We start from the raw sequence: 139,451 nt of genomic DNA, 5'->3' as shown, positions 1-139,451 counted from the left end.
GCGTCGCCGTCGTCGTCGTCGTCACCATTGCCGTCGCCGTGAGGTTCCGTATGACGTCAATGGAGATGTAGTAAGTAAGTGGTTCGTGGGGAAAGGGAAAGGTTGGCGCTATCTTCTGCAGCCCTTGAGATGAAATCGTCGCCACGCGCCGAACGCTGTATGTGCGAGTGAAAGTGCGCAAGGGACGCGCGCTTTCACGGGGAGTGAACGCAAGGCGAACAAACGCGCGTTCTGCACCGTGCTCCCTGAAGGGCTGCAGAAGTAGGTGTCTCCTCCTTTACAATCACCATATATGTAGAGCAAACGCGCCTTCTTCCGACGCGCGAAAGGCCTTGGGGGGGGGGGAGGGGGAGGGAAGGGAGGTGACGTTTAGCTGCGGCACCAAGTGCCTATTTATATCAGAGGGTCCTGCAACAGTCACCAACGCCGCACGCATTTTGTGCGAACGCGGGCAAAACGCCGACGGCGTCCGCAACAGTTCTGCGTGTTGCCGGTGCTGCTGCATGTCGAAGTTTATACAGCTGATAAAGCTACTATCATTAATCCGTATAGCTCTCTAGAAATTTGCTATCGTAATTGATGCTTCGCCTTTCAGGTGAAACTGCGACCACTTTTTTTTTTTATTATATGCTGCAGCGGCGGTCGGTTGGCTGCGACTTCGTTGCTTGCTGCCGGCTTCATTTCCGTGTAGTACCTGTTTCTTCGTGTCGCCCACGTTACAGACGTGTGTCCCGGGTTGGCGAAAATGCCTTAACCGTCGCCGCAACTATTGGTTCGCGCCCGAGTGCCGTACGGGGTACAGCCACGTGAAAGAGGCAACGAAGGACGATCTTAAGGCCAACCTCCATGCAGCGAACTTTCGCGACGAATTTCACGTGACGAAAAATCCAGCGCGAAGCGCCATCGCGAATTCGTTGCACCACACTCCATGCAACCAAGAGCCTGCGAACGCCGCCGACCATGCGGTCGACGCAGCCAGCGAGGAGTCATTGTGGCCAGACGAGATAGGCTACGAAAGCGACGTTGGCGAATGAAAGGAGAAGGCAGAACAGCGCCTAAATCAACGTTTTTACACGTAAAAGGTGGCACCTGACCTGAAAAAGTGCGTACAATAAGTGTTCGCTGTTAGCCGGAATCTATATATATAATTATATAATAATATAATATATTATAATATATTTATATTATAATATAATTATATTTTTTTTATCGGACCTTCAACTAGCGTTCGGCTACAGGTCCGACAAGTGTTTGTTACTTGTGCATAATAATCTGGAAAATAAACATCTTCTTCTTCTTCTATTTCGACTAACTTTTTTTTGTGTGAATAGCGATCTCGAAAACTCCTCAAGGCTATCCACAATACACTGTCGTCGAAGCGGCCTGAGACTAAACGAAATCCGTTTACGCCGTCATTTGCTACGAACGAAGCGAATTCTACAAAAGCCATGCCAAATTCAATTCGAAGCGGACAGCTGGGAACCGCCGCCATGTTTTACGAACGTGGCTTGCGAGAAGGCTCCTTTGTCTCTAAAAGTAGCGAGCCGCTCATATGCCGCACCTACGCGATGCTTCAGCTCGCGTTTTTCTCGGATGTGCCAGTGAACTACACCCTGCAAACTTCAATCAAACATCTTTCCAAAACACGGCGGTATGCAAGGCATCATGTTGCGGGTATGCATGGGCAGAGCATCGTCGGGAAGCGAAGCCGGCCTCTAACTACATAGAGTAAACAGAAGAAGCAGTGACCACATATTATTCACTAGAACATTGAGGCAGAACAACCAACAAGGAGGAGAAACAGCGCTGGAAAACAAGCGTTTGAAACGAAGGTAGGAGATTGCCGAACAGTAGCCAAGCGTCAACAACCAAAACTCCCGTCCACGGGCGACCGACGGAAGTCAATCTCTGCGCTGTGGTCCGATTGGTCCACGCTCTCCGCCGCGCGCGACGACTTCCGGTGGCGGCGGTTCGCTGGGCGGCTAATATCTGGAGAGAGTGGATCGGCGGCGAACAGTCATTTTTTTGACGTCGGGCGGCGGGTGGCCGTCGCGGAGCGGCTGCCGCCGAAAGTTCGTGGACTACAGCGAAGCCCTTCCCTATAGCTTTAACTACAGTGCCTAGAATATACTATACAACCGAGACCTACCAAGCTGTCAAGCGCTTTTTATTCCAAAAGGGAAACGCCCCAGCTCTTGCGCGAAGTAGAAGAACAGGGAAGATGATGATGGCTATGTACAAATTAAAACGACGAAGTACGTTAATAGTGCTTACACTAACTTCCCCCCGTCATGCAAGCGGCCAGCCTGACCACAGATTAGATATTAAGTGGAATCTCGATGATACGAATCTCACAGGGTCACGGGAAAAATTCGTATTAGCCGAAATTCGTATCATCAATACACAATAAAAGCAGCTAAATTAAAGAGTCGAGAGGTGAACTTACTCAGGCACACGTACGTAAAAAGCATTTACAGTATAGACCACTTATAACGTAACCTTTTATAGTGCAGAACTAGCTACAACGCGGCCTTTTCCGACTCTCGTTTACCCTCCCATAGAACTCCATGTATACGCATACCGCTTACAGTGCAGCCGCGTGAGACGAAATTGCGGCTTCCGCGGGAAAATCTCGCCGACAAGGGCGGTAGCGAGCACGAGGTGCGCCCACCGATGGGAGGAGATCAACGAGGGCGATGCGGAGGAGGAGCATGAGAGGTGGAGAACGAGTCCAAGGGCGATAAAGTCGTCACCACCGCGCGCCGCATGTGCGAGTGAAAGCGCGCGTGGGGGGCGCGCGCCTTCACGGACAGCGAACGCACAGCGGAGAGCAAACGCGACTTCCGTTGAGCGAAAGGCCGTGGGGGTATGAGAAGGAGGGGGGGGGGGGCGGGCGACGCTGTGGCTGCGGCGCCGAATGCGTATCTTGCACCCGAGCGCAAGGGTAACTGGCGACGCAATCTCCCCACGCGAAAGGAGCAGGAGCAAAGCGGGAAGGTAGCGCGGGAGGGAGTGAGTGAGGGGGGGGGGCTCCTAATCTGCCAACAAATGCGTTCTTGTACTTTGCGCCTGTGCCAGCTGTCGGTGTTGTCGTGCGCACCGTATCTTGAAAGCGATCTCCCCACGGCTCTGACCTTTGTATGAGCTGTGCTTACGCCGCTCAGTTTCCGTTGAAGCGATAGACCGGACGAACCTTCGCTTGCTGCGGCGTCGCGCTGACCGCCGCAGCGAGCGAAGAGACAAAAAGAAAAGCACAAAAGCAACGAAAGCGCCACCACTTCAACCTCTTCTCGCCCAGTCGCGGCTTCCGCGCTGTCCGGCGCCGCGTCCGCGCCTCCGCACCAAAAGAGAAAGGGAAAACGCGCGTGACTGTGCGCTGTTCTCTTTCGCGGCCGTCGGTGGGGCGGCGTTTATTCGTATCAACCGACGCGGGTCGAATATCGATTCGTAACAACCGTTCTCTAGCACGTTGCAAAGTAATGGAGCTCGGCCGGGACCGCAGAAAAATTCGTATCATCCGGAAATTCGTATTAGCCGTGATCGTATCATCGAGATTCCACTTATCTAAACGGGGAGTGAAGGGCTTCATCCGTGAGACGTGAACAATTTCGACGTTTCGGCGGCGCCGGTCAGTGACGGAGTGCACTGGGCGCACGAGATAGTTCACTGCAGATGTTTGCTGCACAACGGTGTATGGGCCGGTGTATGGGTTGAAGGAACTTCTCACAGAGGCCTGGAGTTCGGACTGGAGTCCAAAGCACCACTTGGTCTCCAGGGTGAAAGCGGAGATCGCGGCGTTTCTTGTCGCAGCGACGTGTGGGCTCAGCTTGGGTAGCTTCCGTGCTTTGCCGGGCGATTTGATGATTCTTCTAGAAGAGACGAGTTATGCGAAGCAGGCGCTAAAAAAATTCTCTGTCGAATATGGTGGAAGGATAGAAATATACAAGGAAGAAAGGGCTGTAACCGGTTGTCCGCTGAATAGCAGTATTATATGCGAATGTCAGAAAAGGAAGAATTTTATCCCAGTCAGTGCGGTCAGGATGGATGTACATGGAAATCATGTCAAACAGCGTACGGTGGAAGTGCTCAGTGAGGCCATTGGTTTGCGGATGATAGGTAGAAGTAAATTTGTGCACGGTATTAGCGGCCCGAAGAACTTCCTCGAGAACTTGGGAAATAAACGCCTTGCCACGGTCACTCAGAAGAACGCGAGGAGCCCCGTGGCGCAAGACGATGGAGCGCAAGAAAAAGGCGGTGACCTCAGAAGTGGTACCGGATCGCAGAGGGGCAGTCTCGGCATATCTTGTTAAATGGTCGACTGAAGTGACAATCCAACGGTGACCGGAGGGTGTCAAAGGCAAGGTACCATATAAATCAATGCCAACAAATTCAAAAGGTGCATCTGGGCAAGGGAGAGGTTGTAGTAAACCGGCTGGAGGGGATGTCGAGCGTTTTCGGTGCTGACAGGACGCACAAGAGGCAATGTATTTGGCCACCGTTGTGGATAGGCCAGGCCAGAAGGAGCGGGTCTTGATGCGGGCGTAAGTCTTGTGGAAGCCTAAGTGGCCAGCCCATGCGTCATCGTGAAATGACTCTAATACTCGCAGGCGAAGGCAGCGAGGTAGAACTGGGACCCACCGGTGACCTGTTGGGTGATAAACGTAGCGGTGTAGCACGCCAACTTGCAGGCGGACTTGTCGAAGTTGGCGCCGCAAGCGGATGTTGGGTGGTTCGGCGAACCCACTAAGGCGATCCATGAGAGTTCGACAGTATGAGTTGGCCCGCTGAAGGAAGACGATATCAGAGCGTGATGAAAGCGTAACTATGTCCAGGGGCGTTATCGAGAGCTGGTGTGAGGCAGGCGTAGCATCGGTACGACGTGGTGGGGAAGACGATGGCGCGTTAGCGGGAGAGAGCGAGAGTGGACAACGAGACAATGCGTCTGCATCATGATGACTTTTTCCAGATTTGTACGTTATTGTAGAGTCGTATTCCTGCAAGTGGAGTATCCAGCGTCCTAAGCGTCCTGACATGTTTTCCATTCATGACAGCCAACACAGAGCATGATGGTGGGTGACGATGGTGAAGTGGCGGCCGTAAAGGTATGGGCGAAATTTCTGAACTGACCAAACGATAGCCAGGCACTCTTGCTCTGTAATGGTGTAGTTCCGCTCAACTGCAGAAAGTATGCGGCTGGCATATGCGATGACTTGCTCTTTAGAGGCTGCATTACGTTGCAGAAGTACTGCGCCAAGACCTTGTGCGCTTGCGTAAATATGGAGTATGGTGGGGGTTCGATCATCGAAGTGGCGAAGCACTGATCCGGAAGTAAGATGTTGCTCAAGAGCTTGAAAAGCCGACTCGCATTCGTTAGTCCATGTGAAAGAGGCACTGGTAACCAGTAGCTTGTGTAGAGGAGCTGCTATTGCAGCAAAGTTACGTATAAATCGACGAAAATATGACGCCAAGCCGAGGAAACTACGTAGATGTTTCTGCAGCTGGGGGCGAGGAAATTGAAGAAGAGCAATAATCTTTTCGGGGTCTGGCTGGATGCCATCTTTTGAGACGACGTGGCCCAATACTTTTATTGTCTTGCTTGCAAATTTGCATTTTTTTGTATTGATCTGGAGACCAGCATTTGCAAGGCACTTGAGAACTTCGTCTAATCGATGAAGATGTTGGCTGAAGTTAGACGAAAAGATTACAATATCGTCCAGATAACAGAGGCAGGTCTTCCATTTTAGTCCACGAAGTACGTTATCTATCATGCGCTCAAATGTGGCGGGAGCGTTACAAAGGCCAAAAAGGCATCACGTTAAATTCATAAAGTCCGTCTGGTGTAGCGAATGCGGTCTTTTCTTTGTCAGTCTCGTTCATCGGAATTTGCCAATAGCCTGATCGAAGATAAAGGCTGGAGAAATACTCCGCCCCTTGCAGTGTGTCCAAAGCGTCGTCAATTCGAGGTATTGGATATACGTCCTCGCGTGTGATCTTATTGAGCGCTCGATAATCGACACAAAAGCGAACGGAGCCATCTTTTTTCTTTACCAGAACAACGGGAGAAGCCCAGGAGCTCGATGAAGGTCGCATTATGTTTCCTGCAAGCATGTCAGTAACCTGTTGCTCAATGACCTTTCGTTCAGACGGCCATACACGATAGGGGCGTCGTCGTATTATAGCGGAACCATCGGTTTCGATGCGGTGTGTGGCCACAGAAGTTTGGCTCAACACAGGGGAACAGCTATCGAAACAGGCTTTGTGCTTCGCCAAGACCGCCAGTAAGGCTTCGGACTGCGCGGCTGTTAGATCAGAACAAAGAACGGCTGGAGGAGGGAAATAATCATCCAAACCTGAGGTTGGTGCTGGCGATGAAGAAGGGCAAAGCGAGACTATAGAGCTAGGTTGAGTGTCGGCGAGGGTTGCCACAGTCATCCCTTTGGGCAGCATCACCGGATCTGGGGTCGTGTTGCAAGTAGACAGAAGGGCGCGGCCACGTGAAAACCGGACGAGACAGGTGGCAATGAGAATTCCGCCAGAAGTACAGCGGGCAGAAGGGGCCACTAGAATGTCTCCATCGGCGATCTGACTAGATGTTACCGCTACAACGGCTTCGTGACCAGCACGCAAGACGTAGTCTACAGCGATGGCCAAGTTCACGCATGAAGGTGAAGAGTCGGTAACAGGTGCAAACGCTGTACCCGTGATATGGACAACTTCCTCTCTACATGAAATGACGGCTGAAGCGGAATGTAGGAAGTCCCACCCCAGTATAAGTTCATGGATACACGTTGGAAGGATGATAAACTCAATGTGGTGGGGAATGCCGTCGATGAGAACCCGAGTCGGGGTTCTCACCCCAAGGTCCGTCGGGGTGAATGAATGCATTATTAGCACCACGCAAAATAGGTCCACCATAAGGCGTTTTTACTTTCCGGAGATGTGAACACAGATCACTCCGAAGAACAGAAACCGCGGCACTGGTAACGATGTGAGTTGACGCTGGAACACCTTCAACAGTTACATAAAGCATGTTGGCCGGGTGAACAGGAGGAACTTTTGAAGACCGATAGGAAGCAGTTTCCCCTCCAAAAACTGCAACAGTTATTTTTCCGAGTGCTGGACGGCAAGATGGGAAGTGGGGCGAAGCGGTGATGTAGAGCGCCGGTAAGGCGAAGGAGAACGACGTCTGGCCGAACGGGAACTATGAGGCAGATTGCGAGGAGGAGACGGAGAACGGTGCTGAGGGAACGAGTACGATCTGGGATAGTAGGCGCCTGGTCGGCGAGTTTGGTCTCGCTCGTGCTCAGCATAGCCTCGTCTTGCATCATGCTGGCGATGGCGGCAGAAGCGAGATATATGGCCGCGTATACCACAATAAAAGAAACTAGACGAGGTGGACGCCACTGAGGGTAGGACGGCGCAGCAAGTGCTCTGGTTCCCATCTAAGCCAAAGGGTCATAGGTAATGTCAGTAGGCACGGAGGTCACGGTAGGGGTGGGTAGCGAAGCAACATCCGCGTAGGTAGGTGTGGGGCGCGCTACCGGAGTAAGAGGCGTCGTGGGTGTAGTCATCGTAGTCAACTCCTGCTTTACGACCTCGCGCAAGTCGAAGGTGGGGGTTGGGACACAGGTAGCAGGTGAACGCCTCAGGTCTTGTATTTGAAGCTCTTCGCGGATGATGGTGCGGATGAGAGCACGTGGATCTGAAGAATGGGGAACCTGAGGATCGCGGCTGTCATGTTGAAGACGAAGAGACTGCATCTCGTCTAGGCGCTGACACGTGGAAGTGATGTCTTGGACAGAAGCCGGATTTTGCACGATTAAGGCGCTGAACGCGACAGACCCAATGCCTTTTAATATGTTTCGAACGCGTTCGGCTTCCGTCATGCTAGGGTTCGCACGGCGGCGCAGAGCCAAGACATCCTCTATGTAGGAGGTGCAAGACTCTTGTGGAAGTTGGCGGCGCGTGCCCAGCTTCTACTTCGCGACTTCTGCACGGCCAGACGAGGAAGCGAAGATTTTCCGCAGCTTGGTGGTAAACGTGGACCAATCCGCAATGTCGGATTCGTGATTGAAATACCACGTATTTGCAACACCGGTGAAGTAGAATGCGACGTGCCTCAATTTCTGGGTGTCGTTCCACTTATTACAAGAACTCACGCGGTCGTAGTTGTCGATCCAGTCGTCGACGTCATCACCGCGGAGTCCCGCAAAGACAGGGGGATCGCGTTGAGGGCACGTCACAGTCCAAGAGGGCACCGTAGGAGGAGTCGTTTGTGTGGTAGGGTTAGAGGCGCCGGAATAGCCGGGGTTGGAAGTGTCCATCATAGTAGGGGTAACCGGGCGCAGGCGGGGACCGGAACGTAGCTCCAGGGAGGAAGGGAACGCGAGAGGACGTCGGGGTCTTGACGTACCTCCACCACTTTATAAGACCGAGACCGACCAAGCTGTCAAGCTTAGGCAACCTACAATTTTTACGTTGGGCTGCCCGTCCGAGCCCGACCAAAAGTTTTATGGCGAGACCCAGACCTGGCCCGGGCCCGGAAATAATCTACCTTACCCGCCCTGCCCGGCCCGCTACCCCGTTATCTTAGGCCCGAGCCTGGCCCGGCCCGGCTCGAAACCGGCTCGAACGCGGCCCGAGACCGAAAACGACCACCCAGCGGCATTAAAAAATAAAATAAAGAAGAGAATGAAAGGAATTTATTCTTAAGGCATAAATACATGTCATACAATTATGGACATCATTTGAGCGGTCTGAACGAAAATACCAGCGCGCGAAGTAGTACGAATGACCCTGCCGAGCAGTATCGCCAGCAGCTTCCAACGGCGCGACCTTGATGCGGCCGAAACCACTTGTATCGCAGCGCTGTCACAGTATTTTTCCACGTCGGGCGCCTCACTGCAAAGCATGCGCCGGCCCAGCCGCTCGTCCTACTCAACCGTATTCTAGTGCACTCTAGCCGAAGCGCAGCCACGACCGGTCGTGAGCTCAGCAGCACATGGATGGAGTAAGTGGAGAAAGCTTCTCGCTCCTACATGGTGCAGCGTAATGCGCAGTTGCTAGGCGGCCAGTTGAGAACATGCGTGCAATCATGAATGGACGCAGTGCCATATTTGCGCCGCGTGTTGAATTATCTTACCAGTCATCGTTTCACCAATTCGCCTTTGAAGAATCAGCAAGTCGCAAACGCGCTTACACCGCGCTGAAAGCATTAATTACATTGATTTAGGTAAGGAATACAATGACATCTTTTGGGATGAGGCGACTTCGGTCTTTCTGGACTTTTACATTCTGTTCAAGCAGCGCAAAATACGACGGAAGAAGAAAAGGGAAGTACACAGGAGTAGCACTGCTAGCTTCCAGCTGCGCCGGGGCAACAGGTTTTTCAGAGTCGAGACGCGCGAGGATAACTCGCTGCACGTTACGTGCACACCACCAAAAAGTCCGAGCTCGGCCCGGGCCCGCGTCAAAATACCCGAGCCCGGCCCGGGCCCGGGTCAAAAAGCACATGTCATGCCCGAGTCCGGCCCGACCCACGGGCCTGGCCGGGGCCTGGCTTTCGGGTAAGCCCGAGCCCGCGCAGTGCTCTAGTTGGGCCACCACACTCGGCTTCAATCGCGCTGCGGTATGCTCCCTCCTATCCTTTTCCTTCCTCCATGCTAAGCCCCATGAACCGCCGATGAACCGCCATATTTTGAACGTATGGGCTTCTATGGAAGCTTCGCTACCAGGTATATTTATCTTGTCAAAGGTATGAGCTAATTTCTTCTTCTTTCTGGGGTTTTACGTGCCAAAACCAGTTCTGATTATGAGGCACGCCGTAGTGGAGGGCTCCGGAATAATTTCGACCACCTGGGGTTCTTTAACGTGCACTACAACGCAAGCACACGGGCGTTTTTGCATTTCGCCTCCATCGAAATGCGGCCGCCGGGGCCGGGATTCGATCCCGCGACCTCGGGCTCAGCAGCGCAACGCCTTAGCTGACTAAGCCACCCCGGCGGGTATGAGCTAATTTGATTTCTCTTGAGCGGCGACGGTGCTCATCCCGAAGAAAGACACACGCACACACTTTTAGTTTGGTTGGCGGTCTTGATCGGCGGCATACATTCGCGGGGAAGACTACCGCCACCTCGGGGAGTAGGAGGAAACCAGACACGCACGATGGGACCACCACCCGGCGGAAAGTAGACACGAGCCACAGTCATCCACGCCAGGAGAGCGGAAGGAAACTGGGCACGCAAGTGCTTAGAACGACGACAAATAGAGGATGGCGTGAGCGTACACATGGCCAACGTCGGTCGCGCAGCGGTAAGTCTTTGAGAAACCCTTATATATACCTGGGAGTCTACTGATTTTGAAAATGGTGCCTATTGATAACAAATCTAGTGAAAATGCATGTCCAAGTGATGAGACGTTAAGCTTTTGCATATTATGAAACGAGTTTGTGTCGAATTCGGGAGCTGAGTTATTGCACACGCAGATCAGTTGACGCACACGAAAAATGCAAAGAACCCGAGCCAAAGACAGCTTCGCTGTAATAAGTAAACAGTGGCGTAGATGGCCAGCAGCACGCGACCGAATACTCTTTAGCGTATCCCTGCGGATTGTAGCTTTTGAGCGAAATAACCCAAAGGGTACCATTCAGAGACAAGGTATTGTTCCAATACAGCGCCAATAGCTCCATTGGAAGCGTCCACCATCCCCCTAGTGGGCACGTCAAAACGAGGATGCACCAGCAGAGCTGCCTCAGTGGCGGTTTGTTCGGCAGCCAGTGGTATTGCCGAAGACAGGCTTCGTGGTGCTGTCACTTCGCAACTCCAAATTCGTTACTTGTGCTGGAAACACTCTCCAAATAAAGGTGGCTATGGCATCCAGATAGACGGCGGCTCTTTCGATTGGTGCTGTGCTCAATCTTGTCGTTTGTGGCGTAGAATCAAGGTATTTCGTTAAAGCCGAACGGGTATCAAAGATTTCGGAGACGAAACTGCGCAAATAGTTTAGTTGTGCGTGCAAAGTTTGGCCCTCCTAGCGAGCCGCACCAGTCTGTTTCAAGGACAAAAAGCCTTTCAAGCGAGCCGGAGGTTAAACAAATATGGTTGATCCTGTTTCATAGGAGTCCGTAGAACACGAAAGTCAACGTGTCTTCACCGAAGCTGTTGCATATTTATTGTATATGAATAATTAAGTTGCAAGTAGCCATCAGCGTCACCCTGTATACCACTGCACAGAGATCCTCGACAATTACCACACAAGCGAAAGTTGTCGAACAACTCGCGACCGGGAAACATCCCCCGGATGCACTGCATTGCACGCGCCGGAGCACTGCGCAAATCCGCCATAAACCTCAGGCGTCTGCAAACCATGTAAGCAAAACCGAATGGGTTGTTAGAGAACCACTTGGTGAACTCACGGTCCGTTGCAGCGAAAGGGGCACGGTGTCGGCGCCCGTGTTGCAGGTTTGCTTGGCGCGCGGCGTCCAGCTGCCGAGTCGCTTGGGCGAAGGTACGAGCCCGTAGTGTTTTGGGCAGCCAGTTGAGTTGCGACGCGCTCAGCTTCAGGAATGCAAGTGGCAGAGTTCGCAGCGTGCGCCGTGAACACGAGAAGGCGTTCTGCCTCACGCTGGCTTGTCTCTCGCCGGAACAAAACAAATTTAATTCGTTGACGTTGCTGCCTTTCTGTGCCGCTTAGAGCAGCAGCTTCTTAATTGGTGACATCGCAAGCGAAGCAGTAGGGGGGCTGTAAGCACTGCTGATCCATGTTGTAGCTGCACTCCGTAGGTGATGAGGCATCATGGGCTAATCCGACGCAAAAGACAAATCATGTGCGGAAATTGCGTCGTCACCTCAGCCAGAAGGCTTACACCAAGTACACCAGGCTACACCGCGTTGGAGCCTCCACTGCGCTGAAACTACCGAAGCGCTCACTGTCGGCGTTCGTTAGTGTCATGATGCAGTACTTCACTTCACCGCTTCTAGATGGCGGCGCCATTCCTATCAAGAGAACATATTTTACGCGTTCGCGACGACGTCACATCCGTTACAGGATCGTGGACGCCGGCATAAAACGCTTTCATGTTAAAAAGGCAAGCGTTTGTGCGTAGTTGGCATCTTAAAGGTGCAGCACCTTAAAGGCGCGGCGTTACTACACTGCTACAGGTATAATACTTGGTTGTTTTCGACCTCCAAATAAGCAACTCCGCACTGCGACTCGTGTTGCAGCATATCACATAGCATCCCACAACTTATAGGAAGTAACGTTTGTCGTGCCTTCAGAAGCTATTACTTTAGCGTTGCGCGAACGTACTCGTTGGAAGCATGTGGCACAACGTCTTTACGTAGGTTTATGTTGAAGTTATCGTGTTGACTTCGAAGTTATGTTGGATGTTTGTGATAGAAGTTTATGGCGAGCGAGGCACTTCACGAGGAAAATGTGTCAAACTTCATCGTATGTTCGATGCTAGCAAATGATCACATAATAAGAACGTCATTGGCTAACACGAACAAAAGATTCGCGTAAACCAATTTCGCGTGGTATCCGCTATTAATTTATTTTTTGTTTTCGTGCTACCGCCCGATTCATGGCATATCCCCCTCAGTGGGTTGAGCCATGACAGCTGGGACAAACCGTACCAATCTGGAATTGTTGTTGCTTCAAAACATGGCTCTTACCCACAGGGGGGATTGGTCACACTGTGTTGATTGAAAAGTCCATCTAACATTCAAAACGAAGCATTAGGCGACTAAATGCTAATGCAAATTTCTAGAGGGCCTATACATAAATTTAGGATAAAATGAAAAAAAAAGTGTGCCAGTGTCGGTACCCTAGCAGCGAAACCTTCCTGGCGCTTCAATAAACATGTGATTGTATAATACCAGAAGAAGATAACGAGGAAGAGCCCGCGTTGGACTGCTCACCTTCACGTTATTTACTATGCAGTACTTACGTAAGCGCTTCAATTTTCGTGAACACCGTTTACTGGTTGTGCTGTCGTTGGTCAGTGTTTATTGCCGGCGTCATTTTGCTTCATTCTGCAGATGGAACACTTGGTTACCAGTCCGAGGATTCTGGACAGCCAGGATTCCTAGAATCTCCGATAGGTATTCTGAACCTCCTCGAAACGGTGAGAACCTCTCATTGGTAGGCTATAGAAGACGTAAACCAATTTTGAAAGAATTACGGACATGGCATTAGCGCATGCCACTGTTTAGATGAACATCCAAACCTTCTATACCCAAAAAGAAGTATTCGCAAATGTTCCCGAAAGGCGCTAACTAGTTTTCCTGAATGTTTATTGCTACGAACCAGGCAGTGGCGTAGCCAGAACCAGAAATTTTGTACGCGGGGGGGGGGGGGGGGGGGGGGGGAGGGGCTCACGTTGCAGCGCGGCCTCCTCCTTATAGACTTTTTATTAAATACATGAATGATAACTGCATTGCCACTGTCAATGCCATTGTGTATTAGATGCTGCGAGCGAATTCTTGAACGTTATGCATTGTGAAGTCAAGCAATATATTTATTTTTTCATAACACAATATATTCGTATCTCCCCAAAATTGTGGCAGAAATAACTGATCAATGTTTCCATGTTTTTTGTCTTTTTAATAAGCAATGAAAATATCACGCGAACTTTAGAAATATATCAGTTCGAAAGCAGAAAACCAGTGCATGCAGCTGATATGAAAAACGTTTGTTTGTGTGTGGTCAAAAAAACAACGCGCAGAACTGTTGTCGACGGCGGCGTTTTGCCAGCGTTCGCACCGAACGCGCGTGGCGTTGGTGACGTGTTTATGAAGAACGTGCCAACCTTTGTCGTACACCCTATGGCGGTGTACCGTAGCGACCATAAGGCAATGGTCCCTGTGGTCACTAAATAAATGAAAACCACCGGATAATATATATTTCTCACAGTGGCGTAGCCAGAAATTTTGTTCGGGGGGGGGGGGGGGGGCTCAGGTTGCAGCGCGGCCTCCTCCTCATAGAATTTGTCGAGGGATCAAATGCATGAATAATAACTGAATTGCCAACTTCATTGTATATTAGATGCTGCAAACGAATTATTGAACGCTATGCACTGTCCATTAAAATATATGTTTTCATAAAAGAATATATTCGTATGCCCCAAAAATTGTGGCAGAAATAACTGATATCAATGCTTCCGCGTTTTTTTTTGTCTAAATAATAAGTAAAGAAAACATCGACCCTTTTCGCGGAGCAGTTTGTTTTAGAGAAACGAGATGGCGCTCACGGCGGCGCGCCATGTCTCTCCTCAGTGACCGCGCACGAATACGAAACCATTACCGCTTCTACCTTGCTTCTGTGCTATCAGCTGTCGGGAATGCAATTGAGTTTTCGCTAACACACTGTGCTTCAATCTTGCTAGATTGAATAATGTTGATTGAAGACGTGTGCAGTAGTTGGCTGCAAAAATAGTGACTGGCATGTTAAGCAATAGAATGAATCTGTGTGGCGAAGTTCGCGGACCGCTGCTGCAACTGTCCGAACGTGTTACCTCCACTTCGTGATGTACGGATTTCCTCGAGGATACATAAATTTGCTTATCCGCCAGCCTTGTATCGCTAACGTTCAAAGAAAGGGCTTCATCCCGAGAACGTCGGCAAGAGTGAGTACCACTCGTTAAACAATGACAAAGGGAGTAGCGCCGCTTCCTGTCATAGTAAGTTTCACGCACGTTATCTATACACATCTGTCCAAATGGCAGGAAAACTTACGCCCACTCTATCACCGACGTATGAAGAATAAGCGAATGGACGCACAGTTGAATATATGCGCACTGTATACACGCAATTAATGACGGACTACACCTATGGCGCACCAATGGTCGAAGCTGAATGTTTCGTGACGGTCCACAAGAGTAAGCAAGTTACTAGCTGTAATATATATTTGCTACAAGGTATTACAATGTACAAAACAGCTACGTTGCAAGCCTTGTGCGCAGCAAGAACAAATCTATCGGATTCAGAACTGAGCACACCCGCGAGCGATTAGGCAGACAATAATCAGATAGTGGCCGCACCAAGGAACTTCACTGAGTCAGAAACTGACAAGCCACTGCTTAAAAATATTTGCCGAATAAAGAACAAAGAGCAAAACACACTAATCCTGACTGAATTCATAATCGGAAAGCTAGGAATGCATATTTAGCTCCGCTTTTAAAAGAAGCACCATATACACTGCTTGAGCCGTTTGGACATAGCTTAATCAGCTCCGAAAGCGCTTTTGCATGTTCTCTGAAGCTGTGATCAAAGCTTCGTGTCGTCCGCCTAGTCACCGTCTACGATATCTCCGAAAACAGAGGTTTTCTAAGCCGCGCCGGCGTCATACACTTCCATTGTAAACAAGGAGGCAACGGAGGCAGTTGAGGCAAGCAATGGACGCGTCACCACGTCATCAAATATGGCAGCGCCCACGGGATCGCCGCGAAAAGGGTCAATATCAGTTCGAAACCAGCAAAGCAGTGCATGCAGCTTATATGAAAAACGTAAAGGCCATAAAATGAATAAGTTGGGGACAAATATTTTGATGAATCTTTGTCATTCAATAACCTTGTTTACATTTTTATACATATGCAACGGCCAGGAAGAAACCTCAATGACGCTATCCCTCGTTGCAATCGATTGCGCAGGAGCAGCTGTAACTCGTCGTGTATTGTAATTACACCGAGATAATACTCGCAGCAGTGAGTACAAATAAAAAGTGGGAGTTCTGCAAAATATATATTAGAAATGCGAAGATAGAATGGAATATACAAATGCGAAGATACAACTCGCTAAAGGGCAAAAAAAGAGTCGCTGGAAACAAAGTTCACTGCTTGTATACACAAAACCTCGCAATAAGATATTTAAAAATACGCATGAGTCTCCAATAAATCTACGTATTTAAGCAAACGTCAGTGTATATAATGCGTCAAATAAGACAAATAAACATGTTGCTCAGTCACAGATAGTAACTTTGCGCACAGAAATACAGATGATCTAGGCAATAACATAACTATGATCGCAGAAATCGTGTTATGTACTTGGGCCATGCAGCGGTCGCGACAGCGCCATGTGGGTAGAATAATAGAGGAATAATGCATAAATCAGTACGAAAATGTGTAATTTAACTGCCTGCACAACGCCAACAATCATACTGCACCCAAAATTAAAGGAGGCTATTCCTTCTTTTTAAAAAAGAAATAAAGGCAGGTAGCTGAAAATGAAAGAAAAGCACAACCAAAGGCCAAAAATGATGCGGTAAGTTGAACTACCCAATATCCGAGTGTGTTTTTGGCGAACGCCGCGTGGGCCGGGCTTTCAATGAGCAAGGTCGGTCAAAATTGGTTATTCCTATTCTCGTAATTTTTGTATTCGCGTGATAATTGTGATCATGATGCTAACTGCTAGAATAAACGGCGAAAATTTCAGCGGTTTTAAAAGCTAATGAACGGTCATACGTTTTCATATTTAAGAACTTATGAACCTGAAGGAACAGTGCTTTTTACTTGCATTGATTTTTGCTGCTTCGCTATCTAAAGGACAAACTTCTCTCAGCGGGAAAGTTGAGCGAAGCGGTCAATGACTTCGGACACGTTGATGCCGACGTCTCTGTGGGTGTATAGAAGCGCCAGCCTAACCATGCGTTCCACAGACACTGTAGAGCGCAAGTAGTTTTTTTTAGTAAACTCTTGCTAAAAAATATTCTCTCTGCGCTGGCAGTGGTCACTAGAAGGGTGACTAGAAGCTGCAGCAGTATTTACACATTTACATAGAACCTGCTGTCGCAATGAGAGATGGGCATCTATTCCGGTGCTAAAACCTAAAACACTCCGTTGATGTCGTTGTCATACTTGTTTAGGTACCTCGCAGAAACAGTAGGCTGTTCGATTCCAGCGATGTCCGTCGTTTCGTCAGGAAGTATGGAGAAGCAGCCTGCTTTTGAATCTAGGCTTTCTTTGATAATGTCACCTCAAATTTCTATAATTTGGTTTTGTACGTCTGGGCTTAAATACGAGGCATTACTGGGGCAACTTTCCAAATGGTTCTTCAGATATGTATCTCCACAATCAGCTCGCATGCGAAGAAGCACTCTGAAAATGCCTGTATTTTCAGCAGGGGCATTGCTTAAATCCATAGGGCCCCTGTCCCTGTGGCCACGGAGAGCCAGACCTTGTCGCCCGCAAAAAAAAAAAAAATATCAAGAATAAGCCGTTAACTTTCTTCTGTTTCCTCATATTTTACTTTGCCTGCCCTGGTCCAACTGATCAATCACATTGGGCACACTTCCTGAAAATGTTTGGAGAAAAGTATTAGCTGCTAGCTGACAGTCCCGGTGATATTTAGTATTTTCGTGTGTGTGGAAGATTGCAAGCGCGTGCTTCCATTTCTGGAACGGCTTGGACGGGAGTGCTCCAGTGCGCGCATGTTGGCCCAAGTTTATAAGATCATTAACCCCATAAAGTTCTAGAATTGAAAATCTTTTAAAGCATGCCTTTGGAAATGTCTGCGCACCTTTCGCGTCGAAAGTTTATGAGAACTTTATACCTTTATAACTTTATAGTTTCGTAATTGAAATCCATGCGCTCCGTAGATTCCGTGGCCGTTGCGAGATGCCGCAACGCGCCTGCTCGCTATCGAAAAGCCGTTGAAAGTTTGTGCTCGGATGGGGCTCCTTGCGTTACGTGACTCCAGGTGCAAGGGGGTTGTCATGAAATCCAGCCCGAGTTCGCAATGTTCGTGCCGACATGTCTTTTCGAGCGTGAAAAAGACATTGTTGACAAAATCCAGAATGATTGCCGGCGTCGGTGGAAGTTTTGGTCGGCGGTGCATGCCAGCACGAAAAAAATTCGGGGGGGGGGGGGGCTGATGGGGCTACGCGCCTGATTTCTCATTCTTTAATAGTTCAAATAACCAATTACACCATCACATCTTAATAGTCATAATTGGAATCACATAATTCCCACCATAGTACAGCTTCGCTGGTCTTCAATTTCCACCCCAGTGGAAGGGCTGACAGTTTTATTGCCAGTTCTTGTACGTGTGCAAAGGCTTTTAAGAATGAAGTAGTCGCATTCTTGCGGTCATTTTCGATAGTGCGCTGCCCCGCATCTGTGCCGGCAATGGCGGCGCTTATGTCAATGTTCGTGGCCTGCAGCTTCTTTGACAGAGGCAGAGTCACCGCTAACACACGCTCCGCCACATGCAGGCACACAAGGAATGCCGGGGACAAAAGAGCCAACGCTAGACTATTTTTCTGAACTTGACTTTCGCCATTGCCGTTTAATTTTCTCACCGGTTTAAACAGATTCACAAATGTAAGAACTGGATGATGCTTTTCCACCCTGCGCGTTTCACATAATCCCAAAAGACACTGCCTTGCAGTCTCAGGACACATCATACTTATAATTTCTCGTAAAATGTGTGAGTGATTAGGAGACTTGCGGAAAAAGTTCGACATTGTCTTTAGCGTTCAAAAAGTGTTTTGGATATCTGTGATGAAGCACGCCGCACCGAGAACTAGTTTGAGGGAGTTGCTGGCGCAATGCGTGTATAGTACGGCTGGATATTTCTTGCGAACGGCAGCTTGCACAACATTCGGCTTACCAGCCATCACGCTGGAACCATCATAACCTTGGCCACGAAGGTCATCATCATCATCATCATCATCATCATCATCATCCTATATTTTATGTCCACTGCAGGACGAAGGCCTCTCCCTGCGATCTTCAATTATCCCTGTCTTGCGCTTACCTTACCTAACACTTCTAGATCTGGCACTATGCTTGTGTCGGCAGAGAGTATGAAATCTATTTCATTCCTTGTTTCTCCATTAGGGCTTTTCCAGGTCCACTTCCTGTTGCTGCGCTTCCTGAAGAAGGTATTCATTATTCGGAGCCTATTCCTTTCCGCGAATTCTACTAACACCTCTCCTCTTGCATTCCTAGAATCGATGCCGTAGTTGCCAATTGCTTGCTCACCAACCTGCCTTTTCCCCACTTTTGCATTGAAGTCGCCCATGACTACATTATACTGAGTTTGCACCTTTCTCATTGCTAATTCAACATCTTCATAAAACTGTTCCAATTCTTCATCATCGTGACTAGAGGTTGGGGCGTAGGCTTGTACTACCTTCATTTTGTAACTTCCATTCAGCTTTATTGGGATGACTGCTACCCTCTCATTAATGCTGTAGAATTCATCAATGTTTCTCGCTATGTTGTTATGGACTAGAAATCCTACTCCGGATTCTCTCTTATCTAGAAGATCTCTGTAGCAGAGGACGTGGCCGTTAGTCAGCACTGTGTAAGCGTCACCAGTTCTTCTAACCTCACTAAGGCCAATAATATCCCAGGCAATGCGTGATATTTCTTCAGATAGTCCTGCTAAGCTACCCTCACTCGAGAGGGTGCGCGTGTTGAACGTTGCCAGGTTCAGTTTCCATTGGCGGCCTGTCCTGACCCAGAGATTCTTAGCACCCTCTGCCGCGTAGCAGGTCTGACCGCCACCTTGGTCAGGTGCTCCGCAGCCACTGGGGACTGAGGGCCATGGGTTAATTGTCGGAGTCATAAGGGAGGTAGTGGCCAAGTACTGCACCAGAGAGGCCAATTCCTGTTCTGGTGAGGGAGTCACTTTGATGGAGCTTAGAGGGCCTTCCCAGTTTGGTTGCACCTGAACTAGTATAGCCCCACTAGCTCTCGGCAGTATATTTAGATGATGCATGTTAATTCCAAGGTCTAGCAGAAATATTGTAATGGGGTCGGTGAGGACCCTGCCACTTTAGTCCTGAATTGGCACAAAACCTAAAACCACTTCTTGGATGTCGTTGGCATCCTTGTTTAGGTACCTTGCACAAATGGTAAGCTGTTCGAATGCAGCAATATCCGTCGTTTCGCCAGCAAGTACGGAGAAGCTGCCTGCAGTGTTTACTTCTGCAACTATGCTTTCTTTAATAATTTCACCACAAATTTCTACAATTTCGTTTTGTACAACTGGGCTTTGGTACGAGGCATAACTGGGTCAACTTTCCAAATGGTTCTTTACATCTGTATCTCCACAATCAGCTTGCATGCGAAGAAGCGCTCTGAAAACACTAGCATTTTCAGCGGTGGCTTTGCTTAAATTAGCTTGTTTTCAGTATTGTATAAAATATTCACCAGGCTAATTTCCAATAGAATCAGGCCAACACTTGACTTCAGCCAACCAAGAGAACAGGCTGGCTTCAGGAAGGGATATTCTACGATGGATCATATCCATGTCATCAATCAGGTAATCGAGAAATCTGCGGAGTACAATCAATCTCTCTATATGGCTTTCATAGATTATGAAAAGGCATTTCATTCAGTAGATATACTAGCAGTCATAGAGGCATTTCGTAATCAAGGAGTTCAGGAGGCATGCGTGAATATCTTAGCAAACATCTACAAGGATTCCACAGCTACCTTGGTTCTCCACAAGAAAAGTAGAAAGTTACCCATAAAGAAAAGGGTCAGGCATGGAGACACAATCTCTCCAATGCTATTTACTGCTTGCTTAGAAGAAGTATTCAAGCTCTTAGACTGGGAAGGCTTAGGAGTGAGGATCAATGGCGAATATCTCAGCAACCTCAGGTTTGCAGATGACATTGTCCTATTGAGCAACAATGGAGACGAATTACAGCAAATGATTGAGGACCGCAATCGAGAAAGTGTAATAATTGGGTTGAAGATGAATATGCAGAAGACAAAGATAATGTGCAATAGCCTGGCAAGGGACCAAGAATTCAGGATCGCCAGTCAGCTTCTAGAGTCTAAGAGAGTACGTTTATCTAGGTCAACTACTCACAGGGGACCCTGATCACGAGAGAGAAATTTACAGAAGAATAAAATTGGGTTGGAGGGCATACGGCAGGCATTGCCAAATCCTGACTGGGAGCTTGCCACTGTCGTTGAAAAGAAAAGTATACAATCATTGCATTCAAGCAGTGCTAATATATGGGGTAGTAACTTGGAGGTTAACAAAGAACCCCGAGAACAAGTACCACACAAAGAGCGATAGAACGAAAAATCTTAGGACTAACGTTAGGAGACAGGAAGAGAGCGGTGTGAATCAGAGAACAAACGGGGGTAGACGATATTCTAGTTGACATTAAGCGGAAGAAATGGAGCTGGGCAGGCCATGTAATGCGTAGGATGGATAACCGGTGGACCATTAGAGTTACAGAATAGATACCAAGAGAAGGGAAGCGGAGTCGAGGATGGCAGAAAACTAGGTGGGGTGATGAAGTTAGGAAATTTGGAGGCGCAAGTTGGAATCAGCTAGCGCAACATAGCGGTAATTGGAGATCGCAGGGAGAGGCATTCGTCCTGCAGTGGATATAAATATAGGCTGATGGTGATGATGATGAAGGGGTGATGCCCAATTACTGGCGGAAGGGCGGATGAGGCCAAGTTGCGGCATGTGTTCGAACTCCGCGCGAGCGATCTTGAGTTTCTCCGGGGACAAACGCCGGGGTCGGAAAAAAATTTGTCGCAGTATCACCCGAAAGGCGAAGCACCAATTGCGATAGCAAATTAGTAGAGAGCTATACGGAGTACGGATAGTAGTTTTATCAGCGGTATAAACTTGGAGATGCAGCACCAGCAACGCGCAGAACTGTTGTCGACGCCGTCAGCGTTTTGCCCGCGTTCGCATCGAACGCGCGCGGCGTTTTTATATAAATACGTATTTGGTACCGCAGCTAAGCGTCGCTTGCCCTCCCGCCCTCCCGTCCCCCCACGGCCTTTCGCGCGACGGAAGAAGTCGCGTTTGCTCTCTTTGTATAGTGATTGCAAAGGAGGAAAGAGACGCTTAATTCTGCAGCCCTTCGGGAGCACGGCGCAGAACGCGCGTATGCTCTCCGACGTGCGTTCGCTTTCCGTGAAAGCGAGCCACCCTCGGCCCTTTCACCCGCACATACAGCGTCCGGAGCGTGGCGACGATTTCATCGCCGTTGAAATCATACGGAACCCCACGGCGGCGGTGACGGCGACGACGACGCTGACGGCAGAAATCCGCTTTGGAGTGTCCATATAATTGTTAGCGCAATAAAAACTGGTGGGCCGGAGGTGACGATGGGATGGCACACGTCATGTTGCACCAGTTGCGTCCAGTCAGGCAGGCGCGTCAAGGTGGGAAATTCGCGTAGGAGCGCGACGAAAGGTTCGTCCAACATGGCAGAAATAGGCGCGATCGGTGATGTGCCTGATGATGGGGTGCCGGGAACGAATAGCTGGGTCACGGAGTCGATGAGATGGCGTCGTTGGACGTCGACAAGGAGTCCGTAGTTATGCAAGAAGTCTGCTCGAATGACTGCACGACGGACGTCTGCAACCAGGAAAATCCAGCGGAACGCTCGTCGAAGGCCAAGGTTTAGCATGACGGAGCGTGACGAGAAAACTGGAATCCTGGTCCCGTTGACGGCTTGCAAAAACGACACAGGTGTCGCTTTTCGGCCGGAGTGGTGAGCGGGGAGAATGCTGACGTCAGCTCCTGTATCGATTAGGAACCGTTGTCCCGTAACTCAGTCCGTCACGTAGAAAAGGCAACTTGTGTGTTGGGCCGGACCACTCGTCGCCGTTAGAGGTCGGCCGGCCTGTTTACCTGCCAAGCGCAGGGATGCCGACAGTGATGAGCGTCGTTTCCAAAACGGCGGTGGTAGTAGCAAGCGCCAGACGTTGTAGTTGATGTTTCATCACGGGTGCCCGTGCGTCTTGATTTGCTGGATCTACGGCTGCATGGGCGATGAGATGACGTGCGGCGATGTTCAGCTCCACAGCTGATGCGTTCCACGCGCTCACACAAGGAGTAGATTGCGCTGCTGAAGAGCAGGGAAGGGTTCGCAGGGCGGTTGTATTGTCACCCGGAGACGATGTCGTGGCTGCGATGGTTGGGGCATAGCCTCCTATATTAAAAAATTTAGGAGGCTATGGTTGGGGTGACTACTTCCATGACTTTGTCGGCCAAAGCGGCAAGTCCGGTAAGATCCATGGTAGAGGCTGTCGCCAGGACCATCTGCACGTTAGCAGGGAGTCGTTGCAAAAACAATTCGCGCAACAACGCGGCGTCGATGGATCTCGCGTTGTTTCCATCCGAGCAGCTGCCTTATTCGGCGAAGTTGACTAGGGCGTCGGTCGCCGAGTTCTTCAGCGGACATGAGCTGCTGGATGCGAGAACGCTGTGAAGCTGCTGTGCGCTGTAGCAGGGCTGTCTTGAGATCGTCATAGGTGGCGGTAGACAATGGGGCGTTCAACAAATCTGCTACTTCGTCGATAGCGGCGGGCGAGAGCGCTGCAACGGCGTAATGAAACTTTGAGGCTTGAGTGCGGATACCAGCGATTTGAAATTGCGATTCGGCCTGAATAAACCACTCCGAAGGATGCTGGTCCCAGTACTGTGGGAGGCGGACGGCGATGGCTGAGCAGGAGGGCTCACCGCGTTCGTCGGAAGGGTTCTGGCCTTGAGCTCTCGTAGCGTTGGTCTGGTCCATGGTCGTCTCTACCTCAGGAGCGTATGGTAGTATCACATCCGGGTCACCCAACTGTGGCGACCAGCGACCACGTAGACCAGTAAAATCTAGGGTTCTCGCGGGAGAGGAAAAAAAATCACTCCATCTCCCGCTAAAGGGAACCATGTGTGGATGCGAAGCAGCGGGGAGATGGTTAGCTTGAGCGGGAGATGGTTTCCCGTCCCATGTCAAGGTATATGTACTCGCCACAGAGTCAACGAGCGTTCTGCCGCCGTCGTGGCGGCTCCAAGTTTTATCTCCCTGGTGACGTCACGGCCAAGCTGTGGCTGGTAGAAACCTGCCGAGCCGACGCCAGAGGCGCCTGCTGCATTCACGGACACCGCGAGCGTTCGGCGCGAACGCGGGGACACGGAGAAACGTGGGCGGCGTCGGCAGCAGCTCTGCATGCGTGTTGCCTCGTTGGTGCTGCTGCAATTTCTCGCCATTTGTTGCGTAATCCGGAGAGGAGAGGAGCGTCGGAGAGGAGAGGAGGAATGCCGAGAGGCGAGGAGATGAGACAAGGAGAGGAGAGGAGAGGGAGGAGGATGCGCATGCGCAGTAGGGGTGTGGACGCCGCACGGCGGATGGATGGACTGAGGGAGTGACATAGCCCCGGCCATAAGATACTTCGCATCTAAAACCGACACCCGCATTTTAGATGCGGAGAATCTTATAGCGGCGGCCTGTTCCGCGTCGTCGTTGGCGTCGGCGTCGGCGTCCGTCCGCACCTCTCCTCATTCTCTCCACGCCAGCTGTGCGATAACGCCTCTCTCCCCCTCTCCACGCCATCTGTTCGATAACGCGCTTCTCCCTCCGTGTCTTCATCCGCCACCTGTGCGATGGCGCGCGCATGCGCGCCTCTCTCTCTCCTCCTCCTCTCCGCACCAGGTGCTTATATAAACCCGGTGCATGCGCCGCTGCCTCAGTTGCTGCTTCGGTTTAGTCATGCTGCGCCGTCCGATGCGCTGAATGGACGCCAACGAATCTGTCAATGAACTGTCTGGCACATCTTCAAACAGCAGCAGCCAGTTCATTAACAGAACCACGAGCACCTCTGAAGACAAGGCTGCGCAGCGAAGAGCTCGCGACGCAGAACGTAAACGTCAGCGACGCGCAGCGGATCCAGATTCAGTTCGCCAACGCGAAGCCGCTTCGAAACGTCAGCGTCGAGCAGCGGATTCCACACTTCGAGAACGCGAAGCCGCTTCGAAACGTCAACGTCGAGCAGTGGATCCTGAGCTTCGAGAACGGGAAGCAGCGTTGGTTCGTGAACGTCGAGCCACAGAACCTGAGGTTCGGGACCGTGAAGTTCAACGTAAACATACGAAGCGAGCGGCGGAACCCGACCTTCGAGAACGTGAAGCCGCGTTGGTTCGTGAACGTCGAGCAGCGGATCCTGAGCTTCGGCAACGTGAAGGAGCGTCGGTTCGAGAACGTCGAGCAGCAGCACGGCGTTCACGCGATGTGATGGTGACCAACGCAAGTTAACACGTAATAAAAACGTAATAACACCAAGTTAACAACGTTAATAACACCGGAATAACAACGTGATTAACGCCGTTATAACCACCGCGATGCTCCACATCAGCCCATGGTTCCCCTCGGGAAGATGTGTGTGTGTGAGTCAACTGTAATAAATATCCGGCAAATTGATGGCCTGGGTCTAGGCCGCAGCAGAGAGACCCTGTCTCTCGGTAGCTTCCCGGGCTTGCTGGATGGCCCAAAGTTGGTCCTGAAGATCAGAGCTAGTCAGTGCGGTTCTCCACCGCGCCCTTAGTTCATCCGGGGGGACTGCAATTCTCCTCTGAACTATTTCACAATCCCAGAGTATGTGTTCTAGGGTGGCTACTCTGTCATTACATAACTTACATTTGGCCTGAGGGTATAAATCTGGAAACATGCGGTTAAGATGTACCGGGTTCGTGTAAGTTCTGGTTTGAAGTCGCCTCCAGTCAACCGCCTGAGACCTGTTTAATTTTTGGTTAGGAGGTGGATATATACACCTCGACTTTCTGTAGAATTGGGTAATGGCATTGAATGAGAAAAGTCTAGCCCTATCCATCCGTTCCATCTCCTCCTCGGCCAGAGCCCCCCTTAGTCGGGCGCGGTTAGTGAGTCCTCGCGCAACACGATGGGCAGACTCGTAAAGGTTTGGGTTGGCAGTGGATTCGCAGTCTGTATGGGCTGGAAACCAGATGATTTCCTTGTCGTAACATTCCTCAGATGATATAAGTTTGGTTTCACTGTTTAGAATTTTTGCAGCTTCAGCTGATATCCGTCCTCTGGCATAATTTCGTATAGCCGATTGAGAGTCGCTAATAATGTATCTATATTTGGGAGAAGCGATAGCCAGAACGATGGCAACCTCCTCCGCAACCTCAGAGACAGTGGTTTTGATTGAACACGTGCGTACGCTTTCTTGCTTTGTATTAATTGCTACTGCTGTAAATGCTAGGTGATTTGAATATTCCGCGGCGTCCACGAACAGCGCTTCCTCATCATTGCCATAGACTTTAAGTAGAGTTTTAGCTCTGCTCGTTCTCCTGCCCTGATTGAATTCCGGGTGCATATTTTTGGGTAAATTGGGGATTTTAATCCTGCTCCTGATCTCTCTGGTCAACGCAACCTTCGGTCCTTGCTGGTTATGGTAATTTATTCGTAATTTGTCGAGTATACTTCTGCCAGTCCGGCTGCTGGCGAGTCTTTCCAGCTGAGCTATCTGCTGAGCTTCGATCAATTCTTCTAAGGTGTTATGCATGCCCAGCTGCATTAATCTCTCTGTACTGGTGCTGTCGGGCAAGCCTAGGGCCTGCTTAAAAGCTTTCCTTATGAGTGTATTGATTTTGTTCTTTTCTGCCGTGTACCAGTTAAGGTACGCAGCTACGTAAATGATGTGGCTTATCGCAAAAGATTGAATGAGCCTAACAATGCTAGCCTCTTTCATTCCCTGATACTTGTTCGTGATTCTCCTAATCAGCCTAATAGCGTTAGTGACCTTGGTCCCGAGCTTTCTAAAGGTTTCGCCGTTAGTTCCTTTAGACTCAATATTGAGTCCCAGGACCCTAATTTGTTCAACGATGGGGATGGCCCCGCCATTCTTTGTACGAATGTGTATCTCTTCGTACTCTCTCTCTTTGATGTACCTCTTGGGCGGCCTGCCCTTGAGGGTGGGTCTGTAAAGGAGAAGCTCTGATTTCTCTGGGGAGCATTCAAGCCCCGTGCCTGTAAGGTACTCCTCTACTTTACATACCACTTCCTGTAATTTCTGTTCTATCTCTCCATCACTGCCTTGCGAGATCCATATGGTAATGTCATCCGCGGACAAGGAGTGATTGATGCCTTCGATGTCTTCGAGCTTTTCCGGCAATCCTATCATAATGAGGTTAAAGAGCATGGGCGATATCACGGAGCCCTGAGGCGTACCCAAACTGCCCATGTCCCTCACCTCTGACTTGAGTTCCCCCATCGTGAGGGTAGCCTTCCTATTCGTTAGGAAGTCTCGGATGTAATTGTACGCCCTTTCTCCGAGGTTTAGGTGGCTGACCTGACTGAGTATGGCCTAATGTGCTGCTTTGTCGAATGCTTTCTTGAGATCCAACCCTAATATAGCTCTGGTGGACCTCGTTTTACTGTCTAGTATTTGATGCTTGATTTGCAGCATAACGTCCTGAGTAGAGACACCAGCCCGAAAGCCCAACATGGTATTTGGATATATTTCGTTTTCTTCCAGGTAATTCTTTACTCTGATAAGGAATGCGTGCTCCATAAGCTTTCCTGCGCAAGAGGTGAGAGATATGGGCCGCAGATTTAAAATATTAATTGGTTTGCCAGGTTTGGGAATAAGTATGACCTGGGCTTCCTTCCACTGTTGTTGTATAGTCCAGCATTCGTTTATGTATTTCGTGATATTCTCTATTGCCTGATCATCCAGGTTTTTTAGCATCTTGTTATTAATCCTGTCTGGTCCCGGGGCAGATTTCGTATTGAGTTTTTGCAGCACTGCTCTAATCTCTTGTGTAGTGAAGTCCTCATCCAAGGACACATTAGGCTTTCCTTTAAATCGCCCATGCTCGACTATTGGATTGGAGGGAAGGTATATAGCGCTTGCCTCGGCGATGAGTTCATCTTCCTTCCCTTTGTGTTCGTGCATAAGTTTTCGCAAGTTATGTTTTTGAGATATTTTTTGATTATCTGGATCTAGCAGGTATTTGAGTATACGCCACGTCTGGCCAGCAAAAATCTGACCATCCATAGCATTGCAGAACTCATCCCATTGCTGTTTGCATAACTGTTTGCTATGCTCTTCAATCTTTTTGTTTAACTCAGCTATTCGCTTACGTAGACTCCTATTGTACTTTTGTTGACGCCATCTATGTTGTAAAGACTGTTTCGCCTCCCACATATGTGCGAGACGACTATCAATCTTCTCTACCGGTTGGTCCGGCGTGATAGTGTGAGTGGCTACGCCTACGTCTTTGCTGACGTCTCTAGCCCACTGTTTATGTTTTCGATCGGCTCTTGCTTCCTGTCGTCTCTTATTTTGCGAAACTTATCCCAGTCGATCCATTTAACGGCTTTATTATTTCCGACATCTACGGTTTCTTCGATCTTGATTTCTATAATTCTATGATCACTCCCAAGGTCTTCGAAGGTGTTTCTCCATTTGACGGTTACCACCTTGTTAACGATTGTTAGATCCGGTGTGGTATCTCTGTTGAGCCCGGTCCCTATACGTGTAGGGGAGGCGGGCTAATTTACGAGCGTTAACTCTGTATCTTGAATGTCTTGCCATAGCATTTTGCCTTTTACTCTCGTATAACCATACCCCCAGGCACCGTGCGGGGCATTGAAATCTCCCCCTATGATCAGAGGACTAGTCCCTGCCATCACCACAGCCTTTCTAAAGAGAGTTATGAAGCGCTGTCTTTTTTGGGTTGGATTACTATATAAATTTAGAATAAATATACTTGAGGATTTCCTCCATCTGGGGAGGAGCTCTATTAGCACGTGTTCAATGTCTGAGATTTGGGTTTCATGTCGAATCACCACTAGCCCTTTCCTCACTAGTGTAGTTAATGTTCTGTTATTCCCATTCGGGGGCCCGATAGCTTGATATGCCGGCTTTTTCGCCAGTCCATGTGTTTCCTGAAGAATCATAACGTCCGGTTTAGTCTTGTTTCTAAGGTATTGTTGCAGTACGGCCTTTTTGGATTCGTAGCTCCTGCAATTCCACTGCCATATGATAAGGTCCCTTTTCTCACGCTTTCCCATCTTACGGTGGGGTTACAGCGGAGGGTGGCGGAAGGAAGGAGGGTGCTCTTAAAACAATGTTAGAAGGGCTGGAATTCCCAACTGTTTGTAAATTTTGTAGATTCACTGCCGAGCTGATCGCAGGAGTGTTGTTGATTGGAGGCGATGGGGTTCTTCTCGGGATAAGTTCTGTTATCCTAGTATTAATTTCAGCCCTATTGGCCTCCATTTTATCTAGCCTGCTCAAGATCACCGAGATTGCCAGCGAAAGATTGCTAGTAGCTTCTGCTTGTTCCTTAGCCGCCTTCTGCTGATCGGAAATTGCCTGGTTGAAGTTCTGGGTTTGAACCATAGCTGTGTCCCTGGTCACCTTTCTCTTGGGTGGAGGTGGAGTATTATCCTCTTCCATTCTAGTTTCTGGAATTACCTCCCGTCTCCCGGGGCTCGGGGATCGCGTTTCTTTGTTTGCCTGATTTTTGTCCCTCTGACAGACAAACAACCTCGTCCATTGCATTATCTTCAGAGACCGACGACAGCAGCCAGGAGAATCTTTTCAAGATTTCGTGACTTCACTTCATCGCTTGACTCCAGCCTGCTTGTTCGGCGCTTGGCACGCCGAGTCGCTGCAAGGAGTCGCGTCAACGAGAATACGTGAGATACTTCTCTACGCTGGACCATCGTTGACGCTCAAGAAAGCGGAAGAAATTGGGCGAAGCGTTGAACGAGTTCACAAGGTACTTAAAGTTTTTACCGGATCTACAGTACAGCACTTCTCAGCGGCAAGGTGGCGTCACCCACCATCGCTTTCCTCGCCCCGGTACTCAAGCTGGCGGTCCGCGCCAAGCGATTCGACCAGACGAGTCCAAGATGGCGCGCGACGACATGGCGGAAAGTCGCGATCTGGGGAAGCCGACGAACATGGCGCTCGGCAAGAATTTTTCAAGCCGAGTCAAGACGCCACTGTCTATTGCTACCGGTGTGGATCAACGCAGCGCATAGCGTCCGATCCAGGCTGTCCGGCTACGTACGTTACCTGCAGCACGTGCAAACAAGTGGGACATTATGCAAAAGTTTGCCGCTCACGGAACCGAACGCATCGCGCGTCTCCAGCCAGAGCTCAGCTTGTTTCTTCTTCTGCTAAAACAGATTCGGCAAATACAGTTTCTTCAGTGCTGATAATACGAGCACCAAATGTCCCTCCGGCAACAATTTTCGCCGAATTTCTCATCGGGAATACTTCAATCAAGCTTCTTGTGGAAACCGGAGCTACTGTCTCGTTGATGAAGAGCGCTACGTACGAAGAACATTTCATGGTCTTCCCATTATCTGCTTGAAGTCTCCGAGTCAAGAACTATCCCAACAAGAAATTTTGAATTCAGGACATTTTTCAGGTGCATGGGCGCTGGCACGAAATCGAGCCCGAGTTCGCAATGGTCGCGCCGAAATGCCTTTTCGAGCATGAAATAGACATTACAGACAAAATCCAGAATGATTCCGGGCGCCGGTGGTTGTTTTGGGCGGCGGTGCATGACTGCAAGAAATCATATCGGGGCCCCCCTGGCTACGCCCCTGTAACCAGGGTCAGGGTCCAGAGTTCACCGTATGATCTCTTCCTATGCATTTTCTCAGCCTTACGCCAGGATAAATGTGTAGCCGAAATGGTCGCTCACATACCTTACAGCGTCGTACGAGCGCGAGGAGCAAGCAGTGCTTTGCGTAGATTAAAAGGAAAGCAAGTGCGGTCAACCGAATACGTGATTGCACATCGCGCGTCTTTAGTTGAGGCTATATTCTGACAGCAAATTACTGCACACCTCCCTATGACAGCTTCCATTTCCTGGCACCTGCTACAGCACCACCAAGCGCGACCGCGCTGGCCCGTTACTTGCAAAGCAGACAGTGCCCGTGACTAAGCGTCTTTTTACGGTGATAGGGCTCCCAACTTCAAGTTTGCTGATAGACGTCAGCGCCACTCCTTCCCCTAGCGGATAACGGCGTCCCCATGTATTAGCCCGCCGGCAACGCGAGGCGCTCTAGGTGCTGGCGAACTTTGCAAGATTTCTCCTCGCGTCACCGTTGTTTCCCGATGGTATGGCCATCGGGCAGCCAAGGTACCAGGTGCTGTTGCGTGCTCAACTATCAGCAGTGACAAATATCCGGGGCCTGCATCTGCCTGTCAAGTCCTACAGTTTCCCGGGTAAATCGTATGAAAAGGAACGCAGGCAGGCATGGATAGCCACGGTCCGCAGAATCAAGTAAGTCGGAATGCGAAAGCTTGCCGTTTTACTTGGTGTTTGGAATTATTACCGGCAGCATTGTTGCTGCGCCTTGTAGCTCAATGATGAAAGTTTGCTCGTGACGACGAGAATGTCGCTGCAGCTCTACTTAGACTAAAGTAATTGGAACCTGGAAAATACCGCAGCCCTTTTCTCTTCGCCGCCACGCTGCCGATTGGCCAGTTGAAGTCAGGGGATCACTTTTTGCCATAGATGGTCGGAGCCGCACCGCATCGGGCAAGCAGAGAAAGGCATGGCTCGCACACACCGCGGGTATGATCTATCGAGGAGGTCGGATTTTGCATTTTGTGTAATTTAGGGTATATGAAACTTTCGTAGACTTAAAAGAAAACGACAGGAAATATCCGGGTGCTTCGCTTTCGGGGGTAGCGGTCGCCGAGAGTCCGGGAAAGCGCTTTTCGCGATATCAATTAAGCGGAGAGAGCGGCAGCAAGCGTCGTGCTATCTGTCTGCGCCGATTGAGGTGCGACAAATTCGCTCCCACTAGGCGAATTTGATGATATCGCAAAGCTAAGAAGATTAGCGGTATTATCAAACTGCCTAAATGCCATAATGGGATCTAGAAACGCCTTCAGTTGTTTGTTTGAAGAGTGCGGTTTGCCTTGCGCAAATGAAGCGAGGAGATGCTCAGAAATATACAGAACGGAGTAAAATGTGGCTCGAAGAGCGTCGGAATGCGGGCGGCTGTCAGACATCGTTTATAAGTGTGGATGTAATCGCTTTCTAACGTGGCTACTCATTTACACGCGCGCGAAATGATTGATACAGATCGACTTCTACGAAAATAAACGGTCCCTGACACCGGTACAAGAAAAGGGGTGCTAAAACAGTTATCCAGGTCACTTTCGCGTTGTTTTAAGCAGTAATAAAACAACACACCAGAAAAAGTATACTTCAATATTCGACATATAAACGTCGACAGATCTTTGTTGAAGTGGCTTTCTCACAACATTGTGTTGTCAAATATAACATAATGTTGTGAGAAAGCCGTTTTAGAAAAACCTTTTAGCACCCCTTCTCTTGCACCGGTGTCAGGGACCGTTTATTTTCGCAGAAGTCGATCTCTATCAATCATTTCGAGCGCGTGTAAATGAGTAGCCACGTTAGAAAGCGATTACATCCACACTTATAAACGATGACTGGCAGCACTTGATACCTAATCAGCCTATAAAATCATGTGTGACAAACGAGCATCGGGTTCGCTTTACATTTAGAACGGGTGGCGCACCGTTGAATGTATCACTTTCCGAGTACATGTAATTTATAGCGTATCTAAGCGAAAGACGGTTTTGTTTGTGGATTTCACAGGGCCCACTGCGACAACCATCGCGCCGTTCTTCGCTGTAGCAAGCCTAGAATATTCGAGGAAGAGCCGCTCGCGTTTTCTGCAATGCGTCAAATATCTACGAGTTAGCTACGAAGGTAAAACAGTCAGTGTATACAAAACCGAAGTTCACGTAGGCCTGCGACGTATAGAATGCTTAAAACACGAGTAATGTTGCCTAATTATGCAATTAAGTAATTTAGTTTGCTCCTTGGATAGCTTCCCAACGAGCACAAAGTTATCGGGAAGGAAAACAAACGAAAGGACGGCCGCTCCAGCGCCCGTCCCGTCGCTGGTCTCGCATCATGCAATTTGGCACCAGAATCTTCCGATCGTACTTATCAGTACTGCTTCGCACGTGTAGTAGATGCACCATCTCATATTTTATGCAAAGAACGATGAAATGTGTCCATTTGCGATAATATTGTTACAACGCTGGGAACAAGGTGGAAGAAGAAGGGCACGTGCTGGTGTCGGAAGACAACAACGTTAGGGACTTGCCTGCGCTGCCTGTCTCTTGTAATATCAGCTGTAAATAGATTTCACTGTTACTTTCATCCTTCTGTCACATTTTGGTGGAGGTGCGGGGTACATCTCATGCGAGACGGAGGTCCGAAGCGGACGTAGCCTGGCCGTTACCACCATGCCGACTGACGAAGCGGCTACAACGGCGACCACAACGGCGCCCACCATGCCAACCGTCATCTTGGCTCAGCCCCGCGACCCTGGCACGTTTACGGGGACCGACAACCTGGACGTCGAAGATTGGCTCCGGCTGTACGAGCGTGTCAGCGAAAGTAACAGGTGGGACCAGACCGTTATGTTAGCCAATCTGATCTACTACTTGAACGGCACGGCAAGGGTCTGGTTTCCGACACACGAAGAGGAGCTAACGAGTTGGAAGCAATGTAAGAAAAAGCTCTGCGACCTTTTCGGGAGGACAGTTGGGCGACAACGAGTCGCGAAGAGGGAACTCGGAACTCGCGCCCAGCCGTCAACTGAGTCATACGTGACGTATATTCACGACGTTCTTGCCCTTTGCCGCAAGGTGGACGAGCGAATGCCGGAAGATGAAAAGGTGAACCATGTGCTGAAGGGCATAGCTGACGATGCCTTTAACCTACTCGTGTACAAGAACTGCACCAGCATCGACGACATCATAAGTGAATGTAGACGTTTCGAAGAAGGTAAAGTCAGTCGAATTGTCCATCAGTATACCGTCTTCCAAATACAGCCGCTACATCATCGTGCGAAGACCATTCCGCGCCTCAGCCGACCACGTCTGAAAGCATTGTGCGCATCGTTCGCCGAGAGATAGAGGCCGCATCGCGGGTTAACTCCCAGACGTGTGCCCCGAACGATTTTCGACCGATGGTTTCCCTAATCCAGTCTGTCGTTCGCGAAGAACTGGCGAACCTTGGTGTTCCCTCCGCTTTGCCCCATCAACGGATCCGACGCCTTTACTACTACTGTCCCGGCTCCGCGGAACCAGCACCTCTCATGGCCCTATCGTAACTCAATGGAATGGCGAACACCAGATGACAGGCCTATTTGCTTTAACTGCCAACGTGTTGGCCATATTTCTCGTCACTGCCGCAACACCTGGACACGCTCATTTCGATCTTCATTCCAATCAGACCATCGCTCACCAGGTAGTCGCCCGCCGCCGGAAGAACCCGCAGAGCCTTACCACCGTGCTGAGACCTCGCCACCTACACGGCAGAGTCGTTCGCCTTCTCCTCGACGACCCCTGCCTCGCCCAGCTACTCTTTGCCGTTCTCCGTCGCCCATGTACCGGCGCTCGTCGGAAAACTGACGGGTGCAGCTCCGAGGGGTGACGCTACTACATCGACCCGGACTGAAATTCCTCGGCTGACCCTGCCGACGGATAGAAGTTTACTTCATGTGTATGTGTATGGTGTCCTTGTAACGGCTTCAATTGATGCGCGCACATCTCTGTCATGAGTGACCATCTTCGTCGACGCCTGACTAAAGTCATCACACCTGCTGCGTCCTGTGTTGTGCTGGTCGCCGACGGCAGAACGCTGGCCGTCATAGGAATGTGCGCTGCTCGTGTCAGTGTCGCCGGCCGTCAGACCTCTGTCCTTTTCAATATTCTGGAAGAATGTCCCCACGACGTTATTTTGGGTCTCGATTTTCTATCAGCGCATTCGGCGTTGATTGATTGCTCCGCGGGACTTGTTCAGCTCGATTTGCCCTGCTCTTCTGACCCTCCCGAGGAAGTTTCCACCAGGTTGTGTTCAACCGAGCACATTCGTCTTGCCCCCCAAGCTATGACGTGCGTTGTTCTTTCGCCCTCTCCACCTGTGCCTGACGGCGATTACATCGTCTCTCCTATTTCGGACGTCCCCCTAGCCCATAACATTGCGCTTCCTCACACTGTCGTCAATGTTACGAACAATTCTACGTGCCTGCCTATTCTAAACTTCGGACCATACAACCACGTTCTACAGCAAGACACAGCTTTAGGCACGCTGTCATCTTGCGAAGACTACCACCTCTCGGCCTTGACGACTGAAACGTCGTCTCAAGGTGCTTCATCGCCTTCTTCACCGACTACCTTACCCGACGTCTCCAACATGATTTCTCCGGATCTCGCGCCTCAGCACGCCGACCAGTTACGTCGTTTGCTCGCGTCATTCAGCGACATTTTGGACTTGGATGGTCGCCCTTTAGGTCAGACTTCCATTGCGAAACATATCATTGACACTGGCGACGCCCATCCGATTCACCGGAGACCATATCGGGTGTCCTTCCATGAGCGACAAGTTATTCAAACGGAAGTCGAAAAGATGCTTTCTCGGGGAATAATTGATCCGTCTTCAAGCCCGTGGGCGTCCCCTGTAGTCCTAGTTAAAAAGAAGGACAACACCTGGTGCTCCTGCATGGACTATCGGCACTTGAACAATATAACAAAAGATGTTTATCCTGTCCCCCGCATCGATGACGCGCTGGACTGCCGTCGCGGTGCGAAATATTTTTCTTCCATCGATCTTCGGTCCGGCTACTGGCAGATTGCTGTAGACGACATGGACCGCGAGAAGACAGTGTTTGTAACACCGGATGGCCTATACCAGTTCAAAGTCATGCCTCTCGCCTTGTGTAATACCCCAGCCACGTTCGAACGTATGATGGACGCACTTCTGCGTGGACTCAAGTGGTTCATCTGTCTTTGTTACGTAGATAACGTCATCGTTTTCGCTCCTACGTTTTCCACACACCACGAGCGCCTTTCATTAGTTCTTTCTGTATTTCGAAATGCTGGCCTCCAGGTTAATTCGTCTAAGTGTCACTTCGGTCACCGCCAAATCACTATCCTTGGCCATCTTGTTGATCTTGTTGACTCATCTGGTGAGCGCCCAGACCCACATAAAGTGCGGGCTGTGCAGAATTTTCTCGTACCAACCAGCGCCAAGGATGACGGAGCTTTGTGGGCCTGTGTTCTTACTTCCGCCGCTTTGTTCACAACTTTGCGGAAGTCGCCCGACTTCTTACTGCGCTTCTGAAAGCTGATGCTTCATTTTCCTGGGGCCCTGAGCAAGCGACCGCCTTCTCGAAGCTCATCTCCCTGTTGACATCTCCACCTATTTTGGCGCACTTCGACCCGTCTGCGCCTACGGTAGTCCGCACTGACGCCAGTGGTCATGGAATCGGTGCCATTTTGTCTCAGCGTAAGCGAGGGAATGATCGTGTGATTGCATACGCAAGTCGTTTGCTTTCTGCTGCTGAACGCAACTATTCTATCACCGAGCGAGAGTGCCTTGCACTTGTGTGGGCCGCCACGAAATTTCGTCCATACTTATACGGTCGGCCATTTACAGTCACTACAGACCACCACGCGCTGTGCTGGCTCTCTTCCCTGAAGGACCCTACAGGCCGCCTCGGTCGCTAGGCATTGCGACTTCAGGAGTACCCGTACACCGTGGCCTACAAGTCGGGTCGTTTACACCAAGATGCCGACTGACTGTCACGTCATCCTGTCAACCCTCCGGATATTTTTGCGACCGACACTCCTGCACCTGTTCCCTCGCTCTCTTCATTCGCTGACCTCGCCACCGAGCAGCGCCGTGACCCCTACATACGTGACGTCATGGACAAGCTCGCGTCTGCGCCGTCCGACCCCTCCCTTCGACTGTTTCTCCTCCAGGACGGTACGTTGTATCGGCGCAGCATGCACCCTAGTGGTCCCGAGCTGCTGTTTGTCGTTCCCCGCCATCTGCGTGCCACCATTCTCTCTCAGTTACACGATGTACCCACGGCTGGTCACCTTGGCGTCTCTCGCACGTACGATCGTGTACGACGTCGATTGTTTTGGCCCGGTGAATACCGATTCGTGAACCGCTACGTCGCTTCTTGCGAGTTATGTCAGCGCCGGAAAAAGCCACCTCTACTCCCAGCTGGTCGCCTTCAACCTATCGACGTGCCATCCGAACCGTTCTTTCGCGTTGGGTTAGACCTGCTTGGACCTTTCCCTATATCTGCTTCCGGCAACAAGTGGATTGCTGTCGCTACCGACTATGCCACTCGGTACGCGATCACCAAAGCTCTTCCGACATCCTGCGCGACCAACGTCGCTGAGTTTTTTTTGCACAACATCGTCCTTCATCACGGCACTCCTCGTCAACTTCTTACAGACCGCGGCCGGTATTTCCTCTCCCGAGTTGTGGACGACCTACTCCATTCTTGCGCCACCAAGCACAAGCTCACTACTGCCTACCATCCGCAGACGAACGGCTTGACTGAGCGCCTTAATCGCACCATCACCGACATGCTATCAATGTACGTTTCCGATGACCACCGTGACTGGGACAATGCTCTCCCCTTCGTCACATTCGCGTACAATTCGTCGCGTCACGACACAGCTGGTTACTCACCATTTTATCTATTGTACGGCCGCGACCCCGTATTGCCTTTCGATACCGTCGTGCCCATCGCTCAGATTCTACGTCGGAATACGCCCGAGACGTCATTGCCACAGCCGAACAGGCATGTCAAATTGCTCATCGTCGCTTTTCTATTTCCCACCGACGCCACCGAGACGCTAATTTCCTACCCGGGGACCTTGTCTTTCTATGGTCTCCTAGCCACCGCGTTGGCCTATCAGAAAAGCTAATGTCGCGCTACGCTGGTCCTTACTGGGTCCTCCGCCAGGTGACAGCTGTAACATACGAAATCTCCCCGGTCACGACTCCCGCTGCCCAGCCTCCCCGTGACGTCGTGCATGTTGGCCGCCTCAAACGCTACCAGTCTTCGTCTACATGAGACGCACCGGGACGGTGCTTCCACGCCGGAGGGCCATATGTTACAACGCTGGGAACAAGGCGGAAGAAGGGCACGAGCTGGTGTCGGAAGACAACAACGTTAGGGACTTGCCTGCGCTGCCTGTCTCTTGTAATATCAGCTGTAAATAGATTTCACTGTTGCATTCATCCTTTTGTCACAATATAAACCGCTGAAAGTGAAGCTACATAGCTGAGCTGCCGCCGCCCAAGAGACCCCTTGGACCAAATCTGGCAACAACAGCGCACTGTGGCCTGCGCGCGCTCCGGCGGTTGTGGTACTTTCCAAGTTCCAGTGACTGTAACTTCGACGTCCTTTTAGTGACACATTGAGCGCCGGCTGATTTACGCATGAGACGCACATTGTGCTTTCTTGTGTTTGACAGCGCGCACTTGAACATGAACATTTCGTCATCATCATCATAATCATCAGCCTGTCAGCGCTAGCGTATTCCAACTTGCGCCTCCAAATTTCCTAACTTCATCATCCCATCTGGTTTTCTGCCGTCCTCGACTCCACTTCCCTTCTCTTGGTATCCATTCTGTAACTCTAACAGCCGACCGGTTATCCATCCTACCCATTACATGGCATGCCAAGCTCCATTTCTTTCTCTTAATGCCCATTAGGATTTCGGCTATCCCCGTTTGTTCTCTGATACACACCGCTCTCTTCCTGTCTCTTAACGTTAGGCCTAACATTTTTCGTTCCATCGCTCTTTGTGCGGTCCTTAACTTGTTCTCGAGCTTCTTTGTTAACCTCCAAGTTTCTGCCCCATATGTTAACACCGGTAGAATGCAATGATTGTACACTTTTCTTTTCAACGACAGTGGGAAGCTTTGGTAATGCCTGCCGTATGCACTCTTCTGTAAATTGTTCTTCTGTAAATTTCCTTCTTATGATAAGGGGGCCCTGTGAGCAATTGACCTAGAAAAACGTACTCCTTTACATACTCTAGAGGCTGACTGGCGATCCTGAATTCTTGTTCGCTTGCCAGGCTATTGAAAATTATCTTTGAACTTTTATGCAGTAACAAGTTGGAAGCAGTTGATCGCTTTAGCAACGGCGCCTGATTGGGTACCCCATTTGTGAAACGAAATATCTAAAGCTACGTCGAACGTACGCGCGCACAATCCAGTTTGTCGTCATACGGCGGTTCCTTAAAGAGAAAGCTCCTCCGGAACCGCCTTCCGCGAAACTTCCCACAATCTTCTGACTACAGTGGTTAGGTACGTACAGACTTTCTTACAATAATTATTACAGGGAACTCTGGGGTTGCAATCGTTTAGCCACCATGGGAATTATGGGTAGTACATTGATTTGACTGATCTTCGTACTTGTGGATTCATACGTTCTTGTAGGTTTGTTTATTAATGCGAAAGCCTTGTATGTCCCATGAGTAGTCGGCATTTTCCGCAACGAGTAGTACCAAAAATCAATGTGACGTCATCAGCGTCTTGTATGACGTCAGTAGAATACAGAAGATAGTAAATGGTATAACAACGTTAAATAGTAGTAATTACTGCTAAATAATGTGAGTTAAGGTGAATTAGAGTGACGTAGTGTTAATTAAAGTTAGAGTAAGGTGACTTCAGGTGAAATGAAGTAAATGAAGATGAATTAAGGTGGATTAAGGTTCAAATTAGAGCAAGGTGGATTAAGGTGCAATAAGATTCAAATTAGAGCAAAGTGGATTCAGGTACAGTAGGGAAGGACACGTGACAATGAATGACGTCACGCATCATGGACTTAACAAATTAATTAGAGAAGTCATTTTGCATTCGAATCAAGCAAGGATACATAAGGACGGCCAATTTTACTCTTTTCTGCCTTCATTGTCCGAAATTTCAGTGAAATATCGATGCATATATCTGTAGCGTAATGGTTTCAATATCGGGCTTCTGTGCCAGTTGTTTTGTGTTCGAATCCTACCATCGCACACTTTTAAGAATGTCTATTCAATTATTTATCACACAGTACTATGTTCTCGAGCTTCTTTGAAACTTGGAGGTAACAAAGAAGGTCGAGAACAAGTTAAGGACCGCACAAAGAGCGATAGAACGAAAAATGTTAGGCCTAACGTCAAAAGAGGAAGAGAGCGGTGTGGATCAGAGAACAAACGGCGATAGCCGATATTCTAGTGGACATTAAGCGGAAAAAATGGAGCTGGGCAGGCCATGTAATGCGTAGGGTGGATAACTGGTGGACCATTAGAGTTAGAGAAAGGATACCAGGAGAAGGGAAGCACAGTCGAGGACGGCAGAAAACTAGGTGGGGTGATGAAGTTAGAAAATTTGCAGGAGAAAATTGGAATCAGCCAGCGCAAGACAAGGGTAATTGGAGATCACAGGGAGAGGCTTTCGTCCTGCAGTGGACATAAATATAGGCTGATGATGATGACTTTGTTGAAAATTCAATTTACGAAGTCCTGGAGCCGTTTGACGCCCGACGGACGCAGTCAAGACAGGTGCTAGCCATCATTCCCATGCCGACTGAACCGCCCCAGTCGCAGCTCCCGTCGACAGTAGCGACAGAGTTCTCGCTAGTAATTATTGTGTAAAGCTCAATGCACGGTGTAAAAAGGAAGGTAATCTGACGGCGGCGCGAGGGGCGGCCACTTAGTGTGACTCTACGCACGCCGCTGCCGCAAGGGGCAGCACCTATTCTGGGGGCCACTTTTTCGCTCGCTTTGCTGGCGCTTTTATGGGCACGCGCGGCAGAAGTGCTTTATTTCGATGAATATATGTTGTTCGCCTGTTTAAAACGACTCTACTTGGTTGGAGGAACGTCCCTTTATATTTCTGCCGACATTCCGATTGACTCCGACGCGGCGAGCAGCGGTAAGCGCAGCGCGCCGTCTGCTCGAGCAGACGACGCGTCTCTCTCGTGTTCGGAATGACGGTATTTTGACTGTAAGTGGCATGAAACCTTCTACCTGGTCAGGATATGGTGTCTAAATAACGAAAAATTGCATATATTTGGGTATGGGTGTTTAAATACTGACGGAGGTCGTAAATTACCCACTGTTGTGCCGCTTCTCCAAGGCCTCCTGAACACGTGCTGCCCCTAGCGGAGGCGCTCACTTCCGGTCACACGAAGTGGCCGCTCTCTCGGCCCAGCGCGGGCGCGCCGTCGGAGCACCTATCTTCTTACACCGTGGCTCAATGCATACAGAAGTGCTTATATATAATACCCCCATATCTCCCTGTTATCGAATGTGCTAGGTGCAATACTGCAAAAACGAGGGGGAGGATCTATGGTCAAAATATGCGCAACCCACGCACTTCGGGAATCGATGTAAGCGAAGCTTTGTATGCTGTTTGCTTTGATTGACGATAATTATTGTTCCGTGGTCTTGGTTCCCACCACGCTGGTCGTCTTCCATGGCCACCACGCGTCGTTGCACTTCCTCACGTCTTCGAGCCTGCATTCATTCGCGGTCTGCACCACGTTTCGTTACGTAGCGAAGACGCTTCTGTGTGGCGCGATGCTTATTTCGGGCCTGGCTGTCCTAGACGCTGAGTGCACGCTTTGCCGCCATTTGAGTTGCAGTGTATTTACGTGCTCCTTCTGCATACGTGGCCACCACTCTGTTGAGACTCCAGCTACAAGCGCTCTCTTCAGGCTATGGACGATTTTAATGTTTAGACTATCACAGCCCAGCACGCGACATCCACAGCCCAGCACCTGCATTTTTCTCGCATAGGAAAGAAAGCACAGCACGTGCCGTACGCACAAACTGCGACGCCGTGTTGGCGCCGCACCGACCGGAATGACTTCATAGTTCACGTCACTAATGCGGCGCAGCACTTTGTATGGGCCAAAATACCGGCTAATCAACTTTTCACAAAGGCCACGGCGGCGAACAGGGGTCCACACCCACACTTGGTCTCCTGCATGGAATCTAACACACGTGCCTGTGGCGGATGTTATAATGCCGTGCATCTGGGCGCTGCTGCTGACTGATGTGCAGCCACGCGAGCTGGCAGGCTTCCTCAGCGCGCTCAGCAAACGGCGTCAGTCGTTAGATGCGTGGCGTCTGGACACGGAAGCATAGCGTCCAGCATCATGTGAACTTCGCGGCCGTAAAGGAGGCGAAATGGTGTGAATCGCGTCGTCTCTTGTACGGCGGTATTATACGCGAAGGTCACGTAAGGCAAGGTGCGATCCCATGCTTTGTGCTGGACGTCGATGTACATAGAGGTCATGTCCTGTGATGGTCTTGTTTAATCGCTCCGTAAGTCCATTGGACTGTGGAGGGTAAGCAGTTGTCTTTCGATGCCTGGTGTTGCTCAATTGAAAAATTTCCTCCATGAGCTGTGCTATGAACGCCGTCCCTCCGTCTGTGATGACAGTGGACGGGGCACCTTGACGCAATACAATGTGACACATAAAGAACTGCGCCACCTCAGAAGCCGTGGCTCGTGGGAGCGCCTCTGTCTCGGCATAGCGGGTTAAATAGTCAGTTGCAACAATCACCCACTTGTTGCCGTCGGTTGACAGAGGAAATGCCCAAGAATGTCCAAGCCGACTTGGTCGAATGGCCTATGAGGTGCTTCAATGGGTTGCAATAACCCGGTGGGCTTCATGTGCGGTGACTTTCGTCGTTGGCATTCACTGCAGCCTTTAACGTATTGAGTGACACTTACCGAAAGCCCGGGCCAGTAATACATCTCGCGCACTCTGGCAAGCGTTCTTGGGGATCCTAAATGGCCAGATGTGGGCTCGTTATGGCAAGGGAAAAGAATATCGTCCCGCAAATCTTGAGGAACTACCAGGAGGTAGGCTCGGTCGTTCGAACGGGCATTTTTCTTGTAAAGCATGTTATCTCGTTGACAGAAGGACGTCAATACGCGACGTAGATGGTGTGGTATGGTTGTTTGGCGGCCCTCGAAGTGATCGATGATAGGTCGAATTTCAAGGTCATCACGTTGCCGTCTGATTAAGTCTGATGCAGTCATGGCACCCAGGAAGCCGTCATCGTCCTCTGACTCTCGACGGAGAGATTCGGCGGGTGCACGCGACAGTGTGTCAGCGTCTTCGTGCTTGCGCCCAGACTTGTAAATGATAGTGACGTCAACTTCCTGTAGCCACAAGCTCCACCGTACCAGTCTTCCTGAAGGATCCCGTATGTTTGCCAACCAACATAGAGCATGGTGGTCTGTCACCACGTTGAAGGGACATTTTCCCGCTTATGATAGTGTTACGGAGAGTTGTGCAGAAATTACTTTACTTACAGGAGATGGATGATGGTGACCGCGCAATCCGGCCTAGAAGCACTTCGTCCTCCTCCTCTTTCCAACTGCTTCTTGTATGCTCGTTACATTCCCCCACAAGCAGACGAAGCCCGTAGGGCGAGTTAGGAGGCATCAGTAGGGTAAAAACGTTTCAGGCGAGCAACATGAGTCACTTGCGTTCTACTTGATCGTCGGCCATTGCCCAGGAGGCGAGCTATTACATAACAAAGTTCACTCAAACGCTCCAGGACAACGTATGGGCCGGAATAGTGGGACAGGAACTTTCGACACAAGGCCCGCTTGCGTTGCGGTGGCCAAAGAAGCCCCAAGTCGCCTTTGGCGAACGAAACAGGCCCGTGACGCTCGTCGTAACGGTCCTTTGAACGGTGTTGCGAGGCCATATAGTACGAAGACGGGCTATTCGGCGGGCTTCTTTAGCTAGGCACACAGTCTGACACAGAATCGTCGTCGTGCAGAATAAAGTTTAAGAAAGTATCGAGAGGGCTGCGCGGTAGCCTTGCATAGAGGAGATAAAATGGGCTGTAGTTCGTGGTTTCATGTTTCGCCGTGTTGTATGCGTAGGTTATGAAGGGCAGCACGTCGTCCCAGTTCTTATGATTGGAGGAAACAAACATGGCAAGCATGTTGGTCAGTGTTCGGTTTGTCCTTTCAACGAGGCCATTGGTCTGTGGATGATACGGTGTGGAGTGACGGAACTCAGAAGTGCACAGACGAAGTAGCTCTTCAACGGCGTGCGCAGTGAACTGGCGACCACGGTCACTGATGATAACACGCGGCGGGCCATGACGAAAGACTACGGAACGCAGCAGGAAGAGTGCCACACATGCAGCGGTGGAAGAGGGTATGGCTGCAGTTTCTGCGTACCGTGTGAGATGGTTCACTCAAACGATTATCCAACGGTTCTTATTGTTAGATAACGGGAATGGACCCATATGGTCAATGCCTACTTGCTCGAAAGGTGTACTGGGCGGTGTCAATGGCTGCAGGGGACCTGGTAGAGCGGTGGTTGGTCGCTTGTGACGTTGACACGTTTCACAACTAGCGACATAGTGTTTGGTTCTCTGGTACATGTTGGGCCAGTAAAATCGCTCTTGCGTTCGGTGTAGCGTTCGCACGAAACCGAAATGACCAGATGTCGCATCGTCATGCACGGCGCGTAAGACGTCGGAGTGGAGACTCTCGAGAACGACTAGAAGAAAACGTGCTCCATTCCCGGAGTAATTGTTCTTATAGAGCAACTCATCACGAATGGTGAAGCGACCGCTGCCTTGAGAAGTACTAGCGGCGGCAAACAGCGGATCCAGGTTGAGATCATTGCGTTGCTCTCTCTGAAAGTCTGCCGCGTCGGGGAACGTACGAGTAATGGCAGCGAGACAGTCATCAAAATTCTCAGCTTCGCAGTCGGAAGTCGCAAGAGGAATGCGAGAAAGGCAGTCTGCGTCGGCATGACGACGTCCGCTCTTGTATGACACCACGAGGTCATATTTCTGAAGGCGCAGCGCGAAGCGCGCGAGTCGACCTGAGGGATCACGCAAACCAACCAGCCAGCATAAAAAGTGAGGATCGGTGATTATCTTAAAAGGTCTTCCGTAAAGATAACATCGAAATTTCTGCACGGCGAAAACAGCTGCCAGGCATTCCTGCTCCGTAACCGTATAATTGCGCTCTGACTTGCTCAGACAACGGCTGGCATATGCGACGACATTTTCGGCGTTGTTGTGACGTTGTACAAGTACCGCTCCTATTCTGATTCCACTAGCATCGGTGTGCACTTCAGTCGGGCAAGATGGGTCGAAGTGACGCAAGAGGGGTGCTGACGTTAGTATAAACTTCAGTTGCGAGAATGATGCGTCACACTCCGGTGTCCATGTGAAGGCTACATCCTGTCGCAGAATGGATGTCAACGGGTGAACAATATCGGCGAATTGGGGTACAAAACGACGAAAATAGGAACATAGACCAATGAAGGAGCGAAGTTCTCGTGCTGTCTGTGGTGGTTTGAAGGAGCCGACTGCTTCAATCTTACGAGGATCGGGTCTGACTAAATGTCCCAGAACCAATGTTTGACGCTCGCCAAACCGACACTTTTTTGAGTTTAAAACTAGTCCAGCTTTCTCGATGCAACTCAGGACAAGGCTCAGGCGGGCGTTGTGTTCTTCCAACGTGCGGCCGAAGATTACATCATCATCCAAGTAACACATGCATATCTCCCACTTTGGGCCACGTAATATTGTATCCATGAATCTTTCAAAGGTGGCGGGAGCATTACAGAGGCCAAACCGCATAACATTACATTCGAATAAGCCATCTGGGGTCACGAATGCGGTCTTTTCCTTGTCTTTAGGTTCCATAGGTATTTGCCAATACCCCGATCGTAGATCAAGCGTTGAAAAATAAGAAGCAGCGTGTAAGCAATCGATGACGTCGTCGATTCGCGGAAGTGGGCAGACATCCTTCTTCGTCACAGCGTTTAGGCGTCTGTAATCTACGCAGAATCTCCAGGAGTCATCTTTCTTCCGGACGAAGATTACTGGAGCTGCCCATGGGCTGGACGACTCTTGAACAACACCTTTGTTCATCATTTCCTTAACTTGTTCGGCGATAACCTTGCGCTCGGAGGATGACACGCGGTAGGGCTTCTGGCGAATGGGGTGTGCTGAGCCGGTATCTATTTTGTGGCGAGCTGGTGATGATGGTAAATCAAGTGGCGCATCTCCGTGTGTGAAATCGAATGCAGTAACATGTCCGGACAGGACTTGTACCAGTGCTTGACGCTCAGATGTGCAGAGAGCCTTGCTGATCATACCGAGAATCAGCTCTTCAGAAGGGCGATAATCGCATGGAGAGTAAGCAGGAGCGGGCTCTGCTGTGAGTACTGCTATTGAGCTGCATGAAGCTTCATATAAAAGGGCAATTTTCATGCCTCGAGGCAGGACTACTGGCGTGGGGGAACAAATCAGCGCCCACAACGTTGCGACTCCTCTCGTCATGCACACGACAGAGCAAGGCACGAGTATACATTTTTTAGCACAGTTAATGCTGAGAGGCCTAATCACGAGGTCAACGCAAGCAGCGTCAACAGTAGTCGCACAAACACGAACGGACGTTAGGCACCATGAGGGGGCAACCACTTCATCAAGCACACTGAGTGTATCCCTTTCTTCGTCATACGAGCTTTGTTCAGAAAGCGCGGGTAAAAGCACCTCATTCACATGTATTTCACCATTTCCACAGTCCACAGAAGCGCCGCAGTGTTGAAGAAAATCTATGCCGAGAATTACATCGTGCGAACAGCGGGCCAGGACTAAAAACTCCGACACAAACACTTTGCCAGCCAACGTAACACTCAGAGGCGCCGACTACGGGGGGGCTCTGCACATGAATGTTGTGTGTCTGAGTATTGGTACTGTTTTCAGTAGGCAATGCTAACGACTCACGAAAAAAAAACCAACCAAAAACTGTTCTAATAATTTACAACATTTATTAGGGATGGAAACATCCCCACATGCCTGCAGCGGTCATAAATAAAAATAATTTACTCAGTAACCGAAGTGAGGCTAAGCCGGATTCACTCGCAAACAGAATCAATAGCCGCCACGCGCAGCAGCGCTTATACTCGCACTAAACGTAAAAAGAAGAAAAAAAGAAAGAGGCACAGTGGCGCCCGAACGGCGAAGCATCGATTGCAATAGAAAATTAGTAGACAGCTATATGAAGTAAGGATAGTAGTTTTATCGGCCGTATAAACTTGCAAACATTTGCTTACTAACTGAATTATCAAGCATGTTGTCAGCGCGCCCAAGCAAACATGAACACAGCACACTCGATGACCTCTGACACTAACCGTCAAAACGCTGGCGTATGAAAGTGCGGCACCAGCAGCAGCAAGCAGTGATCTTCGTACTGTCTATCGCTTCAACGGAAACTTAGCGGCAAAAACACAGCGCGTACAAAGGTATTAGCCGTCTGCGGATCGCTTTCAAGATACCGCGCGCAGATTACAGCCAAAATAAAGCGCGCGACCCGCGTATGTAGTACTCCCCAGGCGCACGGACAGCCGCAGTCACTACAAACTAGCAGATACGCGCTGCGTTTGCTAGTTTGCCCCCCTCTTTTTTTCAAAGCGCACGCTTTATCGATAAAGTGACCGCGCGTTCAAGACTTGTACTCTGCGCATGCGCCGCTGCCTTCTCCTCTGAGCCTTGCAAGAACCCTAAGCTTAGCAGCGCGCTGCCACTGCGCCGTCTATAGTGATGTCTTGTGAGCATTAGCAGGAGGCACCTTCGCGTTTGAGCAGGTGGATAATCCGAGATAGGAGAACCAAGCGAAGCGCCATTGTGTCCGTTGTGGTTTTCATGCGCACAACTTTGGAAATGTAGAGGACTTTAAAAAGCTCGCTGGTTTTTCAACGAGGTAGTACCATCGTGTCCAGGCCCTTTGGATGCGCCTCACTCGTCTCACTTGTGAAATTAAGCGAGTGCCTGCCCATGCAGACAAGTTGACAACTGACGTCTGCGACCTGATCGGTCCGAACAGGTGAGTGAAGTCTTCCATTATTAACGCATACCCCTTCGAATACTCGACGTCTTTAGTAGAAGTTCACTGTCGCAGTAAGCGTCGTCAGCACGGAAGCAATGTGAAGTGCATCGTCATGATACTTTGACTTGCGTTAACTATAATACTATACGCGCGCGATCGTACATGGTTCTTTATGGCAGCCTTCCGCATCTGGCGGCGTCAAGGTCGGCTACCACGTCAGCAGGAGCGCAAGTGCCCGCGCTTAAGCCACCCAGAGTGACCAAAAGTGGTCAGCGCTGACTGATTCGGAAAATTGTTCGATCTCGTTCTAATGGAGGGGTGCGCCTTTATGAACATTGCGTGGCGGTAAGTTTTAATAAAAGGAAAAAGTGGGAGCTATCGCATAGTTCTGAGCCATTCTGTACCAGGACGGCAGTCTTACAGAGAGAGTGCTCCTACAATAAGGCATGTACGAGGTATTCAGTTGGCAAAACTTATCAGGCGCTAATACGAGCCGAGGAGGCAGTGAGGGAACCTTCAGGAACAAGTGAAAAGTGAACGTGCGTGGTTTTGATTGTGTAAGGCAATTACTGTGTAAGACAACTACTGTGTTTATGTAAGGATCGTGTAGGCGCGGAATGCTTGATCGCTTAGAGAATCGGCCTTTGAGGATTATTAGTTCTCGCAAAATAGGTTCCCAGTGGCAGATCTATTATTCCAGTTTAAGAAATTGAGGGAATAGCCTTTAAAAATAGCAACAGTTTGCTCAAGTGGAAATAGATTGACAAAATGGCTTTGTATGTAGTTTGAATAATGTATTCCAATATGTATGGTCATGCTGCACAACGTATTCACAAACATGCTAATAGCCACACAACTTATTTCTATTTTCACAACAGCCGTGATCTGCACCTCTGTGGTAGTTCTTTAACGTGTGACACTTTGTTCAGCGTCCTCATGCCACTCCCGCGCCAGAAAAGTCATTCCTGTGTCAAATTATGAGCCTGAGCTCCTTCGCAGTGAAGCCAGCACACATTGCCATGACGAAAGTTAAAACGCGCATGCGAAGGCTAATGATATTCCTTAATTGCGATCGTAAGAACAAAATACAAATGAATTTCTCACCAGATTTTAAACGAGATGGTGGAACTCATGGCACATGACATCCTTCGTTCACTCACAGACGAAGTTCGTGCGGCAGAGCACTACGCTGTCATTATGGACGAGACAGCACACATTTCTGTCAAAGAACAACTTTCAGTTTGTTTTCGGGTGGTCACAGAAAGCCTGGAAGCAGAGGAGCTGTTCTGTGGGTTTTTCAACACGACGGACACCACAGCGACGAGCCTCTTTGCTATAGTGAAAGACATTCTTTGTAGATTTAATCTGCCAATTGAAAAGTGCCGCGGGCAGTGCTATGATGGTGCGGCAAACATCAGAGGAAAGCACCGAGGGGTACAAGCTCTCATGCAAGAACAGGAACCTCGCGCGCTATATGTACACTGCCTAGCGCACATCCTGACTTTGGTTTTGCATGATGTCGGCCAGAAAGTAGACATGTGCCGTGATTTTCTTTACGCCGTCACTGAACTGATAAACTTCGTGACCTGCTCTCCAAAGCGCGTTGCTTCTTTTCAAGAGATTCAGGTAGAAGAGGATGTGAACTTGCGAAAATTCTGCCCGACAAGGTGGATGCTAAAGACTTCATCACTGCGATCAGTTATTTCAAATTATAGCAGTCTCATAACGTTTTTCTCTGAAACAGCATCCGAAGAGCGAACTGAGGCCGGTGCGTAAGCCAGCAGATTTTTAATGATGCTGTTCAAGTTTGAATCGTTTTTCATGTTGACGCTTCTGACAAAAGTGTTTTCACGAATGGAAGCACTGAATACCGCCTTACAAAAAAGAACGCTCCGGTTTGACCAAGCGGAGAAAATGGTGAAATCCGTCACTGCAAGCGTCGCTGAACTGAGGCAAAGTTTTCCCTTGGTTTGGGAGGAGGTGTTGGCAGAGGCAGGAAAAGTAGGAGTTGAGGACCCGTGTGTTCCAGCTGCTAGGCGAAAGAAAACTCCACACTGCTATCAAGAAGGTTCCTCAGCTCACGTGTTCACATCAGCGGAGGACATGCACCGCCAGAGGTACTACGAAGTACTTGACACTGTACTGTCCTCGTTAAGCGATAGACATCCACCTGAGATGTTGCAGCATATGTCACACATTGAGCAGTTTGCCACAGGAAAGCAAGACGAAGCATACATAACAAAGTTCTACGGTGACGACCTTGAACGAGGACTGCTGATTTTGCACAGAGACATGCTCATTGACATCGTAAGCCAACAAAAGTCGGCACCATTGCACACATTCGAGGACGTCGTGCAGATGTTTTCGGGGGAGAAGGGGAAACACCTGCGAAACCTTTTGCCGGAAATGGCCAAGCTAAAAAAAAAAAAAATTGCGTTGGCCATACCGGTCTCGTCAAGCACATCCGAGAGGTCCTTTTCTTGTCTTCGGCGACTGAAAACGTACCTGCAGTCGACGACTGGACAAGCCCATTTGAACCATCTGGCCATTTTGCACACTCACAAAGAACTCTCCCGCAAAATCAATTTAAATAAAATTGCCGACGACTTCATTGCTAGAACAAGTGCCCGAATGAACACATTTTCCCTCAAGGTGAAACCATCCCATCAGACAACGAAATGATGTCTTTAATAGGAAAGAGAAAGTTGCCAACTCACAAGTTAAAGATAACCATTTGGCTAAGAAAACAAAGCAAAAAGTTATTTCCAGGAACGAAAACGGGGTGCATGACAGGGCAAGCAGGGTAAGGCCTTTTGGGTACGCAACAACGCTTCGTTGCGCTATTTCTAAAGCTTCCCAGTCTATGCTGTGCTTTTTCCTTATTATTATTTATTTGTCATATGCTGCATTAGCTGCTCAAGAACGGAATCCACGCTCTTACTACTTCCTCTCGTGCCCTTTCCCACTGTTGAGATATCGTTGTGTCTTATTTATTTATTTGTTAATATGACTGTGTATTTCTGCGCCTGCTAATTTATTGCTCTATAATCATTTATTCCGCCGCCGGGAAATAAATGAAACCAGTGGCATAAGGCATGCTTCGACAAGTAAATAAAGTATTGCGTCATGGAGTCACGTTGTTTTATGCTAATAATTGTAGTCATAAGTTGTGTACAGAAATTGTTATATATTGTGTGTTTTATATATGTTATGTCTTATCTTTTCAACTGACCTTTAGTCAGGAAAATATTTCTTGACTGGGTCTTTGTATATAAAAACTTTCACAAATGGTTACTTGGCCGTTTTCATTTGTGTGTAGTTGTGCGACTTATAGGCACAAAACACACATACTCCCTAACGTGAATAACTTAATCGGCTTTTCGCATGGCTCATCCGAGAGACGCGAGTCTCTTTGTGGTACGAGGGGACTCAGGTTATGAAATTGAACTATATCTATCTATCTATCTATCTATCTATCTATCTATCTATCTATCTATCTATCTATCTATCTATCTATCTATCTATCTATCTATCTATCTATATATATATATATATATATATATATATATATATATATATATATAGAACGAGAGCTTCGAGAATCCTATCTGATTCATAAATTTAAAGCAGTTACTTGTGGAATCAATGGAAGTGCTGGCAATCTTTATTTTTTACCCGTTTAGTGTTTTATCCGCGTTTTTACACCTTGCAAGTTCGTAGCCCCTTATCATTGCACATATACTTTTATCCCTATCACTTTTGGTTTCTTTGAGGTAAAAAAGGTGTGCGCCTGCATTTCCGGTTGTCATTCTTCTTTGACATTTGACTGTGCGGCTGAAACGTCAGTAAAGTCGTGTTATCGTTTTTTTTCTCTTTTTTTCTCTTTTTTTACTCCGTTTTCCTGTCCTTTGAATTATATATATATATATATATATATATATATATATGCGCTTGTAAAGGTATACATATGAACATGCATTTCGTGACGGTTCTATAACACATATGGCATGCTTATGTAGGGATACGCATATTTCCGCAGCATTAATTCGAACTTATATTGCTGTTTATTACTTAATCTTGTCATTAAATCTTTCATTTATTTTATATTTTATTTCATTTTTTCACACACTCATAGAATTTGTATAAAATACGCCTGCCGACAAACACAAAGAATACCACGTGTGCAAAGAATTCAATGGATCGCAGTTTGTTCAACTCGGAGATTAGTGGAGGTCACAGTGCAGGAGTCCTTTAAGCCAGGTGAGGGTGTATGACGGTCTTTGTGGTCAAATACTAACCTGGCAGCAGCGACCGCTCGCATCCCTTTTGTTAATATGTTTTTCACAATGCCACTGTATGTACACGCAGTTTTGTACCCCTTTATGGCACCACTGTACATGCCTGTCGCTTTTGATGTACCTTGACAAGAGCCATCAGATGTGTCGACACTCACGACGCCACTAAATCCCGTCAGTCACGCCCGCATGCTTTTTGTTAATACGTTTTCAAATCCCACTCCATGCACGCCCAACTTTGTACCCCTGTACATGCCCATCGTTTCTGATATACCTTGACATGAGCCATCAGATGTGTAGACACTCACGACGCCACTAAATCCTGTCAGTGATGCCCGCATGCTCTTTGTTAATACGTTTTCAATAATCCCACTCCATACACGCCCAACTTTGTACCCCTGTATAGCACCACTGTACATGCCCATCGTTTTGATGATTTTGGCATGGGTCATTGCACGTGTTGACATCCATGACGACACGAAATCTGTGCACACCTGTGGTCATGGGCTACTCACGATTTAGGAGCTTGTTTTGACAGCCTTGTTGTATTCACTTTTTTTTAATAATTCCACTCTGTGCACGCGCAGTTTTCCATTTACGTGTTCGTTGTGTTCTCTTTTACTTTGTATTTATTTTTTTCAATTTGTATTTTTTTTCTTGTCTCTTTTCACCCTTACGGCAAAAAGGTATAAATTGAGCTCTGTATGCTTGTACACGCACTCTTGATGAAGGCCGGACCCCGGCCGAAACGTCAGTAAAGTCTTGTTATGTTTTTCCTACGTGCTTCTATTTTTTATCTATTTTTTTGAACTATATATATTGCCACGAGACAGTAAAGGGGCTGCTACTGTTGGTCGGACGAAGACGACGGCGACGAAGTGGCCAGAGGCGCGCGACAGCCTTGCATCCGTCGCCGCTGCTTGTCCAAACCTTGTATATAGCAATACTTCCCAAAATAAACGTTATTCCCGTAACATCTTTTGGTGGAAGTGCTGGGTAAACCTGCCAACGTGCCGGCTCCGTCAACCAAGCACGGAACTTCGAAGCGGTCGCCGTCTTGGTTGCTCCGCGATGACCCGTGAAGTGTCGACGGTGCAGCAGCCACCGGCTCCTGTGATTCTTTTGCACCCACAAGACCCGGGAACCTTTTCTGGCACAGATGGCTTGGATGTCGAAGACTGGATCGACATGTACGAACGCGTCAGCCACCGCAACAGGTGGGAGCCCACGGTTATGTTAGCCAACGCGATATTCTATCTGAAAGGGACGGCACGCGTGTGGTATCGGACGCATGAAGAAGATATTACAAGTTGGGACGCTTGCAAGGCGAAGCTGCGTGAGTTGTTCGGCAGATCATTTGGCCGACAGCAGGCCGCTAAAAAGGAGTTGGGATCTCGTATCCAGACGACCACTGAATCGTACATTTCGTCCTGGGCCTTTGTCGAAAAGTTGACGCACAAATGGCCGAAGATGACAAGATATCGCATATTCTGAAAGGAATAGCCGACGACGCGTTTAATCTACTGGTGTGAAGGACTGTACGACGGTCGACGCCATAGTTAAGGAATGCCAGCGCTTTGAACAAGCGAAGAGTCGCCGCATCACCCGCCAGTTCCTTTGGCTACCTAACACCGCCGCCACAATCATGCGAAGACCCACCGACGCCTGTACCGGCTACAGCGTCAGAAGATGTAACGCGTATTGTCCGCCGCGAACTTGAAGCTCTAGCTCCTACGGCCGTTCTTCCAGACGTTCAGTCAGCCAACCTGCCCACCGTGTCACTCATAAAAGCAGTCGTCCGCCAGGAGTTCGCGAACATGGGATTATCATCGGCCGTCTGTTCCATTCGTACATCCGAACGTACCCCTGCAAATGTCACCCAGAACCAGGTCTACCCTTCGCGCTACAGAAACCCGGCTGACTGGAGGACGGCAGACGACCGACCCATATGTTTCAACTGCTCTCGCGTTGGACACATTACCCGTCACTGCCGCAGTAGCTGGTCGTCGCCTTCAAACTGGAGCACTGGATCTTGGCGTCGTCCTGGAGGCAACATTCGACGGTTTTCCCCTCGCTCTGATCCACATGCTTCCGATGCTTCCGATGCCGCCGCCCCACACTCCAGGTTTAGCCGCTCACCGTCCCCACAAGGCCGTCGATCTCGATCCCCGCGACCATACCGGTCATCGTCCCCTGCACGGCCTGGCACCTACGCTCCGGAAAACTAAGCCGTGCAGCTCCCGGAGGTGACGCTGCATCAGTGACCCGATATACAAATCCTCTGTTGACTGTACCTACGCGCCGAAACCTTCTGGACATTCAAGTGAACGACGTCACCCTTACGGCCCTCATAGACACCGGAGCGCAGATTTCAATAATGAGCGCTGCTCTCCGTACTCAGCTCCGCAAAGTGATTACGCCCGCAATTCAGAGCACAGTACGGGTCGCTGATGGCAGCTCGTCTGCCGTTCTTGGTATGTGCACCGCCCGAGTGTGCATTGCTGGCCATCAGACAATTGGTTTGTTTGCCGTGCTTGCGCAGTGTCCCCACGACGTGATCCTCGGCCTAGACTTTCTCTCGACGCACTCAGCCCTTATCGACTGCTCCACAGGTGTCCTTCAACTGGAACTCCTCTTTGACGCCCACGTACTTTCGGACACTCCCAGCCGCTTATGTTCTGTCGAGTTCCTCCACCTGCCACCGCAAGCCTCCACGTACGTCCCATTAAGTCCCTCTCCTCCTGTGTGCGATGGTGAATACGTTGTTTCCCCGATTCTCGACGTGGTCCTGATGCACTCTTTCGTTCTCCCGCACACTGCGGTTACCGTACGCGACAACAAAACCTGCCTGCCACTTTTGAACTTTGGTCTTTCTACCCACGTGCTACCTGCTGGCATCGCGCTTGCCACCGTGTCGTCGTTGCAGGAATGCGCGATTTCTGCGTTAGCCGTCGACGGCCCTCGAACTCTTTGCGGCTCTCTCACAGCCACCTCGTCGCTATGTGCCAATTTCGAGCAAATGATATCAGCCGACCTCTCGCGTACGCAAGCAGAAGATCTTCGCCGGGTCTTGCTGTCGTATTCCGATATCTTTGATCTCGAAAATCGCCCTTTAGGGCAGACAACAGTTGTTCAGCACTCCATTCACACCGGTGATGCTCAACCGGTTCACCGGCGATCTTATCGCGTTTCCGCTGCGGAACGCGCCATAATCCAAAAGGAAGTCGATAAAATGCTGGCCAAGAACATTATCGAACCGTCCTCAAGTCCTTGGGCCGCTCCTGTTGTGCTGGTCAAGAAAAAGGACAACACCTGGCGATTTTGTGTTGATTATGGACACCTCAACAAGATAACGAAAAAGGACGTCTATCCCTTGCCCCGTATCGACGACGCACTCGACTGTCTTCACGGCGCCAAATATTTCTCGTCTATTGACCTTCGCTCAGGTTATTGGCAGATTGCTGTTGACCCACTGGACCGCGAAAAAACCACATTCGTAACTCCCGATGGCCTCTATCACTTTAAAGTGATTCCTTTCAGCCTTTGCAATGCGCCGGCCACATTCGAGCGCACGATGGATTCGCTTCTTCGTGGCTTGAAATGGTCAACCTGCTTGTGCTACCTTGACGATGTCATTGTTTTTTCGCCAACATTTGACAGCCATCTTCAGCGCCTCTCCGCCATTCTCGAGGTATTCCGCAATGCCGGTCTCCAACTCAACGCCTCAAAATGCCGTTTCGGACGCCGTGAAATAACCGTACTTGGCCATCTCGTCAACACGACAGGTGTCCAGCCCGATCCTGAAAAAGTTCGCGCCGTGAAGCATTTTCCTGTACCTTGTTCGGCCAAAGACGTACGCAGTTTTATAGGATTGTGCTCCTATTTCCGACGTTTCATTCGTAATTTCGCCGACATAGCACGTCCCCTTACTGCGCTCCTCAAAAAAGACGTTGCTTTTACATGGGGCTCACCCCAAGCTGCTGCCTTTTCGGCGCTTATAGCTGCCCTCACGACTTCCCCTATTTTAGCGCATTTTGATCCGACTGCACCGACGGAACTTCGCACAGATGCCAGCGGCCATGGAATCGGTGCCGTCGTCGCACAACGTCAGCGCGGCCACGACTGTGTTATCGCGTACGCTAGCCGCCTCCTGTCCGCACCGGGGAAGAATTACTCCATCACGGAACGAGAGTGTCTTGCTCTTGTCTGGGCTGTCGCCAAATTTCGTCCCTACCTGTTTGGCCGCACCTTTACCGTCGTAACTGATCATCATGCCCTCTGTTGGCTTTCTTCGCTCAAAGACCCTACAGGCCGCCTTGGTCGTTGGGCTCTGCGCCTCCAAGAATACTCGTTTTCAGTGGTGCACAAGTCCGGTCAGCTTCATCAAGATGCCGACTGTCTCTCACGGCATCCCGTGGATTCCCCTGACGTCACCGAGCACGACACCGACGCCTGCGTCTTGTCTATCTCGGACCTCGTTAATATACGGGACGAACAACGCCGTGACTCGGCTTTACGGTCTATCATCGACCGTCTCAACTCCGCCACACCCGACCCTTCTCTCCACTTGTTCTTTCTTCAGGACGGCACCTTATACCACCATAATATGCATCCTGAGGGCCCTGAACGCCTCCTTGTCGTGCCTGCCCATCTGCAGTCAGATGTCCTTCGCCAGCTTCACGATGAGCCCACTGCTGGTCACCTTGGTGTCACCCGCACTTATGATCGCTCCGTCCAAGGATATGTCGCTAGCTGCGACAAATGCCAGCGCCGCAAGAGGCCATCTATGTCACCTGCCGGTCTGCTTCATCCTATAGACATTCCCGCCGAACCGTTCTTTCGTGTAGGGCTCGACCTTATTGGCCCCTTTCCAACCTCGACATCAGGCAACAAGTGGGTCGCCGTCGCGACCGACTACGCGACGCGATACGCCATTACCCGTGGCCTCCCAACCAGCTGCGCTACGGATATCGCCGACTTTCTCCTTCATGACGTCATCCTGCATCATGGTGCTCCTCGACAGCTTCTGACCGATCAAGGCCGATACTTTTTGTCTCGCGTCATCGATGACATCCTTCGTTCCTGCTTTACCCACCACAAGCTCACAACTGCTTATCACCCGCAAACGAATGAACTCATAGAGCGCCTGAACCGAACTCTGACCGATATGCTTTCAATGTACGTCTCCGCCGATCACCGCGATTGGGACGCTACTTTGCCGTACGTTACTTTCGCCTACAACTCGTCACGACATGACACTACTGGCTACTCCCCGTTTTATCTCCTGTATGGACCCGAACCTTCTCTGCCTCTCGATACTCTACTTCCTGTCAGCTCCACCACCACGTACGTTCGCGACGCCATTGCGCGCGCCGACACAGCTCGCCAGATCGCTCGTGAACGGCTCACATTGTCTCAGGCTTCCCAAAAAGCCCTGTGTGATAGTCGCCACAGAGACGTTTCTTACTCCCCAGGTGCCCTCGTGCTACAGTGGTCTCCGTCCCGCCGCATCGGTCTCTCCGAAAAGCTATTGTCCCGCTACGTTGGTCCTCACAGGGTGCTACGTCAAGTCACCGACGTTACGTATGAGATCGAGCCAGTCAACGCCAGCGCCGTCTACGCCCCCGCCCTCTGCTATCGTGCACGTTGCGAGACTTAAGCCGTATGTAACTGGACCCTCTGGTCCGTCGTAGCCAACACCGGGTCGGCGCTCTCGCCACGGGGGGGTAGTGCCACGAGACAGTAAAGGGGCTGCTACTGTTGGTCGGACGAAGACGACGGCGACGAAGTGGCCAGAGGCGCGCGACAGCCTTGCATCCGTCGCTGCTGCTTGTCCAAACCTTGTATATAGCCATACTCCCTAAATAAACGTTATGCCCGTAACAATATATATATATATATATATATATATATATATATATATATATATATATATATATGACCGCTTAGGCCAGCTGGTCGGGCCCCAGGTGCCCCCCCCCCCGGGAAAATGAAAACTTTCCGCCTATGGACTAACGCTTACAGCGCAAACACCGAGGGGGTGGAGCCACTCGCCGCCCACTCCACGAAAGGTAACGGCATAGTCCCATGAAAACATAACTTTGTGGCCTAGGCGGTTCTTTGAAAGCGAGGCTCATGACAGACACATTCGCACCAGTATCAACTAAAGCAATCGTCGGCAATCCGTTAACTAGCACATTCACTTTGTTTTTGATCATCACAGCAGGCAGAGGTATATCATCCAAAGACCGTCCGGCGACCTCACCTCCATCGGCCGCGGATGCTAGTTTCCCGGCGGGGGCGAAGATGCACGGTGCCGAGGGGACGGAGAACGACGAGGACGGTTAGTTGGTGGTGTCAGGCTGCGGTCAGACGCTGGCGAATCGCTGCGTCTGATCTCGCGCGAGAAACGGTCCGTGGGAAGTGAACTGGTCCATGGGTCATGCGATGTACGGATTTCAGGTGGCGAGAACATCGGCGGTGTCCTCCGTGACTGACGGCGATGGCGACAGTAACGAGCTATGTGTCCCGTTGAACCACAGCTGTAGCACACGGGAGGGTCACGGTTCACTGTATACTCTTCAAAACCAATGCTTGCTTTCTGTGGGCGGTAAGCGAGTTCGTTCTCTTTTGGGTAACTCGCCTCCGGTGTTCGCTGGGATCGGTTGTATCGGTCGTAATTGGGGTCCTGGTAGTAGGGTCGACGTTTCTCTGGTCGCGTCCCGGCACCATAAGTCACGGGGCCTTGGCGATAATACCGTGGCTCTGCCCATCATGATCGAGCGCCAGAGGGAGCGCCGCTTTCGTAGACAAGAGGTGGCTGTCGAGGCGGGAGTCCATAATCCGCTGGATAGTCGGAGAAGGATGAAACAGTTGCTTCAACAGCTGGGGACGAGCATGGGTGATAAGTATCGCGGTGAGTCACTTGTGAGTGCAGGCTGAGTTCTTCTCGAACTATTTGACGGATAGTTGAAGCAAGATCAAGCGACTGGTCGTTATCTATGCTTACAACGGTCGTAACGTTGGCTAATCTGCCAAACTTCGGCGTAACGCGCCTCGTCTTGAGCTGCTCGAACGTGCGGCAGTGCCGGATGACGTCGGCGACGGAGGCCAGGTTGTCTTTAGCGATCAGAAAGCTATAAACATCCTCGGCGATTCCTTTTATAGGACGTGCCCGACTTTGTCTTCCTCGGACATGCCAGAGCTAGTCCACCATCCTGCAGAGTTTTAGCACTTCCTCAATGTAGGTCATGCATGTTTCGCCCGGCACTTGCGCGCGTTGTGAAAGCGTCTGCTCTGCCCTTTTCTTTTTCGTCACGGAGTCACCGAAGCGCTCTTTGATTGGCGAAACAAATCTTTCCCATGTTGTGAATGTCTCCTCGTTGTTATCAAACCACACCAACGCTGTATCCGTAAGAAAGAACACAACGTTGGAAAGCTGAGAAGTGCTATTCCACTTGTAGGCGCTCACCTGTTTGTAATGGATGAGCCATTCATCGACGTCTTCGCCCGGCCTTGCGGCGAAGGGACGTGCATCTCGTAGTTGCTGGACAGAACCGGCAGAGGCCGTTGCTCTTCTGCGTCGCGGGACATCTCCAACTCCGCTGGGTTCGGTGGAAGTCCAGCAAGGCGGCTTTAAAAAGAGGACTTTAAAAAGCTCGCTGGTTTTTCAACGAGGTAGTACCATCGTGTCCGGGCCCTTTGGATGCGCCTCACTCGTCTCACTTGTGAAATTAAGCGAGTGCCTGCCCTTGCAGACAAGTTGACAACTGACGTCTGCGACCTGATCGGTCCGAACAGGTGAGTGAAGTCTTCCATTATTAACGCATACCCCTTCGAATACTCGACGTCTTTAGTAGAAGTTCACTGTCGCAGTAAGCGTCGTCAGCACGAAAGCAATGTGAAGTGCATCGTCATGATACTTTGACTTGCGTTAACTATAATACTATACGCGCGCGATCGTACATGGTTCTTTATGGCAGCCTTCCGCATCTGGCGGCGTCAAGGTCGGCTACCACGTCAGCAGGAGCGCAAGTGCCCGCGCTTAAGCCACCCAGAGTGACCAAAAGTGGTCAGCGCTGACTGATTCGGAAAATTGTTCGATCTCGTTCTAATGGAGGGGTGCGTCTTTATGAACATTGCGTGGCGGTAAGTTTTAATAAAAGGAAAAAGTGGGAGCTATCGCATAGTTCTGAGCCATTCTGTACCAGGACGGCAGTCTTACAGAGAGAGTGCTCCTACAATAAGGCATGTACGAGGTATTCAGTTGGCAAAACTTATCAGGCGCTAATACGAGCCGAGGAGGCAGTGAGGGAACCTTCAGGAACAAGTGAAAAGTGAACGTGCGTGGTTTTGATTGTGTAAGGCAATTACTGTGTAAGACAACTACTGTGTTTATGTAAGGATCGTGTAGGCGCGGAATGCTTGATCGCTTAGAGAATCGGCCTTTGAGGATTATTAGTTCTCGCAAAATAGGTTCCCAGTGGCAGATCTATTATTCCAGTTTAAGAAATTGAGAGAATAGCCTTTAAAAATAGCAACAGTTTGCTCAAGTGGAAATAGATTGACAAAATGGCTTTGTATGTAGTTTGAATAATGTATTCCAATATGTATGGTCATGCTGCACAACGTATTCACAAACATGCTAATAGCCACACAACTTATTTCTATTTTCACAACAGCCGTGATCTGCACCTCTGTGGTAGTTCTTTAACGTGTGACACTTTGTTCAGCGTCCTCATGCCACTCCCGCGCCAGAAAAGTCATTCCTGTGTCAAATTATGAGCCTGAGCTCCTTCGCAGTGAAGCCAGCACACATTGCCATGACGAAAGTTAAAACGCGCATGCGAAGGCTAATGATATTCCTTAATTGCGATCGTAAGAACAAAATACAAATGAATTTCTCACCAGATTTTAAACGAGATGGTGGAACTCATGGCACATGACATCCTTCGTTCACTCACAGACGAAGTTCGTGCGGCAGAGCACTACGCTGTCATTATGGACGAGACAGCAGACATTTCTGTCAAAGAACAACTTTCAGTTTGTTTTCGGGTGGTCACAGAAAGCCTGGAAGCAGAGGAGCTGTTCTGTGGGTTTTTCAACACGACGGACACCACAGCGACGAGCCTCTTTGCTATATTGAAAGACATTCTTTGTAGATTTAATCTGCCAATTGAAAAGTGCCGCGGGCAGTGCTATGATGGTGCGGCAAACATGAGAGGAAAGCACCGAGGGGTACAAGCTCTCATGCAAGAACAGGAACCTCGCGCGCTGTATGTACACTGCCTAGCGCACATCCTGAATTTGGTTTTGCATGATGTCGGCCAGAAAGTAGACATGTGCCGTGATTTTCTTTACGCCGTCACTGAACTGATAAACTTCGTGACCTGCTCTCCAAAGCGCGTTGCTTCTTTTCAAGAGATTCAGGTAGAAGAGGATGTGAACTTGCGAAAATTCTGCCCGACAAGGTGGATGCTAAAGACTTCATCACTGCGATCAGTTATTTCAAATTATAGCAGTCTCATAACGTTTTTCTCTGAAACAGCATCCGAAGAGCGAACTGAGGCCGGTGCGTAAGCCAGCAGATTTTTAATGATGCTGTTCAAGTTTGAATCGTTTTTCATGTTGACGCTTCTGAAAAAAGTGTTTTCACGAATGGAAGCACTGAATACCGCCTTACAAAAAAGAACGCTCCGGTTTGACCAAGCGGAGAAAATGGTGAAATCCGTCACTGCAAGCGTCGCTGAACTGAGGCAAAGTTTTCCCTTGGTTTGGGAGGAGGTGTTGGCAGAGGCAGGAAAAGTAGGAGTTGAGGACCCGTGTGTTCCAGCTGCTAGGCGAAAGAAAACTCCACACCGCTATCAAGAAGGTTCCTCAGCTCACGTGTTCACATCAGCGGAGGACATGCACCGCCAGAGGTACTACGAAGTACTTGACACTGTACTGTCCTCGTTAAGCGATAGACATCCACCTGAGATGTTGCAGCATATGTCACACATTGAGCAGTTTGCCACAGGAAAGCAAGACGAAGCATACATAACAAAGTTCTACGGTGACGACCTTGAACGAGGACTGCTGATTTTGCACAGAGACATGCTCATTGACATCGTAAGCCAACAAAAGTCGGCACCATTGCACACATTCGAGGACGTCGTGCAGATGTTTTCGGGGGAGAAGGGCAAACACCTGCGAAACCTTTTGCCGGAAATGGCCAAGCTAAAAAAAAATTGCGTTGACCATACCGGTCTCGTCAAGCACATCCGAGAGGTCCTTTTCTTGTCTTCGGCGACTGAAAACGTACCTGCAGTCGACGACTGGACAAGCCCATTTGAACCATCTGGCCATTTTGCACACTCACAAAGAACTCTCCCGCAAAATCAATTTAAATAAAATTGCCGACGACTTCATTGCTAGAACAAGTGCCCGAATGAACACATTTTCCCTCAAGGTGAAACCATCCCATCAGACAACGAAATGATGTCTTTAATAGGAAAGAGAAAGTTGCCAACTCACAAGTTAAAGATAACCATTTGGCTAAGAAAACAAAGCAAAAAGTTATTTCCAGGAACGAAAACGGGGTGCATGACAGGGCAAGCAGGGTAAGGCCTTTTGGGTACGCAACAACGCTTCGTTGCGCTATTTCTAAAGCTTCCCAGTCTATGCTGTGCTTTTTCCTTATTATTATTTATTTGTCATATGCTGCATTAGCTGCTCAAGAACGGAATCCACGTTCTTACTACTTCCTCTCGTGCCCTTTCCCACTGTTGAGAAATCGTTGTGTCTTATTTATTTATTTGTTAATATGACTGTGTATTTCTGCGCCTGCTAATTTATTGCTCTATAATCATTTATTCCGCCGCCGGGAAATAAATGAAACCAGTGGCATAAGGCATGCTTCGACAAGTAAATAAAGTATTGCGTCATGGAGTCACGTTGTTTTATGCTAATAATTGTAGTCATAAGTTGTGTACAGAAATTGTTATATATTGTGTGTTTTATATATGTTATGTCTTATCTTTTCAACTGACCTTTAGTCAGGAAAATATTTCTTGACTGGGTCTTTGTATATAAAAACTTTCACAAATCGTTACTTGGCCGTTTTCATTTGTGTGTAGTTGTGCGACTTATAGGCACAAAACACACATACTCCCTAACGTGAATAACTTAATCGGCTTTTCGCATGGCTCATCCGAGAGACGCGAGTCTCTTTGTGGTACGAGGGGACTCAGGTTATGAAATTGAACTATATCTATCTATCTATCTATCTATCTATCTATCTATCTATCTATCTATCTATCTATCTATCTATCTATCTATCTATCTATCTATCTATCTATCTATCTATCTATCTATATATATATATGTATATATATATATATATATATATATATATATATATATATATAGAACGAGAGCTTCGAGAATCCTATCTGATTCATAAATTTAAAGCAGTTACTTGTGGAATCAATGGAAGTGCTGGCAATCTTTATTTTTTACCCGTTTAGTGTTTTATCCGCGTTTTTACACCTTGCAAGTTCGTAGCCCCTTATCATTGCACATATACTTTTATCCCTAACACTTTTGGTTTCTTTGAGGTAAAAAAGGTGTGCGCCTGCATTTCCGGTTGTCATTCTTCTTTGACATTTGACTGTGCGGCTGAAACGTCAGTAAAGTCGTGTTATTGTTTTTTTTTCTCTTTTTCTCTTTTTTTACTCCGTTCTCCTGTCCTTTGAATTATATATATATATATATATATGCGCTTGTATAGTTATACATATGAACATGCATTTCGTGACGGTTCTATAACACATATTATATGGCATGCTTATGTAGGGATACGCATATTTCCGCAGCATTAATTCGCACTTATATTGCTGTTTATTACTTAATCTTGTCATTAAATCTTTCATTTATTTTATATTTTATTTCATTTTTTTCACACACTCATAGAATTTGTATAAAATACGCCTGCCGACAAACACAAAGAATACCACGTGTGCAAAGAATTCAATGGATCTCAGTTTGTTCAACTCGGAGATTAGTGGAGGTCACAGTGCAGGAGTCCTTTAAGCCAGGTGAGGGTGTATGACCGTCTTTGTGGTCAAATACTAACCTGGCAGCAGCGACCGCTCGCATCCCTTTTGTTAATATGTTTTTCACAATGCCACTGTATGTACACGCAGTTTTGTACCCCTTTATGGCACCACTGTACATGCCTGTCGCTTTTGACGTACCTTGACAAGAGCCATCAGATGTGTCGACACTCACGACGCCACTAAATCCCGTCAGTCACGCCCGCATGCTTTTTGTTAATACGTTTTCAAATCCCACTCCATGGACGCCCAACTTTGTACCCCTGTACATGCCCATCGTTTCTGATATACCTTGACATGAGCCATCAGATGTGTAGACACTCACGACGCCACTAAATCCTGTCAGTGATGCCCGCATGCTCTTTGTTAATACGTTTTCAATAATCCCACTCCATACACGCCCAACTTTGTACCCCTGTATAGCACCACTGTACATGCCCATCGTTTTGATGATTTTGACATGGGTCATTGCACGTGTTGACATCCATGACGACACGAAATCTGTACACACCTGTGGTCATGGGCTACTCACGATTTAGGAGCTTGTTTTCACAGCCTTGTTGTATTCACTTTTTTTAATAATTCCACTCTGTGCACGCGCAGTTTTCCATTTACGTGTTCGTTGTGTTCTTTTTTACTTTGTATTTATTTTTTTCAATTTGTATTTTTTTTCTTGTCTCTTTTCACCCTTACGGCAAAAAGGTATAAATTGAGCTCCTGTATGCTTGTACACGCACTCTTGATGAAGGCCGGACCCCGGCCGAAACGTCAGTAAAGTCTTGTTATGTTTTTCCTACGTGCTTCTATTTTTTTATCTATTTTTTTGAACTATATATATTGCCACGAGACAGTAAAGGGGCTGCTACTGTTGGTCGGACGAAGACGACGGCGACGAAGTGGCCAGAGGCGCGCGACAGCCTTGCATCCGTCGCCGCTGCTTGTCCAAACCTTGTATATAGCAATACTTCCCAAAATAAACGTTATTCCCGTAACATCTTTTGGTGGAAGTGCTGGGTAAACCTGCCAACGTGCCGGCTCCGTCAACCAAGCACGGAACTTCGAAGCGGTCGCCGTCTTGGTTGCTCCGCGATGACCCGTGAAGTGTCGACGGTGCAGCAGCCACCGGCTCCTGTGATTCTTTTGCACCCACAAGACCCGGGAACCTTTTCTGGCACAGATGGCTTGGATGTCGAAGACTGGATCGACATGTACGAACGCGTCAGCCACCGCAACAGGTGGGACCCCACGGTTATGTTAGCCAACGCGATATTCTATCTGAAAGGGACGGCACGCGTGTGGTATCGGACGCATGAAGAAGATATTACAAGTTGGGACGCTTGCAAGGCGAAGCTGCGTGAGTTGTTCGGCAGATCATTTGGCCGACAGCAGGCCGCTAAAAAGGAGTTGGGATCTCGTATCCAGACGACCACTGAATCGTACATTTCGTCCTGGGCCTTTGTCGAAAAGTTGACGCACAAATGGCCGAAGATGACAAGATATCGCATATTCTGAAAGGAATAGCCGACGACGCGTTTAATCTACTGGTGTGAAGGACTGTACGACGGTCGACGCCATAGTTAAGGAATGCCAGCGCTTTGAACAAGCGAAGAGTCGCCGCATCACCGGCCAGTTCCTTTGGCTACCTAACACCGCCGCCACAATCATGCGAAGACCCACCGACGCCTGTACCGGCTACAGCGTCAGAAGATGTAACGCGTATTGTCCGCCGCGAACTTGAAGCTCTAGCTCCTACGGCCGTTCTTCCAGACGTTCAGTCAGCCAACCTGCCCACCGTGTCACTCATAAAAGCAGTCGTCCGCCAGGAGTTCGCGAACATGGGATTATCATCGGCCGTCTGTTCCATTCGTACATCCGAACGTACCCCTGCAAATGTCACCCAGAACCAGGTCTACCCTTCGCGCTACAGAAACCCGGCTGACTGGAGGACGGCAGACGACCGACCCATATGTTTCAACTGCTCTCGCGTTGGACACATTACCCGTCACTGCCGCAGTAGCTGGTCGTCGCCTTCAAACTGGAGCACTGGATCTTGGCGTCGTCCTGGAGGCAACATTCGACGGTTTTCCCCTCGCTCTGATCCACATGCTTCCGATGCTTCCGATGCCGCCGCCCCACACTCCAGGTTTAGCCGCTCACCGTCCCCACAAGGCCGTCGATCTCGATCCCCGCGACCATACCGGTCATGGTCCCCTGCACGGCCTGGCACCTACGCTCCGGAAAACTAAGCCGTGCAGCTCCCGGAGGTGACGCTGCATCAGTGACCCGATATACAAATCCTCTGTTGACTGTACCTACGCGCCGAAACCTTCTGGACATTCAAGTGGACGACGTCACCCTTACGGCCCTCATAGACACCGGAGCGCAGATTTCAATAATGAGCGCTGCTCTCCGTACTCAGCTCCGCAAAGTGATTACGCCCGCAATTCAGAGCACAGTACGGGTCGCTGATGGCAGCTCGTCTGCCGTTCTTGGTATGTGCACCGCCCGAGTGTGCATTGCTGGCCATCAGACAATTGGTTTGTTTGCCGTGCTTGCGCAGTGTCCCCACGACGTGATCCTCGGCCTAGACTTTCTCTCGACGCACTCAGCCCTTATCGACTGCTCCACAGGTGTCCTTCAACTGGAACTCCTCTTTGACGCCCACGTACTTTCGGACACTCCCAGCCGCTTATGTTCTGTCGAGTTCCTCCACCTGCCACCGCAAGCCTCCACGTACGTCCCATTAAGTCCCTCTCCTCCTGTGTGCGATGGTGAATACGTTGTTTCCCCGATTCTCGACGTGGTCCTGATGCACTCTTTCGTTCTCCCGCACACTGCGGTTACCGTACGCGACAACAAAACCTGCCTGCCACTTTTGAACTTTGGTCTTTCTACCCACGTGCTACCTGCTGGCATCGCGCTTGCCACCATGTCGTCGTTGCAGGAATGCGCGATTTCTGCGTTAGCCGTCGACGGCCCTCGAACTCTTTGCGGCTCTCTCACAGCCACCTCGTCGCTATGTGCCAATTTCGAGCAAATGATATCAGCCGACCTCTCGCGTACGCAAGCAGAAGATCTTCGCCGGGTCTTGCTGTCGTATTCCGATATCTTTGATCTCGAAAATCGCCCTTTAGGGCAGACAACAGTTGTTCAGCACTCCATTCACACCGGTGATGCTCAACCGGTTCACCGGCGCCCTTATCGCGTTTCCGCTGCGGAACGCGCCATAATCCAAAAGGAAGTCGATAAAATGCTGGCCAAGAACATTATCGAACCGTCCTCGAGTCCTTGGGCCGCTCCTGTTGTGCTGGTCAAGAAAAAGGACAACACCTGGCGATTTTGTGTTGATTATGGACACCTCAACAAGATCACGAAAAAGGACGTCTATCCCTTGCCCCGTATCGACGACGCACTCGACTGTCTTCACGGCGCCAAATATTTCTCGTCTATTGACCTTCGCTCAGGTTATTGGCAGATTGCTGTTGACCCACTGGACCGCGAAAAAACCACATTCGTAACTCCCGATGGCCTCTATCACTTTAAAGTGATTCCTTTCGGCCTTTGCAATGCGCCGGCCACATTCGAGCGCACGATGGATTCGCTTCTTCGTGGCTTGAAATGGTCAACCTGCTTGTGCTACCTTGACGATGTCATTGTTTTTTCGCCAACATTTGACAGCCATCTTCAGCGCCTCTCCGCCATTCTCGAGGTATTCCGCAATGCCGGTCTCCAACTCAACGCCTCAAAATGCCGTTTCGGACGCCGTGAAATAACCGTACTTGGCCATCTCGTCAACGCGACAGGTGTCCAGCCCGATCCTGAAAAAGTTCGCGCCGTGAAGCATTTTCCTGTACCTTGTTCGGCCAAAGACGTACGCAGTTTTATAGGATTGTGCTCCTATTTCCGACGTTTCATTCGTAATTTCGCCGACATAGCACGTCCCCTTACTGCGCTCCTCAAAAAAGACGTTGCTTTTACATGGGGCTCACCCCAAGCTGCTGCCTTTTCGGCGCTTATAGCTGCCCTCACGACTTCCCCTATTTTAGCGCATTTTGATCCGACTGCACCGACGGAACTTCGCACAGATGCCAGCGGCCATGGAATCGGTGCCGTCGTCGCACAACGTCAGCGCGGCCACGACTGTGTTATCGCGTACGCTAGCCGCCTCCTGTCCGCACCGGGGAAGAATTACTCCATCACGGAACGAGAGTGTCTTGCTCTTGTCTGGGCTGTCGCCAAATTTCGTCCCTACCTGTTTGGCCGCACCTTTACCGTCGTAACTGATCATCATGCCCTCTGTTGGCTTTCTTCGCTCAAAGACCCTACAGGCCGCCTTGGTCGTTGGGCTCTGCGCCTCCAAGAATACTCGTTTTCAGTGGTGCACAAGTCCGGTCAGCTTCATCAAGATGCCGACTGTCTTTCACGGCATCCCGTGGATTCCCCTGACGTCACCGAGCACGACACCGACGCCTGCGTCTTGTCTATCTCGGACCTCGTTAATATACGGGACGAACAACGCCGTGACTCGGCTTTACGGTCTATCATCGACCGTCTCAACTCCGCCACACCCGACCCTTCTCTCCACTTGTTCTTTCTTCAGGACGGCACCTTATACCACCATAATATGCATCCTGAGGGCCCTGAACGCCTCCTTGTCGTGCCTGCCCATCTGCAGTCAGATGTCCTTCGCCAGCTTCACGATGAGCCCACTGCTGGTCACCTTGGTGTCACCCGCACTTATGATCGCTCCGTCCAAGGATATGTCGCTAGCTGCGACAAATGCCAGCGCCGCAAGAGGCCAGCTATGTCACCTGCCGGTCTGCTTCATCCTATAGACATTCCCGCCGAACCGTTCTTTCGTGTAGGGCTCGACCTTATTGGCCCCTTTCCAACCTCGACATCAGGCAACAAGTGGGTCGCCGTCGCGACCGACTACGCGACGCGATACGCCATTACCCGTGGCCTCCCAACCAGCTGCGCTACGGATATCGCCGACTTTCTCCTTCATGACGTCATCCTGCATCATGGTGCTCCTCGACAGCTTCTGACCGATCAAGGCCGATACTTTTTGTCTCGCGTCATCGATGACATCCTTCGTTCCTGCTTTACCCACCACAAGCTCACAACTGCTTATCACCCGCAAACGAATGGACTCACAGAGCGCCTGAACCGAACTCTGACCGATATGCTTTCAATGTACGTCTCCGCCGATCACCGCGATTGGGACGCTACTTTGCCGTACGTTACTTTCGCCTACAACTCGTCACGACATGACACTACTGGCTACTCCCCGTTTTATCTCCTGTATGGACCCGAACCTTCTCTGCCTCTCGATACTCTACTTCCTGTCAGCTCCACCACCACGTACGTTCGCGACGCCATTGCGCGCGCCGACACAGCTCGCCAGATCGCTCGTGAACGGCTCACATTGTCTCAGGCTTCCCAAAAAGCCCTGTGTGATAGTCGCCACAGAGACGTTTCTTACTCCCCAGGTGCCCTCGTGCTACAGTGGTCTCCGTCCCGCCGCATCGGTCTCTCCGAAAAGCTATTGTCCCGCTACGTTGGTCCTTACACGGTGCTACGTCAAGTCACCGACGTTACGTATGAGATCGAGCCAGTCACCGCGCCAGCGCCGTCTACGCCCCCGCCCTCTGCTATCGTGCACGTTGCGAGACTTAAGCCGTACGTAACTGGACCCTCTGGTCCGTCGTAGCCAACACCGGGTCGGCGCTCTCGCCACGGGGGGGTAGTGCCACGAGACAGTAAAGGGGCTGCTACTGTCGGTCGGACGAAGACGACGGCGACGAAGTGGCCAGAGGCGCGCGACAGCCTTGCATCCGTCGCTGCTGCTTGTCCAAACCTTGTATATTGTCACGTAGTAGTGACGATGAAGCAAACAGTCGTAAAACTGGGAATGACGAAACTGATTCTTTATTGGGCGAACCTGTGCCCACAAAAGCAAGTTACACTTGAAGCACAACGATAGCGGCGAACACAGTCGGCGATCGTCGAAATCGGATCAGCGGCGAAACGCGTCGGCTTTTATACCTGAGTCATCGAAGGTTCCAGATTAATCCCTGATGCCCGCGTGTCTTCCAGAAAGTTCTAGACAATTCGCGTCGCTTATATAATCAGATTACATGGGCGTCGGTGACCACAGACGACGGATAGAAGCATTGATAACGTCCGAGAAGCTTCCAATGCAGGCGCGTTCTGCGCCGAGCGATAACGTTTAACATTTGTCAGCCAATGTTGAAAGCGGCCACCGGTGAAAGATAAACATGTGTACGTGTCAATACCCTCCCCTTAAAAAGCATCGTCCCGATGCTACAAACAAACACGAAAGCGAAAACAAAACCATGCGTAATAAACAAAATAACAAAAAAAAACAATAACAAAGTAACAAAGTACCTAAGTTTGTCAGCGGGCGTAGAAAGGCTTAAGACGCACCACGTGGATGACTTCAGGTCGTGCCCGGCGCCGCTGTGATTGCGAAATGCCGTCTGGCACGACCTCATAGTCCAGTGCGCCAATACGTCGGGTGATCTTATATGGTCCGAAATAGCGACGTAACAGCTTCTCGCTAAGTCCTCGTCGGCGTATCGGAGTCCAGACCCAAACACGGTCACCGGGCTGGAACTCGACGTAGCGTCGTCGAAGGTTGTAGTGTCGGCTGTCGGTCCTCTGCTGGTTCTTGATGCGCAGTCGGGCGAGCTGTCGACCTTCTTCGGCACGCTGCAAATAGGTGGCAACGTCGAGATTTTCTTCGTCGGTGACGTCCGGTAGCATGGCGTCAAGCGTCGTTGCCGGGTTCCTTCCGTAGACCAGGTTGAACGGCGCCATGTGCGTCGTTTCTTGCACGGCCGTGTTGTATGCGAAGGTCACGTACGGAAGGATGGCATCCCACGTCTTGTGTTCGACGTCGACGTACATTGCCAGCATGTCGGCGATGGTCTTATTTAGGCGCTCGGTGAGGCCATTCGTCTGCGGGTGGTAGGCGGTGGTCCGGCGATGGCTTGTGTGGCTGTATCGCAGGATGGCTTGAGTTAGTTCCGCCGTAAAGGCAGTACCTCTGTCGGTGATGAGGACTTCTGGGGCACCGTGACGCAGGAGGATGTTCTCAACGAAGAATCGGGCTACCTCGGCAGCACTGCCTTTGGGCAAGGCTTTTGTTTCGGCGTAGCGGGTGAGGTAGTCCGTAGCTACGACGATCCATTTATTCCCGGACGTCGACGTCGGAAAAGGCCCCAGTAAGTCCATCCCAATCTGCTGGAACGGTCGGCGAGGTGGCTCGATCGGCTGTAGAAGTCCGGCTGGCCTTGTCGGCGGTGTTTTGCGTCGCTGACAGTCTCGGCATGTCCTTACGTAATGGGCGACGTCGGCAGAGAGGCGAGGCCAGTAGTATTTTTCTTGTATCCTCGCGAGCGTGCGGGAAAAACCGAGGTGTCCAGCCGTTGGGTCGTCATGGAGAGCTTGCAGAACCTCTGGACGCAATGCTGAGGGTACCACGAGGAGGTAGTTGGCTCGGAGAGGCGAGAAGTTCTTCTTTAGGAGAATGTCGTTTTGCAAGAAAAACGACGCCAATCCTCGCCTGAACACCTTCGGCACAGTGACGGTCTTGCCTTCCAGGTAATCTACAAGGTTCCTTAGTTCCAGGTCGGCTCGCTGTTGTTCGACGAATTCGTCGGCACTGATGGGTCCCAAGAAAGTGTCGTCATCCTGGTCATCCTGTGGCGGCGGTTCGACGGGGGCGCGAGACAAGCAGTCGGCGCCAGAGTGCTTTCGCCCGGACTTGTAAACGACGGTGATGTCGAATGCTTGAAGTCTCACACTCCATCGTGTGAGGCGACCTGAAGGATCCTTCAAGTTAGCTAGCCAACACAAGGCGTGGTGGTCGCTCACAACTTTGAAGGGCCTGCCATAGAGGTAGGGGCGAAACTTTGATGTTGCCCAGATGATGGCGAGGCACTCCTTTTCTGTTGTGGAATAATTTGATTCCGCCTTCGATAGCGACCGGCTAGCGTAACTTACAACCCTTTCTAGTCCGTCAGTCCTCTGCACAAGCACGGCGCCGAGTCCTACGCTGCTTGCGTCGGTGTGGACTTCGGTATCGGCGTTTTCGTCGAAATGCGCAAGGATGGGCGGCGATTGTAGGCGTCGCTTCAGTTCTTCAAATGCTTCGATTTGCGGCGTCTCCCACTTGAACTCGACGTCGGCCTTCGTGAGGTACGTCAGTGGCTCGGCGATCCGTGAAAAATCCTTGACGAAGCGCCTGTAATAGGCGCACAGGCCAAGAAATCTACGCACTGCCTTCTTGTCGGCGGGCGGAGGAAAGTCAGTGATGGCCGCCGTTTTCTGTGGGTCAGGGCACACTCCAGACTTGTTGATGACATGGCCCAAAAACAAGAGCTCCTCGTATGCGAAGCGGCACTTTTCTGGCTTCAACGTGAGTCCGGAGGTCTTGATAGCTTGAAGAACTGTTTCAAGGCGCCGCAGGTGTTCTTCGAAGCTTGAGGCAAACACAACGACGTCGTCCAAATACACGAGGCAAGTCTGCCACTTCAAGCCTGCCAGTACTGTATCCATGACGCGTTGGAAAGTCGCAGGTGCCGAGCAAAGACCAAACGGCATGACCTTGAACTCGAACAGTCCGTCTGGTGTTATAAAGGCAGTCTTCTCCCGGTCCCTCTCGTCGACTTCGATTTGCCAGTAGCCGGTTTTGAGGTCCATCGACGAAAAATACTTTGCGTTGTAGAGTCGATCCAAGGCGTCGTCAATCCGTGGGAGGGGGTATACGTCCTTCTTCGTGATCTTGTTGAGGCGACGATAATCGACGCAGAAACGTAGGGTTCCATCCTTCTTCTTCACTAACACAACGGGGGACGCCCACGGACTCTTGGACGGCTGGATGATGTCGTCGCGTAGCATTTCGTCGACTTGTTGCCTTATGACCTCGCGTTCGCGCGCCGAAACTCGGTACGGGCTCTGACGGAGTGGGCGGACATTTTCGTCGGTTATGATGCGGTGCTTGGCGACAGGGGTTTGTCGAACTTTTGACGACGACGAGAAGCAGTCCTTGTATTGCAGGAGCAGAGCTTTTAGTTGTTCTTTCCTATGCCTGGGAAGGTTATGATTGACGTCGAAAGTTGGTTCAGGTACTATAGTCGTCGTTGCAGGTGCACTGGAATCCGTGAAGGCGAAAGCACTGCTGGCTTGTACTATTTCGTCGATGTAGGCGACCGTGGTGCCTTTGTTAATGTGCTTGTATTCGGGGCTGAAGTTCATGAGCATCACCCTTGCTTTCCCTGCACGTAGCTCAGCTATGCCTCTAGCGACGCAAATTTCACGGTCGAGCAGTAAGTGATGATCGCCCTCGATGACGCCCTCCATGTCTGCCGGCACTTCGGTACTGACGGAAATCATTACGCTGGAGCGAGGCGGAACGGTGACTTGTTCTTCTAGCACATTCAAGGCATGGTAACTGATGTCTGTATCCGGTGGTATCGCGTTGTGCGTTGAAAGCATTACCGACTTGGACCTTAAGTCGATGACTGCACCGTGTTGGTTTAGAAAGTCCATGCCTAGGATGACATCCCTGGAGCAGTGCTGCAGGATTACGAAGCTCGCCGGGTAAGTGCGGTTGTTCACAGTGACTCGTGCTGTGCAGATTCCAGCCGGCGTTATTAAGTGGCCTCCCGCTGTACGGATATCGGGTCCTTGCCAGGCAGTCTTCACCTTCTTCAACTTGGCGGCGAACGGGCCACTGAAGACGGAATAGTCGGCTCCAGTGTCGACGAGAGCAGTGACGTGATGACCATCGATTAGCACGTCTAAGTCGGTAGACCGTCGTCTGGCGTTGCGGTTAATTCGTGGCGTCGGATCACGGCTGCGTCGGCTTGCTCTGCTGCTGCTACGTCGCGTCGGAAGGTCTTCTTTCGGCGGCGAAGTGTTGTCAAGGCTGTTGCTAGGCGGCGTGCTGATATCTCGTCGTGATGAATCGCGAATCGTCGTCGTCGTCGGCGGCGTCGGAGGATCTTCGGCATTGCGTCGTACAGCAACCGCACCTCCATCGGTTGCTGCCTTTAGTTTCCCGGGTAAGGGCTGGGAGATCGGCCCCGGGTGGTACCGTTGTACTGACGGCGATGCGGCGAGATGTAGCGGCCTGGTGACGGCGAGCGTGAAGATCGTCTAGGTTGCCACTGGGCTCCGGCGAGGTAGTCGGCGATGTCGCGCGGTCGTTCACCTCGATCGGGACGCGGCGCGTTGACGGGGAACCCTCGTAGGCCCATCTCGCGGTATGGGCATCGGCGGTAGACATGACCAGCTTCCCCGCAGTGATAGCAGAGCGGGCGGTGGTCGGGGGCGCGCCAAATGTCCGTCTTCCTCTGGTAGCTGCGCTGGGCGACGGGCGGGCGTGCTGGCGGCGGCGGCGGTGGACGACGGAACTGCGGCGTTACGGGGCCCTGGCGCGAGCGCGGAGGGGGGCCTTGACGACGGGCGACGGCGGCGTATGTCATCGCTTCCGGTTGGGGTTGCGGCGATTCGGGAAGTCCTAGCGATTGCTGGATTTCCTCCCGCACGATTTCGGCGATGGAAGCAACTTGAGGCTGCGACGACGGTAGCAACTTCCGCAGCTCTTCGCGTACTATCGCCCTGATGGTGTCTCGTAGGTCGTCGGAAAATCCTTGGACTTCGGCGTAGTGTGGCGTCGAACGGCGATTGTATTGCCGGTTGCGCATGTCCAGTGCTTTCTCGATCGTCGTAGCCTCCGAGAGAAAGTCTTGGACTGTTGTTGGTGGATTCCGTACCAGTCCGGCGAATAGCTCCTGCTTAACTCCCCGCATGAGCAAGCGAACTTTCTTGTCTTCGGGCATAGCTGGATCGGCGTGCCGGAACAATCGAGTCATTTCTTCAGTGTACATACCGATGCCCTCATTCGGGAGCTGTACACGGTTTTCCAGCAAGGCTGCAGCTCTTTCTTTACGGACGACGCTCGTGAAGGTGTCCAGGAAGGCGGCTCGGAAGAGGTCCCAGGTTGTTAGTGAACGTTCCCTATTCTCGAACCAGGTTCTGGCGCCATCTTCAAGAGAGAAGTAAACATGGCGCAGCTTTTCGTCGCAGTCCCACTTGTTGAACGTAGCGACCCGGTCGTATGCCTCCAGCCAGCTTTCGGCGTCTTCACATGGCGATCCGCGGAAAGTCGGCGGCTCCCTGGATTGTTGCATCACGACCGCAGATGTTGGCACAGGGGCTGTCATGGTAGCTGCTGCCGAGGTCATGACTTTTGTCCTCTTGGTCTTCTCAGGTAGGGGTTCGTACTCCGGTGGCAGGTTCAGTAGCCTGCGACTAGCTCGCTGGTCGGGGTAGGCGTCGACGTCTTCTAGACGGTGTGGGCTTGGCTCACGGCTGGACGGGGGGGTCCGGTACAAGGACATAAAAGCACCTCCACCAGATGTCACGTAGTAGTGACGATGAAGCAAACAGTCGTAAAACTGGGAATGACGAAACTGATTCTTTATTGGGCGAACCTGTGCCCACAAAAGCAAGTTACACTTGAAGCACAACGATAGCGGCGAACACAGTCGGCGATCGTCGAAATCTGATCAGCGGCGAAACGCGTCGGCTTTTATACCTGAGTCATCGAAGGTTCCAGATTAATCCCTGATGCCCGCGTGTCTTCCAGAAAGTTCTAGACAATTCGCGTCGCTTATATAATCAGATTACATGGGCGTCGGTGACCACAGACGACGGATAGAAGCATTGATAACGTCCGAGAAGCTTCCAATGCAGGCGCGTTCTGCGCCGAGCGATAACGTTTAACATTTGTCAGCCAATGTTGAAAGCGGCCACCGGTGAAAGATAAACATGTGTACGTGTCAATATAGCCATACTCCCTAAATAAACGTTATGCCCGTAACAATATATATATATATATATATATATATATATATATATATATATATATATGACCGCTTAGGCCAGCTGGTCGGGCCCCAGGCGCCCCCCCCCCCCCCGGGAAAATGAAAACTTTCCGCCTATGGACTAACGCTTACAGCGCAAACACCGAGGGGGTGGAGCCACTCGCCGCCCACTCCACGAAAGGTAACGGCATCGTCCCATGAAAACATAACTTTGTGGCCTAGGCGGTTCTTTGAAAGCGAGGCTCATGACAGACACATTCGCACCAGTATCAACTAAAGCAATGGTCGGCAATCCGTTAACTAGCACATTCACTTTGTTTTTGATCATCACAGCAGGCAGAGGTATATCATCCAAAGACCGTCCGGCGACCTCACCTCCATCGGCCGCGGATGCTAGTTTCCCGGCGGGGGCGAAGATGCACAGTGCCGAGGGGACGGAGAACGACGAGGACGGTTAGTTGGTGGTGTCAGGCTGCGGTCAGACGCTGGCGAATCGCTGCGTCTGATCTCGCGCGAGAAACGGTCCGTGGGAAGTGAACTGGTCCATGGGTCATGCGATGTACGGATTTCAGGTGGCGAGAACATCGGCGGTGTCCTCCGTGACTGACGGCGATGGCGACAGTAACGAGCTATGTGTCCCGTTGAACCACAGCTGTAGCACACGGGAGGGTCACGGTTCACTGTATACTCTTCAAAACCAATGCTTGCTTTCTGTGGGCGGTAAGCGAGTTCGTTCTCTTTTGGGTAACTCGCCTCCGGTGTTCGCTGGGATCGGTTGTATCGGTCGTAATTGGGGTCCTGGTAGTAGGGTCGACGTTTCTCTGGTCGCGTCCCGGCACCATAAGTCACGGGGCCTTGGCGATAATACCGTGGCTCTGCCCATCATGATCGAGCGCCAGAGGGAGCGCCGCTTTCGTAGACAAGAGGTGGCTGTCGAGGCGGGAGTCCATAATCCGCTGGATAGTCGGAGAAGGATGAAACAGTTGCTTCAACAGCTGGGGACGAGCATGGGTGATAAGTATCGCGGTGAGTCACTTGTGAGTGCAGGCTGAGTTCTTCTCGAACTATTTGACGGATAGTTGAAGCAAGATCAAGCGACTGGTCGTTATCTATGCTTGCAACGGTCGTAACGTTGGCTAATCTGCCAAACTTCGGCGTAACGCGCCTCGTCTTGAGCTGCTCGAACGTGCGGCAGTGCCGGATGACGTCGGCGACGGAGGCCAGGTTGTCTTTAGCGATCAGAAAGCTATAAACATCCTCGGCGATTCCTTTTATAGGACGTGCCCGACTTTGTCTTCCTCGGACATGCCAGAGCTAGTCCACCATCCTGCAGAGTTTTAGCACTTCCTCAATGTAGGTCATGCATGTTTCGCCCGGCACTTGCGCGCGTTGTGAAAGCGTCTGCTCTGCCCTTTTCTTTTTCGTCACGGAGTCACCGAAGCGCTCTTTGATTGGCGAAACAAATCTTTCCCATGTTGTGAATGTCTCCTCGTTGTTATCAAACCACACCAACGCTGTATCCGTAAGAAAGAACACAACGTTGGAAAGCTGAGAAGTGCTATTCCACTTGTAGGCGCTCACCTGTTTGTAATGGATGAGCCATTCATCGACGTCTTCGCACGGCTTTCCGGCGAAGGGACGTGCATCTCGTAGTTGCTGGACAGAACCGGCAGAGGCCGTTGCTCTTCTGCGTCGCGGGACATCTCCAACTCCGCTGGGTTCGGTGGAAGTCCAGCAAGGCGGCGGCTTCGACGAAGAACTTGCGGTATAACCTCCGTCTTCGGGTGTCGATTACCCAGCACCTCCACCACAATTGTTACGGAGAGTTGTGCAGAAATGACTTTATTTACAGGAGATGGATGATGGTGACCGCGCAATCAGGCCTAGCAGCACTTCGTCCTCCTCCTCTTTCCAACTGATTCTTGTATGCTCGTTACAATAGAATAGTCCGCACCGGTATCTACTGAAGCTCTAACCGCATTACCGTCGATCACCACCGGTATATATGCCGAGCGAAAGCCGGTCATTCCGTTCATCTGCAGATGACGTCGGATTGGTGGCCTCGCTCGTTCGCGTCGATCGGAGGTCTTGAGCGTGTCGACAGCCAGCGGCCTCGCCCGCAAAGGTCGCTGTGGTTAGTTTTCCCGGCGGGGACTTGGCGATCGTGTGCCGGAATATCGCTGGGGTGGTGGTGAAAATCGCCTTTGCGGCGGCGAGCGTGAATGTCGCCCGGTAGACGGTGGTATGCGTTGTTGAACAAGATAATCGTCTATCTCCCGCATCTTCTTCATGCTTACAGCCTCAGATAAAAATTCGGCGACAGTCTTCGGGGGGCTCCGCACAAGACCAGCGAAGAGCTGTTCCTTCACTCCTCGCATCAGGTGACGAAACTCTTGTCCTCGATCATTCCTGAGTCTGCTCGTCTGAAGAGGCGCGTCATACCTTCGACGAACGTGGTAACACTTTCGTTGGGAAGCTGAACGCGGACCTGGATTGCTCGTTCGCGGCGATCTGCACTGGCGTAGGTGTCTAGTAACTGACGGCGGAACACCAGCCAAGACGTCAGTTGCTGCTCATGGTTTTGGAACCTTGTAAGCGTGCTGTCCTCCAGGCGAAAGTAGACACTTCTAAGTTTAGTTCCGTCGTCCCATTCGTTGTATTCGGCCACGCGCTCGAAATCGGCCATCCAATCTTCCACGTCTTCGAAGACCTTGCCATGGACTGACTTCGGAACCCGTGGATTCTGCAGTGTGTACCGGTTCGTCATTGCGGAGCTTTCCCTAGTGGTTGAGCTGGTCTGAAGCGCTGCGGGGTCTTTAGGAGGCAGTCCACGGATCCTGCGGCTAGCCCAATGGACCGGCGTATCGAGTGGCACTTCATGGGCTAGTGGTTCCACTGCCAGAAGGGGTCTGCGACATGGGTGAGGAATACCCAGCACCTCCACCACTTTGTCAAGTGCCTTGAGAGAGAACGGGCGACGCGACGTTTATTGAGGGTAGCGGGCTCCTGAAAAGCATGGCGCTGGGAGCTGGCTATCGAGTGGGCGGAGAAGCACGCGCACATCTTTCTTCTTGTCCGTGCCTGCCTCTTAGCACTGTACCCACTGCTGCTGGTGGCATTTCCCCCCTTCCTCGGAACGAGCATCGGCTCGATGCTCAAGAAGCGGGGTAAGAAAAGGAGGGGAAAAAACATGGTCGAGGCAGATCTAGCCATGTCGACCAATAATGTCTATACCAGTGAAGATCGACTCACTTTTTGCGAAAACCATTGAAGACTGGAAAGGACTGTAACATAATAGCCACCGGAACACGCGCTGATGTGTTATCACTAACAGATTGCATATGTGGCGTGTTACGTCATCACTAGGTTGCTATAAAAGATGAGTGCGTAGGAAATAAAGGGAAGTATTTTTCCGCGGTATCAAGTGTGCTGTTTCGCTTCGGCTGCTCCCCGCGAGTTGGCTATGACAGTGGCGACGAGGATGAAAGTGTGATCTGCTGGTGCTGCCTGGAAATTCCCCTGTTGAGGCTGCTGTTCTCTACCGTATATTAGTTGAGAATGCCTGGAGTCGGCAAGCTTGAGCCGTTCGACGTGGGAACAACCAGCTGGGATGAGTATCAAGAGCAGGTAGAACAAGTTTTCATAGCCAACGACGTCGAAGATGAAAAAAAGCGAGCAGTACTTCTCACCTGTTTGGGACCTGCCACGTATTCATTACTGCGGAACCTGCTGTCACCGTCGAAGCCTTCAGAAACAAGCCTGTCAACGATCCTTGACGAACTGAAGAAGCATTTTTCGCCGAGACCATCGGAAGTGGTTGCAACGTTCAAGTTTAATTCAAGAATACGTCATTCTGGTGAAACGGCTGGGGATTTTTTCGCTAGCCTGAACAAACTTGCTGACTAGAATAGTTAATTGTTGGCCTAGTTGGTTCTGCATAACTGAACAAGTAACTCAGCGCAATATAAAAGACAGAAACAAGAAAGGGACAAACAAGGACAAGTGCTTGTCCTTGTTTGTCCCTTTCTTGTTTCTGTCTTTTATATTGCGCTGAGTTACTTGTTCAGTTAAACTTGCTGACGATTGTGCTTTCGGCATGTTCCGAGAGAGAATGCTTCGTGACCGCATTGTGGGAGGGATCAACGAGCAGGCAACGCAGCGACGACTGTTGGAGTCACCAGATTTGACCCTTGATACCGCAAAGAAGACAGTTATCGCGATGGAAGCGGCGAACAAAGATTCTCGCGCGCTGTCAACGGCCATGCCAATGACTGTTGCGCCGACGAATGCCGTGTCCCGTGATACAGGAAAACAGAAGCATAAACCTGTTTGTTTCCGCTGCGGAGGCGAGCATCTGGCGACGCAGTCTCGACATGCAAGTAGCGTCTGTCACAAGTGTCGAAGCAAGGGGCACCTGGCGCGAGTATGCAAGGGCAACGCAGTTACGAGAGCAAGCGGTTCAGCGTTTTTGTCCCGGAAGCATCAGTCAATCCATACCGTAGACGACGAAGAAAGCTGCTCTGAGACACCGGCACCGCAAGTCTACGAAATGTGGCAAGTGCGCGCACCGGCTCACGACGGTAGCCCGTACCGGGTTGAGGTCTCCGTGAATGGAACTTCCCTCATTATGGAACTCGACACGGGAGCAAGTGTGTCTGTCGTGTCGGAAGAGACCTTTCACCGCACATTTCCGTCATGTCGCCTGGAACCGTCAAGCGTCATGCTGAAAGGTTACACCGGTGAGCTGTCCCCGGTGCAAGGCAGCCTGCCTGCCACTGTAAGACTAGGAAACCATGAGTCCCGGGACGTGTTGTACGTCGTCCCAGGACACTGCCCGTCCCTGATGGGACGTGGCTGGATGAAAGGTCTCGGAATTGAACTGCGCAATGTGATGGACGTTAAGGCTATCACGTCGGTTGATGGACTCGTCGCTGAGTATGCGAGTGTTTTCGACGACGCCTTGGGAACATTCAAGGGAGTGTCCGCGAAAATAACAATCGAAGACAACGTGAAGCCGAGGTTTTTCAAGGCTTGTCCTGTTCCGTTCGCAATGATCGACCGCGTCAACGAGGCACTGATGCGCATGGAACGAGTTGGAGTGCTGCGTCCAGTTAAGACTTCGGAATGGGCTGCACCTATTGTGCCTATCTTGAAGCGAAGTGGCCAGATTCGGATATGTGGCGACTTCAAGGTCACTGTTAATCCCGTGACAGTGCCTGAAAAGTACCCGATACCACGCGTTGAAGACCTGTTTAGCCGTCTTAGCGGTGGCGAGAAGTTCAGCAAGTTGGACTTGAAGGATGCGTATTTGCAAGTTCAACTGGACGAGGCATCCCGCAAGCTGGTGACAATCAACACACCAAAAGGACTGTACCAATACACGCGTTTGCCTTTTGGCGTCACATCTGCTCCTTCAATTTTCCAGCGGGAGATGGAAAACCTGCTACAAGGGCTCAGACACGTTGTGGTGTATTTCGACGACGTTCTTGTGACTGGACGCGACGACCAGGACCATCTAACAAACCTGGGCCTAGTCCTACGCCGACTGAAGCAAGCTGGGTTTAATTGAAGCTTGGCAAGTGTGCCTTCCTGGAACGGCAAGTTCAATACCTGGGTCACGTTGTGACGGCTACGGGGTTTCAACCCAACCCTGAAAAGGTAGAGGCTGTGCTGAATGCCCCTAGAGCCAAAGATGTCAAGGCATTACAGAGTTACCTAGGCCTAGTCAACTTTTACCGCAGGTTTCTGCCGGGGCTGTCTAGTGTGTTGCATCCCTTGAACGAGCTGCTTGTGGCGAAGGTGCCTTGGGAGTGGCGTGAGGATCACGAAAGTGCTTTCCAAAGGAGCAAGGAGCTACTTGTTTCAGCAGCAGTGCTGGCGCATTATGACCCCAAGAAACCCGTGGTTCTCGTATGCGATGCGTCACCGTATGGCGTTGGCGCCGTTCTGGCCCATAGGGAAGACTCGGGGGCTGAACGACCAATCGCATTTGCATCACGAAGTCTCGCGCCAGCCGAGCGGAACTACAGTCATCTCGACAAGGAGGCTCTTGCGCTCATGTTCGGCGTAACCAAGTTCCGACAATACCTCTGGGGACGCGAGTTCGCGGCTATTACGGACCATAAAGCATTACCGGGCTTGCTGGCTCCGGACAAGCGCGTGCCTGAGATGTGTTCACCGCGTATCATGCGTTGGGCGCTGATGCTTGGAGCATATAACTACAAGCTCATGTACCGGCCGGGAGCAAGCATTGCCAACGCGGATGGTTTGAGTCGCCTACAACTACCAGTGTGCGCTCAACCTGTGGAGAGGCCAGCGGAAGTTTTCATGCTGGAGGCTGCTTATCCTCGGGTACTGCGGTCTACTGCAGTCGCGGAAGCTACGTCCAAGGACTCAACCTTAGCGAAGCTACGAGATGCCTTATGGTCTGGAGCTGAGCTACGTGACCCCGAGTTCAGGTTCTACGCAGATCGAAAACTTCAGATGAGCGTGCAAGAAGACTGTATACTTCTCGGATCGCGGGTGATCATCCCAAGTGCATTGCAGCAAGAAGTGTTGCGACTCCTTCATGAGGGGCACCATGGAATGACCAAGATGAAGGCTATCGCCAGAAGTCATGTCTGGTGGTCCTCGTTGGACGAGGACATTACTGCTGCAGTTCGCCAGTGTCAGGTCTGCCAAGAACACCAGAGGGTTGCGCGGCCAGTAGCGATGATGCCATGGCCGTTTCCGGACAGACCATGGTCTCGCCTTCATATTGACTTCGCTGGACCTTTGAAGAACCGCTACTTGCTGGTCATTATTGATCCATTTTCAAAGTGGATAGAGGCCGTGCCTATATCTACACCATCGGCAGAGGCAACTATCTCATGCCTGAGGGTTATGTTTGCCACTCACGGATTGCCAGATGTAGTGGTGTCCGACAACGGACCAGCGTTCGTCAGTAAGGAATTGAGAAGCTTCCTGCATAGAAATGGCATCAAACAAGTACTGACACCTCCATACCATCCAGCGTCAAACGGGGCTGCAGAACGGGCAGTTCAGTGCATCAAGTCAAACCTAAAGAAATCGACTGAAGGGAGTTTTACATGCCAACTTGCTCGTGTTCTTTTCAATTACAGGATTACTCCCCACGAAACTACCGGGTGCTCACCAGCGGAGCTGATCATGGGCAGTAAGTTAAAGACTGCTCTAACCTTGCTGCATCCAGACATGAGAGCTAATGTCTTGCTGAAGCAGCTCAAGCAGAAGATTGTCCATGATGGTGGAGCTCGAACCACGCCACCCGCAAGACCCGGAGACTACATCTACGCACGGAATTTCCGTTCGGGGCCAACCTGGATGCCAGCAAGAGTGACTGACAGAGCCACCGATAACATCGCTGATGTCGTTTTGTCAGACGGTAGGTGTTGGCGGCGCCATCAAGAACGCCTGCGACCGAACTTCGCCCCATTTAGTGCGCCTCCTGGACTGCCGCCTGCGCAACAGACTTCTTCACCGCCGCCAGGGTTACCGCCTGTGCAACAAGCTTCGTCAACCACGGAGTGCGTGCCGGAACGGGCGGGTGTGCAACCGGCTGTGCAACTAGTTCCGCTACCCAGCAAGTGTGAGTCGGAGCAACCGAATCCCGTTGCTGAGCCGTGTCTTGAAACATGCAGCGAAAGTGGAACAACAGTAACACACGATCTGGTTGTGCCTACTACCCATGACAGTACGCCAATGCTGCGAAGAAGCACGAGGACAAAAAAAGAAAAAAAAAAAAAACCAGTTGTGCGTTTCTGACCACGAAGGACGCTAAACTATCGTTGTTTTTCGGTTTTTGTTTGTTGGTGGGGAGGAGTGTAACATAATAGCCACCGGAACACGCGCTGATGTGTTATCACTAACAGACTGCATATGCGGCGTGTTACGTCATCACTAGGTTGCTATAAAAGATGAGTGCGTAGGAAATAAAGGGCAGTGTTTTTCCACGGTATCAAGTGTGCTGTTTCGCTTCGGCTGCTCCCCGCGAGTTGGCTATGACAAGGACTGGCAAAAATTGTAACTGTAATTGATTCCTCAAAAGTTCGAGAAATCAGTACTGGCCTTTTATGCCTGATGCAATGGTTAACGCGAGAAGTTCCATTGCGTAGTCAAACGCGTGTCATGTGTAATCAGGCAATGTGTCACAATGACACGATGTGACACAATGTGCGATGTGGAAATGTGATTGGAAATATAATGTACTCATATTTGTGAACATGAATAGCTGTTGAAAATGTTTGGACGCTGTGGTACCCTAACCACGTTTTTAGATGGTTTTACTGTTGCGGTTATTCACGCGTCAAGATTGATTTGTTTGGAAGAGAGCTTGCTTATGCTTTTTGACTCGTGTAGGTAGCAAATTTTTGTAGATCAGTCTAATGATCATTCCCCCCCCCCTGTATCGGTCTTTGGCTAACAGTATCGATCATAAAAAAAAGAATAAACCAAGAGAAAGTCGAGGCATGGCATATACACAACAAAGATCCTGCCTCGTGTCTTAGTCAAACTTATACTACTCTGCCTATCAAAAAGAATTCATGAGTGGCATGATGTCCTGATGCGCATTGCTTCTCTACCTTGGACCACGTGTATTTGTATCCACATATATATTCTTGTAAGTGCAATAAAATATTTAGGTGAGAGTCAGCGCTCGTGTTTTCTGAGTCTGTGTCCGTTGTCTGCTTCGCGCTGTTATTTCGAAGATGTCGGCTTCAAATCATCCGTTCAGATGAACGATCTGTCTCTTTTGGATAAAATGTTACTTTTATTTGCGTAATTACTTGTCTAGCTACTTTAAGATATTTAAAATGTAGGTAGGTCTCCGTGCCAATAGCATTACCAAGGGATTACCTGAAGTAGGGCTTGTTCCCTGTAGTAAATGAATTTCGTGCGCATTTACTGAATTGCAGTAAGGTGGAAAGCTGGGCGGTTTCGAATTGATGCATTCTTTGAATCAGCTCGGAAAACGACGGCAAGACAGAAAGGAAGGAACACAGACAGAGCGCCGTATAACTGAAGCTTATTAAGATAACACGCAAAAAAAAAGATACCGTCTGCGCGCGCATATGACTAGGTCACATGAAATAGATCATTAATCATGAGCGTCTGACAATCTAACAGAGAGATAGACCGCTCCGATAAGTAGTCATCACTCATACTTTGTTTGTGAAGCGCTTCTGCAAGTTCATGAGCTTTTTGGGGCGAAGCTCCTTAGGGTGTGGGTCTGTCCCTCCTCTGTAGTAGTAGTCGTCGTAGTCGTCGTAGTAGGTAGCCACGTCTACTTTTATGAGGAAAAAAAATTCCTAGAGTTGTGGCCGTAGCGGAATCGAACCAGGGACCCCTCGCTTCTGGACGCGTGGCGCTAACCACTACGCCACGAAGCGCACATGGACAGACGCACCTAGATGGCAATAAATACCCAACATTAACGAAAGACTGCGCGTTTCTAACGCGTTTGTGCTAGCGCGTTACGGCCCGTGCAAGAAGCTGGTGTAAGACGCCGTGGCCTCTCCGCCTTACCCCCGTATTCATAAATGCTGATGGCGTCGGCAAACGCGGTGCACGTTCCGGCATGTGTAAACGGCTGCGTAAGACGCTGTGGCCTCTTCCCCTTAAAGTACTGCACGTTTCTAACGCGTTTGTGCTAGCGTCTCCTTAAGCGGGAGATGGTGCAATTATAATGAAGGGCGCTGTTATAAAATAGGAATGACGTCACATATGGCGCGTGTCATTGGTGGAAGTCAATCGTTCGATTTAGTGCGGCGAGACTGGGCGAATTACACGGAAGATTCACGGTTTACCGATGATTCCCTCCGGAGCTTCGCCCACTCATCATCATTCACCCCGTGGATATGCGGTGTTTTTTTTTTTTTTGTCTTTCTGCTTGACGATGATATTAGTTTTATTGCAGAAAAGCTTACAACCACTTGCTTTATAGTGGGCTGAAAGATGGGATCTAGTGCTTCCTTTAAAGTATCATTGTGCTCACACAGGCGCTTGTTCACGCAGTTGCCAGTCTGCCCAATGGTTGCCCAACAGAGCTGTCTGTCTCTGTTAGATTGTGAGACGCAAATGCTTGGTGATCTATTTCATGTGACCTAATGACATGCGCACGCAGATGGCTTCTTTTATTGCATTTTTCTTAATAAACTTCAGTTGTTAGACAGCACTCGTCCTGCGTCCTTCCTTTATTTGTTGCCGTTGTTTTCCGTGCTGATTCAAAGAATGCATTTAATGAAACACTCAGTACGTTATTACTGCGAAGTAAACGTCCCCGCTTCAGCTTTTCAGCTGCGTGCTGCTTAACTACGCTGTGTTTTTTTTTCGCCCTGCAGTGCCTGGCCCTTACTCTTTTTGGCGGATTGCTGAAGCAGGAGTTGATGTCCACTTTTCACCAGTTCCTGTGCTGTTCGGCCGCAACGTACTTCTTCAACGACTTCTGCTTCTTCTTTACGTCCTTGCTCTCCCAGCAGTCAGCTGCCTGCATGCCGTCCATCTTTTACGTGAGTGCGGCAGCGAATCGGTAATGCGAGGTTCTGTTGTGCGTGGCGCGCAAGTAAAACGAGGACAAGAACCTTCTGGCTTTGGCTTCTGTCCATGAAATCTCATTTGCAATCAAAATTTGTCTGACTGAAAAGCATGACAGCGCGAATTTTAGAGCGCAGCTCTTAAGCCCGGACCACACGTACGCTTGCGGACGCGCGCAAGCTCGCGTCTACGCGCCTAGCACCTGCCGCGCCTAGCGAGGAATGGCGGTTTGCATCCACAAATACGCGCGACAACGCGCGTTCACTGGCCTCACTCATTGACGCCTTGGCAGACGCCACTTCGTACTTTGTTATTAACAGTGTTTCTAAATGCTTCGATATCTATAAACGTAATTGTTGCATTTTTAGATCTGTTAGATGAGCACAAAACGTGAAGAAGAAGCACTTTCTTGAATGGTATAAATCTGCTTCACTGAGAGTTGAATACACCACGCCGTCGCTGCGTAGCCAGGCGCGCCGACGCGAGGCAGCCCTAGCGTGCGATAACAGAGAGGAGCTGTTCACCGAGATCGCGCCGCGTTTCGACGCGTACGAGCCGTGCTGCACCGTCTGCTCATGCGTGGCGCGCGGACGCGAGCTTGCGTGCGTCCGCAAGCGTACGTGTGGTCTGGGCTTTAGGCGCCCGTTCCTATGTTGATTGTCGGCGTCCCTCGGCCGAACGAGTACAGCGAAAGATGAAAGAGCGAACGCGGGGCCCAGCGGGGGATCAAAGGCGGCGACAGCGAAGAGAGCGCGAAGGGGAAAGCGGAGGAGGACGGTGCAGGGGAACCATGAGGCGGTAAACGGAAGAGTAGGGTATGGCGAAAGCGTGAGAAGGAAGGCGTAGTGCCACGCAAGCGTGCTCTGCTGCGACGTCCGCTACGAGATGGCACTAGAGGAGCGCGCCGTCGTCTGTTCACCGATGACGCCATCGAAAGGCATGCGGCGAGTGCGTCCACCAATACCATATATGGAAACAAAGCGCTGCATGAGCGGACGGAGGTCTGTCTGCGGCGGCTGCTGTGAATCGCGCTCAGGTGTCACCCATGCGCTGCCTCTCGCGATCTCCCGATTAGCGAGGCAGTCATGCCACACTTCTCTTCGTTTGCCATGTGCCGCACGAGACAGATTGTCGGCGCCAGCCACGCTGCTCACAGCGTTCTTCTGAATATAAGCCTTGTACCCACATAATCATAATACAAAAAGAAACTTAGTGCCCTTGCCCTCTGTCAAGAAGGACGATCAGAGAAGCTGTTGTGTTCTACTAAAATGACTAAATTATATACAGGGTGTCCCAGCTATCACGCAGCATGATTTAAAAAAAGAGGAACGGTGTGAGGCGAACCAAACCTAGTGCGTATTGTTTCCAGTACAGTAGATTAGCTGCCAGTATTTTTTTCGTTCCTGAGATTAAATAATTGTTATTCTCTAACTCGAGACGTACTGTCCTAACTGTCAAAGTGCCAATGAGAAAGTTGTAGAGGAACATGACAAACTCCAGATACAGCTTTCTGTTGCTCAATACGTGCTACATAAAAGGGTTTTTCCGAGCATGAAAGACGCCCGCGAATACACGCAAAGTGCCTCGAGAGGCCAGTCGTGCGGCAATTCTGCGTGTATTCGCGGGCTTCTTTCACAGTCGGAAAAACGCATTTATGTAGCACGTATTGAGCAACAGAAAGCTGTATTGGTAGTTTTTCATGTTGCTCTACAATTTTCTTATTGACACTTTGGTAATTAGGACAGTACTTCTCGAGTTAGATAATTACAATTAATTAATTAAATCTCAGCAACGAAAAAAATTACTGGCGGCTACTCCGCTGTACTGGAAACAATACGCATTAGAATTGCTTGGCGTAACGCCGTTCCTCTTTTTTCAGATCGTGCTGCGTGATTGCTGGGACACCCTGTATATTGCAACGCCTTAGTTGAGGCGAAAGGAAGAAGAGGAGGACGACGGATCTCTCTCTGACATGCGAGGGTTGACGTTCTTGCAGAGCTTAAATATAGCCTCAATATACGTTGTGCATGTCTCGCCTGGCACTTGGGCTCTTTGCAGCAGTGTTTGTTCAGCCTGCTTCCTCTTCGCGACCGAGTCCCCAAAACACTCTGTTATTTCCGACACGAACCGATCCCAGGTCGTGAGGGTGTCCTCATGGTTGTCAAACCACACAAGTGCTGTGTCCGTTAAGAAAGACACGACGTTGGGCAGCTGAGTTGCCGCATCCCAATGGTAATAGTTACTCACCCGTTTGCTGATCCGACTCCGAATGTGCGAGGCTCTATCAGGGGCTGACGCTGCCAGGGACCAGCCGCGGCTGAGGCAGGTACCTAAGCGGCCGCTGTAACCAGGGAAGTGGCTGCAGCTGCAGGAACTGGTACAGTCCGAGTTCCGTCTTCACTGCGAGACATCTCGACCACCAGCGGCAACGGCGGCAGTCCAGCAAGGCGGCGGCTTCGGTGCAGCTCAGGTGGTTGCAGAATCGTGTTGCGTGGTTGAGTACCCAGCACCTTCCACCACAAAACTGTTACGGATGAGGTGTGTTTATTTACAGGTGATCGATGAGAGTCTAGAAAAACAGTCCAGCACGGGTATCGTTCTGCGCTCCGCACCCAAAAAGATCCGTCGTCCTCCTCTTCTTTGACTGCATATGTATGACTATACATATGCAATCAAAACATCAAGACAAGGACACCCTAATCCACCTTAATCCTCTTTATTCTACCCTAATCAACCCTAATCCTCCTTAATACACCTTAATTGACCTTAACCTACCCTAGTCCACCTTAATCTACCCTAATCTAACTGAATCCACCTTAATACACCTAGAGCACTGCACGGGCCCGATTTTTCAGCCCGAGCCCGGCCCGGACCTGCTTTACGAGGACCGAGCCCAGCCCGGACCCGTAATACAAAGCCCGAGTCCGGCCCGAGCCAGGGCGTACATGACCGAGACCAGCCCGGGCCCGGCCCGGGCCCATGGTTTCAAGCCCGGGCCCGCCCGGGCCAGGCCTGGTCATGCACACGCATGACCAGGCCTGGCTTGTAAGAAAAACAAATATTTTTTTACTTACAGATTGTACCGTATCTGTCAGCCTCACCTTCTCGAGGTTTAATCAGCTGCAGTATATAAGCAATAAAAGGCCGAAATCTTTGATTCCCCCACGGGAACATCAGTAATCCGGCCCATTGCCTGTGCTGCTATTTTTCCGCTGGTGCGCATGCACTTACTTTGATTTGTACGATATGGTTCTATGATGTCATTTAGCATGCAAATGTACAGGGTGTTTCATTTTAGCTGAACCAAATTTTTAACGATTGTCTCCGAGCTCACCGCTCAGCTACAGGCTGTCCAGAGGGCCCGCGACGCGGCGGTCAGGCACGGCCTGCCCGTCCCAACGTCGGAGCGGCCGCGGTGGCTCCTCCCCCGTAAGGGGTTCTCGGAGTCGCTCCTCAGGACCTAAAATAAAGTTCACTGCCTGCCTGCCTGCCTGTGGCAGGTAGCATAATTATAATTCTTGATCTAAACTACTCGATGAGGCGGCCATCACTTCCACGAGAAATCAAAACGCCTAATCGAAGAATTAACATAATTACACTAATTATCTTTTTAATTAATTATTTTACGGCACATCTTTCAATCTACGAATTATAGCCGCCGAGTTCGCAAGGCGTATACACTTGGAACAAATTCTCAGGACTGAACCAGTTTCGAGATATTAATTTTCAAAGTGTCCGACGAAATGCATGGCGTTCCAGTTAACTTTTTTGAGGAAAACGCTGTTTTATACACTGAAGCACAAAAGTAACTGGCCTTAGCGCTAAAATAATGCAGTAGTATCGACACTGGTAATAGTGCAATCGCAAAAGCGGTAACATGAAAATGGTTTGAGGAGTGGTTCTTAGTATAATTTATTTTTCCTTACGCGGAAACAATGTTCTTTTTTGCGGAAAAGAAAAAAAAATAGCGCACCTTAAATTATGGGGTTTTACGTGCCAAAGCCACGATCTGATTATGGGGCACGCCGTAGTGGGGAACTCGGGAAATTTGGACCACCTGGGGTTCTTTAACTTGCACCTAAATCTAAGTACACGGGTGTTTTCGCATGTCGTCCCCATCGAAATGCGGCCGCCGTGGCCGGGATTCGATCCCGCGACCTCGCGCTCAGTAGCCCAACACCATAACCACTGAGCAACCACGGCGGGTTTAGCGTAGCTTGCACTGGCGGCGCAATGCTAAAGAGACAGCGGAGCTGATGGGCACCTAGCTAGTCCTGGCTTTTGGGCTAGCCTAAGCACTACCAAGTCATCCCCAGCATTTCCCGGAATTGATTTATTATTGATTGATTATTGATTAGCCATTGATTGGCTATCGCAAGATATTGGCCACGTATTTGGGATAGGCTAAGCACTACCAAGTTATCCGAATTTATTGATTATTGATCGTTTATCAATTAGCTATTGATTGGCTGTCGATTGGCTATCGTAAGGTATTGGCCACGTATTTGGGCTAGACTAAGCACTACCAAGTCATCCCCAGCATTTTCGCGAATTTATTGATTATTGATCGATTATCGACTAGCTAGTGATTGGCATCAATTGCCTATCGATGACTGACTAAGTTTAAGTAGTCCCCACCATTCTTAGCTAGACTTAACCACTGACCAGGCTCAGCTTCGCTAGTTCACAGGTGTATGTGCCATTGCGCTTGAACCCTTTCTGCACTGCTGCCAGGATCGGCCCACATTTTTGGATTCAGCAGACACATTACGCCCGGCAGAAACAGCTCCGCTGTTACAAATGAGAACTTCATCTGTTTTACTATCTTCTTTGATAAGCTATACAGTCATCTGATAAGATATACAGTCAGGAGAGCGATGTGGATCAGAGAACACACGGGGATAACCGATATTCTAGTTGACATTAAGCGGGAAAAATGAAGCTGGGCAGGCCATGTAATGCGTAGGATGGATAACCGATGGACCATTAGAGTTACAGAATGGATACCAAGAGAAGGGAAGCGCAGTCGAGGACGGCAGAAAACTAGGTGGGGTGATGAAATTAGGAAATTCGCAGGCGCAAATTGGAATCAGCTAGCGCAAGACAGGGTTAATTGGAGATCGCAGGGAGAGGCCTTCGTTCTGCAGTGGACATAAATGTAGGCTGATGATGAAGATGACCGTCATCTTGCACGTATCACTTCAGCTTGGCACAGAATGAATTGAACTATGCAATGCATAACGGTCGCGTGTGCTCGAAGGCCTACTTAGGCCCTTCAATGAGCGGGCCAGAGTCTGGCCCGGGCCCACGGCCTCAAGCCCGTGCCCGGCCCGGGCCCGCGGCCTCAAGCCCGTGTCCGGCCAGGGCCCGCGGCTTTAAGCCCGGGCCCGGCCCGAGCCCGCCGCCAAACGTTTCGGACGGCCCGGCCCGGCCGGGCCCGGGCTTGTGGGTAGGCCCGGGCCCGTGCAGTGCTCCTGGTGCTCGTATGTCTTTAGTACTCCTGCATGCGCGCATTGCGGGTCATCGTGAAACGCTGCACATATGTCCGAACGTAGATGCCGTGGGACCACGAGTAACCATTTGCAGCCGTCCGAGAGGTAGTTACGGCGGTATAGGAGTCCATCACGAACAGCGAAGTGGTGTGCTTGGCGACGCAATGCACGAAATCGTCTTGCAGAAATCGTCTTATATTGGATTTACTAGAAGTAGTAGTACACGGGGAGATAAGTTTCTAAAACTTTCTGGGGTTATTTTTAAGCAGTGATTGCAGGTATGGTGTAGCTTGCGTAGCTTGCAGTGGAGGCGCAATGCTAGAGACAGCGGAGCTGGTGGGCACCTAGCTAGTCCTCGCTTTTGGGCTAGGCTAAGCACTACCTAAGGCTAGGGGTGATTGGAGATCGCAGGGAGAGTCCTTCGTCCTGCAGTGGACATAAAATAGGCTGCTGCTGCTGCTGATGATGATGATGAAGCACTACCAAGTCATCCCCACCATTTCCCGGAATTTATTTATTATTGATTGATTATCGATTAGCTATTGATTGGCTATCGATTGTCTATCGCAAGATATTGGCCACGTATTTGGGATAGGATTAGCACTACCACGTTATCCGAATTTATTGACTATTGATCGATTATCGATTAGCTATTGACTGGCTGTCGATTGGCTACCGTAAGGTATTGGCCACGTATTTGGACTAGACTAAGCACTACCAAGTCATCCCCATCATCTTCCGAAATTTATTGATTATTGATAGGTCATCGATATTGATTGGCTATCGATTGGCAATCGCAATGTATTCGCCACCCACGCATTTGGGCTAGGCTGAGCACTACCAAGTCACCCCCAGCATTTTCCGGGATTTATTGATTATTGATCGATTATCGATTAGCTATTGATTGGCTATTGATTGGCTATCCCAAGGAATTGACCACGCATTTGGGATGGGCTAAGCACTACCAAGACATTTCCAGCATTTTCCGCAATTTATTGATTATTGATCAATTTTCTATCAGCAATCGATTGGCTATCGCAAGGTATTGGCCACTATTTGAGCTAGGCTAAGCACTACCAAGTCATTCCCAGCTTTTCCCGGAATTTATTGATTATTGATCAATTATTGATTAGCTATTGATTGGCTATCAATTGGCTATCGATGACTGCATAAGCTTCAGCAGTCCCAACCATGCTTCTCTAGACTCAGCCAGGCTCAGCTTCGCTTGTTCACAGGGGTATGCGCCATTGCGCTTGGACCCTATCTGCACTGCCGCCAGGATCGGCCCACATTTTCTGTTTACGACAGACAGATTACAAGCTCCGCTGTTCGAAAGTTCCTTTTTGCCTTTCGGACGGCGCTACAGGGCCGGTATTTTGTAGCGATGCCTTTAATGTCATAATGCCTTTTCGCGCTTATCGCGCTTTGTCAGTGGTCAGAGCGACGGTCCACTCGCGTTATCAACGTTGATATCGTGAGCGGACCGTCGCTCTGACCACTGACAAAGCGCGATAAGCGCGAAAAGGCATTATGACATTAAAGGCATCGCTACAAAATAGCGGCCCAGTACGCTTTTTCGGCAGCCATATGCTTTACTCATGCAGCTGGCGTCCCCAAAGGTTTAGCTGCTCAGAAAAGGCGCTTCTTTTTATTCCTTAAAGCGCGAAGGGTCCTGTGAAACCAAGGTTTCGACACACTGTGATCACACTGTGGTAGAAAGAAAAAGGAATCCATTAGTTCTAGTATTTTGTCCCTGTATAAGCACCAACTTTTATTCCCTGTCCTTTGCGAGAAAATAGCGAGGAATTGAATAGAAAAGCGCTCTGATTCTCGGTTTATGGAGTAGAAGTCGGGCGTTTTTGTAGCGTTAGCTACACTGACCTAGCCAAGCCCGTTTCGCGCGGCACATCAAGAGCCGTGCTGCGCATGCGCAAGGATCAGTGATGTCACACGGCTTGCGCACCGGAGCCACCGGAGCCGGCACCTCTCGCGCACTCCGCCGCCGCCGCGCGCGACTCACCGCCGCCGGTCTGCGCATTCCAGAGGAGTGACGTCGTAGCCGTGGTAGACGCACTGGCGCCGGCGCGCGCTCGCTGTGCAGTCGCCGTCTGACACTGCGCTGGAGCCGCTGCGCTTCTGACTGGCGTTTGCCAGTGTGGTATAAGGCCGTTTCACATGGCGCGATTTTCACACAGCGACACAGCGAATTCCGTCGCTCAGCGACCGCCGCGACGTCGCGGGCTCTCCGCGACAGGATTCCAACATGTTGGAATTTCCGTCGCTGAGTCGCAGCGATCGGCGCGATGTGGGCGGAGCAACGTGACGTAACAGCAAGCGCCGTCGAAATAGGCGCTTTCCTGTTTTACCGCGTGTTGGAAGCTCAGCGGAGCAATGTCGCGCAGCAGTTTCAATGATGTTTTAACAGAGCGAACCCACCAGCGCCTGTGGCTCAGGAGTTTCACGAACAATTTGTGTTTTCTCGAGCTCGCACAATTCATTTAAAAGGAGAAGCTGCATGCTATCTAGGTCGGGAGCTGACGCCGCCTTCAACATACGGCACGTACCCTCATGATCGTCACCGTCGTCAACGTCTTCATTGCTACAAATTGTGCCAGGCACTTGCACACTCAATAGTAGCTTCTTCATTTGGAGAAGCAAACACTCCTCCAGAAGAAGAGTTGTGGCTTCCATCGTACCGCAACAACAAAACTATAGTGTACAAAACAAAACCACCCCACCACACGGCACGCTTATGCGGTTTGTGCAGCGTTTTCACTCACCATAGCTGCGGACTAAGCGATCGCGAAGTCTCCACGCTTTTAAAGGCTGAAAAATTGGGTACTATTCTATATAAAAAAGAATATTATGAAATTGTAATATTTGACTGGTTTCCATGTTGTTTTTATTTAACGATGCAGGCATGGATACTTTGTGAGCAGGGAGCAACCTTGAGCGACGCTGCGACGGAAATCGCGCAGTCAAGAATGCATGTGAAAGCTGCCAGCGAAAATTGCTCTGCGCCGTGCGCGACAGAACGATTTTTTTCGCCCCAATCGCGCCATGTGAAACGGCCTATAGACGTTTTCACGAGGGCGCTCCTGACGGTCTGGCGTGGAGAGTATGTGGTTGTCTGTTCGGTCTGGACTGTGAGCTTGCCTTGCGCTTGCATTGCGGAGTGGTAGCTTTCCTTCGATGTTTCCGTTTATTTTTGTCACGAATGACTTACGCTCGTAAATAATGGCATATATACTCATCAAAAGGCTTCCGGCCAGCACTGTGCAGTTTATGGGTGCACAAACAACCTGCGGAAAATAACGATTTTGGCGACTAAGTGTGTCCACAACACAGCACTCCGCGAGACCACTGCCGCGATGTGGTATGTTCACGCTTCGCCGGTTTCCTGCATCACCTGAGGACTTGGCATTTCAATCTAATGTGAACCAATGCACACATCAGTAAAATAACGCATTTTGGTAAACTCTTTTCGGCACATTTCCCAACAGGTTGCGAGAATTGTCAGCTCTTCGATGCAATATTTTCTAGTATGTAGTGGCAGAGGCTACATTTGTTATGCTTTCAAACACGTCTTCATTCCAGTGCCTAATACGGGGGTCACACGGCGCACTTTTGTCGGTGATCGAGCCTGATATGGGTCGAATTTCTTGGTCGCGATTGGCTTCTTTGCTCAATCTGCGGAAGGGAGCCAATCGCGGTCGAACATTCCGATCCAGATCGGTCACGGTCGCTATCAAAAGTGGCCGTGTGACACCGGTACAAGACAAATTAGGGCGCACTGCGAGAGAACTAGTAGGTAAATACACTTCACAGCGATCTGGAAAAATCGTGTCCTATGGAAGATGCATGCAGACCCTGTGTCCACCAAAACATTGTCTCTGCGTTCACACGCACCCTGCGCGGCCCTGCCCATAAAGGTAATTAACTTCAACAGTGTGGTGCTGCATCGAGCTCACCCATCTTTGAGCGTTGTCTATGTGCTTGGGCAGCAAGAGTATGCAAAAACGAACGTGTCAACCTCATCAGCGCGGCCTAGCGCCAGTGCTAGAGTTCGCGAACCGTAATGCGCTAACTGTGCGTGACGTATAAACGCGCTATGTTAGCCCGCGCAAGTAAGAACGTAAAAAAACGGTATTCGCATAGGTACGCGGACAATAGCATCATGCTTGCAAGAATAACAGTAACGAAAAAAATAAATTCGCACAGTCGATCAAGTGAAATACTTAACGTGCTTGCATAGACTGCTTCGCTGACCACTAAGCGCTTTTCGCTCACGGTCAGTAGTGCACGTTTACAGTCATATGCATATGTATTTATTCGACAATTGTTAAGACTCGACATTACTTTATTATGAACATAGCACAGTAAGACGGTGTAAGGGAAACAAGCGAAAGAGCAGAGATGGCCCTAACGCTGCAATGTTATTGGCTAATTATTTCGCTTCAGAGATAGTGCACACGAACAATTCTTGCCGTACGCGATATCTTCAATACAAACTTCGCGCACGATCTGCGTTAAGGTTCACCGTGAGCGAAGCTTGTTCCAAATTCAGACATTCGAAAGAAAAGCCATTCCAGGTAAACAAACGTAAAAAATGGGTAAACAAATATATCTTTATAACAAGTCCTGTTATAATACCTATTGGGATTGACATTATGTATAAATAAATAAATACTAAATACTAAAAATACAAATAGTTAGAAGGAAGGGATCGAGACACCGACCAAAAATGGTTGAAATATATTTAAAATACATTAACGTTTCGGCTCCCCCACGGGAGCCTTGTTCACAATGAAATATGTGGCAGAGCTTGCGCCCTTTTTATGTGCGGCTCAAGAAAATAAAAATAAAATCTAGCACCTGGGCTGTATCAGTCGCGCTGGCATCTGTGATCACCGCCGCGCGTCGTTTCGCTGCAGGTACCGCGCTGCACGATCGCCACGCTTTATGCTTTGATATTTGGTTATAAGCGCCCTGCACCGCACCAGATCCAATAAATTTTGCATGATTGACAGACAGACAGACAGTTTATTTCACATTCAGTTTTTACAAAAACAAAATGCCAGGACTGGAGCAAAAAGCTGCTTTCCAGCAGCTTGACAAGGGCTCCGGCCATTGAGCTGTTCTGTTGCGTCGGAAGCGTATGGAGTAACCACCGCATATCTACCAACCACTGACATGCGTCGTCGGGCCGCCGGCGCCTGGTTCTAAAGCATTGCCCGACAGCTACGTACGCGCCTGCTTTCGCTAAATGAGGCAACCCTCAATCGCGAAACGTAATGGTGATCAGATTCAATCGACGATACGGTCACATGTGCCCAGCAATAACAATGAAAGATACCGCTGATTAGCACGCCAGGTCTCGACGAAGCAGACGCGGCTGCCGCCGCTACCGACGAAGAAACACCACATCCACTGGCTGGGCTTGCTGTTGCCATAGCACACTACACTGAGCGCTCACGCGAGCACGTGAAACATGTAACAAGTCCAGCGGCACTAGACAAGCGAAGCGGAAGAAAACAATCGAAATAATGCGCCGCGAAGATCACGCAACCGAAGTCCGGCCGGCCTGCTCTCGCAAGGCGCACAGTCCAAAATGGCGGCCACGCTAGACGTCGCCCGTGTCGGCCAATGGCGCTGCTCAAACGTCGGTTTGTGAAAAGGTCTATAGCCATGGAGAAGGAGAGCGCAAATGCTGCTCAACAGCGCAGAAGAACGGAGAAGCTTGACTCATCGGATCCCGAAGTAGTTGCCTGGCAATTAGCGGTTGAGCGTAGGCGACAACCAGGAAAGCTAAGAATAATCAGCTGAACCTTTGCTAACGCTACGTATATCCTGGCATAGCCGAGCTAAGCCACTGCAACTTTTTTTATAATCAGTACGTTAAGTTTCATCCCCCTTGTAGAAGACAAGTCCACTTGTCGAAACGCTCGCTCTTGCTCTCACCTTGTTATCGTGTTGCTCATCGCCTTGAATTTACATCTCCCGCATTCCCCGTGTTTTCCCGCCGAATACATTCGCCTACCTCATCTAGCCGTGACGTACATCGACGTCTCTCCTAATCCCCCTATCGACGACGGCGATTACGTCGTGTCGCCCAACGCTACCGTCCTCTGTTCGCAGAATGTCATGTTCCCGCACTCGGTCATCAGTATAAAGGTCAATGCCGCATGTCTCCCTATTGTGAATTTTGGACTATGCCCTCAAGTGATACACCAGGTTATGTCTCTTGCAACCCTAGCTCCAGCCTGCTACTACCATGTTTCCGTCTTAACTGATCGTGCACCGCCTCCTGCCGCTATTGATTCGGGCCCCACGATGTTAGATAACATAAAGATGATCGCTACTGACCTTCCGGCCGAACACGCGGATGCGCTTCGTTGGCTGCTCATGTCGTACAAGGACATTTTTGATCTCAATGACGGATCACTGTGCCACACAACAATTGCCAAGCATACAACGAGGTCCCTAAAGTGTCTCCCCCACTGAGCGCTTACGGCGTCTGGCGACCTTAACGATGAGCAACGACGTGACCCTTACCTGAGAGACATCTATCGCAGCCTGACGGACCTGACAAGTTCCCCCTATTTGTGTATGTGCTGCAAGATGGCTTATTGTACTGTTACAACATGCACCCTGATGGCCCTGGACTGCTGCTGGTCGTTCCCAAGCATATGCGTGAGACTGTACTCGCACAGTGTCATGATGATTCTACCACTGGTCATCGGGGAGTCTCAAAGACATATGACAGTGTTCGGCGTAGTTTCTTTTGGCCCGGTATTTACTGTTACGTCGCCTCCTTTAAATCTTGTCATCACCGCAAAAAAAAAAAAGAAAAAAAAGAAGAAAGCGGCAGCCCTACCAGCTGGCCGTTTTCAGGCCATTTAAATACCATCTGAGCCATTCTTTTGAGTTGGTCTGGATCTCCTTGGCCCTTTTCCTCTATCGCTTAGTGAGAACAAGTGGATAGCAGTTGCTACGGACTACACAACCCGGTACGCGATCACGCGGGCTCTCCCTACCAGTTGTGAAACCGACGTCGCTGACTTCTTTATCGAAGCTTCGATACTTCACTATGGCGCTCCCCGACAAATCCTTGCCGACCGGGGCCGCTACTTTCTCTCACAAGTTGTCCAGGGCATCTTGCACACCAGCGCTACAAAGCACAAATTTACAGCGGCATATCATCCTCAGACCAACGGCGTCACAGAGCGGCTCAATAGAATTCTCACAGAAATGCTCGTTATGTACGTCTCTACGGACCACCGTGTCTGGGATGGCACTCTGCCGGTCGTCACATTTGCCTGCAATACCTCCCGCCATGATTCTGCTGCTTTCTCTCCAATTTTTCTCTTGTATGGACAAAACCCTATACTACAGTTTGACACGATCCCCCCAGCAGTTCTCGATCCAACGTCATAATATGCCCATGATGCCATATCTAGAGCTGCAGAGGCACGTGAGATTCGTGAGATTGCACGCTTCCGTCTGACAACTTCCCAGGAAAAGCAACGACTCATATATGACGCTCGTCACCGCGATGCCCACTTTAACCCATGTGACATCGTGTTTCTTTGGAAACCAGCACGGCGAGTTGGTCTTTGTGAGAAGCTGATTTCGCCCTATTCAGGCCCGTACCGTGTCTTGCGTCAAGTGATAGACGTGACCTACGAGATACAACCTCTCGACACCTCCACACCGCGATCCTCCTCTCATATCGCTGACGTCGCTCGACTGAAGCGATATCACTCGAACCTACCAAGCGCCGGGACAGCGCCTTCGCCGCCGGGGGTCACGCTACGAGGCGCTGCAGTAAAGAACGATGATGCCAGGACTGACGAAGACGACGATCGCACATAGTCGCGCACACGGGCTTCATCTTGTATGGCTATCTTGTGCCCGTTGTATATACCTTGTAAATACATTGTCAAGCGTCTTTTCTCCACATAACAATATAAACCAGAACCAGAATTGGTTCAGTATGGAGCCTTAAAGCACACCAACATTGGTGGCTCATAGCCGAGAGTAAATATTAGAAATAGAAACAGCTTTTTTTATATAAGTAGCTTTTAGTAGCCAAAGGGCAGGACCGGGAAAGCCAATTGGCTCGAGCTTAGTGTATAGGATAATGTGATTATGCTATGAAATGTCTGCGTTAGATTAATCACAACTGAGCCCGCAAGAAATCCGTTGTCGAATAATTTTTTCAGTGGTAAGTAAGATGGGTGAATGCCAGCTCTGCAGAATATTCACGATGGAAACCAAACTGACATAAAGAGAGGGTAATAAATTTGTTAGTGACTTTTGATAGCCGTATTTGACTTAGTTTGACAATAACTTTACTGAAGAATGATAGATGATAGAATCCATATAGGTCGGTAGTAGTGTAATAAAGAGATGTCTCCTTTTTTTACAATTGGGATGACTTTGCCACGCTTAGGTACCCAAGGAAACACTCCAGCCGTGAATATTAAATTAACAATAAATGAGATCTAAGGGGGTTTATTTACTTGCAGGGCTATGTAACAACAACCTTGGTCCAAGAGCGTCGGTCGCTGTCTCGCGCTCTCCAGGCTTCGTCGTCCTCTCTCAATGGTTACGGACTCTCTTCCCCACTACAGAGAGTATATATAAAATTAGACCCGCAATTAATTTAATTCTTGCAGGGTGGACATCATAGATTCCAGCACTTGTCACGTTTAGGCTATTTAAAAGATAAAATGTTTCTCCCTGCATTGTGGGAAATAAGGAGAATGAATGGGGTAGATATTGTGTATAGGAGAAAGTATGTCTTTATGAAACCTAATGAAAGCCTCGGCTATATATACATATTAGGAATGGATTTGCAGTCTACTCCATCATTTAAAATTCTAGACACCTGCTCTCCTCGTGTGTTCCTGTTTAAAAATGAGTTGGAAAATTCCCCCCCCCCCTTTTTTTTAGTTTCACCTGCCTGTATAATTCTTTAATCGAAATAAAATCACTTATTTAATTTTAGTTTTAGAGTTAAGACTGCTATAGAAACTTTTATATTGGGCAAGTAACTTCATATTGTTACGTGAACGAAGGATTACGACCTGGATATTATTTACAAAGTATATTTACACAGGATAACTGAAGCGCTGGCCAGTTCAGCTGACAGCTCGAGAGCCAGAAGCAGTTCGTCTTCTTCGTCGGGGCGCCCGAGCGCATCGTCCACAAGAAAGACGCAATATGCATGTATCATTATCCCCGGCGGCAGAAGCACCGTCCCTGTGCGTCTAAATATCGGTGGTAACAGGAGAGTAATATTGTTACGGGGAGAACAATATTACTCTGAATGAGCAGTCAGGAAGTCGATTCCAAGAATCACTTCGTGGGGACACTCGGCCAGTACAGTGAACAGGACTAACACAGGACGACCGGCAATGGTAACACGGGCGGCGCACATTCCCATCACGGCTGTTGTACTGCCATTAGCCACTCGGACGGCAGGCGACTCGGCAGGTGTCAGGACTTTACGGAGACGGCTACGAAGATCTGATCGCATAACCGACACCTGAGCGCCAGTATCGATGAGGGCTTGAACGGGTACATCATCAACAAAAATTTCAACAAGGTTCGGTCGAGCAGCAGGGGTCAGCAGAGGTTTTGCAGTCCGAGTGGTCAACGCAGCCTCACCTCCGGGGGCTGCATTGCTTAGTTTCCCGAGAAGCAGCCCGCGTAGGACGGGGACGAGGGACGTCGAGGTGTAGGCGAGCGGGACTGACGGCGTTGCGGCGAGGGCGAGCCGCTAGTGGTGTTTCCCCGAGAGGGAAGGCCGGCATGGTATGGTTCAGAAAGGGGCGACAGAGACCGAGGGTCTCGGTCGAAGCGGCGATCAGCATATGGTCGAGGCGAGGAGTACCAGCGGCTACTACGGCAGTGGCGAGAGATGTGACCGACCCGGGAGCAAGCAAAGCAAATCGGCCTGTCATCTGGTGTTCGCCACTCAGATGGGTTCCGATATCGACTCGGGAACGACTGGCGAGGTGCAGCAGAGGCAATGACAGGAGTGGTAGGGGTGGGACGTGGGCGGACGGCAGACTGGATGTCCATGTTGGCAATTTCTTGGCGGACAACAGCTTGAATGAGCGAGATGGTCATGTTGTCGTGCGTATGGGGACAGTGAGAACTTGGAGGCATAGCCTCAAGTTCGCGGCGGATGACCTGTGTCAAGCTTGGCGTGGCAGGCGGATGTGATGCCGGAGGGTCGTTGCAGGAGGAAGTGGCAGCCGTATTGGGAAGTCGGTCGAAGCGTTGTACGAGGCGTTTGCTCTTCGCTTGCTCAAAATTCCGGCATTCCTTTATGATGGATTCAACCGTTGAGCAGTTCCTGCAAAGCAGGAGGTTGAACGCATCGTCTGCGATGCCCTTCAAGATGTGTCCAACCCTATCGGCCTCTAGCATGTCCGCGTCCGCTTTACGGCAGAGAGCCAGAACGTCTTGAATATACGCGACGTATGATTCGGTTGCTGTCTGGACACGAGACGCTAGCTCTTGCTTGGCCTCCATTTGACGTCCCACAGGCCTTCCGAAAAGATCGCGTAGCTTTTCCTTGCAGGAGTCCCAGCTTGTAATTTCGGTTTCATGCGTCTCGAACCATACCTTCCTGGTTCCTCCCAAGTAAAAGATCAGGTTGGCCAGCAAATGTGTGGCATTCCACTTGTTGTGCTTACCGACGCGCTCATACGACGTCAGCCAGTCTTCGACGTCGACCTTGCCAGTGCCAGTGAAGATTCCCGGGTGACGTAGCTGGGTTAGTACCACTTCCGCCGGTGTCTAAGCGGTGGAGGCAGCGTCAGCGTCGGAGGCAGCGTCAGTAGCCATAACAGCGGAACCGATGTGACGCCCGCTGCGAAGATCCAGGGCCGGCTTGTGGCGAGATTACCCAGCACCTCCACCAAAATGTTACGGGGGGAAAATATATGTATTTACAATATATACAGAGGGTTGTAGCTCTGTGGCCAGGGTGACACCATCTACCGAGCTCCGAGACACTTCAGCCTCTTCTTCCCCAACCAACGTCATTTTGTCCACAGCGGTACAAACTCGTACGTGACAATATGGTTTGAGGCGTGCGACATGCACAACGTCAGTGGAATTCGGGGCAGATGAGGCACTAGTACTAACTGGGGCGATTTCGTAAGTAACTGGAGTCACGGCACGCCGCACTCGTACCGAGACAAGAGTTTTTCTGACAGGTCAACGTGACGAGTCGGGGAACACAGGAGTACCCGAGATCCAGGCGAAAAGTGGACGTCTCTGTGTTGACGATCGTACAAACGCCGTTGGTTTTTTTGAGAGGTCAGGAGGCGAGTGCGGTCAATTTCACGTGCTCGAGCTGCCCTGGTGATGGCGTCAAGTGCATATTCGCTGGTCTCTGCCACGGCTGATGGAAGGGACGCGTCCAGTGGCAAAGTGGGTTCTCGGACGAACAAAAATAACGGAGAATAACCGGCAGTATCGTGACGCCAAGAATTATAGGCAAAAGTGACATGTGCATGGTCCCAGCCAGTATGGTCGGACGAGACATACTTTGCAAGCATGTCTATTAGGGTTCGATTCAGACGCTCCATGAGACCATTAGCCTGTGGATGGTAAGACGTAGTTAGCTTGTGCTTGGTTGAGCAGGACTGCAGGATGTCGGCGATTACTTTAGAAAGGAATGTCCGATCACGGTCAGTGTGCAGTTGGTGCAGAGCTCCATGCTGCAGAATCACGTCGCGTAAACGAAAATCGGCGACATCTGTGGCGCAGCTTGTTGGAAGTGCTCTGGTGATGATGTAGCGCGTGGCGTAATCTGTCGCCACAGTGACTCACTTGTTACCAGACGTTGATAGAGGTAAAGGGCCAAGTAAGTCGAAGCCAACGCGAAAGAACGGCTCCAGAGGAATGTCGAACGGTTGAAGGCACCCGGCAGGGAGCGCCGATGGTGTTTTTCGGCACTCGCATTTCTCACACGCCGCAGCGTATTTCCAGAAGGAGCGGGCACCTGGCCAAAAGATGCGCCGGCGAATCCGGTCGTAGATGCGGGAGACGCCGAGTGGACCTGCCGATGGTAAGTCGTGAAGTTCTTGGAGAACAGCTGACTGGAGGTGCTTAGGAATGACGAGGAGTACGGCAGGACCGTCGGGGCGTACGTTGTGGCGGTATAATATACCATCCCGCAGAATAAACAAGTGAAGGGACGAATCAGAAGGCGATCGAAGATTCCAATCGATCAATGATGGCGCGCAAGGTGGCATCGTGGCGTTGCTCGTCGGCGATGCAAGCCTCGGCATCGGTGTCAGGGTCGGTGGGTGGTTCGTCCACCAGATAGCGTGATAAAAAGTCTACGTCTTGATCTAATCGGCCCGACTTGTACACTACTGCATAGGAATAATCGTGCAGCCGCAGAGCCCAGCCACTAGACCGGCCAGTAGGATCCTTGAGTGAGGAAAGCCAGCAGAGCGCGTGGTGGTCCGTGACTATACAGGAGTGCATGCCATACAAGTACAGGCGAATTTGGAAACCGCCCAGACGAGAGCCAGGCATTCACGATCTCTAATCGAATAGTTGCGCTCCGCTACTGTGAGGAGGCGGCTAGCGTAGGCGATAACACGATCTTGACCCCGTTGGCGTTGGGCTATGACGGCTCCGATACCGTGACCACTGGCATCAGTACGAACCTCTGTAGGACAGGACGGGTCAAAGTGGGCCAGTATAGATGGCGTGGTGAGAATGTTGGTCAGGTGGGCAAACGGGGTAGTTTGAGCGGGACCCCACGTAAACGGCACGCCTTTCTTCAGAAGATCAGTAAGTCGTCGGGCAATCGCTGCGAAGTCTTTAACGAACCGTCGAAAGTAGAAGCCGAGTCCTACAAAACTTCCGATGTCTTTGACAGACTGAGGTACAGGAAAACACGTGACAGCACTGTGATCTGCTGACGACCGAAGTAACACTTCGATGAATTTAGCTGGAGCCCAGCCTCGCGGAAGACTTGAAGAACAACTGATAAGCGCTCAAGGTGTGTCGCAATTGTTGGCGACAATACGAGAACGTCGTCTAGGTAGCAAAGGCATGTTGACCATTCGAACCCTTGAAACAAAGAGTCCATCATACGTTCGAACGTTGCTGCGGCGCTGCATAGACCGAATGGCATAACTATGAACTGATAGAGACCATCAGGGGTAGCGAATGCGGTCTTTTCTTGGCGAAAAATAGGAGAAGACGTCTACTGAAAACGTCGTGACGTGGTCATCTCCGATAACACACAGCGTTGCAACCGATATTCCTTGGGGTGGAACTTCCTTTATCCGGCCAAAATTGACGACGGGGAGACATGCCCGGTCATCGGCGACGGTTACGACGGAGTGGGGCACAGTGATATTGCGCATCATAAGGACAACAGGGACAGGTGTGGCGACGTAATCACCATCGGGCACAGGGAAAGATGATAGCAAATCGACGAAAGTCGAGGCTTTAGGCGGCAGGCGGACGAAGGTGGTCGCACTAAAGTTGTTAGGAAGTTCGGCACGAATATGCGCGAGTAGAGGAAGTTCGAGACAAAGGGTAACGGCAGAACAGTGGATCAAAGCCGAATGCGCCGTAGGAAAGTCGAGTCCGAGGATTAGTTCATGGGGACAATTGGTCAGCACTGTGAAAAGAACTGGAACGTGGCGGTCGGCGATACTTATACGGGAAGTGCACAGTCCAGTGATGGCAACAGTGCTGCGATCGGCGATGCGTACGGCTCGTGCAGTAGCAGGCGTGAGAACCTTCCTCAATCGACGACGGTGGTTACAACTCATTATGGGTACCTGGGCCCCAGTATGTATTAACGCCGTCAAAGGGACACCGTCGACGTGATCATCAAAAAAATGTCACAGTTTCGCCCTAAGGGCGAAGCAATGAATGCGATAGCAACACAGCAATGTCATACGAAGTAAGGTGAGCGGCTTTGGTAGCAATATGAATTGTAGTAAACATGAGCTGATTAAGTAAGCAGGTGTGCTGCGGCGTAAGTAGACCGACACGAAGAGAGACTCTATGACCACGAGAAGGCGCGTGTGAAACGGTGGTGTTGATGAGAAGCGCTTACCGTGGGCAGCGCGTGCGAAGGGACACACCTGTAGCGCTGCACTGCCGATCCGGGCAGCATTACATGTGTAGCGTGCGTTAGAAAATGTGGCCCGACTATTACTAACTGAATGAACAAGCGTGGTGTGAGGGCGCACAAACAAACATGAATAGATCACACTGAATGACTGCAGACAACGACTGTGAAAACGCTGGCAGCAAGCGCATATATACGCCGCAGCAGCGGGCGAAGGTACGTGCGGTCTATCGCTTCAACAGAAACTGAGCGGCGAACGCATAGTGCATAAAGGTCAGAGCCGTGTGGAGATAAGAGATGGTGCAGCGAGCGACGAGCGCGGTTGTTGGCAGAGGAAAAGTGCGCCCCCCCCCCCCCCCCCCCCCGCTCCCTCCGGCGCTGGCTTCCCGCTTCCTTGCTTGCGCGTGGGAGAGATAAGAGACCGTGCGGTCGAGCGACGAGCGTGGTTGTTGGCACAGTAGAAGTGCCCCCCCCCCCGCTCCCTCCGGCGCTGGCTTCCCGCTTCGTTGCTTGCGCGTGGGAGATTGAGTGCGTTCGCTCTCCGTGATAGCGCGCGTCCCAGCACGCTTCCGCTCGGGCATACGGCGCGCGGTGAAGATTTTATCTATACGGAACCTCTCGGCGACGGCGACGACGACGGCGACGACGGCGACGCCGACGGCAGAAATCCGGTTGAAGTGTCCATATAATTGCTATCGCAATAATAAGTTCTGCTCCGTTGGGAGCGTCAATGGAGGATTTCGACAAGAGGAACATAATGCAGCATTACCCCCAGGAGCTGCGTGGTCTAGTGTTCCGTTCGGAAGGGTCCATAATTGGTCGGGGATGAATAGCGGCGTGGCTGGGGCGACGGGGACCGACGGCGCTGAGGTGACGGCGAGCGAGCGGGACGACTGTCATCGACGGATACGTCAGAGGTAGGAGGAATACGGCGAGGCGAGTAGCGGAGAGGGTAGGCATACGGGCGAGGAGACAGGAAAAGTAGCTCGACTACCGCGACGTCCAGGAGGTGCGGCAGTGGCGAGCGACGTAGCCAATGCGGAAGCAACGGAGCCAAATGTGCTTGTCGTCCGGAGTTCTCCACTCTGTAGGGTTGCGGTATCTGGGAGGGGAACACAGATCGCTGCGAGGCGCAGCTGTCGGCACAGGCCGGCCGTCTGGTCGGGAGACGGAGCAGGCAGCAGGAAAACCGAGGTTGGCAAATTCTTGTCGCACAACTGCCTGAATGAGAGAGATCGCTGGGGCTGGTTGGTCAATGGTGGGGTCAAGTGGGCGTGGATGGAACTGGGCCGGACTTGTAGCCTCGGGCTTGCGGCGAACAATACGTGTGACGTTCTCATGTAAGGGCGGTGAAGCGGTAAGATCGACGCAAGACGACGTCGCAGCCGTGTTAGGGAGCCGGGAGAACTGTAGAATGACGCTGCGGCTTTTGGCGAGCCGAAAGCGGTGGCATTCCTTGACAACGATGTCGATGGTGGAGACATTGTTGAAGACCAACAAGTTAAACGCGTCGTCCGCGATGCCTTTGAGTACGTGGCCGACATTGTCAAGCTCGGCCATTTACTCGTCGACTTTCCGGCAAAGAGCAAGCACGTCTTGTATGTACGAGACATACGATTCAGTAGAAGACGGAACTCGGGTAGCAAGCTCTTTTCTAGCAGCCAGCTGCCGACCGGTCAGATTTTTAAAGAGGTCACTGAGCTTCTCCTAGAAAACATCACAGCTAGAGATCTCGTCCTCGTGTGTCCGGAACCAGACATGAGGAGTTCCGCCCAAGTAATAATAATAATAATGTTTATTTTTCATCATCACACTGATGAAGGAAGCTGTAGGTAAAAGCTGCTCTTCATAGAGACAGCTTCACAAAGGCCCACAGCTACCTTTGTACAGAACAGTCAGCGGCGGCAATTACAATAAAATGCAACATACAGCAATTTCAATTAAATGCAACACACAGCAAATCTGCTTGGAAAAAAATACAGAGAAATATCTTAGTCTTACAATCACACAAAGCACAAGAACAAGATAAAGGTGCACAAAGGGCCAATGTAACTTAAAAATCTAGCATATGCAGCTTGCGCAATTCAGTTGGAGTACACTGAAGAAAATCTATACCAGCTTTCACATATTTATTTAGTAATGTAGGTATTATGTAGGATAGCTTAACTTCAGAATATTTTGTCTTTGGGGTTGTCACTTTCCACGGTTCTTTATTTCGTGTATGAAACGTTGTAATGTTATGCTGTAGATGACAAAGGTCGTAAAGAAAATGTCGATTTTTTTTACTTCGGGCCTGATCGCTACAGGTAATTTAAAAGTGTAGAGGTTTTGGACGGGTAAAAATCCAGCCTGCCGAAACAATTCACCCGTGTGGGCATCATACGGTAAGTTAAAAAGCATTCTGATATATTTCTTTTGCATCAGGTGTAATTTCTGTAAGTTCGTAGAAGTTGTGGAGCCCCTTACCAGAAAACAATAGGTGAGGATTGAATAAAAAAGTGATTTATAGAGTAAAAGCTTTACTTTAAATGGCAACACTGATTTACAGCGGTATGTCATACCAACAACGCGCGATAACTGCTTCAGCACACTGTCGATATGTTCGTTCCATAGCATATTGCTTGAAAACGTAACTCCCAGAATTTTAATGTGGTTTACCAGCTGAATTTTCGTATCACCATACGTAAGACGCAAATGATCGTTTATTGGCTTATTTTTCGGTGTAAATAATACCGCCTTTGTTTTACTTGTGTTTATGGTTAAATTATTAAAACATGAGCAGTTTTTTTAGTTTCGCAAGAATCTCGTTCATTTTTTCCTGGAGTGTTATACTGTCTTCAGCCGAAACAAATATGCTGACATCATCGGCATATAGAACGTATTTGGCGTCGGGATAAATGCGAGTTAGGTCATTTATGTAGGCTATAAAAAGAAGAGGCTTAAGGATGCTTCCCTGCGGTACGCCCTTAGAAATAGACTTCAGCTCCGAGCAGTTTCTGTTAATCTCGACTATCTGTTTGCGATGTATTAGATAAGATTTCATTAAGTCTAGTGGATGACCACGAATACCATAGCAGTGTAATTTCTGAAACAACGTAGAATGCTGAATATTATCAAAAGCTTTGCTAAAATCTACATACATAGCACGACATGTTTGTTTTCAAATTGGGATAGAATGAACTCTTTTTGCTCCAGTAGTGGCATTTCTGTAGATAGGTGTTTTCTGAATCCAAACTAAGTAGGTGAAATCACATTATGTTTTTTAAAGAATTGGCACAGTTGACGGTGCATAAGTTTTTCTAACCCTTTCGAAAACACTGGCAGTATGGATATGGGCCTGTAGTTTCCAACATCATTTTTATCACCCTTTTTGAACAGAATGCTTACTTTTGCTACCTGCATTCGTTCAGGGAAAACTGCACTCGACAAACAAAGGTTAAAAATATGAGTGATATAAGGGACAAGAATATCCAGCCCATATTTGATGGGTCTAATCTGCATGCCATCAACATCACGAGACGAACTATTTCTAAGTTGCGAGAAAACGGAATAGACATCTTGTTCCACAACTGGCTCAAAAAACATGGAAGATGAATTTGGATCAGGAAGAAATTGAATAAACTCATTAGACATCACGTCATCTGTAACACTCACCAAATAGTCATTAAATATATTTGCAAGTTCGACTCCTGTTATTTTGTTTCCTTTGATTGTAAGGTTTTCCAGACTTTGCCGTGATGTAGTTCGGTTTAGAAATAAATTCAGTTTTTTCCACAGGACGTCAGTCTTATCTGCGCTTGCTTCTATTTCTGTGTGTATATAGTGCGATCTGCGCTTTCTTATTTCCCTTTTTAATCGATTTCTGTACATCTTGTATTCTTTAAAAATGGTGGAATTTCTACTTACCACGAACTTGTGATAGAGTTCATTCTTATGTTTAATTTTACTTAGCAGATCAGGACTCATCCATGGCTTACGGGTTTTTTTATTCCCATAGAATTGTTTTTCTGGGAAGTGGCGTCTATAAGTGTCTGAGATTATGTGTAAAAATTTATTGTAGGCTTGTTCAGCGTTTTTTATCAAAATTATCCGATTCAGATTACTATCCAGCAATTCATTTCTAAACGCCTCTAGACTAGATCCAGAAATATCTTGAAGACAAACCATCTGTTTTTTATGATCCCGTGAACTGTACTTTTTATGAACAGAAAAATAGGAAGGTGATCGCTGATATCCTGTGACAAAACTTCACCAAAAATGCTATTAATGTTGATATTTGTAATGAACAAGTCCAGCAACGTTGCACTTTTTCCTGTAATTCTGGTTGGCGAAGCAATAGCAGTAGAAAAACCATTTGATACAATCAGCGTATCCATAGTTTGCTGTGATGCAGAGTGACCTAACATATCTATGTTAAAGTCGCCTGCAGATACCAAAAGATACAGGTTCTCAGACGAAAAACGTAAGAGCTTTTCATAGAAGCAAAAAAAAAGCTGTCAGGGTTTCCGTCTGGTGGCCTATAACACAGTGAAAGTAGATATTTCCCGGCGCGAGCAGTAAGTATGTCAAAATCATCACATGTGACCCAAAAGTCCGGAAATAGTTCGTATTGCATGCCTTCCTTCATTAGTAACATAACACCGCCCCCACGGCGCGTTGCACGATTCAAACAGAAAGACTGATAAGAGATGAATGTGGGTGCGTCATCCTTATCTTTTCCCGCATGTTTCAGTAAGCAATATGACATCAAACAAGAAAGAAAATTCAGAGATAAGAAATTGAAGATCGGCTTGTTTATTCCGAAGGGAACGAATGTTTAAATGTAAACATTTCAAGGAATTTTTTTAATTTGTGGTACCGACAACATTTAGTTCTTGCGAAAGAAACGCACGATTTTTTTCTTCATCCATCTTAGTTAGAATGGCAAAGATATACATTGGACCGAAACAAATTTAAATGGGAAAATCATGTGCGTTTCGCACAATGATAGCACGTTCGCCGTTTGCCCTGCGCACAAAAATCTTTCCGTTCCTGTGCCACGCATACTGAAAGCCATTTTCTTTCGACCATTCTTTCTTGACGTTAAGCAACTGCCTGTTGTGATTAGTTAGATTTTCTGTCAGAAACACATGACAACCTTTTTCCCTGAATTTTTTCCAGCCACTGGTCCCCGACTACCTGCCTTGCGTACTTCACAATTATGCCTGGAATTTTCCCCGGTCTCGCAGGCAAACGATGAATGGCAGCAACTTCTAGTTCTGAGAGTTCCGGCACACTCATCACATCAGCCAAGTTGTGTACTTTTTGTTCTCAGTTTCAGTTACCGGGATGCAATGAAATTCTAAATTTATATCTTACTGTTTCGCCACTCAAGGTCATTTAGTTCAGTTTGCAGCATTTTCTTCTCATCAGCATTTGTCTTACATTGCACCTCGAGGGCGCCCATTCGCTTCTGAATGTTCTTAGTCTCTTTTTCCTGGTTTTCCAGTCGCTTTGGAAGTTCATCATACTTTTCTGACATCATCTGCACTGCCCTTTCAATGTTTGACACCGTCTCCTTCAATGGCATCAACCCGTCCAGTTTCTTGCTTATGTTACACAAAAGTAATCTGATTTCAGCTGCTTCATTCATCACAGCCGCATCTTTCTGCGCGTCTTCGTTGCTTTTTGCAGCCTTACACGTATGACACGCCCACTTCTGTCTGGCTGCTACGTTTTTGCTTTTGTATTGTTTTTCTGTAAGGCTTGAGCAGGTTCCGAAATGGTAAAAAGCAGCGCATTCCGCACATTTAACCGACAGATCGAGTGTGTCGAAGCCTTTTTCGCATTAAAGACAGTTTTCGTAGACATTACTGCACAATATGACAAGATGCGCAATGACAGCAAAGACAAAAAAATCACAGCATATCCACGGGGTGAATGATGATGAGTGGGCGAAGCTCCGGAGGGAATCATCGGATCTCCCGCTTAAGGGGACGCTAGCACAAACGCGTTAGAGACGTGCCGTAAGGCCCAACCACACGCGGCTAATCGTACGCGCCTGACTGCGCGTCATGCGTCTGCGTCGCCTTGCGCGCTCGTCCTACGCGTCTCGAGAGGGGAGACGCGCAGCCCGCGCGCGCGTCAAGCCGGACTTGATTTTGAGCGTCATTTTGAGCGCACGCGGCGGAAGTGGCAGCCTCGACGTCACGTGGTCGGCATGTGATCTTCCGGCGGCTTGGAAACAGGTGTTGTCGAAGTTTCGGAATCGGACCGAGACGCTGGGAGTCGCTGCCGAAGTTTCGCCAGCGATGGAAGGGATCAACAATGAAGCTCTGATCGCCTGCGTTGAGGCTCGGCCTGCCCTTTGGCAAGCGAAGCATAAACACCACAAAAATAAGCACATGACGAGGTGCTTGTGGACCGAGGTGGCGAGGATCGTCATGCCCGACGCTGCCGTAACAGGTAAGTGCTCGCTATTTTATACGGGTGTCATACGAGAGCACTTTCGAACCCGATCGAGCCCGATCGTGATTTGTGTTCACAATTGCCTGTACCACGCAATCTGTGTAGAGCCGATGGCGATCCAGAAATTTGATATCGCTCGATCGCAATCGAAAGCCTGTGTGGAACCGGTATAAGCTGCCTCTTATCAGCCAACTCTCCGATGTTTAAAACGCGTTTTATCTGTGCAGATGACGTTATCACAGCGCTACAGAAGCGCTGGAAATCCCTGAGGGATAAATTTCGCCGCCTTCTGAAAGGACTGCAGGAAGAAAAAAAGAGCGGCGCCGGTGCAGACGACGTGCAGGACGACGTCGTCTGGCCGTTTTTCGAGCAAATGATGTTCCTGCGCGACACAATGGAATATAGACCGTAAGTGATTTTGAAGTTTCAATCTTAGCCGACGTGTTGAAAATGAAACACGGGATGCAAGTCTTTTCCGTTTACTATGTTGACCGGCGATGCCGTATGTTTATATTGTAGCAGGTAATGGGCCGAACTTGTTGGCCCCCAAAATCGCGCTTACATGAGTAAATCGACGCTTAGTATGCTTATATTCAGCTTTGTCTAATTGGCGGTAAAAGATGTGTGCGTCATCGCTACTGCGATTATCGCATATTTCGTTAAATGTGATCTGGTCAGGGCACATATATGCAGTACAAGGATAGTTTTGTATATTTATTTAGGTACCCACAAAGCCGGTTTTTCTTTGCAGTGGGTAGCAGAGAAAGCAGAAAAACAAGTACAAAATAACACCTAAAGTAGCACATACAAACCTAATATAATAAAGCACAAGACAGAAGTGCAGAGACTAGCACATACAAACTAGCAGGGCAAACTAAAAGAAAAGGACTTGCCTGATGCGCACACACACACACACACACACACACACACACACACACACACACACATACAAAGAAAAACTTTGGCAATAGTCATTCATACCACAAGAGGCATGCGTTGTGTTAGGTGCAAGTGCTTTCCTTTGATTCTATGCACTGATCCTAGAAGGCAGCGTGCAAGTGCATAGCAGTATTTAGCCGAGTATTGAATATTGCTATATTCACGTCTGTCTGGGGCACTGCAATGAGCAGCTTTAATTTTGCGTTTTGTTGCTTGCCAGCCCTGTGCAAATCAGTGCTCCATCACACACTCAAATTTTGCCTAGCTCGCTCAAGGATTCATTCAGTGCCCTCATGCTGTAGGAATAAATGCACCAAAGTATTGATGACATTGTCAGCTGCGTGATTGATAATACTGGTTTTTGTGTCTGCTCAGCGGTGTCCTTACCTAATTATCAGCCTGCGGTGACTTTGTGGATCCCAAGCGATGTGGTTATTGGTTTAAGCAAAGCTTTCACAATGTTTGTGGAGAACGCTGTTACTGCTTAGCAGACATTTCCAAGTAGAGAGTACATGACCAGTTTACTCTCATTTGCACTGTGGAAAAAGTTATTACTGGAATTTTACGTGTCTAAACCACGATCTGATTACGTTATTATATCCGGTATTTGCGCTATGTCCGGTACTGGTCACTCGTGCAAGACTGTAGCCGGCAGTCAGCTGGGTTGACAGTGGTTCAACGACTACATTAATTTCAGTATGATGCCTTAAGTAAGACCTATTTGGCAAAACAGCAGCAGCAGCGGTGGGAAAGTCAAAAGAAGAGGCAAAGAAAGCTTTTGTTTAAGAAACCTTCTGGAGGGGTTCGCTCGCTAAAATCAGCTTCACTGGGCCAACAAAAAACCTTGCATGGCAGATGGCAAGGTGACAAACATGATTATACAAAACTTCCTAAATACAAACAACAATTGCACTGACTGCTACATTTTACATAGCTTTGCACTGTGTTTATACATACAATGAATTAAGAAAAACAGTTTAGTATGATGTGAAGTTTAAAAACCAATGAAAGGAAAACAGTTACAAGCCGAGAACATTTCAAGTAAGAAACTGTAACAACAGGAAAAAGCCTCATGTTAAAACATGGCATAACAATACTATTACTGAATGTTGAGAGAGTAGAAACATACATCTTTCAACATGAAATTTATTAAGTGGGCACACTGATTAAGTGTAGTGGAATGCTAATTGATGTATTTCGAAACTGAAGCATTCCAGATATGCGCTCTTTCGAGTACAAGGTATCACTAGGCGTTAGGCACGCAGATCTCATGGGGAACTGCTTAAATGTATGAGAAGCAAAAAAAAAAAAAGAAAAATACAAAAGCTACATTTCAGTGCATGCAAAAAATGTTCATTCTGGTTGTGTACACAAGCTTTACAAAACTGACTGAGAGTTTCGGCGTTGCTTTCTAATAAAATGACACCTTAAAACAAATGTGGATGGGCTTGAGCCATTACATATTTTTGCCCTTAGACCGGCACATTATTTGCACTTTCGCAATATGTGCAAACCTTAATACGCTCACATGCAGGACATCCGGCAACCTTCCATCTGTGCCCCCATCGAGTGAGGAGGAAAGCGCTGCGGACATTTTAACAAAGATGTGCCAGTTTTCTGATCGGGCATCGCTTGAGGTGCCGTCACCATCCGGTGAAGCGTCGCAAGCGACACTGTCTACGGTGTCACATGAGTCATTGGAATCCCAGGACATTTTGGAATCTCTGGAATCACCGGTGCTTCAAGATGTGCTGGTTCCGGAGGCTTCCGAGGCACATCATAGCAGGCAGCAGTCAGAAACATTGCTGCCCTCAGCAGGCAGTCACAAGCAAGGGACGCTGGGCAGTGTTCCTTCTGAAGCAACATCATCAAGAGGGGGGAAAAGAAAAAAGAAAGATGACGGTCAATTAATATTAGAACAATTGGGCAACGTTACATGTGCAATGAAAACATGCAAACCGCAGGACGACCTCGAAATGTTTTGTTTCTCTCTGCTCAAAGACATGAGAGAGGTCCCTGAGGACAGGCGTCTCACCATGAAAATTAAATTAATGCAAGTAGTGGAGGAATTAAAAAAATAGTGCTTTAAAAATATAGCATATACCAGTTTGTTAATGTACAATTTTGACTTATGCTATATTTCGTGTTTTTTTTTTGAATTTCATTCTTATAATTTATTCCATTTTATGTTGTAATTGTGCATTTATTGTTTGCATTTGTCTACGTGAAGTTTTGTCATCCATAAGTTAAATAAATTATTGTTTTCCACCGAGTACTGCAGCAATGTTTCAGCATTCTAACAAATAGTAACAAGATGTATAAAAAAGTATGAATGCTGCTTATGGTATTGTGGTGAAAGCAGTAAACGTATATATATATATATATATATATATATATATATATATATATATATATATATGCCTGCCATTGTTGCTTGCATGACTTACATCACTGGAGTGGAAGTAGCTGTAGGTCATGGAGCTGCTTCACGGCTGCTTCACGGCTGCTTCCTTTGACACACCAGGTTGGTTCCACTGCCAGGGGACCTCACCAGCACTGCTGCAGAAGTACGCCATCAGAAGATTGCTGGCATCCGCAGCTCTAGCTTGAAAGTTTCTGGCACGTGTGGTGCGAAGTGGAAAGTAGCCCTGCTCCGAGCCATCCCTTGGCATGCCTTGCCGCCAGTGCCCCGGCACAACATTCCCAAAACTGTCCTCCCTGTCTGTGAAATGATGCACATCTGCGTTCAGGATGGACAGGAAGTTGTGCAAGATGCAAGCTGCTTTGATGACAAAGTCAACATTCTCAGGCTGCAAAGGGATGGTTCGGAGGAGTATGCGCCACCGGGCTGCTGTGATGCCAAAGGCATTTTCCACGCACCTCCTGAAAAAAAAAAGGAAAATCATTGATTTTTATTCAGGCTGATGCAATGCAATACCTTCCTTTAAACAAAAGAAAAGTGCGGAAGGGTTGGAAGCTCTTGCTGGTGCATACTTTGGGACAGCCTAATACTTTGGGATACAATAAAAAAGGTAAGCCAACACGAATGCTTGTTCCTGTGTAGTCATGTCTCATGTTTTTTTCTTTCTTTTCTCTGTTCCCAAGTATTCAACAGAAGTCATTGATGTGAAGTGTGAAAGGTTAACTAGCAACGAATGGTTATTCCATGAGCTGTCACACTAAGCATCAGCTATTATACATATTAAGCTCGTTACATATTTGTTCTATGTGTATACTGCCACTGTACATTACGGCTGTACACTTTTCAATGACACAAACGTATAGCCACTAGTCATGATTAATGTTACCCCCTGCATTGTTTATATGCTTGAATACAAACAGTGTGTCGGCAAAACAGAACAGCCAGTAATGTTAGATTATAAAAAAATTCGGCGGCCACTGCCAAGAAACTTCCGAAAGCATTCGCACAGCATTTTAACCTGCCATGTCACTATTTAGGTACATTACACCTCATATTGTAGTCACACTTCCGAGAGACAGAAGTATAGGGAATCATATCTCATTCACAAGTTTATTAAATGACAACCAACACGTATGAATGTTTCAAACGGTGCTCTTGAATTCATTTGCTACACTAATGGCACACATATAACTAGCAGTCCTTAACTCTTTGTAGGGGTGTGCAAATACTGAATAGTAGATTTAGAATTAAATATCGAATCAAATAAAAAACAAAAAACAGGATATTGAATGAAATATTGAATAGCAGGAAATGTATTACAAAACATAATGCTTACAAATTTTGTGCAAGAAAGGAGGGTGCTGCACAGGCTCTGTATATACGGTATGGTCTACTGTTAATGAAGGGGACTCCAAATCAGCATTCCAGCTATGGTTACAGCTCAGTTCTACTATATGAAGGTCTGGAAAATACTTGTGTTATTAATATATTGTCTGTTGAATAGAATCAAGTACTTTTTTCTTTCTGAAACTGAAGGATTAGTTACGATGTGTTGTACTTCATACGCCTACACGGGTTATACTGACCGCTGTGAAAGGGGCGTTAAGTATCGTCACCGCATATCTAATATACGATCTGCGTGCCATCCCGGTGGCTAATCAACGCCCGACCTTCGCCCATGCCTTTTTTTTTTGGTGTGTGTGTGTGCTTTCCGAAATACGCCTTATCTTGTCGTTCCCTCCGTTCGCGTACGTCGCGTTATCGTTTCGATCGGTGCTGTCAACCTGGACGAGCCTTGTACCGACGACGCGGTGCCGCTAAATTGCGGCGTTCGCGCGCTGTGTGTGCGATTGATCCCCGCATTACTATTTTAACACTCAACAAGGCCGGCTGTAAAAAGGGCGAATTGCCCGTTTTACAGCATACGCAATGGTACAGCGCTCGCTAAACTAAAACTGTCTACTTTCACTTACGTCCCCTATGCGCGCACACAAAAACGCTGATATGGAAAGCAATTTCTGTCCCGACGAAGACAAATCCCCATGTGGAAATAGTGGCTCCTTGTTCTACTACTGTAGATCATGGAAAGAGGTTACTTACAGCCGTATAGTAAAGTCCTTCTTCTTTACGCCGTTGAAAGACGGGCCGGACCCACCAACGTCGCTGCAGACGCTTTCTGCGTTCCCGCCGCCTTTGCAAGAGCAGCAGCAGCAAGAGCTTCTGTGCAAGAAGCAAAAGCTTCAATCTCATGTAGTACATTGCGGGCGGCGAACGCTGAAGCTGGCGAAGCAAGCGGATTAACAAAAGCTCGATAGCAACGTCGTGCGGTCGCGCGCAGATGTCAACTCCAGTCGTGGGCAAGCAGACGCTACCGCGCGCACGGGTAGATCAGTGATGATGTTGATGATCGATGTAGTTTTGCTTAATAACAATGTGTAGATACAAATGGCGTGCATTTCTCCATTTAAAAACAATGTAGTAGATGTAACATTGATAAATTAAATAGAAACGACCAGCCATAATGAATTAAAGCTTTTCTAAAACCGAAACGTTTCCGCCGTCACTGGTCTGTCAGCCCTGTGCTACGCGCAGTGAAGCGCGCACGTTTGCGCGTATCGTGTGGCTGGTCGCCCTTCCCTTCATCACCCGCGTACGCACTCGGAGACGCGTACGCTTACGCGTACGCGTAGCGAGACGCGTATCCCGTGCTACGTGTGGTTGGGCCTGTACTCTCTAGTAAGGGGGAGCAGCCACAGCGTCTTACGCAGCCATTTACACATGCCGGAACGTGCACCGCGTTTGCCGACGCCATCACATGACTGCTGAGAGAGTATACCCCCCGTATTCATAAACGCTCCTCGACTTGAACTTGACTTGCCACCGCCTTGGGCAGCGCGTTCGAAACGCGTTGAAGGTAAGGCGGAGAGGCCACAGCGTCTTACACCAGCTTCTTACACGGGCCGTAACGCGCTAGCACAAACGCGTTAGAAACGCGCTAGAAACGCGGCCTTTCGTTAATGTTGGGTATTTATTGCCATCGTGGTGCTTGTGTCTATGTGTGCTTCGGGCGTGATAAAACGAGCAGGAGTGCTTTCAGAGACAAAAGCACAGATTTGTTAACAGACCTAATCAATGAATATGACTTGGATGACGTGGCTGAATGTCTACAGACGGCTCATGGTGTGGAGTATACGCACTTTCAGGGCACTAGCCATGCACGCCTCGACCGAATTTACGTTTCATTGGACATGGTTCCCAAGTGTAATAATTACCACGTGGTACCAATGTCATTTTCAGACCACTGCCTTGTTAAATGCCTGATAGGTACGAAGAAACACAGCTGCAGTTTTAATTGGGATTTATGGAAAATTAATGCGAAGCTCATCAGTGACAAAACTTTCATTGACACAGTAAAAAATAAAATAAGTGAAATAAACTTTGCATATGCAAGCAATATGGGAGAACAGTGGGAATGGTGCAAACAGAACATTAAAATGAAGGCTCTTGAAAGGTCAAGCTGCATAAGATACGAAGAAAGAAGGAACGAAAGCGCACTAAGAACAATGCTCAAGAGGTTGATTGAACTTGAAAGCAGAACGCCTGGTGCATTTAAAGATGATGTGCGAAAAATTAAACAGAAGCTCCAAGTAATAGACGAGGAAAAATACCGTGGTGCAGTCGTGAGGGCGAGGGCGGAAGCACTAACCGCAGGGGAAGTGCCAACGAAAAGGGCGTTAAGGTTAGAAAAGACATATGCCAGTCGAAATCAAATTCATGAGATTGAGTGGAACGGTAATTTGGTAATGGATAACTTTAGCATAGCAGATGTGTTTTTCCAGCATTACCAAGCGCTCTTTTCGCTCCGAAAGGTTGACGTGCCTAAGTTTAAGAATGCTTTTTTGGGTGTCATGCCACAGCTGGACGATGAATTAAAAGAAAGATTGGAGCAGCCGATATCAAAGGAAGAGGTTCATCGAGCTATAGATAACTTAAATAACGGTAAATCACCCGGACCAGATGGGTTGAGTGCAGCTTTTTACAAAGCTTTTAAACAGGAAATTACCCCAGTCCTTGCCGCAGTCTTTAATGAGGCGTATGAGCTTAATGTGCTGCCACCGTCGTATCGCACATCTCATACAGTCCTCATACCAAAAACAGATCAAACGGAAAAACTAAGGTTGCCCACGTCATACAGACCCATCTCATTGACAAACGTCGACTATAAGATCTTCATGAAGATCTTAGCAGCCAGGCTTCAGACTGTTATGCCCGAAATAGTAGGCGACCATCAAACTTGTGGTATAAAGGGTCGTTCGATTCTAAACAACATTCATAAGGCTAGATGCGTTCTGGAGTGTTGTGACGTTATGCAGGTTTGTGTCGCGGTTCTCCAGATAGACCTCGAAAAGGCGTTCGACTGTGTATCACACGATATTTTGTTAGCTATATTGGAATACATCAATGTTGGTACTGTTATCAGACAAGGTGTAGCCATGGCGTACCAGAACTGCTCCACACAGTTAATTGTGAACAAGACGATAGGAAAGTCAATTAGTGTGCAACGTTCTGTACGCCAAGGCTGCCCTCTCAGCCCTCTTCTCTTCTGTGTGTATATTGAAACACTGTGTCGCTCTATATTGCAGAATGATGCCATTCAAGGTTTTCGCCTGCATGCATCAGAAGTTAAACTCTTGGCGTATGCTGATGACGTAGCTCTTTTCTGTGAAAACAAAGAAAGTGTTATTGAAGCAGTTAGGGTGGTTAAACAATTTAGTGACATCTCTGGAAGTCCTGTCAATTGGGGAAAGTGCCTGGGGTTTTGGCATGGAGAGTGGCCTTCGACCCCTGCCACTTTTGCCAACATAAGGTGGGAAACTACTCCGGTAAAATATCTTGGTGTGCCGCTTGAATTTTATAAGGATAATGATCGGTATTGGCAACAACAAGTGAAAGAGATGCGTGAGAAGGTGGACAGATGGAAAGTGGCTAATCTATCCATCTTCTCCAGAGCAACCGTATGTAATTTGTTCTTTATCAGTAAGATTTGGTACACAATGCAGGTGTTATACTGTTCTCGGCTAAACATTCAGAAATTTCACCGCATATTTGCCGTGTTTGTGTGGGCCTCGAGTTGGGAGAGGTGTAGTCGGACGAACCTATTCAGGCGCGTCAAAGATGGGGGAGTAGGTCTGGGACACCTCTTTTTGCGTCAGCTCGTAAACAGATTTATATTTTTTCGAGACGTCAGGGACCCTTTCTTGCGCACTGTGTGTCAGATGAGAATAAGCAAAGCGCTACCAGATTTTATTGTTGCCACAAGTAGTATTCCCGGACCGCTTAAGGGGTTTTTTAAGGAGGTTGTCTCCACTGTGCGCTTCCTAAGTGTACGTTTTTCAAAGGATTACCTGAGTTCTGTCCAAATAAAAAAGCTGTACAGGGATCTATGCGACACTGAATTTCCGGTTCCTTTATATAGATCCCTTTACAGAGGTAGCCAGGGCCAAAATGTACTAAAAAGGGTAAAGCGTATGCAAATTCCACCAGGGGTAAAAACCTTTTTTTTTAAGGTTCACACAGGAACGCTTTCAGTAAAGGCAGTTTTGAAAGAAAAGGGTTTTTTTTTGTACCGTGGGGAACACATTGCTTAATCTGTAATCAACCCGAGACAATTGACCATGTTTTTCTACATTGTTGGGAGGGAGTGTTCTTGTGGGATGTTTTACAAAGGACAGTCAAAAAAGAATTCCCTCTAGATCCCTACGGTATCAGATATCTAGCGATTGAAAACGACGATGGGCTTCCTTTTGATCTGGTAATGCTCGTTGGCCTTCACAGTATCTGGCGCGCTAGAATGGCGGGCTATTACTGTGACCCAGACGCACGACCTGCGCGAATGTACTTCCGAGAGAGTATAAATGCCTTTCTGGAGGTGCAGAAAGCGCATGAATGCGCCCCGGAGTGGTTGTCAAGGTTAGAACCTTTGGCAACATTAAGAGAATTTTGATGTCATTGCAATAATGCTGGTTGGTAAATGTTACATATGATTTTCACGTGCTACTTCGTTGAACTGGGCTGTTGATAAATGAGTGAATTTTGCACATGAGACAATAAAGAAAAAAAAAAAAGCTTCGTGGCGTAGTGGGCTAACGCCGCGCGCTCGGAAGCGAGGGGTCCCTGGTTCGATTCCGCGCTACGGACACAACTTCGGAATTTTTTTTCTCATTTTTCTCAGACTGGTTACACACTACTACTACGACGAGGGACGAACGGGTGCCGCTTTAAGGAGCTTCGCCCCTAAAATTGCAAGGGTGTTCCGCAGCAGCAGCAGCAGTACGACAATTTAAATGACGAAAGCTTTTGAGTGAACTACCAAGCTGCGAAAGAGCAGAGTTGCAATCAGACGTCCGTTCGCTGTGCCAGCACTGGTGCCGAATAGTTGGATGGGCCGAGTGCTCCGGTGATATGTGCTTTGTAGGACGGTCCGCAGCGCCACGATGAAACACGAGTCGATGCACAGGCAGTAGTGATGCGGTGTAGAATCTGCGCAGCCAGCAATACTTTGGAAGATTCCAACCAAGCCCCGGAGCGGTTGGTATCACCGTTTCACTGCGAAAGAGCAGAGTTGCAATCAGACGTCCGTTCGCTGTGCCACCGCTGCTGCCGAAGAATAGGACATTCGCTAGCATAATGGTAGCGTCCCAGTGGTTGTTTCGGCCACGGCCGCTGGATAAAAAAAAAAAAAAAAAAAGCGGCCGTGGTTTCGGCTAACACGCTCATACAGGCTGAGCCAGTCCTCAACGTCGACATTATCTTAGCCGGAGAATATGCCAAGATGGCGGGGTCGCAGGAGCAGAAGCAGACTATAGGTGTCGTCACCGGGAGCCATGGTGGAAAGCAGTACGGTGCGGCCGCTGCGGAGCTCCGTGGCGGAGTCCACCAATGTGTTACGCGAACGAAGGATTAGGAACTGGAGACTATTTACCAAGTATATTTACAAAGGATAATTGCAGCGCTGGCCAGTTCAGCCGACAGCTCGAGAGCCAGAAGCAGTTCGTCTTTTCCGTCGGGGCGCCCGAGCGCACCGTGCGCATGAAACACGCAATATGCATGTATCAGTATTAAACGGCTGCGTTTTAGCTTTCCTATATAAGTTGTGCCAGTTGCGTATTGCTGCTAATAGCTGCTGCGAGATTCACCGATTGTGAGAAAATGTCAGTTTTTTTATGTTTCTGCTAAAGAACACTGCATTTTTTTTACTTTTTAAATAGCACTAGCCTGCTTAGATAGTGTGAACAATTACACTTTTCCCCTCTTCTTTCATGCTCTATAATTGTCATTTAAATAATATTTCAGACAACTCATTTTTCAAATTTCTTTATTTAAACCAATATATTATTTTTCGACCAAACGTGCAATGGGGAACATGGGAGGTTGGTAATCATTATTTAAATTCAGAAAAATGTCGAAATGCACAGTTCAACTTTTATGCTTTTCTTGTGCTCTAAGTTCTTTACCACTACTGTCCCTTACGCTATTGGAACTGAGCCTGAATTATCGTTCACAGGGGGTTAAACTTGTTTGATAAGATGCTTTACATAAGCATAAGCACCGATACAAAATACGCGCTCTCAAAATGCACTCGAAGTTGTCTTCACAACACTGGCTCCAACGCAAATTGAAGTTGTTGATGACCGCATTTCAGAAATGCTATCTTGATGACAGCGTAGCATTTTTAAGCATGAAATACTTTTAGCTCCCATTGTCGGCGACCTTCAAGAGACCTTGAGCCAAAATCCGGAGCCGTTATTCGTGCACTCAGGACGAGAAAGAAAGGAGCACAGCGGGACATCGTTGCCAGAACAAAACGAGATCATCCGGGCAACCAGTCAAAACTTAAGAAAGTGCGTTCTCTGGCGCCCAAGTCTTCGAGAGATGGCGCCACGCTGCGTGACCAGGCCGGCAGCGTTCTGCGCGCCGCGGATGGTTGATTGGCCGAGAAGAGACTTTCAACGATGTCAGGTTGAAAACAGGTTCATTACAGCTCAGTAAGCTTTCAGACCTATGTCGCAGCACCAATCTGCTTTGACTGTAGCCATTTCATGCTTCCATCCACTCTCGATTACGGGAGAGCCCACAGCATTTTGCCGCCTAATCAGTATGGTTTCCGGCCCGGCAAAAGCACTCAAACCCTTCTGGAAGTTTTCTCTTATCAGTTGAATGTAGCTTTCGATAATGATAAGTTGCTTGTGCGCTCCTTCTTGATTGTAGCAAGGCTTTTGACAGTGTTCATCATGGTCTGTTGTTAAAAAAACGGGCAAGTTTGCACTCGGTCGTGCAAAGCTTAGGCACAGCGAAACTGTCGATCCTCAAGTCTTACTGGCTGCTACTGCTAGGTATTAACTTTATTGCTGCTAGGTCTTAACTTGGCTTAACTTAACGACGCATTTAGGAAGGTATTCTCAAGCGATAATCTTTCGTAGGTACCTACCTTCCCTTTCGCAACATTTCGCGCTACTAGCGCTGGACGCGTCGGTGCCTACGAGCGACCGCGTTCCTGGAATGTCACAAACGCAAGCAGGCTAACCAAGGTTGTCACAGCGCCAAGAACGCTGTTGCTTAGGCTAGCCGCTTGATATTGGAGCGGGCCGATTGATATCATTCAGCCAGGTTCGCTGTGTCTTGAGCTTTGTGCGGCCTAGTGCAAGCTTTCACCTTTTTTTACAGCGTAAGCTGTTATGGGCTCATTCCAATAGCCGTTCCTGGTCACGATGATGCCGCCGCCACCCCGTAACCGCTATCGCCAGAAATGCGAAAAAAAGTACCCGCTCTCCCCCGGGATCGAGCCCAGGCCCGCTGCATGGGATTCGGATACTTAACCACTGAGCCATGCAAGCGCTTGCTATCAGGCAGAAGAAAAAATCCAATTATACGTGCCCTATAGGCCGGCGCGCAGGCGCAGACGACCCGAGCCTCCGTCAGTACGGTGGCGTCAACTAGTTAACATGCCTGAAACCGCCGCGCGCGACGAGATGCGATTCAGACGCGATGTGATTCAGACGAGGTGCGCAATCAACGCTATCCCAATGTTCGATGTGCGCCAGGTATTCTGGGTACGTCTTCGGTACACATTATGGCGTCTCCTCGCAAGGTACGAACCGCTGCTGAAGAAGCGAATCGTAGAGCTACGTGCGCGGCTACAACCAGGAATCATCGGGCTCAGCAGACTGCTGTGCAGAGAGCATTACAAGCCGCAGCTCGCCGTCGACGCCGACGCCGGGCGGACAGTTCAGATCGTTCTCGTCAAAATCGAGGCGAAGACACTTTGCCGGGAAGACTTTGTTGTGCGTGGTGCCGAAATTGGAGGTATATATACTCTTGCGCCGCTCAACCAGCTTACGCTGTGACTGTGCTGCCTGTGCCGCGCAGGCCTGTGACATTTTTTTTTCTGCTGGCTCAGCGCGCCGCGGAGAGAAGAGAGGCGGGGGTCGGGGAGGCAGGGAGCTGGCGAGGCGGAGACCGCGTGCACATGCGCCGCGCCGCCCTCCTCCGCCCTAATGGTAGTCATGGCTACGGCGTGGCAGTTTCTTGATGCGGACCACAAATTGCGGCTGGCTTAAACAGCTTCGCTGTTAATAAGGTTTTCTTGGTAAGATTTCGGGGTGCTTTCTGGTCGTTGTTAGGAAATTTCCTTCGGGATAGGCTCGTCTCGGTTGGGCAAGTTCATAGCGCATTCTCCATTATTAATGCTGGAGTTCTGCAGGGATCTATACTCAGCCCGTTGTTTAATATTTTTGTAAATGGCCTGTATAGCATGATACCCGTTTCTCTTTATCAATACGCCAATGACACGGAGATCGAAACTTCTGCCAACAGCTACTATGATGCGATTGCCTTTTTACAGTCTGCTGCCACAAAATCTATGGACTGGTTTCGAAATAACCTAATTAATATAAATGTATCTAAGACGCAATTACTCTGATTCCATAATCGTGTGAGGAAGGTAGCCCTTGACTATCCTCTTGTTTGGCATTGTTCAGATTGTTCAACTTGTTCTTTTAAACCATTACCGCATTCATTTGTTGTAAAGTATCTTGGTTTATATCTTGACAGCGACCTTTCTTGGAACAGCCACCTTGCTTACGTTTGCAAAAAAACTTCGCGCCGTATCATGCCTGCTGTACAATATAAGATATTACATGCCCTTATCCGTAAGGAAAACAATAACACACGTTTTAGGCTACAGTCTGCTGCGGTCAGGAATAACAATTTACGGGCACTGTGCTGTTCGCTTTCACAACAGAATAAATGCTACACTGCACTCGCTCTTATATGATGTGACCCTGAATGCTGACGCAGACCGTTTCGGAATAATTTCGATGCCGAATATCAATGATCTTTTAATGCAAACGCTTGTTCTAAAACACCTCTGCCCAGTGAATTCCTAGTTCGAATCCGTACACTTCTTGTCGTTGCTTAAGGCCCTTGGACCCCTTTGGGAGGCCACGTTGTTCCACAAGATGCGACACTAGAGCTCGCGCCCATTATGTTCCAACCTACTTCAATAAGTTACCCCCGATAATCATCTGTGCAAGAACGAAATCCAAGACACTGCTAAAGCGTATCTGTTTGTAAAGGCATATTTGTTCTTTTTGTTCACCGCTTTTGCTTGCGTTCGTGCATGTGATTGTGCAATTCCTTTGTACCTTGACGGCCTGATTGATGTATGGTTATCTATTATCTTATGGTCATTTTGTTCACACGCATTGCTGTGTTTCTGTGTTTCATTCTGCTCATTATATAAATGTACCGTGTATAGTTTTGTTGCCTGCCAGGCTGTGCCACTCAAGCCTTCAAAGGCTTTGGATGCCCGTATGAATGTACTGCTTTTATTATTGGCAATAAACGTATTAATAGTATTATTATTACTACAAGGAATTGGGGGCCAGAGACCGCATTTTCTGAAGTTTTGTCGGGTTGCCCGGATGATCTCGTTTTGCTCTCCAAACGATACCCGGATGTTCTCGTTTAGTTCTCGTCCCATTCTCGTCTTGAGTGCGCGGATAACGTCTCTGGATTTTGCATAACGTCTCTTGAGGGTCGCCGCCAACTGGAGGTAAAATCATTTTATGCTTAAAATAGCAGCTTTACGTTTGTGTTTTCAAAGGTTTCGAGACTGCTCCAAGGAACTCGAGATGATCGAAATGGCAAAAGGTAATGTGGGGAACTGATCACCGGCATGCATGTCTCCGCAGTAAGACATGCTTGCAACGCGCGTCCCGCAGGCGGCTCGATAGGACACTCGTAGGCTAGCCGCCGCGTGCAAACTCGCCCCTGCGAGCCTTGCCTTTACCGCGCCTCGTGAGCAATGACGGTTTGCATCTACGACACGCATGCATACATATCATGAATGACTTGACATAAATTGAATTAATCACACGACGCCGTCGTGCGGTATACAATTTACAACTCCCAACTATCATGCACCAAGACTTAAAAATATGCCAATGCCACGTAGCAGGACACAACCAAGGTAATGTTGTTTGCCGTCGCTTGGAAATACTAAGATTATTTTTTGCATTCCACCTAATTACATAAACAATCTTAATTATTTAATGAACCTGTCAAATATTATAATTAGATGAAAAGTGTCAATGAGAAAATTGTAGCCCAACATGGAATACTCCCGATACAGGTTTTTGTAGCTCAACACGCGCTACATCAGTAGGACGTTCTGGCGGGCTAGTTGGTTCATAGCTTTTAGACGTTTATAAACTGCGCAAGAAAAATGTCACAGTTTCGCCCTAAGGGCGAAGCAATGAATGCGATAGCAACACAGCAATGTCATACGAAGTAAGGTGAGCGGCTTTGGTAGCAATATGAATTGTAGTAAACATGAGCTGATTAAGTAAGCAGGTGTGCTGCGGCGTAAGTAGACCAACATGAAGAGAGACTCGATGACCACGAGAAGGCGCGTGTGAAACGGTGGTGTTGATGAGAAGCGCTTCCCGTGGGCAGCGCGTGCGAAGGGACACACCTGTAGCGCTGCACTGCCGATCCGGGCAGCATTGCGTGTGTAGCGTGCGTTGGAAAATGTGGCCCGACTATTACGAACTGAATGAACAAGCGTGGTGTGAGCGCGCACAAACACGAAGAGATCACACTGAATGACTGCAGACAACGACTGTCAAAACGCTGGCAGCAAGCATACGCCGCAGCGGGCGAAGGTACGTGCGGTCTATCGCTTCAACGGAAACTGAGCGGCGAATGCACTTAAAGGTCAGAGCCGTGTGGAGATAAGAGACGGTGCGAGCGAGCGACGAGCGCGGTTGTTGGCAGAGAAGTGCGCCCCCCCCCCCCCCCCCTTGCTCCCTCCGGCGCGGGCTTCCTGCTTCCTTGCTTGCGCGTGGGAGATTGAGTGCGTTCGCTCTCCGTGATAGCGCGCGTCTCCGCACGCTTCCTCTCGGGCATACGGCGCGCGGCGAAGATTTTATCTATAGGGAACCTCACGGCGACGGCGACGGCGACGACGACGGCGACGACGACGGCGACGCCGACGGCAGAAATCCGGTTCAAGTGTCCATATAATTGCTATCGCAATAAAAGGTGGCAAGCCGCTACGGGGTCAAGATCGTATTTTCGGCTCCATGCAAGCTTAGTAGAGTGTGCCCAATGGTGACAGGTAAGAAAAAGATTATACCCCAGTGCTCAACCATGCACGAAACGAACTACACCGAGCGTGTTTGTGAGGTAGTGTACGCAATTCCCTTGACTTGTGACAGCATTTATATTGGTCAAACGGGCAGGTGTTTTAATGAAAGGGCACGGGAACACCAGTGGCATGTAAAGAACAATGCAGGAGGCATTTTGGCCCAACAGTGTAATAGATGCAGAGGAAATGATCAGGGCGGACGAAATAACCCTTGCAAACCGATTCTTAAAAACACAGCGTTCTTGTTCAAATCGAGGCACCAGACCGAAAGGGAGATTGTTGAAGCTTTTTACATAATAAAAACAGGCGACAAGTGTATCAGCATTCCGTGTCTCTCGTTGTTACCAGAAGAAGTTAATTTTCTGGAATGTGCCTTGTAAAATCCTTCTTGGCGTTCAAATTTTGCGATTTTTATTGCGATAGCAATTATATGGACACTTCAACCGGATTTCTGCCGTCGGCGTCGCCGTCGCCGTGAGGTTCCGTATAGATAAAATCTTCACCGCGCGCCGTATGCCCGAGCGGAAGCGTGCTGGGACGCGCGCTATCACGGAGAGCGAACGCACTCAATCTCCCACGCGCAAGCAAGGAAGCGGGAAGCCAGCGCCGGAGGGAGCGGGGGGGGGGGGGGGGGCGCACTTTTCCTCTGCCAACAACCGCGCTCGTCGCTCGCCGCACCGTCTCTTATCTCCACACGGCTCTGACCTTTATGCACTATGCGTTCGCCGCTCAGTTTCTGTTGAAGCGATAGACCGCACGTACCTTCGCCCGCTGCTGCGGCGTATATATGCGCTTGCTGCCAGCGTTTTGACAGTCGTTGTCCGCAGTCATTCAGTGTGATCTATTTATGTTTGTTTGTGCGCGCTCACACCACGCTTGTTCATTCAGTTAGTAATAGTCGGGCCACATTTTCCAACGCACGCTACACATGTAATGCTGCCCGGATCGGCAGTGCCGCGCTACAGGTGTGTCCCTTCGCACGCGCACTGCCCACGGGAAGCGCTTCTCATCAACACCACCGTTTCACACGCGCCTTCTCGTGGTCATCGAGTCTCTCTTCATGTCGGTCTACTTACGCCGCAGCACACCTGCTTACTTAATCAGCTCATGTTTACTACAATTCATATTGTTACCAAAGCCGCTCACCTTACTTCGTATGACATTGCTGTGTTGCTATCGCATTCATTGCTTCGCCCTTAGGGCGAAACTGTGACATTTTTTTTTTGTTTTTTGATCGTTGGTTTTACACTGAAACAACGCCTCAGCGCTACTTTTTTACCATGTTTTTATGCTTTTCATAGCCATGTTTATAGTTTTCGTCGACTTCATCTTTACATCTCGTGTTATTTTTTATTAAGCTTTTTCTTTATCCTTCATGCCTTTTATCACATCATCGCCTCTACATTTGTTGTTTGATGTATTATTTGTTGATTACATTTCTTGTTTATTTTTATTTTTTATTCAAACGTATTTATCACCTCATGCTACACCTTTACCATGGTTATTTGTTAAGTGACATCTGCCATTTTCATTTCGTTCACGTGCTCACGGTTTTCTCTCCCTCATATGATGACGCAGAAAGAACGGCTCTTGGTTAGTTTGGTGATCGGCTGTCGCAATCCTGTTTACAAGGTTACACAGCAGATATATTATTTTTTGTGTTTTTGTGTTTATCGGCACATGTGACGATGACACTGGGGGCACGTGTTCAGGATCATGAGTGAAATATATGCTGCTTGCTATCCCAGAAATAAACAGTTGGCAGTCTGCGCTCGTGGTGTCGTGTGTGTTTTCTTTCTTGTGTCTTTGTTTTCTTGCGCAGTTTATAAACGCGCTACATAAAAGTGTTTTTCCGAGCATGAAAGAAGCCCGCGAATATGTTCAACATCGCCGCGTGACTGGCCGCTCGAGGGATTTCGCGTGTATTTGCGGGCTTCTTTCAAGCTCGGAAAACACTTTTATCTAGGTAGCTAAACACAATTGGCTAATTTTCGTCATGATCTGCACTCAAATCTCGATATTAACATAGAAGATGACGCAATTTTCCTTGACTTAGCGAAAGCATTCGGCAAAGCATCTCATCAACGACTGCTCCTAAAACTTTCATGGGTAAATCTATATCCTGTACTTTTAACATGGATCGAAAAAATTCCTTACTAATCGTGTACCAGTTGATGTATGTCAATAACAATATTTCTGAGCACGTAACATCAGGCGTCACTCAGGGCTCTGTATTAGGCTCCCACCTATTGAGATGTGTACTTGTTTATCTGACACTGGTGACCTCTTTTCACCTTTTAACAAATATAGCTCGACGCAGGCCACGCCTGCATGCGTCCTGCGCCGTGTACACATGTACACGGCATCTTCACCGTCACTACTGCGTGACACTATTTTTAATTTACATTAATGATCTACCATTACATGTATCTTGCAAAATCTGCATGTACTCTGATTGTGTCATTTATTTCTCAGTCACAATAATGATCAAATCGCCCTTCAGAAAGACGTAAACAGCATTCACAATTGGTGTCAACGTTGGTTAATGGTCCTAAACCCTACCAAATGTAAAACAATGTCGTTCTCGCGCCATTGTAACCCCTTGGTATTTCAATACAAAATCACTAACCAGCAAATTGAGACCAATTATAAGTACCTGATTGTTACCGTCTCAAATGATCTCGACTGGTGTATGCATGTGATTAGCGTTATCTCCTCAGCTAAAAAAATGTCAGTTTCGCCCTAAGGGCGAAGCAATGAATGCGATAGCAACACAGCAATGTCATACGAAGTAAGGTGAGCGGCCATGGTAGCAATATGAATTGTAGTAAACATGAGCTGATTAAGTAAGCAGGTGTGCTGCGGCGTAAGTAGACCGACATGAAGAGAGACTCGATGACCACGAGAAGGCGCGTGTGAAACGGTGGTGTTGATGAGAAGCGCTTACCGTGGGCAGCGCGTGCGAAGGGACACACCTGTAGTGCTGCACTGCCGATCTGGGCAGCATTGCATGTGTAGCGTGCGTTGGAAAATGTGGCCCGACTATTACTAACTGAATGAACAAGCGTGGTGTGAGCGCGTACAAAGAAACATGAATAGATCACACTGAATGACTGCAGCCAACGACAGTCAAAACGTTGGCAGCGAGCGCATACGCCGCGCAGCGGGCGAAGGTACGTGCGGTCTATCGCTTCAACGGAAACTGAGCGGCGCATGCACGGCGCATAAAGGTCAGAGCCGTGTGGAGATAAGAGACGGTGCGGTCGAACGAACGACGAGCGCGGTTGTTGGCAGCGTGGAAGTGCGCCCCCCCCTCCCCCCCCCCCCGCTCCCTCCGGCGCTGGCTTCCCGCTTCCTTGCTTGCGCGTGGGAGAAAAAAAAAGTCACAGTTTCGCCCTAAGGGCGAATCAATGAATGCGATAGCAACACAGCAATGTCATACGAAGTAAGGTGAGCGGCCTTGTTAGCAATATGAATTGTAGTAAACATGAGCTGATTAAGTAAGCAGGTGTGCTGCGGCGTAAGTAGACCGACATGAAGAGAGACTCTATGACCACGAGAAGGCGCGTGTGAAACGGTGGTGTTGATGAGAAGCGCTTACCGTGGGCAGCGCGTGCGAAGGGATACACCTGTAGTGCTGCACTGCCGATCTGGGCAGCATTGCATGTGTAGCGTGCGTTGGAAAATGTGGCCCGACTATTACTAACTGAATGAACAAGCGTGGTGTGAGCGCGCACAAACAAACATGAATAGATCACACTGAATGACTGCAGCCAACGACTGTCAAAACGCTGGCAGCGGGCGAAGGTACGTGCGGTCTATCGCTTCAACGGAAACTGAGCGGCGAAATAAAGGTCAGAGCCGTGTGGAGATAAGAGACGGTGCGGTAGAACGAACGACGAGCGCGGTTGTTGGCAGCGTAGAAGTGCGCCCCCCCCCCCCCCCCCCCTCCCGCTCCCTCCGGCGCTGGCTTCCCGCTTCCTTGCGTGCGCGTGGGAGAGATAAGAGACTGTGCGGACGAGCGACGAGCGCGGTTGTTGGCAGAGAAGTGCCCCCCCCCCCCCCCCCTGCTCCCTCCGGCGCTGGCTTTCCGCTTCCTTGCTTGCGCGTGGGAGATTGAGTGCGTTCTCCGTGATAGCGCGCGTCCCCGCACGCTTCCGCTGGGGCATACGGCGCGCGGCGAAGATTATATCTATACGGAACCTCACGGCGACGACGACGACGACGGCGATGGCGACGGCGACGCCGACGGCAGAAATCCGGTTGAAGTGTCCATATAATTGCTATCGCAATAATAAGGGACTGTGCGGACGAGCGACGAGCGCGGTTGTTGGCAGAGAAGTGCCCCTCCCCCCCCCCCCCCCCCCCCTGTTCCCTCCGGCGCTGGCTTTCCGCTTCCTTGCTTGCGCGTGGGAGATTGAGTGCGTTCGCTCTCCGTGATAGCGCGCGTCCCCGCACGCTTCCGCTGGGGCATACGGCGCGCGGCGAAGATTTTATCTATACGGAACCTCACGGCGACGGCGACGCCGACGGCAGAAATCCGGTTGAAGTGTCCATATAATTGCTATCGCAATAAAAATCACTTAAGTTCGTACGACGTCACTTAAAAAATGCTCCACAGCATGTGAAACTATTAGCTTATAAGACACTAATACGACCCAAACTAGAATACGCATCAGCCATTCCGAGCCCTTGCCAGACTTTCCTCATTACCGCCCTTGAGGCATTTCAGAATCGGGCCATCCGGTTCATTCACTCCGCCTTTTCATACGATGTCAGTGTAACTTCGTTAAAGGCGGAATGTGGCATACAAACCCTTTCCCATTATCATCATTTTCATCATTATTTCACAAATTCTAGCACAGCGTACTCAATCGTGCACCATATATCTTGCCACCATCACGCATATCCCATCGCATAGGACATTCCTTAAACATAGTTCGTCCACACGCGCGTACCTTTGCATCTTCTTTGTTTCCCTCGAATAGCCAAAGACTGGAACGGCCTTGCGCACAACATCGTTTCTAGGCGCAGCTCATCTGCCTTCACAGAAGTAATTGCCTCGCATTACGCCTTATAACAGTGTTCATTTGGTATTCTTTGTATTTGATGTTCTTTGTAACCCACCCCTTATGTTATAACCCCAAGCCTTTAAGAAACAAAGTGAAAGTGATTCAAGTCACGTCGTTTCATTCAAGCCATGAATATCCTCATAAATAACTTGTTAAATATACACATAACATGCATGTCATGATATCAGTGTCATAAAGAGATGACCAGACATTAATGAATTGAATGACATGACACAAATTTCTTTAGCTGTATCTATTCTGAATGTGCATGCCATGACATGCGTAAAACGAATTACATGTCATGATATATCTGAATGGCTATAAAAGGACACGGGCTTCAGTTCGGGCTACAGTTTCGCCATAAAGTTACCCGTTCGTGCCCTTCAAGTGATACCACGTGCTGCCGTCCGTGAGCAATAAATTTTTGCATTTGTTACCAATATCGCGTCTCCGCTCATTCGCACGAATCGTCACGCCATCCTCGCTGCATCGTATTCCTGTCGTTGCTGTCGTCACTCTCGCGGTAATTCTAGGTCACTGCACTCGCGTCACAGGATTTACACGAACACCTTGGCGAACTTGGTAACGCTTTGCGTAACCCCAAGCAATGCTGCATAGACAGCAAAATGTTTCGCATAATGTCGATTAACACAGTGCGTGACATCTGCACAATTTCCTTTGTGGAGTTGTTAGATGAGAGTAAAAAGTAAGGAAAGAGCACATTCCACATGACATAATTAAATCTGCCTCGCTGAGCGTTGATTGCAGCACGCCGCAGCTGCGAAGCCGGGCGCGCGGATACTCGAGGCCGTCAGATCGCCGATGTCTCTCTGGAACCAGATATCTGTGCTCACGCCGTACTCGGACGCGTACGATCTGTCCCGTACCTGCTGCGCATGCGTAGGCGCACCGGCGCGAGCCGGTAAGCGTACATGTGGTTTGGCCTTCAGTGGAGCTGGTCATGGCATCGTCTGCTACAGCATGTTGCGGCGAGGCACGAAAGGCAAACCTTGCTATAGAGGCTGGGGATACGCAATATATAAAGCATTCTGATTTGGTCGCAATTATGAAAGAAAACTTGGCATCAATTATGAACTATTTTGTTAGATTTCCCAGTGTGCCGCCGGCACTGCTCGTTCCCATGTGTGTGTGTGGGGGGGGGGGGGGGACGGAGTCAGAGGAGATATTTGGTCGCCGTTCCCTTCACTTTTGACATTGGAAGGAAAGGGGTAACCTCCCCCCCCCCTCCTGATAAATACGCATATGGGTGTTATTGTGTTCAAGCATGTCGCTGCATGGTTAAGTCAGTCATTCGGCATGACAGAGTGTGTGTATTTTTCTTCCCCTCAGTACACAATGTTCCAGTTCACGTCTTTCGCAACATTTGTCCCGTGCGGAATCTACGCCCACACTAAGCTGGCTGAGCCCACGTGGATTGTCGTAAGTATCAGTTACCAAAGTTTTCGATCTTTCTGCTCATATGGTAAAACTAAAAAAAAATAATTTGCAATTGAACATGCTGCAACGGCTCTTTAACACCACCATAAAAAATGCGGCAAGCACTGCTTCACAACTGAAAGTTCTCCCTTAAAAGAATTTCTTCAGCGAGCAAGTATATTACCTTGCTTTCCCCTCAGAGAAAGAAACATTTTTTTTACTGGAACAGCTGATCTTAGATAATATTTCTCAATTGTTCTCTGGTATTCCGGTGTGCGTATTGTAGTTCCCCTAGTACCTGAATGCCGTGTGTGACCTGCGCATACATTCGCCTTCACAGAGAGCTTAATGAACCTTAAAAAAATCACGCATGTCCCATGCACTATGGGAGATGGTGGAAGTGAAACTTTGGTGAGTCTGTAAGAGGAAACGGCACCTGGCAATAAGTAATGCAGAGTAGTTTTCGGCGAGGAACGCGCTTTACAGCCGTTCTCAGTCACGACGGTTGACCTTGCAAAAACCCCAGGTGCACCAAATTATTCCGGAGTCCACTACGGCGTGCATCATAATAAAATCGTTGTTTTGGCACGTAAAACCCTGCATTTTTTTAAAAAACGCGAGACAGCGCGCCACCGACCGACGCACCTAGCATCGGGCGTCATGGTGCATTTAAGCCCTTTTTGGGCCTCATTCATACAACTGTTTTTCATCCAGGCGATGGAAAAGCCTCCGAACTTCAACGCGACCCTTCCATGCATTTTAGGTTTGTGCGCAACCGACGAAGATTCCATCGCGTGCAACGAACGCCTTTCGTGCTTGAGTGCACTGCCAGGTGTCGCCATCCAGGCGATGCTGAACAGGGAAGGGAAGAGTTAGCGAAGCAGGTTAATTGGGAGGATAGAAAACAAACTCAAGAGCGAGCACAATCAGAGGAAGGCAGTAGATGAGAAGCTAGCCAAAATAGAAATGTAGTTGAGGGCCAACATTTCGCCAAGCATTGGTGGACGCTTCGAGGCAAGCACTGCGAACAGGGGCGGTTCCGAAGCGGAAAAAGGACAGGAAGCCAGAGCCACCACGCCGGACCTCAATGACTGACACGCCAGTGATGGAAAAAAGGAAGGGGCCGCGACTGACGTGGCAGCAGGGAAGCCAATAAACCACCGAAGGAAGGTGCTATGACAATGCAGGAGGGTGACGCAGCGTCAGGAACAGCTTCCAAGGGCAAGAAGTAGAACAGTGCCTATTTACATTCCTTAGGGATTCGAACATATGCAACGTCAAACCTTTCATAAGACAACAGGTGCAGACGAGCGAGTCCAGATTAGCGCGCTTGCCAGGAAAAGAGTCGGGGCTGTGATACCGAAGGCTAAGGTGTGGGGCACTGTAGGACACGCCTGGGGGTGGTAATGGGTGGATTAATACGGGGACAGAGATCGCCATGCAAAATGGTTAGTGAACTTAGGAACGTTTCCGAGAACATGCCTATTGCGGTGTGCGCGCTGCAAGCGGTTGAAAGGTGGGAGGGTGAAATCGAAAGTGCAGTGCTTGCAGTAAACAGTGAGATTAGGTAAAGCAGTGAATTTTGCAGTCATTGACATCATCGAGGATGTGCACCGAACGGGCTGCGAACGGGCACTTGTACGTGATGCATTTTGGCGTTACAAAGAGTTTTTAGGCGAGAGTTTTGCTGCACTGACAGGACGTCAATTCGCCGAACGGGCAATTCGTTACTTTGTTGTAGCGCAGGCAGAACAACAGGAACACAGAAAAGCACATTGCACAAGCACACAGCGCTGTGGGTACCTAATGTGCCTGTCTGTGTCCCTGTCATTCTGTTCGCGCAACAACAAAGTAGAAGATGTCGTACCAGCAAGGCCGTGTAGTTACCATCATAGATTGGAAACAGCTTGTCGACGGGCAACGCCAGGCACACACTAAAGTAAGCAAGTAATACGTGGAGCGACAACATCAGCAAAGACTGAAATTAAATCACAAGGACTTTCGAAATGCCGAAAAAAAACAATGCACAAACACCGTTCAATATATGTTACATAAAATATAGATGAAGATTGCCATTAGGATAAATGGTTCGATAGTCAAAGGCCTCTAAACCACGAAGCTATTAGCGTGTACGCCTTCATGGAAATGCATCTACAAACTGTATAGCAGCCATGTATTGTTGACACTTGTTTATGGCAAGCGTGCAACAGAATGACTCGGTCAAGGAATGGCGGAGGCGTAGGCATGCATTAGGCGAGGTAGGAAGTTGCAAAGTGAAAAGATTAAGGAGCATTTATGGATTAGCGACTCATGGGGGGGGGGGGGGGCAGAGAACGTGGTTTGGAGGGCATTAACTACGGCCAAGTAATGATAGCAGAGATCAAAATAAGGAATTGACTGTGTTAGAAAGAAGTGAATGTGTTTATGAAATTGGGCCAGATGATACTAGTCAGGTATAGGAATGTGAGCTTGGAGGATGTAGAGGGATATTCTAATTACGAGGGTTCTGTGGGATACTTCCGAAGAACCGAACCTTGTGGTGGCTAAAATGGAGAACAATTGTCATAGACAGGCGACGTGCAGTACTGAAATAGTGCCGTCAAGTATCGGCTATGCCGTAGTCTTAGGAACGGCTTACTAAAGACTAGCCTAATCGAGGATATATGAACAAGGACAAGATGGCTTAGCTACCGATCATCAATGTAAAACCAATACCATGGGTGAGATACCGACGCAGGACAGGCAGCAACAGCTGCAGAATATTTAAAGATTACTGAAAAGTAAATAACAGACATCGCGAATTGCATAGAAAGAATGACTGAGGGCCTTCTACAGCATGCTAATTTTAGAACGAGCTAGTAGATGTCATGAAAATTAAGATAAGACAAACATGACTGAGAAAATCTTTGGTCTGAAGAAAAGAGAGCCTGTACGTTTTGGAACATGGAAATAAAGCAAGCAATGGAAGAGTATGAGCAGGCGTCTTGTAATCGCACAGAAATCACAGGTTGGGATTACGCGTACAATAGGTAGTCTTAAGATGAAACGAGCAGCTGAAAAAGCATGGCAAGATATATAGTGCACCAAAAAATTACACTTTTAGCTTGTCTGCAAATTTTTTATCACTTAAGGCTTACTGGGTTATCGCAGCCATGGACAGCAGCTGTAGCATTGCTGGTAGTGTCACCTCGTGACGTTTTGTTCAATTAAAATGTGTTTGAAAATATTGTGTGTCGCATGACTGTTCTCCTGAAATGTAAATTACAAAAAGAGTGCATGTTGACGATTATGTCAGTTCAACGGTTTACACCAGCCAATAGGTTGGATATGATAGGTCATTGCAGTAGTAGCTTTGTACGCTCTCTCAATAAAATATGCGTCACAAGGTGTCGCTGCCAGAGTTGTTGCTTACTGAAAGTTAACCAAAAGTTGGTGGGCCGACTGGCATTCAGGGCGAACGGCAAAAGCCCATATGATGCAGTGCAGGGTGACATGGGCTGGACCTGTCTTGAATTGAGAGAAGCGCCGAGCGAAATTAGTTATGAGTGAGGACTCAGGAACATGCGTGAAAATAAATTGGGGATGAAAGTGCACAAATATGTATAAATATGTGTATAAATGCAGAAATATGTGGACACGGAATGGAGGAACAGGTAAAGAAAGTTGGTAACCTTGTACAAGGTAATTGAAGGTGCAAATGGACAATCCGCAGTCATCAAAAAGAGAGTGAACGGAAGAGAGACAGTCAACTGGACGCAAAGGATGGAAACAAGAAAGAGCGTGCGTATTTACAAATTAGGTAGAAGGAAATCACGAGGCGAAATATGTAGGATAACACAATAAACAAGGTAACCAGGCAAACCGCAACCCGGTAAACTGCAACGAGCTAACCATGCAAACGCAAAATGTAAGAGGTTTGTGTACAAGGAAGAACACTCTATTTACTGTACACTGAAGGTTGTGTTGATAAGATTCGCAAAAGACATAAATTCACGCCAAACATATTCTGTAACAATGTGAGAGCTCTAGGAGCACCAACTAAAAGTTCAGCAGCCTTTTACGCGGGATGATAACGTTAACGTTTTCGAAGGAGGCGACGCGCTGGGGTAAATGAGGCAACTTTTTAGGTACGAAGAGAAAGAAAGCGCAGTACAGACTCAGCCACATCCAGCAACCTAGCAGCCTGAGAGCACAAAATTGTACGTAGACAACTGTAAATGAAAAACAAGTCGCAGTTTCGCCCGCAAGGCGAAGCATCGATTGCGAGAGCAAATTAGTGGACAGCTATACAAAGTAAGGATAGTTGGCCTATGAGCCGTATAAATTATAAACATAGGTATGCTAACTAAATTACCAACCATGGTATTACGCGCGCACAAGCAAACATGAACACATCTTATGTGATGACCACGGAAACTGGCTGTCCAAACGCTGGAGCGCAGCAGCAGCAGCGA

At 49.2% G+C, this 139,451-nt stretch overlaps 2 protein-coding genes, 1 long non-coding RNA gene and 1 pseudogene across 3 annotated transcripts; 2 read left to right on the top strand and 2 right to left on the bottom strand.

Moving 5' to 3' along the window:
- Window positions 1-22,931: 22,931 nt before the first annotated feature.
- Window positions 22,932-78,564, bottom strand: LOC119439911 (uncharacterized; annotated as a pseudogene).
- Window positions 78,565-80,346: 1,782 nt separating this feature from the next.
- Window positions 80,347-82,975, top strand: LOC119439910 (uncharacterized protein K02A2.6-like). The gene is made up of 3 exons (XM_037704879.1): window positions 80,347-81,285; window positions 81,369-82,469; window positions 82,919-82,975. The coding sequence occupies exons 1-3, from the start codon at window positions 80,347-80,349 to the stop codon at window positions 82,973-82,975; spliced, it is 2,097 nt and encodes a 698-aa protein (XP_037560807.1).
- A 29,013-nt stretch (window positions 82,976-111,988) lies between these two features.
- On the top strand, window positions 111,989-115,680 carry LOC125942912 (uncharacterized). The gene is made up of 2 exons (XM_049661167.1): window positions 111,989-112,826; window positions 114,892-115,680. Exons 1-2 carry the CDS (start codon window positions 112,618-112,620, stop codon window positions 115,436-115,438), a joined length of 756 nt encoding a protein of 251 aa, XP_049517124.1. The 5' UTR covers window positions 111,989-112,617; the 3' UTR covers window positions 115,439-115,680.
- Window positions 113,119-118,503, bottom strand: LOC125942918 (uncharacterized). Its single transcript, XR_007465418.1, has 3 exons — window positions 117,880-118,503; window positions 115,805-116,240; window positions 113,119-115,211 (listed from the first exon to the last, which is right to left on the bottom strand). It is a non-coding gene; the product is annotated as an uncharacterized LOC125942918 (long non-coding RNA).
- Window positions 118,504-139,451: the final 20,948 nt, after the last annotated feature.

The sequence above is a fragment of the Dermacentor silvarum genome, chromosome 2 (assembly GCF_013339745.2).
Source record: "Dermacentor silvarum isolate Dsil-2018 chromosome 2, BIME_Dsil_1.4, whole genome shotgun sequence".
In the NCBI taxonomy this organism is placed as follows: domain Eukaryota; kingdom Metazoa; phylum Arthropoda; class Arachnida; order Ixodida; family Ixodidae; genus Dermacentor; species Dermacentor silvarum.
Note: the sequence above shows the minus strand (reverse complement) of the source record. Positions and strands in the feature narration are given on the sequence as shown.

What these genes read in the sequence shown, in the direction of transcription:
- LOC125942912 (XM_049661167.1), top strand. Translation starts at nt 112,618, where the DNA reads ATGTTTAAAACGCGTTTTATCTGTGCAGATGACGTTATCACAGCGCTA. An exon ending in GACACAATGGAATATAGACC is followed by an intron (nt 112,827 to 114,891) that starts GTAAGTGATTTT and finishes GCTCACATGCAG; the next exon opens with GACATCCGGCAACCTTCCAT.
- LOC119439910 (XM_037704879.1), top strand. Translation starts at nt 80,347, where the DNA reads ATGTGGCAAGTGCGCGCACCGGCTCACGACGGTAGCCCGTACCGGGTT. An exon ending in TGTATTTCGACGACGTTCTT is followed by an intron (nt 81,286 to 81,368) that starts GTGACTGGACGC and finishes GTTTAATTGAAG; the next exon opens with CTTGGCAAGTGTGCCTTCCT. An exon ending in CTGCAGTTCGCCAGTGTCAG is followed by an intron (nt 82,470 to 82,918) that starts GTCTGCCAAGAA and finishes TTTCAATTACAG; the next exon opens with GATTACTCCCCACGAAACTA.